At 46.5% G+C, this 143,713-nt stretch overlaps 2 protein-coding genes, 1 long non-coding RNA gene and 1 other non-coding gene across 9 annotated transcripts; 2 read left to right on the top strand and 2 right to left on the bottom strand.

Moving 5' to 3' along the window:
- The first annotated feature begins 65,221 nt into the window (after positions 1 to 65,221).
- Positions 65,222 to 84,216, top strand: AP3M2 (adaptor related protein complex 3 subunit mu 2). The gene is made up of 9 exons (XM_055567007.1): positions 65,222 to 65,354; positions 67,062 to 67,399; positions 72,180 to 72,351; positions 73,398 to 73,535; positions 77,902 to 77,987; positions 78,234 to 78,367; positions 80,185 to 80,392; positions 80,638 to 80,782; positions 82,123 to 84,216. The coding sequence occupies exons 2-9, from the start codon at positions 67,127 to 67,129 to the stop codon at positions 82,221 to 82,223; spliced, it is 1,257 nt and encodes a 418-aa protein (XP_055422982.1). The 5' UTR covers positions 65,222 to 65,354; positions 67,062 to 67,126; the 3' UTR covers positions 82,224 to 84,216.
- Positions 84,217 to 86,889: 2,673 nt separating this feature from the next.
- Positions 86,890 to 86,963, bottom strand: TRNAW-CCA (transfer RNA tryptophan (anticodon CCA)). Its single transcript has one exon. It is a non-coding gene; the product is annotated as a tRNA-Trp (tRNA).
- Positions 86,964 to 87,482: 519 nt separating this feature from the next.
- Positions 87,483 to 111,570, bottom strand: PLAT (plasminogen activator, tissue type). Its single transcript, XM_055567005.1, has 14 exons — positions 111,446 to 111,570; positions 98,990 to 99,087; positions 97,808 to 97,850; positions 96,141 to 96,278; positions 95,793 to 95,903; positions 95,350 to 95,524; positions 94,414 to 94,505; positions 92,867 to 93,047; positions 92,400 to 92,485; positions 91,756 to 91,951; positions 91,526 to 91,662; positions 91,239 to 91,379; positions 89,878 to 90,044; positions 87,483 to 88,319 (listed from the first exon to the last, which is right to left on the bottom strand). Exons 2-14 carry the CDS (start codon positions 99,062 to 99,064, stop codon positions 88,161 to 88,163), a joined length of 1,701 nt encoding a protein of 566 aa, XP_055422980.1. The 5' UTR covers positions 99,065 to 99,087; positions 111,446 to 111,570; the 3' UTR covers positions 87,483 to 88,160.
- LOC129642975 (uncharacterized) lies at positions 87,958 to 100,378 on the top strand. 6 transcript variants are annotated; one of them, XR_008709966.1, is made up of 5 exons: positions 87,958 to 88,096; positions 89,805 to 89,895; positions 91,178 to 91,348; positions 91,610 to 93,634; positions 96,275 to 100,378. It is a non-coding gene; the product is annotated as an uncharacterized LOC129642975 (long non-coding RNA). The 6 variants fall into 6 exon arrangements; XR_008709964.1 differs by lacking the exon at positions 96,275 to 100,378 and adding an exon at positions 94,310 to 95,372; XR_008709963.1 differs by lacking the exon at positions 96,275 to 100,378 and having other exon boundaries at positions 91,259 to 91,348; positions 91,610 to 93,973.
- Positions 111,571 to 143,713: the final 32,143 nt, after the last annotated feature.

Raw genomic sequence — 143,713 nt, 5'->3', positions numbered from 1 at the left:
GTTCATGGTTCACATATTGCTAAAGCCTGGCTTGGAGAATTTTGAGCATTACTTTATAAACAGATACAAAAAGAAGTAATATCATTTGGGAGTATTATGACAATATGCGTTCTGGAAATCCCCAGATGATGGTGTTAGAAGGACAACAAAGAAAATGAATCTGAGACTTCCCTGGTGGCCCACTGGCTAAGAGTCAGCTGCCAATGCAGGGGACACAGGTTCGATCCCTGGTCTGCAAAGATCCTATGTGCCACTGGGCAACTTAGCCCGTGCGCTGCAACTGCTGAAGCCCACGCGCGGTGAGAAGCCCATGCACTACAGCTGGAGAGTAGCCCCCACTCACCGCAACTAGAGAAAACCTGCGCCAGAAGCAAAGACCCTGCACAGTCAAAAATAACTAACAATTTTTTTAAGAAATGCAAATTCAGAATAAGTATCCATCTTGTCAGGGTGGATTCCTGCCCCCCTTTGTAACTGAGGATGTCCCAGGGTATGTAATCAACCTACTACCAAGTGGCAACTGATATCCTTGGGAGGTGGTACCATACTGAGAGGCTAAGGATTGTTGCCACTGGCATGCCAGGCAATCAGCAGTGGCAATTAGCCCATGATACACAAGGCTGGCTCTGATGAGGGCAAGTCCTTATTGATGAGGTTTTGCACAGCTTCTGTCTTGACACCATTACCACTTTATTCACGAGCAAGCACTGAAATGGTCAGAAAAGGAAGTTGACCAGCATTTGCAAAGTGAGTTGTCTTGCTAAACTGATTTTTATGAGCCTTCTTCACAGTGGAGGACGTTGGTAAGCATTGCATCCTTTTGGCCCAAAGCTCCTTGCCAGCAAGCTCTCCACCATGGTCATTCCAAGTCACTGGTCATCCAGTCAAGACACTAGCCTTTGCCCAGGAATCCATGTAGGGTCTTAGTTCAGGCTAATCTCTTCTGCTGGATAGAGCAGATGCGGAGATGTGTTGCTTAATGTTCAACCCCTGGGAGGATTTTTCTGCCTCCTTGTCCTTTAAGACAACGCTGAGAGGGGCTCCGTCACAAGCACCATCTCTCAGTCAGGCTCAAAATAGTTTCTCCTCAGTCAGTGACACAACAGTGTCCACAGTGAAGCAGGGACCAGAGTGTAACATGAGCAGACATGCAGCAAACATGATCCGTGTGCTCTCACAGCCATTATCTTTCAGGACCTGTTCAGGCATAGTCCTCATTATACATGCGAATTCCTTTTTTTGATGTAGCACCTCTGGGCAGGAGTAATGTAACAGCTAATTGGACCACCTAAAGCCTTTGACTGTGTAGATCACAGTAAACTGGAAAATTCTGTAAGAGATGGGAATACCAGACCACCTGACCTGCCTCTTGAGAAACCTATATGCAGGTCAGGAAGCAACAGTTAGAACTGGACATGGAACAACAGACTGGTTCCAAATAGGAAAAGGAGTACGTCAAGGCTGTATACTGTCACCCTGCTTATTTAACTTATATGCAGAGTACATCATGAGAAATGCTGGGCTGGAGGAAGCACAAGCTGGAATCAAGATTGCCAGGAGAAATATCAATCACCTCAGATATGCAGATGACACCACCCTTATGGCAGAAAGTGAAGAGGAACTAAAAAGCCTCTTGATGAAAGTGAAAGGAGAGTGAAAAAGTTGGCTTAAAGCTCAACATTCAGAAAACTAAGATCATGGCATCTGGTCCCATCACTTCACGGGAAATAGATGGGGAAACAGTGGAAACAGTGTCAGACTTTATTTTGGGAGGCTCCAAAATCAATGCAATGGCACCCTACTCCAGTACTCTTGCCTGGAAAATCCCATGGACAGAGGAGCCTGGAAGGCTGCAGTCCATGGGGTCGCTGAGGGTCGGACACTACTGAGCAACTTCACTTTCACTTTTCCTTTTCATGCATTGGAGAAGGAAATGGCAACCCACTCCAGTGTTCTTGCCTGGAGAATCCCAGGGAGGAGCCTAGTGGGCTGCCGTCTGTGGGGTCTCACAGAGTCCGACACGAGTGAAGCGACTTAGCAGCAGCAGCAGCAGCAAAATCAATGCAGATGGTGATTGCAGCTGTGAAATAAAAAGACGCTTACTTCTTGGAAGGAAAGTTATGACCAACCTAGATAGCATATTCAAAAGCAGAGACATTACTTTGCCAACAAAGGTCTGTCTAGTCAAGACTATGGTTTTTCCAGTGGTCATGTATGGATGTGAGAGTTGGACTGTGAAGAAAGCTGAGTGCCAAGGAATTGATGCTTTTGAACTGTGGTGTTGGAGAAGACACTTGAGAGTCCCTTGGACTGCAAGGAGATCCAACCAGTCCACCCTAAAGGAGACCAGTCCTGGGTGTTCATTGGAAGGGCTGATGCTGAGGCTAAAACTCCAGTACTTTGGCCACCTCATGCGAAGAGTTGACTCATTGGAAAAGACTCTGATGCTGGGAGGGATTGGGGGCAGGAGGAGAAGGGGATGACGGAGGATGAGATGGCTGGATGGCATCACTGACTCGACGGTCGTGAGTTTGAGTGAACTCCTGGAGTTGGTGATGGACAGGGAGGCCTGGCGTGCTGCGATTCATGGGGTCACAAAGAGTCCAACACGACTGAGCGACTGAACTGAACTGAACACCTGGTCCATGTAAGGCAGCGTAGGTTACATGCTGTCTAACGGCCCAGTTGCAAACCCAAAGCTGTTTCTTTTTTTAAAGAAAAATTTATATTTTATGATAAAAACATAGTTTTAAAGAAAAGCTGTTTCTTAAACAAAAAAACAAGCACTTTGCTTGCTCTAAGAATTTGAGACATTTCCTTGTGCCTGCACATTACTTGTTATTAAGTTAGTTGCTCTGTTTCCAGACACTTTGATGAGGAAAGGCTGGGAGTCGGAAACCATCAGTTTCAAGTGCCTGGTTCTCCTCCTGATGTAGTTAGGACCTCTGCAGGCCAGGATGCTTTTAGTTTTCCAGTCCTTCATGATCTGGCTTTGTCTGCTTCTGGAAACTCATCTCCTGATTTCTGTTACTTTCGTCCTTCCTCCAACCACATGGAGCTACTTGGGCATTTAAAAATGGACTTTGGGACTTCCCTGGTGATCCAGTGGTTAAGATTCCTAGCAGAGGTTAAGACTGCAGTGGGAGTAGGTTCAATCCCTGGTCAGGGAACTAAGATCCTACATGCCACATAGCACAGCCAAGATAAATAAATAAAATGGATTTTAGAAGGACCATTGAGATTCCTTCAGAAAAAAATTGTTTTAAATTAGTTTGCCAGTGTTGATAAACCCTTGGTTAAGGAAAATAAAAGGTTTGAGCAAAATGCCAGTGATTTTGCTTACTGTCTTGAAAGAAACTTGTTGTTGTGAAATATATAAAACAAGCACTATAATAGAAGAATCATATAAAAACGTGTGCAATTTACAGAATAATGATAGGATAAACATCAACAGCACATCTCTCCCTCTGTCTCTCCTTCTCCCACACACGTATGCACACACACACCCCCCTAAACACATTCAGGTTAATAAATAGAACATATAGTGTACTTTCAATGTTTTCCTCCGTTTCCTCTTCCCCAAACTCCACGTGAATACTGTTACTGCCTCTACATTTCCTCTTTCTGGACCTTCTATTACTTAGGTTTTGGACTCATTGGACAGATCCTGTTACTTTCTCACTTACTTTTATTTTCTATCTCTTTTGTTTTTTTTCCTCCATTTTGGGGGAAATTTCCAAAACTAATTTTCCAATACTTTTTTGAGCTCATTTCCACTAATGTGTATTCAATTTCTAAGAGCTGTTTTTTATTTTCTTAATGTTCCTCTTCATAGCATCCCTTTCTTGTTTCATGAATGTAGCACTAACTTTATCTCTCTGAGGATATGAGTAAGTCCCCTCCCCCAGGTTTTTTTTCTCCTTGCATGCTCTCTGATTCTCTAACTTGTGTGCTTTTTTGTTTGTTTCTTGATTTTGTATCTTGCCTCTTTTATTCAGGATTAAATTCTGGTTATTCATACCCAGCCAGAATACTCCAAAAGTGATATATCCTTCTCAGGGTATCATATTTAGAGGTACGTGAATTCCACTTGTCCCTCATTTATGAAGTTCATTTTTTAAAGACAAATTTGTTGAAATATAATTCACATACTGATTAATTTACCCATTTAAAGTGTACAATTCAACAACCACAGAAATAATAATTACAAAGTATACAGTTCAAGAGTTTTAATTCTCATGTCATCCAAATTATCAATTTTTTTCTTTTATTGCTTACACCTTTGACATTATATCTAAGAAACCATTATTCCTTCATCCAAAGTCATGAAGATTTATTCCTATGCTTCATTGTAAGAATTTTATCATTTTGGCTTTTACATTTAGGTGTTTGATCCATCTGGGTTATTTTTTGTGTACGGTGTGAACTAGGGGTTCAGCTGTATTCTTTTGCATGCAGATATCCAGTTTTCCTAGTACATTTGGTTGAAAAGACGATTAAATTGTTATAGCTCTCATCCAAATTCAACTGACCATAAATATAAGGCTTTCTTTATGGACTGTCAACCCTACTCAATGGACCTATAAACTATTACTATACCATCTTGATTATGAAAGTTTCATAATAAGTTTTGAAGTTAGAAATTATGAGTCCTCCAACTTTGTTCTTCTTTTTGAAGATTATTTTGATTCTTACAGGTCCTTTGACTTCTATGTGTATTTTAGTATCAGTTTGTTGATTTCCATAACGAATCCAGGTGGAATTTTGACCAGATTAAGTTGAATCTGCAGAGCAATGTGGAGAATATTGCCATCTTAACAATATTAAGCTTTTCTATCTGTGAACATGGAAGGTCTTTCCATTTATGAGATTTTATTACATGTCTTTCAACAACGTTTCATGGTTTTCAACATACATCTTCTTTTGTTAAACTTCTGTATACGTATTTTGTTCTTTTTGATGGTATTATTGAATGGAATTGTTAATTACATTTTTTGCAATGCTCATTGCTATTTATAAAAATACAATTTATGTTTATATATTGATCTTGTATCCTGCAAACTTGCTGACCCCATGTATTACCTCTCATAGTTTTTAATTCCTTAGTATTTTCTATATACAAGGTCATGTCATCTGTTTTACTTCTTCTCCAGCCTGGGTGCCTTTTATTTCTTTGATGTCTGATTGCCCTAGCTAGAAACTCTAATACAATGTGAAATAGATGTGGTGAGAACAGACATCCTTGTCTTGCTGCTGATGTTAGTGGGGAAGGCATTCAGGTTTTAAACATTAAGTATGATAGCTGTGAGTTTTTATGGATGTGCTTTACCAGGTTGAGGAAGTTCCTTTCTACTCTTATTTTGTTGAGCATTTTTATCATGAAAGGTATTAGATTTTGTCAGAGTCTTTATCTGCATCTGTTGGGATGATCAAATGGTTTTGCCCTAACTTTACAACTTTGGTATATTATGTTAGTTGATTTCCATGTTTTACACCAACCTGGAATTCCTAGAGTAAGTCCCGCTTGGTCATGGTATATAATCCTTTTTACATGTTGCTGGATTCAGTTTGGTGGTATTTTGCTGAGGATTTTTGCTTCTATATTCATAAGGGCTTTTCATCTAGCTTGTTTGGTCTACCCCCCCCCCCACTTTCTTATGATATCTTTGTCTGATTTTGGGATCAGGGTAGCACTGGTCCACACTGAATGGTATGGGAAGTGTTACATTCTATTCTATGTTATGGAAGCGTTTGTAAAGGAGTCATATAATTCTTTAAATGTTTGGTAGTGGTGGTTTGGTCTCTTAAATCGTGTCCAAATCTTGCCACCCCATGGACTGTACACATACCCCATCAGGCTCCTCTGTCCATGGGATTTTCCAGGCAAGAATACTGGAATGGGTTGCCATTCCCTTCTCCAGGGGATCTTCCCAACCCAGGGATCAAACCCTGGTCTCCTGCATTGCAGGCAGATTCTTTACAGTCTGAGCTATGAGAGAATCCCAAATATTTGGTAGCTTTCACCAATATAGTCATCTGGGCCTGAGATTTTCTTTGTGGGAAGTTTTAAAACTATTAATTCAATCTCTATATTTGCCATTCAGATTTTCTTTTCTTTTTATCTTGCCAGTTTGAGTACTTTTTGTCTTTCTAGAATTTCGTCCATTTTATCTAGTTATCTAACTTAGGTGCATACAACTGTTCATGGAATTCCCTTCCAATCCTTTCTCCCTGCCCCACCCCCGTAAAGTTGGAGTGATGTCCTTTTTTCATTCCTGATTTTAGTAATTTGAGTGTTCTCTGCTTTTCATTTTATAGTTTGGCTAAAGATTTATCAATTCCATTGATCTTTAATTCTTTTTCAATATATCTGTTTATTATATTTATTTACTTAATTATTTTTATTTTGGTGGCACTGGGTCTTCTTTGTGGTGCCTGAGCTTACTTGCCCCAAAGTGTGTGGGATCTTAGTTCCCCAGCCAGGGACCGAACCTGCATCCTCTGCATTGGAAGGCAGATTTTTAACCACTGGACCACAGAGGAAGTCTCCCTGTTGATCTTTTTATTGAAGTTAATTAATGTACTTTTGGCTGCTCTCAGTCCTTGTTGCGTGAGGGCTTTCTCTAGTTGCGGGGAATACTCTTCGTTACCGCGCTCGGGCTTCTCGCTTCAGTGGCTTCTCTTGTTGCAAAGCGTGGGCTCCAGCAGTCGTGTCGCAGGGGCTTCAGTTGCTCCACAGTGTGTGGAATCCTCCCAGGCCAGAGATCAAACCATGTCCCCTGCATCGGCAGGTGGACTCCTGTCCACTAGACCACCAGGGAAGTCCCCACTGTTGACCTTCTAAGGAACCAAACTTTGGCTCAATTGATTTCCTCTCTTGTTTTTTTCTATCCTCTATTTCATTTATTTCCACTCTGGCCTTTGTTATTTCCCTGCTTTTGCTTGTTTTGGGTTTCTTTTTCTCTCTCCTCTGTAATTTCTTAAGTTGTAAGGCTAAGTTGCTGATTTGAGATCTCTCTTTTTTTAAAAAATACAGATGTTTCATTTGTGACGTTCATTTTGACCCCCCTGAGCAAGTTATTGTCTGGTTTCACTGCTGTAGAGTTACTGATCTTCTCCTTGTATCTAACAATCTCTGGGGAGACACTCCGTAAGGTTTTATGGTGAAGTAAACAGTTGTCCATATTTTTAAGGTACAAGCTATCAGTTAAAAGTTTCCATCTGCTTTGATGTCTAGTATTGTAAATCATATGGAACCTCATCTTGGGAGTAAATTTTTTTTTTCTAGCACCAATCATTTGAGTAGACCTTCTTAATTAGGTTCAATGGCTCAAGTGATGAAGAATCTGCCTGCAATGCAAGAGACACAGGAAGCTTCTCTGGAGGAGGAAATGGCAACCCTCTCCAGTATTCTTGCTTAGAAAATTTCATAGACAGAGGATCCTGGCATTGCAGAGTGAACATACATGCACACATTCAGCTCTGAGATAGAATATAGCCTGAGCATTCTTTTTTTTTTAAATATTTATTTATTTACTTGGCTATGCTGGGTTTTAGTTGTGGCAAGCAGGATCTTTAGTTGTGGCATGCATGATCTAATAGTTCCCTGAACGAGAATGAAACCAAGGGCCCCTGCATTGGGAGTGTGACATCATAGCCACTGGACCACCAGGGAAAAGCATCTGTGCTTTTTGGTGAGCATTTGTGAGTAACTTGACAAAAGTTGCCCTTCCCACTACTCCTTGCTAAATGCCAAGGGGAGAAGAAATTTTGCACAGAGACCAAGACTGCCCTGCCAGGGTATTATGGAATCAAGACCCTCATACACACATTTTTCCCCTCTGGAGGTACCATGTCAGCTCTCTTGAGTCAGGCCTGTCAGAAGTTCTCCATCAGGACAAGATCCCCATTGTCCCTAGGAAGCCACTTACTCTGAAGGAAGGGGAACCTGAACCCAAACACAGGCTAGACTATCATGGTGGCAGTGTGCCCAGGAACAGTGTCACATGGACAAGGCTGGACATGCCCCCTCACGAGTCATCCGGGCCCTGGGGGAGAGTCTGAGGAGCTAAGGCTGAGCGCTCAGATGTGAAATAAAGAGCCTGCACCTGAAGGACCCAGGCAGGGAGTGGATGCTGCAGCAAAGGAAATGGGGTCTCTGACCTCCATCAGAGTCTCTGGTCCTTTCCCCAATATGCTGGATGACTGAGTGTTCAAGGAAAGTTGCGTTATATGTGCTCTGAACTGGTGAAGTAGGTCATTCCAGTTGCTGTGTCTGGGTTTGGGGTTTTCTTTGGGGGGGATGTGTAAGATGTATTTATCTTTGGCTGCACTGGGTCTTCGTTGCTGCATGCAGGCTTTCTCTAGTTGTGGTGAACAGACTCTCGAGTTGCAGAGCACAGGCTTCTCTCTGCGGTGGCTTCTCATGTGCGCATAGGGTCTAGGTGTGTGGGCTTCAGTAGCTGCAGCATGTGGATTCAGGAGTTGGGGACATGCCCTCAGTACCTGTGGGCTTACTTGAGCCACGTGGGATCTTAGTTTCCAGACCAGGGATCAAATCCGTGTCCCATGCATGGGCAGGCAGATTCTTAACCCCTGGACCACCAGGGAAGTTCCTGGGTTTTTATTTTGAATGTGGCTACTTTCATTGATTTATGTTACGTGGTGTACGTTGAAAAAGATTCACTTCTTAAAGTAAGATAAATAGAATTCTGAAAGAAATTCTGCTCCTTTTGTTTTACGCTCGTTCATAACCAAGCACATAGGACTGCCTGGTTTAGATCTTTATATTTAAGCAGCCCTTAACCTTAAGCAACCTTTTAATTTTTTTAAAGTCAAGATTGTTTGATCACTAAGGAACACAAGTTTCCGGCAATAAAATAAGCCAGAGGCTCTGCAACTTTTAAGAAGCTAACAAAAATATGAAAATCTCTCTTTGAAATAAATGAATGCATCTGAAGAACTCAAGGGGAATTCCTCTGATGCCAGGAACAAACCAGCACGGAAGTTCATAGGAGGAAGGATGTGAGCTTCGAATCTGCTGCGTAAGGACCCAGGGCACCTGGTACTAGGCGTGGGGTCTGTGTAGGGTGCAGAGTCCCCTATCCCAGGACTCAGCAAAAGTAAGCCTTTGAGTGAGGAGAATGCACCCCTAGAAGAGACAGATGGCAACAAAGGTGGGTTCCGTGTTACCTTTATACTGAAGCTTTTTTTTTTTTAAAGAAAGAAAAAACCTCCATTGACACGTTGTGGGCACTAGCTTCTTTTTGAGGGCTCCTGGCCCAACTGTCACTCTTTGCACAGGCCAGAAAACCATCAGCTGAAAATTGTAAAGTGGGACAAATCTATAGTGCTCCCTACATCTGGCAGAAGCGAATGTAACGTTCTCTCAGCCTAGGCCTGGGAGGAATCTGGCGGAGAAATTGTAGCAGAGATAAGCCAACAACCCCAAATCACAAAGTACACAAGGAAATAAGCCATCGCCAGCAAGATTGGGCAAAATAAATAAGCCAGTCCTACAAAGATTCCAGGTATAGGAATCAGACAGGAGCCAGGCAAAATGCAGCACACCCAATTGAATGTGAATTTCAAATAAGTCATGAATACAATTTAAGTATATTCCCTGCAATATTTGAGATATACTAAAAATGTGTCATTTACCTGAAATTCAAATTTAACTTGGCGGTCTGTAATTTTAATTGTTAAATTCAGCAGGCTCAGATGTAGACTATAAAGTAAAAAAAAGTCTAATATATTTAAGAAATAAGAGAAGGAAAATTGGAAAGAGGCATGATGAGTGGAGAACATCAGAAGTGACCAAGTAGATATGGAAAAGGAACAAGTGAACTTTCTAGAAAGGAAAAAATGAGAATCAAAAATAAACACTAGATGGGACAATTGGGAATAAGTGCGAGGATGCTGCAGCATACTTTGATGTGCACAGAAAAAGTTGGATTAATGGGTCCACAAAGGGGTGGATTTTTCATAAAGCAAGGACAGTTAAATCTGTAGAATATAGGCAGAGGGTATATGGGAGTTTAGTGTAAAATTCTTTTAACATCTGTTCTTTAGAAATTATCATAATAAAATATTAGGTAAAAACATAAAATTTAGGCAGCTTAATACACAAAGTTGGAACACTGAACTAGAAGACGACTCTGGAGAAATTTCAAAGAACACAGCCCAGAAACAAAAGAGATAGAGACTATGAAAGCCTGGTTAGGATTTATGCTGGAAGTAAGAAATAGCCCTCCATCCTAGCAGAGTTCCAGAAGGAGGCAACGGAAAGTGGGAGAGGGAATATTCATGGTAACCATGGCTGAGAACTTTCCATAACTGGTGAAGGACATTAATCACATAGGCAGGAATCCCAATAACTTCCAAGAAGAATAAATAAAAAGAAATATACTTTCTACTAAAGGAATTTCCAAAGGATATGCCCCACAAAGAACAAAGGTGATCCTAGAAAGATCTGAGATGTGGGTAATTCTGTCTCATTTATGTTGTTTTCATTGTTCAGTTGCTAAGTCATGTTCAACACTTTGTGACCCCATGGACTGCAGCACACCAGGCTTCTGTCCTTCACTATCTGCTAAAACTCGTGTCCATTGAATCAGTGATGCCATCCAACCATCTCATCCTCTGTCACCTCCTTCTCCTCCTGCCTTCAGTCTTCCCCAGAATCAGGGTCTTTTCCAGTGAGTTGGCTCTTCACATCAGGTGGCCAAAGGATTGGAGCTTCAGCTTCGGCATCAGTCCTTCCAATGAATATTCAGGGTTGATTTCCTTTAGGATTGACTGGTTTGATCTCTTTACTGTCCAAGAAACTCTCAAGAGTCTTCTCCAGCACAATTCAAAAGCATCAATTCTTCGGCGCTCAGCCTTCCTTATGGTCCAACTCTCACATCCATGCATGACTACTGGAAAAACTATAGCTTTGACTCTATGGACCTTTGTGGGCAAAGTGATGGTTCTACTTTTTGATACACTGTCTAGGATGCATAGTTTTACTGAAATATAGTTGATTTACAATGCTGTGGTAACTTCTACTGTACAGCAAAGCCATTCAGTTATATGCATATATGCATTCTTTTTTATATGCTTTTCCAATATGAGTTATCACAGGATATTGAATATAGCTCCCCGTGCTATACAGAAGGACCTTGTTTATGCACCTATATATACTAGTTTGCATCTGCTAATCCCAAACTCCCAGCCCCTCCCCAAGCCCCCTCCCCTCTGGCAACTCCAAGTATGTTCTCTATTTCTGTGAATTTGTTTCTGTTTCATAGGTAAGTTCATTTTTGTTTCATAGGTAAGTCATATGTCATATTTTAGATTCATGTTAGTAGTATCAAATGGTATTTGTCTTTCTTGGTCTGACTTACTTCACTTAGTATGATAATCTCTAGGTCCCTCCATGCCGCTACAAATGGCATCATTTCATTCTTTTCCGTGGTTGGGTACTATTCCGTTGTACATATGGACCACATCTTCTTTATCCATCCATCTGGACGTTTGGTTTGTTTCTATGTCTTGGCTATTGCAAATACTGCTACTATAAGCATTGAAAGGCAAATATCTTTTTGAATTAACTTTTTAATTTTCTTTGGATATATATACCCAGGAGTGGAAATGTCGAGTCATATGGTAGTTCTACTTTTAGTTTTTTGATACTGTTTTCCATAGTGGCTGCACCAGTTTACATTTCCACCAACAGTGTAGGAAGATTCCCTTTTCTCCAGATGAGGATAATTCTAAACAAACACTGGTCGTTGTGCGTGCTAAGTCTCTTCAGTCGCGTCCCACTCTTTGAGATCCTGTGGACTGTAGCCCAGCAGGCTCCTCTGTCCATGGGATTCTCCAGGCAAGAGTACTGTGTGGGTTGCCACGCCTTCCTCTTCCTGACCCAGGGAATCTCTTATGTCTCCTGCATTGGTAAGTGGGCTCTTTACCACCAGCACCACTTAATACAATTATTAGTATTAGGCGTATTAGTAATAGCCCAATAATACTATTATTACAGTATTATTTGTGGGGTTTAAAAAATTGAGATAGAACCAACTGATCGGAACACACTAGCAATGTAAACCTGGAAGGGATTATTGGGCTTAAAAGATTATTTGGAAGTAATGATATCAATTATCTTTAGATTTTCAAAAGTGAGGTAGGCAAGTTAAAATTCCAAGAGTAGCTAGTATAAGAAAAAAATCAGTGTAAAGGTGTTCTCACCTTGCTCCACGCTCCATTCAAGAAGAGACATCTTAAACCCTAAACAAAATGGAAAGACAACCTGCAGACTAGGAAAAAAATATTTGCAGATCATGTGACTGACAAGGGCTTCATTTCCAAAATATACAAATGGCGCATAAAACTCAATAGTAAAAAATCAGCCCAATCAAAAAATGGGCAGAAGACCTAAACAGATGTTTTTCCAAAGAAGACATACAGAGGGTCAACAGGCACATGACAAGATGCTCAACGCCTCTAATATTAGAGAAATGTGAATCAAAGTGACCATGAGGTATCACCTCACCCTAGTCAGAATGACCATCACCAAAAGTCTACAAATAATAAATGCTGGAGAGGGTGTGGAGAAAAGGGAACCCTCCTGCACTGTTGGTGGGAATGCAAATTGGTGCCGCCACTATGGAGAACAGCATGGAGGTTCCTCAAAAAAACTATAAATAGAACTACCATATGATCCAGTGATCCCACTCCTGGGCGTATATCCAGACAAAACTCTAATTCAAAAAGATACATGAACCTCCATGTTAATAGCAGCACTATTCACAATAGCGAAGACGTGAAAGCAACCTAGGTGTGCATTAGCATATGAATGGATAAAGAAGATGTAGTACACGCAATAGAATACAACTCAGCCGGAAGAAAGAATAATGCCATTTGCAGCAACATGGATGGACTTAGAATATGTCATACTAAGTGATTCAGAGTCACTTAGTCAGACAGAGAAAGACAAATATCATATGAAATCACTTGTATGTGGAATCTAAAAAAGAAACGTATACAAATGAACTTGTTTGCAAAAGAGAAACAGATTCACAGACATAGAGAACAAACTTTTGGTTACCAAAGGGGGAAGGGGAGAATAAATAGAAAAGAAAAGAAAAGAAAAAGAGGGCATCTTATTCCAAGTGAGCTGATGAGCCATGAGGAGAATCTGGACGGAAGATGTGTGGGAAGCTTCTTCCGTGAGCCTCAGGGAGAAACCGTGGGAGCCAGACCCATTCCCTTCCTGTGCATATGACCAGGAAGCATTTTCACCAGGAGTCGTTCTGCCCTGAAACATCTCCAAGGGCCCCTCTGCCTCTGGACTTCATCAGCTAACCCAATTAAGGTCTTCATTACGTAAGTCAGTTGGAGTCCAGTTTTCTGTTACTAGGAGCCAAAAGGCCCCTAATTTATGTAATAATTAAGCCTTTGCTCTAAAACATTATTGAAGCACTCTCCTATGAGGCCCACTTTCCCAGGTGGCGCTAGTGGTAAATAATCCACCTGCAATGCAGGAGAGATGGGTTTGATGCCTGGATTGGGAAGATCCCCTAGAGGAGGGCATGGCAACCCACTCCAGTATCTTACCTGGAGAATCCCATGGACAGAGGAGCCTGGTGGGCTACAGTCCATAGGGTGGCAAAGAGTTGAACATGACTGAGGCGACTTAGCATGCACACGCAAGAGACCATGCCCACTCCTTCCTGGGTTTGGAAAACTTAACAGGAACTAGCAAGTTGGCGTATTGATGAAAGGAGAGTAAGCAACTTTCCCCTACATTTTCAAGTATGTGTGGGAATCGTTACTGTTGCAAACACTGGTAGTTGCTTATGCAATATCTGCTTCTCCTCCTTCCTTAGTAACAAAGCTCAATCACATTCTGTACAGCAAAATGTGCCCTTGAGATGACATGTTCCAATTGTTTCTTGAATTGAGGGAAATTCCATCAACGAGATGTAAGCAGAAGTTATCAGGTAGGATTTGCTGGAAACCTCCTCAGAAAAAAAGGGGTAGACCCTGCTATGTACTGTTTTATCCCTTGCGCCTTCTTGCTTTCTGGAATGCAGATATGAGGGTTGGAAATCCGGGGGCCATTTTGGACCATGAAGCAACCCTCAGAATGGAAACCGCGTGTTAAAAGATGACAGGTTAAAAAGACAGAAGGAACTCAGGTGTTTGGTGATTGCGGAACCAGCCCAGAACTGCGTAACTCTGAACTTTCTTGACATGAAAAAGAAACAAACCTGAACGCTGTTTGATCTGCTTATTTGGATTTTTCCATTGTATATAACCACCAGAACCTAATTCTAATGAATACATCATGTGCTACCGTTAAGAACAGACGCTCTGGGACCAGACAGACCTGAAGCTGAGAACCTGTTTTAGTAGCTAAGTGACCTAGGGGGCACGGAGAAAGCAATGGCACCCCCCTCCAGTACTCTTGCCTGGAGAATCCCAGGGACGGGGGAGCCTGGTAGGCTGCAGCCCATGGGGTCGCTAAGAGTCAGACACGACTGAGCGGCTTCACTTTCACTTTTCACTTTCATGCATTGGAGAAGGAAATGGCAACCCACTCCAGTGTTCTTGCCTGGAGAATCCCAGGGACGGGGGAGTCTGGTGGGCTGCCCTCTATGGGGTTGCACAGAGTCGGATACGACTGAAGCCACTTAGCAGCAGCAGCAGCAGATCTAGGGGGCAAGTTAGTTAGAAGTCTCTAAGTCTCAGTTCTTCATCTGTAAAATGGGGCTAATGAATAGTACCTACATCCAGCGTTGTTGTGAAGATTCCACATGCTCGGTAGGATGCCTGGCACAGATTAACCATTCAGCGCATGTCAGTAGTATAATCTGTTAATTTCAAATATACAGGCTAGCTGAATCAAGCCATATGTATTACAGAAAAAACAAACGAAAAATTGGTGGTCTACAACTTAAGCTAAGACCTTGGCACTTCCTGTTAATTTTTCCTTGTACCTTTTGTCATCTGGCTCTCCTATTCCTTAAACTTCTTTCACATTCTTTTCCAACTTATACCTCTTATCAAGAACTCTACCCTGTTGGCGTATGACATTGCCTTCCACTTCATGGAAAAAATTAAAATTACTCAGAGTGAAACCCCCAGATGTCCTGCTTCTGTACCAGGGAAATTCTTTCTATGGGGTTTCTTCTCCCTTCAGAAGCTGGTCATTCCTCCTGTGGTTTGGAGACAATTCCTCTTGCCAACTCAGAGATGTTCATGCTCATCACACCTCAGCTCCCTCTCTTGCTTCTCAGTTACAGACAGGCGCAAATCTCAGCCATCTTACGAAATTGAGACAAAACCAAACACTGTCCCTCTTTGACCCTTAGTACCCTTTTCTCCTGTACCTCCAGGTCAAGCTGTTTATTAAGGGCGTGGTCTACATCCGTTATATTCACTGCATTGCCTGCTATTTGCTGAACATTTACTATGTGTGGGGTAATTTACACACATTTATCTCCAATCTTCAAATCAGTACCACAAAGTGGGGCCATCCCACCCCCTCCACACCTTTTTTTCTGTAAGAGGTGCCTGGAGCTCAAAGAGATTTCAGTATCTTGTTTCAGCTCAAAAAGCTAAAATCAGGATTGGAGCCCAGGTCACTCTGAATACAAATCATGTTATTTGCATTCTCTCCGTGGTTCCCAAACTTGGCAGGGCATCAGCGTCATCCATACAGGTCCCACCCCAGATCTGCCCAACCATCATCTCTAGAGGCAGCGCCCAGGAATCTGGAACACCAGTCTCCTCTTGAATTTCCTCCCTTCCTTTCTGAGCCCTCCTTGCCTGTCGCTGTCTTCCCTGCGATGGGTCCACCTCTGGCCACATCCTAAATGTTGGCAAGCCTTACCTTGGTTTCTAACCTCACCCTCTTCTCATGGCAGACGTCAGGCTTGAGTGAGCTCATTGCCATCAGTGGATCTAATTGCTGTTTATGTGTTAATGCCTCCCAAACTGGTATTTCTAGCCTTACTCAGCCTCACTCTTGGCTGATGGCTCTACATCTATACATGAGAAGTTGCCAGTTGATTGTAACTTTAGGCCCCTTAAATCTCAACAGGCCCACAAAGGAATTCATGATGTTTCTCAAACAACCTGCTCCCAGGTCTGGCTTCAGAAGTGCCTTAGTCAGCGTGGGCTGCCTGCCATAACAAAATACCTCCAATTGGGTGGCTTGGCCTACAGAAATGTGTTTTCTTGCAGTTCTGGAGGCTGGAAGTCTGAGTTCAGGGTGCTGCCACGTTGGTTCTCGTGCGGGTCCTCTCCCTGGCAGTCTGTGTGCTCACTTGATCTTTCCTTGGTGTGTGCCTGCGTTCCTCTTCTTATAAGGCCACCAATCTTCTTAGATTAGGGCCCCACCCTTATGATCTCATTTAACCTTAACCATCCCCTAAGGGCTCTGTCTCCAAATAGAGCCACATTGGAGGGCAGAGAGCATCAATATAGGAATTCTGGGGGGACATAGACATTCAGTCCATAACAATAGGTCCTCCACCAGGCAGTCACTCAGGGGCCCAAGCTCAGAAGGGTCTTGCACTTAGCATTTAATGTTCTGCATTAGCTGTTTTGAATTTCTTAATAACTTTATATCTTCAAATTTGTGTTCCGTAGGTGAAGTCCTACAAGACAACGGAGCTCGTGGATTGGTGCTCACTCCCCATCCTGTGTCACACCACCTCCCAGGACAGTTCTCAACCTCCCACTCCTGGCTGCTCACACCAAGGGCCTCTGCTCTCCATTTCCTGTGACTCTGCACCCCTGTACCCAGTGGGGAGATCCTGGGCATGAGTGCAGGGGGGATGGGCATGCTCACCATGTGTATCAGGGCAAAGCAGTGGCCATCCCAGCATCAGGCTGGCAGCACCTAGACACATTCAGAGAGCAACTTGGCAGCTGTGTGAGCCTCTTGCCCACCCCTGTCCAGGTACTTAGTGCGTCGTGGCACAGAAGTAACCGTATTCTAGTTATGCAGGCGGTTGACCTGTGGCTGGGTTGGGTCTGAGGCCTCAAGGGAAGGGGACCTGCCTGGCTTGAGATCCAGGGGTGCTGGCCACTGGTTGGCAGGAGTGTAACCTGGCTGCTCTTTGCCTTGTCATCTGTATGGTCTGACTCCCTCTGTGTGTATCCCTGTGCCCAAGAGACTGTGACAGTAAGCAGGAAATAAAGACCACAAGTTAAGAGAGACACCGTGGAAGAAAGGAAAGAGTTCTCCCTGCATGTTGAACTGGGGACCTGCCTTTTCATTTTTCAGCGAGCCCTGTAAATTATGTGCCAAGTCTGCCTGCTCTGACTTTATCCTTATGCCAGGCAGTGATTCCAGCACTCTGATCATCCAAGCCAGAATTCTGGGAATCATCACCGACTTTCCCCCTTTTCCTGGCCCCCTAGGTATTTCTAGTGTCTTCATTTCCAAATGCCACTGACTTAGTTCAGATAAGTAAAAGAAATTTGGAATGATCCTGGTTTTGATTAAGCCACCTGTGATACTTATCCCCCAGCAGATAGGGAAGAAGGAAGGACTTCCCTGCCTGTCCAGTGGTTAAAACTCCAAACTGTCAATGCAAGGGGCAAGGGTTCGATTCCTGGTCAGAGAACTAAGATCTCGTACTCCAGTGGCACAGCCAAAGGGGGAAAAAATAGATAAAGGATAGGGAAGAAAGAGGAAAAGAAACAACAGCTCATCCTTCATCTTTTCTGTTGTCTGTGTTTGTGGGAATGACATCAGTTGGGAAATAGTAAGAGGCAATATCTGGGCTTCCCTGGTGGCTCAGTGGTAAAGAATTCGCCTGCCAGTGAAGGACACGTGGGTTCAATCCCTGGTCCAGGAAAATCCCACATTCTGTGAAGCAACTAAGCCCATGTGCCACAACTACTGAGCCTGTGCTCTGGAGCCCAGGAACAGCAGCTACTGAAGTCCATGCAGCCTGGAGCCCCTGTGCCATAGCAAGAGAAGCCCCTAACATGAGAAACCCGAACACCGCAGCTAAACAGTAGCCCCCGCAGCTAAACAGTAGCCTTCACTGCAATTAGAGAAAGCCCTCGTGTAGCAATGAAGACCCAGCACAGCCAAAACAAATAAAATTATTTTAAAACATTTTTTAAAGGAGGTATGGTCTAAAAACACTTGCCTCCCTTACACTTTTATGCCCACACCAGCCCATCATGAACCCTTGATTTCCTTTTTTGTTTCTATTTTAACATGGCCTGCTGGTTACTTCTACCCTGATAAATCAGGAAAGGCCCCTGCCACCCTCTTCTTAATTTCTGCACATCTTCACTTTATTGTATCTTACAGTCCTTGGGGCGAGCACGTGACACGTATTCTGTAGACAGATCCACTGGCGTCTCTTTGGGTAAAAGAAAAGGAGAGAAACAAACAAGGAGGTGAGGGCTTAGCTCCCCTCACGGTTTGTTAGCACAAAATTACCTTCGATGCAGTTTTTCAGCGGAGGAATCACCCAGGGATCAGTTCGAGCAGTGACTTGTATATCAGAGTTCAATGGCAATTTAAAAACTGCCGTGGGTACCTTATGCAGAAAAGGAATTTGACCAAGGAATTAGGTGCTTACAAAATTGTGTGAGGGGTGAGAAAGGCAGGCTTTAAGTAGGACCTTTAGGACTGATTCTCAGGATGACTGTAGAAGTGATCCTGCATACTTTTTGTTGTTCACCTATCAGCTGTGTTTGTTTATTTCTTTTTGCTTAAGAGGCTTTATTGGAAGTGAACCTGCATTCTTCCCAAAGCGGGCCCTGTTCACATAACCTAGAAACTCACAAAACGGTGCAATCCAAGAGGTTCAAATCTCCGTGTTCACTTCAAGGACACCTGTGAACCTGCCCAGGCCGTCAAGGGCGTGTGTATCCAAACGGCCCTGCTCAGGACAGACACTGTTGGCATGTGGGGCAGGTTGATTTCTTTTCTGCAGGACCTTCTTGTGCCTTGCGGGAGGGTTCACAGCATCCCTGACTTCTGCCCACTGGATGTGTGAGAGCGTATCCTCAGTCATGACCATCAAAAAGATCTCCAGGGGATTTCCCCAGTGGTCCAGTGGCTAAGAGTCTACCTTGAGGTGCTGGGGACACCAGTTCGATCCCTGGTTGGGGAAGTAGGATCCCACATGCTGCGGGACAATTAAACCTGTGTGCGGCAACTCCTGAGCCTGTGCACCATGTCGAGAGAATCTCTGCAACGCAACGAAAGACCGCAAATGATGTAATGAAGATCCCGTCTGCTGCGACTAAGACCCCAGACAGCCAAATAAATAAATAAAATACAGTACTTTTTAAAAGTCTCCAGACCGCTAAATGCCCCCTGGGTACAGAACGGCCCCTTAGTCAACAGCCACCGCTCTAGCCCGTGGCAGTCTAACCTCAGTCCAGGGTTCAGGAATCTGTTGTGCTGTGCTTAGTCGCTCAGTCGTATGTGACTCTTTGCAACCCCATGGACGGTAGCCCGCCTGGTTCCTCCATGGAATTCTCCAGGCAAGAACACTGGAGTGTGTGGCCATGCCTCTTCTCCAGGAGATCTTCCCAACCCAGGGATCGAACCCAGGTCGCCCGCATTGCAGGCAGATTCTTTACCAGCTGAGCCACCAAAGCAGCCCAAGAATACTGGAATGAATAGGCTATCCCTTCTCCAGGGGATCTTCCCAGCTCAGGAATCAAATCAGGGCCTCCTGCCTGGCAGGCGGATTCTTTACCAGCTGAGCTACCAGGGAAGCCCCCCAGAAGATTTTGCCATGTTGTTACTTCCTGGACAAGCTGCCTGGGCTGTGATATGTGGATCAGCAGGACCGCTGCCATCCAGACCAGCCAACGCCCTGGCCCCTCCTCCCACTTACTCAGCTTCACATACATTTCTCATGTGAAGCCATCTCATGGGTGAAACCCAAAGAATTTCGAGACCCTAAGCTGCCAGGGAGCCTGGGGACAGGCGTGCTCAGCCTTCCTGTTTTTGCAGTAGGAGTAGGCACCCTACTTGAAGAAGCTGAAATAAGCCTGGAGAGACTTTATCCACCATCTTCGCCACGACATGCAAACTTTTCGTTCTTGCCAAGCAAGCCAGTAGAGACGCGAATGTTAATCTGTTGAAGTGTTTTATGGTTATGTCCATTATCAGGAAGATAAATTCTGGCACGAGATGTTTTATCACTTATTGTCATCGTCATCAGTCATGTAAACATTAACAGTACTAGTCTGCAATTTCACTGTATGTGTGTGAATTTATGTCTTGTCTCTCCAAGAAGCTGCAAGTTCTTTTTTTTTTTTTTTTTGGCAGGATCTTAGTTCCCCGATTAGGGATCAAACCTACCCTCCCTGCAATGGAAGGGAGTCTTGGCCACTGGATGGCCAGGGAAGTCTCTACAAGTCCTTTCAGAGTAGGACTGGGTGCTTCCCAAATGCAAGACCATAGTTATGGCACATTGTGGATGTTCCATGAGAATTAGTACAGATTTTTTTTTAAGTAAGTTACCAGAAATCGATTCAGGAGTGCTTCTAACCACTACTGTTCAACCAGAATCTAAGAGGCCCTTTGCTATCTCTCAGGATCATTTCATAATCTCCTAATGTTGAAACAGTAAGGAACCTTTAGCACACCTATTGTTGGCATTGAATCTGAATTGAGAAACCTTAAGAGTGTAAGAGTTTTCTTAAATTTTTCATCTTAAATACATGCTGCTATTACTCCATTTCTGCCCACGATGGAGTAACAGGAACCAGAGCTAGCCTTCTGCCTGAAACAACAGCAACACACACACAGAATGTATGACGCTCTGCTTTTCAGGCCACTGGACATTGGGCCGTGGACAGTGATCCCTGAGAGAGGACAGCTGGACACTCAGTTGCCTTGGGCACTGAGCGAGTCCCAGGCCAGCAGTGGGAGGAGGAACGTGGGGGAGAGAGAGCCCACGAGAGTCCCTGGTCAGGGAGATGCAGAAGCTCTGCCCCCGGCGGGGGTACAGCCCTCAGGACAGAGACCCCCAGAGGAGAGCGCTACACACAGAGAGCACGGCAGGCCTTCGTGAGTCTCAGCTGAGTCCCAGGCAGCTGTATTTGGGAGGAAATGATGTGCAGCCAGGAAAGCACCATCCAAGAGTGCAAGAGGCGACGGGCCGAGCTCATCCAGGCCCCGCCCAGGGCTGTTGGCACCAACCAGGGCAGAAGCCTGCTGAGTCACAGGCACGGGCTGGAGCCATCAGAAGGGCCTCTGGTGGGAAGGGCGATTAGCCCTCGACGGAGCAGTGCTCGGGACTCTCCTAACAAAGCCTGAAAGGGGAAGTGGAAGTCCCTCAGTCTTGTCCCACTCTTTGCGACCCCATGGACTGTATAGTCCATGGGATTTTCCAGGCCAGAATACTGGAGTGGGTAGCCTCTCCCTTCTCCAGGGGATCTTCCCAACCCAGGGATCAAACCCAGGTCTCCCTCATTGCGGACGGACTCTTTACCAGCTGAGCCACCAGGGAAGCCCAAGAATAATGGAGTAAGTAGCCTATCCCTTCTCCAGCGGATCTTCCCAACCCAGGAATTGAACCAGGGTCTCCTGCATTGCAGGCGGATTCTTTACCAACTGAGCTACCAGGGAAGCCCCAACAAAGCCTAAAAGCAACGCCCAAAAGGATCGCACTGTTTACAACAAACTTAACTGCCTTCCGGAGTAGAGTCCAAGATATTACAGGATAGCAGAGTACCCAAGGAGGCAAAGTTCGCAGTGTCTGACATTCAGTAAAAAACAAACACCGGTCACACAAGGATGGAAAATATGACCCATATTAAGGAGATCTACCAATAAATCCAAACAGATGCAGAGCTGATGTGGATGCCCGAATCAGCAGTAATTATATTAATAACTGCATTCCAGACATTCCAAAGTTAAGTAGAGACGTTTGTTGGCCTTCTTTCCTTCTTTGCCTCTTGGATAATTCAGTCCCCAAATCATTAGTGGGGCCAAGAAAGGTAATGTCTGTGTAAGGAGCTGGGGCTGATGCATGTCTGGGGTCAGAGCCCTGGCAGGTGACAAGGACATTCACAGGGTGGAGTCAGTAACTGGAGATTGATTACATGGGGAGGCGGGGTTTTATTCAGAAAGTAAATGAATGGAGGAAAATGGAAATCAGCTTCCTCATTGTCAGAAAAGGGAGTTACAAAATGGGAAGGGAAAAAATTGGATGAATTAGAGGTATTGATGAGAACTCAAGTTGGATAATAAAATGAATGTAGATATGGATATATATCTATGTATATGGTCAGACACACACGTGTGTACATATATATGGGAATGTATAATAGACTTCCCTGGTGGTTCAGATGGTGAAGAATCTGCCTGCAATGTGGGAGAACCAGGTTCGATCCCTGTGTGGGGAAGATCCCCTGGAGAAGGGAATGGCAACCCACTCCAGTATTCTTGCCTGGAGAATTCCATGGACAGAGGAGCCTGGCCGGATACAGTCCATTGAGTCACAAAGAGTCAGACAAGACTGAGCAACCAACTCAACGCTTTCATACATAGGGAATACATATATGTATGAACCTATGTATCTGTGCCTACTATGTCACTTTAGTCATGTCTGAATCTTTTGAGACCTCACACACTGTAGCCCACCAGGCTCCTCTGTCCATGGGATTTTGCAGGCAAAAATACTAGAATGGGGTCCCTTGCCCTCCTCCAGGGGATCTTCCTGACCCAGGAATTGAACCTGCATCTCTTAATGCCTCCTGCATTGGCAGGCAGATTATTTACCTCTAGCACCACCTGGGTATCCACATAAACGCATATGTGTACATCCACTGAGAGGGTCTGGGAGCAGCCTCACACCAGTGTCATGGAGATTCTTCTGACTAAAGCTCAAAAAAGTCACACATCCACAGAGGACAAACCTCAGATCCAGATAGCGCTTGGTAATTTGAGCAAATTTTCTTTGAGGAAAGGCATCAATCTTTACAAGTCATAAAGACCAAAAAAGCATGCCAATAAACACTACATTTCTATACATGAAAAATGTATTTTATGGACATTAATTTATTTTGTCACATTTTAAAATAATAGAAAAATAAAGTGTATGCTTTGGGTTAGTCCTGGGGTCCAATTTCAGCTCTAACATTTGCTAAGTCTGTGACCCCAAGGAATCATTAGAACTGAGTCTCAGTTGCCTCAAATGTAAGGTACACACACTTAGCAGTTAGGGTTTTGTGTTTAAGACTGTGTATATTCCCACAGCGTCTGGCATGAGATAAATGCTCAGCACATAAGAGCTGGGAGCACATTGCTCAGAGAAGGCGATGGCACCCCACTCCAGTACTCTTGCCCGGAAAATCCCACGGATGGAGGAGCCTGGTGGGCTGCAGTCCATGGGGTCGCTAGGAGTCAGACACGACTGAGCGACATCACTTTCACTTTTCACTTTCATGCATTGGAGAAGGAAATGGCAACCCACTCCAGTGTTCTTGCCTGGAGAATCCCAAGGACGGGGGAGCCTGGTGGGCTGCTGTCTCTGGGGTCGCACAGAGTCGGACACGACTGAAGCGACTTAGCAGCAGCAGCAGCAGCGCATCATTGGTGAGGCGCATAACCTGGGCAGGTTTTTACTATTTCGGTTGAACAGGGAAAGAAAGATGAAGAGGGGCAAAGACACTGGAGCAAAAAGTATCAATTAATTCGGACAACAAATGACTTTTGAGAAGGAACTAGACATGCCCAGAAAGAGGAAGATGTTCCAGAGAGTATGGAGGGTAGGAACGCAGCTCCAAGGTGGGCAAGAGCAGGAGACAACAGGCACATCATCCCTGGATCTGGTTGACCCAAAGATGCAAGAAGGATGTCAGAATGATTCAATGCTGAGAACTTCAGTAGAAGCTAGCCTATGCCCAAGAATGGTGGTCATTTCCCTGCAGCAGAGAATCTTGTTTCTGTGACTTGTAGCCCAACCAACCATACCACATCCAGATATCCGATCATCGAGGGTACCCTCTGATTTAGAGGAATCACCTATTGGATCACTCTGTGTTCAAGCCAGCTTCCGCTACACTTGGTTTCCCACGTGAACACAGCTTTTTGTTGCTTGATGAGGAGTATTTAAGAGTGAGGAGCTCTTGCTGACAGGAATAAAAGTTTGGTACATGTAAATTCCCTGGAGCATTTCCCCAGCATCCAATAGACATCCGACACCCCCACAGGCTAAAGTGGGCTCAGGAAACACACTAGAAAAATGGATGATTCCAAAGAAGTTAGTGAAAGTTGCTCAGTCGTGTCCGACTCTTTGAGACCGCATGGACTGCAGCCTGCCAGGCTCCTCTGTCCAGGGAATTCTCCAGGCCAGAATACTGGAGTGGGTAGCCATTCCCTTCTCCCTTCATTCCTTGGGTTGATCTTCCCAGTTCAGGGATGGAACCCAGGTATCCTGAATTACAGGCGGATTCTTTACCACCTGAGTCACCAGGGAAGCCCCCAAAGAGGTGACAGGAAGGGTAATTATTTAATGAGAAATTATTTAATGAGAAAATGCTTAAGTCAATAACCTCCCTCCCACTCAAAAAACTAGGCAAAGAAAGGATAATTGTAAAGAAAATGGATCTCTAGACTACAATCTCAGAGACTGGATTTTTCTCTTCCAGTTTTATTGGGATCGAGTACACACAGCGCTGTAGAAGTTTAAAGACCACAGATCATGATTTGACTCACACACCTCATCAAGTGATTATCACGGTAAGTTGGGTGAACATTCATCATCTCAAAGCTGGAATCAAGATTGCCGGGAGAAATATCAATAACCTCAGATATGCAGATGACACCACCCTATGGCAGAAAGTGAAGAGGAACTAAAAAGCCTCTTGATGGAAATGAAAGAGGAGAGTGAAAAAGTTGGCTTAAAGCTCAGCATTCAGAAAACTAAGATCATGGCATCTGGTCCCATCACTTCATGGGAAATAGATGGGGAAACAGTGGAAACAGTGTCAGACTTTATTTTGGGGGGCTCCAAAATCACTGCAGATGGTAACTGCAGCCATGAAATTAAAAGACGCTTACTCCTTGGAAGGAAAGTTATGACCAACCTAGATAGCATATTGAAAAGCAGAGACATTACTTTTCCAACAAAGGTCCATCTAGTAAAGGCTACGGTTTTTCCAGTGGTCATGTATGGATGTGAGAGTTGGACTGTGAAGAAGGCTGAGCGCCAAAGAATTGATGCTTTTGAACTGTGGTGTTGGAGAAGCCTCTTGAGAGTCCCTTGGACTGCAAGGAGATCCAACCAGTCCATTCTGAAGGAGATCAGTCCTGGGTATTCTTTGGAGGCAATGATGCTGAAGCTGAAACTCCAGTACTTAGGCCACCTCATGCGAAGAGTTGACTCATTGGAAAAGACTCTGATGCTGGCAGGGATTGGGGGCAGGAGGAGAAGGGGACGACAGAGGATGAGATGGCTGGATGGCATCGCCAACTCGATGGTTGTGAGTTTGAGTGAACTCCAAGAGTTGGTGATGGGCATGGAGGCCTGGTGTGCTGCAATTCATGGGGTTGAAAAGAGTCGGACACGACTGAGTGACTGAACTGAACTGAACTGATAGATACATAATTAAAGAAATGGAAAACAATTTTTTTCTTGTGATGAGAATTTCAGAGATTGGATTTTGACATAACTTTTCTTTGACTTGAATCAGAAGTGTTTCCATGCTGTCTCTTACGTGGTAGGACTTAATTAAAAGATATTGCAGATCTGGAGGTTTCACCCCTCAAAACAGTGAAGATTGAAAGTTAGCTTTAATGTTCCCTGTAAAAAGGTAGAACTTGTTTCTCCTCCCAGAAGGGTGGGGTGGAGCTGGGAGCTGTTTCTCAACCAGCGTGTCTTGGCACTTGTGTTTCCAAGACTGTTAATGACATCCTGTCATCTTGGGTATATTCCATAATCCATTTTTGCACAGTTCTGCACAGGAGAAGCAGAGCTTGTGGTAACTGTTGTGGAGAGGAAAAAAGAGAACACATAGATTAACTAGGAAAGAAGGTTCTAAGTAGGAGGTGTGGGAACTGGAATTGACCACTAAGAAAAGCAATGGAATCACCTTTCCTAGAAAATGACGAAAATACAGCAAATATTAATCTGTAAAAGGTAATGAGTTTATTAAGATGAGTTCATTAATGCTATGGCAGGCCACAAGGAAGTGGTAAATAAAGCCGAGTGTTATTTCCCACTGAACTCTGAGACTGTGGGTTGGTCCTTGAGCAGCCTCAGGGCTGGCTGTGGGGAGGAGGGGGCACAGAGCTTCTGGAGAAGTCAAGGAAGGCCTGAGACTCCACAGCGTCGGACTGGGACTGGGAAGACCACCCAGCCCACCAACAACACAGATATCAAGGGCAAGGAGAGTAGCCACGTGTGAAGGCAGAGAGACCTGGGGGCGTGTGAGAGCTCCGGAGGGCGGCGGGGCCCTGTGGTTCAGAGGACCTGCCCCTCGGGGTGGGTGGTGGGGAGCAGGGACAGAACACTGTGCGGCATTGAGGCATCTCAGCCTTGGGGGAGAAGTTTGGGCTTACGGGTGTGAACCTGTGCATTGAGAAGGAGAGCCACCTGTAATATGGTACCCAAGTAAATGTCCCCCTGGATCGCCATCTTCAGAACTAGTACACGTGAAGCCTGAGATCGTGGACGCTTAAGCCAGTCTATCTGGGCCCCAGTCCCAGCTCTGAGACTCACCAGCTGTGAACACTCGGGTCCTAAACCCTTATAAGCTCTCAATGTGTTCATTTTCTCACCTGTAAAATGAAGGTACAATAGTACCGATTTTACAGGATTGTTGGAGATTAAAGGAACTAATCTATGGAAAGTGCTTAGAACCAAGCCTGGCACGCAGAAAGCACACGAGGCGGGTGCTATCGCATACTGGGGAGATTTTGTGGGATTTTGGTTCCTGAAAGAGGAAGATGTTTTGTAGTATTACTGAGGTTTCCTTTCCTTTTGGTGTGTGCTCTGGATGCCTGGGTGCCTGGGAAGAGCTTAGAGAATGAAAGAAAGAAGGGAAACAACCAGGGACCCAGTCGCCCCACTGTGCCAGCTCACATAGCCACTGTGTCCAGTGGGAGGATCAGGAATCAGGGATCCCCTGGTGACACCTGGAGCCGAGAGACCTTCCCGAAGGGCTGGAACGTAGCAGCATCTCCACCAGGAAACTGAACGGGAGGATCGAGGGCTGACTTGCCCCTGAGCTCACGTGGGAGACTCAGAGATAGCTGAGGGAGCCTCTGTGGGAGAGCTGTCAGAGGGACACCCAGTTGTGAGATGTTGTCTCAAAGCCACTGTGACGTAGGCGTTCACCTTGGTGATCTAATCGTTCCCAGAGGACATTCCTGTTACATAACACAGTATTTGTAGCTGTTACCGCTATACGGCATCATTACAGGTGAATTTCTGCTTTTTCTTTGTGTTTATCTATATTGCCCAGTTTTTTTTTCTTTAAACCTTGATTCATTTGTTTACTTTGTTATTTTTAACTTTTTGCCTTATATTGGAGCATAGCCTGGAGAATCCCCTGGACCGAGGAGCCTGGCAGGCTCCAGTCTGTGGGGTCACCAAGAGTCAGACACGACTGAGCGACTGACGCTTTCACTACTTCCACAGGCGAATAACGACATTGTGAGAGTTTCAGGTGCGCCGTGCAGGGCCTCGGCCCTTCATATACATGTGTCCATTCTCCTGCCAACTCCCCTCTCTCATGTGTCACTAAGCAGAGTTCCCTGTGCTATACAGCAGGACCTTGTTGCCCAGTTTTTATAATGTGCATATAGTAAGAAAATTTTTATTACATTTTGTTCTCAGTTCAAAACAAAAGTTAGGAGCTTGTGGTGGAGGGTCAAGGTGGTTTTGTTGAAGGATTCCAGGCAGTGGAGTGAATTGACCAAGCCTGAGGGGACTCGGGTGGGAGCAAGCTAGAGAGGGTGAGGATGAGGCAGAAGAGTCCAGCAAGGCGGTGTTTGCAACAGAGGAGAAAATGACCAATGCTTTGGTGTCGGGAGTAGAGAGGCAAGGACACATACAAGGAACCTTTAGGAATCAGACTGCCTGGATCACACAATAAGGGAGAGAAGACCAAGGAAAAGGCATAAAATTCTCTCTGGCCTCCTGGCAACCCTTTACGCCCACCCCAGTGTGCTTTCTGAGAGCAGACACACTTGATCCTCCCTGACAGGGCCCTGGATTCCATTGCTCATCTCCAGATGCAGCTCCATCCTGCTGAACAGCACTCCACCTGTGAGCAAGGTCACAGAGGAGTATGCACACAGGGGATTCCACTGTGTGAATGGAAAAATAAGCCACGCGAGGACCTGACAAATGGTCTCCCCGTCTTAACCAGGTCCCCGCTTTGCTTCTTGTTTGCACTGTAACGGCTGCAGAGTCCAGGAAATATGGGATTTCTCATCCAACTAGTAACCCTCATGAAGGAAAAACTCCTTCAGAGGCAACTCAAGTCGTGCTTCTGAGAGACGACAGTGGCAGGAGGCAGGAAGGTGGGTGGGCCTGTGGGCACACGCAAGGCCAGATGCTCTGTTGGCTTCAGAGATGTTCTGAAGGGAGCCACCGCAAGCCTCATGGGACTCCACAAAAGCAACTCGACCAGTGCAACCAGGTTCCAACAGGTGTGGCCCCTCCTCACACCTAGAGAACGCTGACATTCCCAGATAAGGACACATTTGAAACGCCCATGCATGGCGCTCAGTGACTGTGGGCACATACCTTTCAGTCCATGAACTGCCACCTCCGTGGGTTCCCTTCAGCCTTGTTGGGCGACCATCTGCAAGTCCCTTTGAGGACCCTCAACTGCCCCCGAGTGCACTCATTTCAGTACTCGACTGGCACTTCAAAGCACACAGTCTTTCCTAACATGGGATCATGGGACCAAATGGCCCAGATATATTTAGTTAGTGGAAAATAATTTATGACACATACACTGGATGGTAAATGACGGGACTTGGACAGAGGTAGTCTCAGTCTGAAAAAATTTCATTGATTCTATTTCCTTTTCTGGATGGATACGTGGAACCTTGAACTGCCGTCACTTCTACGTTCAAACCTCCAGGCACTTGGAAGATCCACTCTGCTCATTGCTTTTGGAAGCTGCTGGAAATGTTTTGTGTTTTTTTTTTTTATTCCACTTAAAGTCCCCTCTCCTCTGACAGGCCCTCCTTCTAGCTGGGTTCGGTAGTGAGGGTGTTCAGCTCATACCTTTAGGGAACACACCTGGGCTACCTCATGATAACTTTAATTTGCTCCTCCTGAGCTCTGTCACCCCCTGACTCCTGGGGCACAATTTCTTTATCAGCCAAGGGCACAAGCTTTACAAGTGCCCCCTAAGGAAAGAGTCTACAGCACGGGTTTATGGAAGACAGTTTTTCCATGGGCTGGCAGTGGGGAGGATTTCAGGATGATTCAAGAAAATTACATTTATTGTGCACTTTATTTCCATTTTTATTACATCAGCTCCACCTCAGATGATCAGGCATTAGATCCCGGAGGTTGGGGGACCCTGTTCTAGAGCAGCTGATCCAGCTCCACCCCCCACCAATAATTTATCAGCAAAGCTTGGAACACATGAGTTTCAATCGTTTGGGCTCTGCTGGGGACATGCTGATGGGTCTTGAGATTCAGGATGCTAAGCAAGCTTAGCGGTGGGAGTCAAGGACCCCCCCCCCCATGCTCCCCAGAGCTCTCTGGGTGTTTGGGGGTCGTGTACATGATTGTCAAGTACTCCTCAGAACCAAGGCCTCTTCTTCAGCCCAGACCAGGAACCTGTGTATTCCCTTGTGGTCACGGACCTGAAAACTCTGTCTTCTTTCCCGTTTTTCAGCAGCTGCCACCTCCACTCTAAACCCGGGGTGTTTTTTCTCCATCCTCGCCTCTCCCCAAGCCTGCTGACCAAGGAGCACAAGATGGCCCACTTAACTTCAGAACTGCTCCCCGCAAAGGAGCACACAGGACTTTGGGATCGATTCCTATTTGTGGTGGAGAAAACGTGGCGATGTTTCCAAAAAGTTGGAATTTTGTTAATTAGCGTCTCCTGATGCTGGGAGGTATTGGGGGCAGGAGGAGAAGGGGACGACAGAGGATGAGATGGCTGGATGGCATCACTGACTCGATGGACGTGAGTTTGAGTGAACTCCGGGAGTTGTTGATAGACAGGGAGGCCTGGCGTGCTGCGATTCATGGGGTCGCAAAGAGTCGGACACGACTGAGCGACTGAACTGAACTGAACTGAACTGATCTGATGCACCTAAGAGCCTTTGGAGCTGGCTAAGGCTTCACCCCACTACGTGGACTCCCTCTTTTTTAAAACATTTATTTTATTACAGTATAGTTGATTGACAATGCTGTTTTCATTTCTGCAGAACAGCAAAGGGATTCAGTTATACACACATACATTCCTTTTTAATACTTTCTTAAAAATTGTTTATTTTGGTTGTGTTGGGTCTTCATCGCTCCACGTGGGCTTTCTCTAGCTGCGGCAAGCAAGGGCTACTCCTCATCAGGGTGATCGGGCCTCTCTCTGAAACAGCTTCTCTTGTTGTGGACCACAGGCTCTAGGAAAATGGGCTTCAGTAATTTCGGTTCGTGGGCTTTAGAGCGCAACTCACTAGCTGTGGTGTGCGGGCTTAGTGGCTTCGAGGCATGTGGAATCTTCCCAAACAAGGAATGGAACCACTGCCCACTGCTTTGGCAGGTATATTCTTCTCCCTTGTACCACCAGGGAAGTCCTCCATTTTAAATATTCTTTTCTCTTCTGGTTTATTACAGGTTATTGATAAACTATTGAATATAGTTCCCTGTGCTATACAGTAGGAGCTTGTTTATTTAATCTCTACACAATAGTTTGCATCTGCTAAACTCAAACTCCCACTTGGTTCTTCCCCACCCCCTTCCCCTGGGCAACCACAAGTTCCTTCTCTGCATCTGTGAGTTTCCGTTTCACAGATAAATTCATTTGTGTCATATTTCAGATTCCACAGATAAGCTACATCATATGGTATTTGTCTTTCTCTGCCTGACCTGTTGCACTTGGTATGATAATCTCTAGATCCATCCATGTTGCTGCAAATGGCATTATTTCATTCTTTTTTTATGGCTGAGTACTACTCCACTTTATGTATATCACATCTCTGTCCATTCATCTGGACATTTGGGTTTTTTCTATTTTGGCTATTGTAAATAGTGCTACTATGAGCATGGAGGGGCATATATCTTTTTGAATTAACATTTTTGTTTTCTTTGCATATATACCCAAGAGTGGAAATGTTGGGTCATATGGTTGTTCTACTTTTCATTTTTTGAGGACCCTCCATACTGTTTTCCATAGTGGCTGCACCAATTTACATTCCCATCAACAACATGGGCCGGGGGGGGGCTCCCAAGAGTGATTCTTGCTACCCTCTTACTTTCCTCCAACTGTTAGCCCCCATGAGTGCCTCTTAGAAGCCCTCTTTCCAACCTCCAAATGTAAGCTGAACATATTGCCTTGCTTCATATGGGAAATTTCCATCTCTAGAATTGTCTCTTCTGGGTGTTTAGTGCTTTGTGGGATATCCTCCCTTCTAAGGACCCACCTCAGACTCTCAGAGGGGAGGATGGTCTTTTCTATCATTTCCACTGTTCTCACCTGTGGGAGGCAGAGACCTACTCCCAGCAAAGATGCCCACATCTGTGATGGCTGGGCTGTGTGTCCGCTTAGTTGGACTATATACCCAGTTATTTAATCAAATACTGATCTAGGTTTTGCTTTGAGGGCACTTCATAGATGTAGTTGTCATCTACAATCAGTTGACTTTAAGTAAAGGATATGATCCTCAATAATATGGAGGAACTTCAATTGCAAGCCTTAAGAGCAAAAACTGAGGTTTGCGAGAGACGAACAAATTCTGCAAAAAGAACTACTCAAACCACAAAGTCCAAAGGGCGGCCAAGTCAAATCTGATACAGAAGACTCAAGCCCTAACGTCTAAGGAATCTGAGACAGCATATAGCCATCCTCATGTGAATCACATATTTTTATAAAATTTGTTCTTTTATATTCATTTTAATTAAATATATCATTCATTTATAAAGCATGCATTACTATTAAATGTTATGATGTTCCAGGGCTGGAACAAGGCTCTGGACAGTAGCTTAGTTGAAGACAGTCCAGAATATGCAGGAATCAAGTAGAACTTGGGGGAGAGCAGTGCCCAGTCTCGGGAACTAGAGACTGGTAAGAGCTGTCAGCTGGGCTGAGGCTCAAGGCTGGGCTCCACCTCCAGGAGGCTACCTGGACTGACATGTGCTACAGATGGACTGCCTGTGGACAGATGCAGAGAAATTCGTAATCTCGAGTCCTGCCCTAACCTGCCCCCAGCCCACTCTGACTTCAGGATTAGACACCCAGCTCTCAACCCCTGAAAGGAAAAACTTACTTTTGAAAGTTTGAGACCTGTTCCAGAAACCTATTGCTGTATAATAAACCACCCCAAATGTACGGTGTAAAATAATAACCATTTTATCATGCTTATCGACTGTGTGGCCAGGTATTCGAACAACACAGTACTCCTCCATGTCTGGGACCACAGTGGAGAATTGAAAGGTTGATAGTGACTTGTATGGCTGGAGGCTGGAATCATTTATTCACTTACATGTCTGGCACCTGGGCTGGGAAAATTCAAAGGATGGGTTTAGCATTTAGACTGTCACCTGGGCCCCCTCCACGTCACTTGGGTTTATCATAGCATGAAGGCTGGGTTCCCAGAATGAGTATCCTGAGAGGGCAAGTATGGAGAGCAAGGATTCTACAGAGACAGAAGATGCTTGGCCTTGCTGACCTCACCACCGAGGTCAGGAAGCTTCTCTTTCACCTTATTCTGCAGGCCAAAGGTGAGTCAAGGAACTCAGTCCACATTCAAGGGGAGACAAACTAGACTCTACGTCTCCTAATGACAATCAGGCTCCTGTAATGGCTCAGACGCTAAGGAATCCACCTGCAAGGTAGGAGATCCAGGTTCAATCCCTGGGTCAGGAAGATCCCCTGCAGAAGGGAATGATTACCCACTCCTCGCCTTATTACATATCCTCGCCTGGAGAATTCCATGGACAAAGGAGCCTGGCGGGGTACGGTCCATGGGATGGCAAAGAGTCAGACACAACTGAGTGACTAACATTTTCTCCTAATGAGACAGTGACACGTCACATTGCAGAAAAGCATATGGGCCCTCAGGGTAATAAAGGATATCCACCAAAACCCCACAACTCACGTTATGCTTCAGGGTGAAAGAATGAATATTTCCTCTCTAAGAGCAGGAAGAAGACAGAGATAATCCCTCTCACCACTTATATTCAACATTGTAGGAGAAGTGGACAATTAGGCAACAAAATGAAATAAAAGGTATCCAGTTAGAAAAAACACTGTGAATGTGAATTACACGTGAATTACACATGAATTACATCTTAATAAAACTTAATAAAACTGTTGTTCAACAAAGGGGTGTGGTATGAGAATCATCATCGCAGCCTCTTTAGAAGATAGAATCAACACAGAGTCTGAGCAAAACCAAGCTGCTGGGACATGGGTAACCACATGTACAGGGCATGGAAGGCTTGGGGAAGGTCTGGTTGGCTACAGCACCTGGGCTCTCCAAAATCTGACCTTTGGGTCATTCCAAAGTGCGCCGAGACGGTCATAATTGGCCCGGGAGTGTTTCATGGCCATGGCCAACAACCAAATGCATTCACACCAGAGGCCATTTCAGTGAAGGACTGGGAATGATTGCTGTCCTGCCTGGGGCATGAATTCTCATATCTGTTCTCAGAAATGGACTTGGTCAGCCCCATTTGCTTGCCTGCTATTCCTCTTTCTTTTCTCTTTCTCTCTCTCTCTTCCTCCCTGCCTCCCCTCTCCCTTCCTCTCTCTCTCTTTCTTTCTTCTTTTTCTGGAGGGCGTGAGGAGGTGTCAAGTGAGTCCTGCAGAATTTGACTGGTCTACACCCAGTGTTCCTAGTCACTGAAGACCTGTTTGAGGTTTAGTTCTCTCCCTGGGGACCCCGCTCTCCAACAGTTCTTCACTCCTCCTAATCTCTACCCTGAATACTTGTATGGTCTTTGAATGTCTGGAAAGAGCCTGCTGCTCTAACATCTGGTTTTTGGTCCTGGGACCTCCGGAAGGCCTCAGGAAAACCAAACGCTGAGGTCAGAATCAGGCATCCATGCCCTACTGTGTCTTGTCTTAGGCCAGTGTCTCCTCCAGGAACTACAAATTCCTCTACCTGTCAATTACCAGTTCCTCCTCTCTAACCTCCTGGCTTCCTGTGGGCTTCCGGGGACCCTCTAACTTCAGGACCTCACCTTAACCAACTCTCTGGAGCTTAAATGTACCTGCTACTCACCTACCTCCTCTCAAACCCTCCCTGCAACTGCTTCTTCACTCTTCTGATGGAGGCCAATAGACGCCACACATCTGACCCCTTTTGACTTTGCAACTTAGCCCCAAAGACAATAGACAGGGTCCTGGAACTCCTGTTTCTAGCCTAAGCTGGTCTGGCAGGATCATCATGTCTAAGGACCTACAGGCACTTCTGGGTCTGGTGGTGCCTTTCCCTTTAAGACCTACTTCCTACCTGATGGTCAGGACATGACAGCCAAATATGAAAAAGACCTTGCTTTTCCAAAAGCCTGGTGTCCATAGTACCAATTGCCTGATCTTAGTCCATGTCTGCACTTCATCACATCTTTGCCTCCTCTGTGACTGAGCCCAGGTGGCCCCAACCATTTCTGGATATCCATGTCCACAGCCTCTAGTCTCACCCTAGTCCTTGGCTTACTGCTTATAATCTTCTGGCTCAGCCAGTCTGACCAATAGGAGAGATGACCTTCTGCTTGGTCCAGGCCATTTTCCTGTTGATGATCTCCATGTATCAGCCACATGCGCCTGGGCCTCTGAATGCCACTCTGGTGGCTAGAGGTTCAGATAGCCCATGAACTCCTGGTGCTCAGACCCTGGCAGCCCTTCAACATCACAGCTACCCTGGGAGGGGGAACTGAAAATCTGATGAAGCAAGTGGGAGACAATGGGAGAACCATACCCTTCAGAGCTCTGCAGGGATTCCTATTTAGCAGGATAGCTTGAGAACATACAGTGGAGGGAACTCCCTTAAGAGCCATGGAGACCCCTCTCCTGTTCACAAGGTGGCTGTAAGAGCCAGAAGTTCTGACCTGTCCTAGCAAAGCTGGCCCGGGGCAGGCAGCCCACTCTCGTGGTGGAGCCAGCGTGGTGGGCGTCAGCATACTTGTGTTAGAATTGCATAACTGGGCAGGGTTTCGTACCTGAACTGGCACATCAAAAATTACACTGGTGAGATATAGGTCTAAGCCAAGTCCTTGAAGGAGAGCCAAAAATCAAGGCACAGGGTTCTAGAAAGGCCTAAGGGTGCCCTGTGTGATGAAACTGCTTAGGGCCCAAAGAGGGAAGAAAGCCTGGTGGAGACTGGCAGTGGCCAAGTGCCCACACACCTGCCCGCTGGCTCCCACATTCCTGGGCTGTTGCTCTGGGCTGAAGCTGCTCCTGGCACGGCTCTCAGGACCCCTGCACCATCCATGGCATTTCTTACAAGCTGTCCAAACAGACATGGAGGCTCCAAGTCGTTCCCTATCCAGGGGACGTGGTCAGATTTCAAAGCACACGACCCCCCCTGCCCACACCTCCACTCAGTGTGACCACCTACCCGGTTAATGGTCAGGTGCGGAAAGGGTGCCTTGATACCGCTCAGCCTCGCAGCAAACGGGCTCAGCATGTCTCTTAGGCAGAATTCTCTACGGCCGCCATTCCTGGCTCCGCTCTGAATTCACCTGTACTGGACCACAGTCCCCTTAACTTCTCTCCAGACCACGTGCCTCTCCCACGGCTGGTAACAGAGTTCTGACTTCTCATAGGAAACTCATACTGTGAGTTTCAGTAGGGGTCAGGCCTCCATCTTCCACTGAAGACCTGGGCAGACGAAGCAGGTCTGGAGAATTCTGTCACACCATCCCCTGGTCTTCATGGTTGATACAGGAAAAAGCATTGACCCAAACCAGGCCAACCAGTCAAAGACTTGGGACTTTTCCCAGTGCTATGAAAGAAAAGGTGTTTTCTTTTCTGTGACATCACAAGCTGAAGGATGAGAAAAACACAGCCTCGCTTTTAGCGGTCTTTGCTTCCAAAAGGAAAAAGCGTGGCTGTAACGGAAATCAACACTGAGGACAGCAAACGAAGGAGATGGAACAGGAGGTGGAGTCCTGAGGACAAGTTTAAGTCTTGGATGAGTTATGCCTGAAGAGAGGTGGCTTCATTCTTTTTTTTTTTTTTTCTCTTTTATATTCTTTTTTAAAACAAAACTTTTTAAAAACTGGAGTATAAAGTTGTTTCCCCATGTTGTGTTAATTGCTGCTGGACAGCAAAGTGATTCCGTTACACATATATATACATTCTTTTTCTCATTCTCTTCCATTATGGTATATCTCAGGATATTGAATATAGTTCCCTTTGCCATACAGTAGGACCTTGTTGTTCATCCGTTAAAGTCATTCTTGATTTCTCTTTCTCTCACACTTATAGCCAATCTTTTGGCAAATATTTCTGGCCTCGTCTTCAGTGATATAGAGAATCCAATGCCTTCCACTCTCTACCCAGGCTGCCCTGGTTATTGCTCACCTTAATTACCAAAGTAGGTTTTCACCTGGAATCCCTGCTCCAGCCTGGCCTCCTGCCAACCTCCCTGCCACTCCCAACTGGTAAAAGAGGCGGAAACCAAGCAACCAGTTCTTGGAGGCAGGAGGGACCAAGGGAAAGACCCCCACCCTGTGTTAGAGATAACAGAATGTTTCACAAGCAAACCCCAAACATAAAGCACCCCAAGAACACAGAAGATAAAAAGAAATGCGAGTGGCCCAGGGACAACGAGGTGGGTGGAGGCGCAGGGAAGACATAGCAGCACCCTCCTTTCATTGGCATTCTTTTTACAGCTTTATTGAGTGTAGCTCATTTAAAGCACACGATTCAACGGTCATCAGTATATTCACAGAGCTGCGCCAGCATCACCACCATCTAATTTCAGCGTGTGTTCACCTCCCCCCAGAGGAACTCCGTACACATCCCTTCTCATTTCCACTCTCCCTCACCCCAACTCCAGTCTTCCCTCTGTCCCTATGATTTACCTATTCTGGATATTTTGACAAATGGAATCATCTGATATGTGATCTTTTTTCACGGGCTTCTCTCACTGAGCACGGTGCTCCCGAGGTTCCTTGTGTTCTAGCGCGTCAGCACTTGTCCTCTCCTGCCGTGGTGTGGGCGCCGACTTTGTTTATCTCAACAGTTGATGGATATTCGGGTTGTTTCCACTTCTTTGGCTTTTGTGAATAATGAATATTCATTTACCAGTTTTGTGTGAACATATGTTTTCAATTCTCTTGGGTATATACCTGGGGATGCAATTGCTGGGTCACATGGTTTATTCTATGTTTAACTTAAAGCACAACTGAACTGATTTCCACAGCAGATGGACCATTTCACATTCCCACCAGCCATAAAGAAAGAGCCTCATTTCTCCGCATCTTTACCAACACTTGCTTTGCTTTGTTTTGTATCATCTTCCTAGTGGGTATGAAGTGGTATCTCATTGTGGCTTTGATTGGCATTTTCCTGTTGACTAACGACACCACTCTTATGGCAGAAAGTGAAGAGGAACTAAAGAGCCTCTTGATGAAAGTGAAAGAGGAGAGTGAAAAAGTTAGCCTAAAGCTCAACACTCAGAAAACTGAATCATGGCATCAGGTCCCATCACTTCATGGGAAATAGATGGGGAAACAGTGGAAACAGTGTCAGACTATTTTTCTGGGCTCCAAAATCACTGCAGATGGTGATTGCAGCCATGAAATTAAAAGACGCTTACTCCTTGGAAGGAAAGTTATGACCAACCTAGATAGCATATTGAAAAGCAGAGACATTACTTTGCCAACAAAGGTCCGTCTAGTCAAGGCTATGGTTTTTCCAGTGGTCATGTATGGATGTGAGAGTTGGACTGTGAAGAAAGCTGAGCGCCAAAGAATTGATGCTTTTGAACTGTGGTGTTAGAGAAGACACTTGAGAGCCCCTTGGACTGCAAGGTGATCCAACCAGTCCATCCTAAAGGAGACCAGTCCTGGGTGTTCATTGGAAGGACTGATGCTAAAGCTGAAACTCCAATACTTTGGCCACCTCATGTGAAGAGTTGATTCATTGGAAAAGACTCTGATGCTGGGAGGGATTGGGGGCAGGAGAAGAAGGGGATGACAGAGGATGAGATGGCTGGATGGTATCACCGACTCCATGCACATGAGTTTGAGTAAACTCCAGGAGTTGGTGATGGACAGGGAGGCTTGGCATGGTGTGATTCATGGGGTCACAAAGAGTCAGATACAACTGAGCAACTGAACTGAACTGAACCGAACTGAATGACCTTAAGCATCTTCTCATGTGCTTCTTGGCTGTGCTAAATCGCTTCAGTCATGTCTGACTCTCTGTGACCCTAAGGACCATAACCTTCCAGGTTCCTCTGTCCATGGGATTCTCCAGGCAAGAATACTGGAGTGGGTTGTCATGCCCTCCTCCAGGGGATCTTCCTAGCTGTTTGTATGTTTTCTTTGGAGAAGTGTCTATAACAATCCTTAGAACATTTTAAAGGTAGGTGTTTGTATTTTTCTTGTTGAATTTAAGTTCATAAATTTGTTGAAGTGTCAGTTCATAAATAAATAAATTTGTTGAATTTTAAGGTCATAAATAAATTTGTTGAATTGTAAGTTCATAAATAAAGGGTCTAGTATCTAAATTCTTTATGTTCTAGATACTAGACCCTTATCTGCTACATGGTTTGCAAATATCTTCTCCCATTTTGTCCATCGCCTTTTACCTTTCTTGATCACGTCTTTTTCATTTGGATGAAGTCCAACATATCTAATTTTACTTTGATTGTTTTTACTTTTGGTGTCACACCTAAGAAACTATTGCTAATTTCTGGTCATGCAGATTTATACCTTTGTTTCCTTCTAAAAGTGATAGTTTAAGCTCCTACATTAAGACCTTTAATCTTCTTGAAGTAAAATTTTTAACGGTAGTAAAATACACATAAAATTTACCCTCTTTACCATTTTTAAATGTGTAGTTCAGTGCTGTCAAGTATATTGTGATTGTTTTGCAACCAACCTCCAGAACTCTGTCCCTGTGCAAAACTGAAACTGTATGCTGATTGTGTTAAGTCCCTTCAGTCCTGTCTGACTCTGTGTGACCCCTACAGACTGTGGCCCGCCAGGCTCCTCTGTCCATGGGGGTTCTCCAGGCAAGAACACTGGAGTGGGTTGCCATGGCCTCCTCCAGGGGATCTTCCCGACACAGGGATTGAACCTGTGTCTCGTATGACTCCTGCATTGGCCGGTGGGTTCTTTACCACTAGCGCCACTTGGGATTCCCATTATGCCCATCAAATAACAACAGCAACTCCACATTCCCTGCTTCCCCTGGCCTCTGAGCAACTGCCATTCTATTGTCCATCTCTGAATTTGACTCCCCTGGATACCTGGTATAAATGGAATCATATAGTAATTTGTCTTTTGTAGCTGGCTTATTTCACTTCCCTTATTACGGGCTTCCCTGGTGGCTCAGCTGGTAAAGAATCTGCCTGCAATGTGGGAGACCTGGGTTCGATCCCTGGGTTGGGAAGATCCCCTGGAGAAGGGAAAGGCTACCCACTCCAGTATTCTGGCCTGGAGAGCTCCATGGACTGTATACTCCGTGGGGTTGCAAAGAGTCAGACACGACTGAGCAACTTTCACTTCACTTCACTATTTCACTTAGCATAGTGTCCTGCAGGTTCATCCATGTGTTGCCTATGTGAGAATTTCCTTCCTCTTTAAGGCTGAATAGCAGGTCAGTATAAAAATGGACCATATTTTGTTCACCCATCCATCTGCCGATGGGCATTGTTTCCACCTTTCGACTATGGTGTGAAAAGTGCTGTTATGAACATGAATGTGCAGGTATCTCTTCAGGTCCTTGATTTCAATTCTTCTGAATATATCCCAACAAGTGGAATTACTGGATCATAAGGTATTTCTACATTTAATTTTTTTTAGGAACTGCCATACTAATTTTCATAGTGGCCACACCATTTTATATTCTCACCAGTAGTGCAAAAAAAAAAAAAAAGTTTCAGTTTCTCCACAGCCTGCCTAACACATTTTATTTTACTTTATTTATGTAACTGTCTTAATGAGTGTGAGGTGATAACTCCTTGTGGTTATGATACGCACTCACGTGATGTTTAGTGACACTGAGCTTCATTCATACGCCTCTTGGCCATTTGTGTGTCATCTTTGGGGACATTTTCCATTCAGGTCTTTTGTCTATTTTTTAATCGGTGGTGGTGTTGAGTTGTAGAAGTTCTTTATATATTCTAGTTATTAACTCATCACTGATAAGCTAAGTAATATACTGGGTGACACTTTTTTTTCTTGAATAACTTTGTTTCTCCTGAGGTCAATACTTATATTTTTCTTGGTTGGCTTGCTCAGGTTCCTATGTAGCCAAATCATTTTTCTTTCACTGTCCAAAAGAATTATACTCCCCTCCTTATTTCCCCTTCCGAGGGTCTTCTTCCTCCTCCTTCTTCTTTCCTTACTTCCTCCCTCTGCGCCTCTCTTTCTCTTTCTTTTTCTCTTTCTGCCTTCCTTCCCCGCTACCCCTTTTCTTTCTTTCTCTTCCTCTTTCTCTTTTTTCCTATGTAAATTCTAGGCATTTCCTTTTGTACCTGTGAGTTGGTTTCCATTCTTGGGAACGGGGTACCCCAGTGAGTTCTTTCCATTTAGATCGTCAAGCCCTTCAGTACTGGGAAATTTACTAGATTAAAAAAATTTCCTTCTTACCCTTTTCTCTCTTCTCTACAGTATTTCTGTTAGTGAAATGTTAGGCTTCCCACACTGGTCTATTAATTTTTAGAATACTTTCTCTGCTTTTTTAGTAAAATGAACACTTAAGTCTTATGCACTTAATTAAGAGGTTTCTTACAGAGTGGGTGATTGAAATTAGGGTGTTTATTATAGTAACATGAAAAAATATTAGACAATAAACTGAGAAAACTCATTGTCTAATTGACTGAATGCAAATGTTCATTAGTCCTGTCATATTCTTTCTTATTTAATTGCATTTGTGCTGAAAGGGCTAACAGATGGATTGAATAGAAATTAGTGGGTAGTTCAGCAGCATTGGGAAGAAATGCCCATGGATGCTTATTCTGGAGATGAGAGAAGAAGAAAGAGGAGACCTTCCATCTGTATGAGGTTGAGGCCCTTTCAGAACTTCTGATGGATGAAAGCCCACCAGGAGGGCAATCTGGGAGTCAGAAACAAGGAGAGACAAGTTAAAATTAAATATGGAGGAAAAAAAGAATAGTCCATTCACACACACAAAACCAGTGTTATTACCATGCTCTGAGAATTTGAGGCTAATACTGGGAAATATTTTATTAGAAAATGTCCACATATTATCCCCAAAGTGTTTTGAATCTTAGGAAGAGACCATTGAAATTATTTTAGACTCTGAACCCTATCCTGTGATTTTTAAATTTTTTGCTTTATTGAAGCATAGTTGATGCACAATGTTCTGTTAATTTCTGCTGTACAGCAAAGTGATTCCGTTTACATATGTATAATGCGTTATGTAATATATACATGTAATGCATATATATATAATATATATATTGTTTTTCATATTCTTTTCCAGTATAATTTATCTCAGGATATTGACTCCAGTTCCCTGTGCTGTACAGTAGGACCCTGCTTATCCATTCTTTCCGTAACAGTTTGCATCTGCGAATTCCAGCCTCCCAGTCCATCCCTCCCCTCCCGTCCCTCCTCCTTGGTAACCACACGTCTGCTCTGTCTGTCTGTAAGTCTGTTTCTGTTTCACAGACAGGTTCATTTGTCATATTTTAGATCCCAAATATAGGTGATAAATATGGCATTCATCCTTTTCTGACTTATTCACTTAAAATGATAACCTCTAAGTCCATCCATGTTGCTGCAAATGGCATTATTTCATTCTTTTTTATGGCTGAGAAGTATGGCTGGAATACTTCTGTATGGAATACTTCCATACAGATGGAAGGTCTCCTCTTTCTTCTTCTCTCTTCTCCAGAATAAGCATCCATGGGCATTTCTTCCCAATGCTGCTGAACTACCTACTAATTATATATATACACACACACACACCACATCCTCTTTATCTTTTCATTTGTCGATCCCTATCTGTGTTTTTATTATTCATAGTATCCTTATGATCTTAATGGAGGTGATCTTGTTTTGTTTTTTACAGAGGGGGATATGTTTTTGAATGAAATGTTCAAATGTATTTTCTCAAATATCAGTCTTATTTTGTTCCTCAGAAACTCAGACAAAATGGAACTTCCAGATAAGAATCTAATTTTCACCCAACATCTGACCAGGAAAAAAATTCAAAATATACAGAAAATTGGAATTAAACAATGAACACCCTAATTCCCACAACCTAGGTTCTACAGTCAGAATTTAATTTTTATTGGCTTGAATTCATATTTGTCTAAGCCTCTGAGTGATGTTGCATGGAGCAACAGCTCTGCCATAATTACACAGGAAGTATTCTGTCCCTACTGGTAAGGCCAGTGCCTCATAAGAGCTCTGTACTGCGGCCAATTTCGTGAATGCCTTAAACAAGCCAATACAGGTCAGCTGTCAGCTGGGTGGAGGAGCTTCTGGAGAGTTCTTCCCAGCTTAAGGAAACAAAACTTCAGACTCAAAAAGTCATCTGACTTGCTGCCCAAGACACCTACAGATGTTGGCTGTTATGAAAATGTGTTGTCCATGGGCATAAGCTAGGAGCTTCTGGTTGGGTAACAAGGGAGAAAGAGCCACTGCCCTGGGCTAGAAGGTGACAGGAGCAGAGGGAAGGTAATGGGGCGACAATCCCCCAATGTGGATTTTCCTAAACATTTTACTCTAAGATCAGAGGCAACTGTCCCTGCGGACGGCACAGGGCTCTCCCCCACAGGCTCTTTCCTACAAATTCACGCAAACTTCTCCAGGGCTTCCAGAGCCACAGAAGCCTTTAAAGGGAAAAGGGAACACAATTGTCTGAAATCGAAGGAACACAGTGCCGACGGCCGCTCTGAGCGGGTTCTGACTACTGTGTGTAATATCACAAGCTATATTTTTTCAGTCATCACAGTCGCTGCATTTTGGCAAAGCCTCAAGTGTCCACTCCAGTGTTCTTGCCTGGAGAATCCCAGGGACGGCGGAGCCTGGTGGGCTGCCATCTATGGGGTCGCACAGAGTCGGACACGACTGAGGTGCCTTAGCAGCCGCAGAAGCAGCGTGTATCTTTGGCTTCTGTCTTCCTTTGGAAGTTCTTCAGTTAAGAGCAACCTCCAAAGCAGAAAGATGGGTGCTCATCAGTGAGCTCCTCGCAGGAAAAACAAATAGCTCTGTGCCGAAGGAAAACCTGTGTCAATGCCGCTACCACTCCTCTCCTGTAAGAGCTGAAGTATAGCCCTCATGCTAAAGCCCTTGCGGACAGCCCTGAACGCACAGCTTTGAACAGAAGTGAAAGTCCTGGGTGAATATTAAAATAAGAGAGTGGCACTCGAAGTTTTAAATGATGCAAGTCCCTTCCTCTTTTGCCTTTCTTAACATAAGATCAAGAATCTGCAAATATTTTCTGTAGGGACCAAATAGCAAATATTTTTTTAAAGTTTATCTTATTGAAGTATAGCTGATTTACAATGTTGTGTTAATTTCTACTGTATAGTGAAGTAAGTGATTTAGTTATACACACATTCTTTTTCATATTTTTTTCATTATGGTTTATAACAGGATATTGAAAATAGTTCCCTGTACTCTACTGTAGGACCTTGTTTATCTGTCCTATATGTAATAGTTTGCATCTGTGAATCTCAAACCCCCAATCCATCCACCTTCCAAACTTCCCCACCCTCTGGTAACTACGAGTCCTTTCTCTGTGTCTGTGATCCTGTTTCTGTTTCATCAGTTCAGTTCAGTTCAGTCGCTCAGTGAGTCCGACTCCTTGCGACCCCATGAATCACCGCACGCCAGGCCTCCCTGTCCATCACCAACTCCCGGAGTTCACCCAAACTCATGTCTATCGAGTCGGTGATGCCATCCAGCCATCTCATCCTCTGTCGTCCCTTTCTCCTCCTGCCCCCAATCCCTCCCAGCATCAGGGTCTTTTCCAATGAGTCAACTCTTCGCATGAGGTGGCCAAAGTTTCTGTTTCATAGATAAGTTCATTTGTGTCATATTTTAGATTCTACATATAAGTGATATCATGTGATATTTGGCTTTCTCTTTCTGACTTACTTCACTTAGTATGATAACCTCTAGGTCCATCCATGCTACTGCAGATGGTATTATTTCATGCTTTTTGGTGGTATACGTATCAGTTCAGTTCAGTCACTCAGTCGTGTCCAACTCTTTGTGACCTCATGGACTGCAGCACTCCAGGCCTCCTTGTCCATCACCAACTCCTGGAGTTTACTCAAACTCATGTCCATCAAGTCGGTGATGCCATCCAGCCATCTCATCCTCTGTCATCCCCTTTTCCTCCTGCCTTCAATCTTTCCCAGCATCAGGGTTTTTTCCAATGAGTCAGTTCTTCGAATCAAATGGCGAAAGTACTGGAGTTTCAGCTTCATCATCAGTCCTTCGAATAAATATTCAGGACAGATTTGCTTTAGGATTGGACTGGTTGGATCTCCTTGCAGTCCAAGGGACTCTCAAGAGTCTTCTCCAACACTACAGTTCAAAACCATCAATTCTTCAGCTCTCAGATTTCTTTATAGTCCAACTCTCACATCCACACATGACTATTGGAAAAACCGTAGCTTTGACTAGATGGACTTTTGTTGGCAAAGTAATGTCTCTGCCTCTTTAATAAACTGTGTAGGTTGGCCATAACTTTGCTTCCAAGGAGTAAGCGTCTTTTAATTTCATGGCTACAGTCATCATCCACAGTGATTTTGGAACCCCCCAAAAAAAGTCTGTCGCTGTTTCCACTGTTTCCCCATTTATTTGCCATGAAGTGATGAGACTGGATGCCATGATCTTCGTTTTCTGAATGTTGATCTTTAAGCCAACTTTTTCACTCTCCTCTCTCACTTTCATCAAGAGGCTTTTTAGTTATTCTTCGCCTTCTTCCATACATGTGGTGTCATCTGCATATCTGAGGTTATTGATATTTCTCCCAGCAATCTTGATTCCAGCTTGTGCTTCATCCAGCCCAGCACTTCTCATTATGTAATCTGCATAGAAGTTAAATAAGCAGGGTGACAGTATACAGCCTTGATGCACTCCTTTCCTGATCTGGAACCCGTCTGATGTCCAATGTTCAGTTTTAACTGTTGCTTCTTGACCCGCATACAGATTTCTCAGGAGGCAGGTGAGGTGGTCTGGTATTCCCATCTCTTAAAGAATTTTCCACAACTTTTTGTGATCCACACAGCCAAAGGTTTTGATGTAGTCAATAAAACAGAAGTAGATGTTTTTCTGGAATTCTCTTGCTTTTTCAATGATCCAACGGATGTTGGCAATTTGATCTCTGGTTCCTCTGCTTTTTCTAAACCCAGCTTAAATATCTGGAAGTTTATGCTTCACCTACTGTTGAAGCCTGGCTTGGAGAATTTTGAGCATTACTTTGCTAGTGTGTGAGATGGTGCAATTGTGCAGTAGTTTGAGCATTCTTTGGCATTGCCTTTCTTTGGGATTGAAATGAAAACTGACCTTTTCCAGTTCTGTGGCCACTGCTGACTTTTCCAAATTTGCTGGCATATTGAGTGCAGCACATTCACAGCATCATCTTTCAGGATTTGAAATAGCTCAACTGGAATTCCATCACTTCCACTAGCTTTGTTCGTGGTGATGCTTCCTAAGGCCAACTTGACTTCACATTCCAGGATGTCTGACTCTAGGTGAGTGATCACACTATCGTGATTATCTGGGTCATGAAGATCTTTTTTGTATAGTTCTTCTGTGTATTCTTGCCACCTCTTCTTAAATATCTTCTGCTTCTGTTAGGTCCATACCATTTCTGTCATACCATAGGCACATACCATAAATTGTGCCCATCTTTGCATGAAAAGTTCCCTTGGTATCTCTAATTTTCTTGAAGTGATCTCTAGTCTTTCCCATTCTGTTGTTTTCCTCTATTTCTTTGCACCAATCACTGAAGAAGGCTTTCTTATCTCTCCTTGCTATTCTTTGGAACTCTGCATTCAAATGGGTATATCTTTCCTTTTCTCCTTTGCCTTTCATTTCTCTTCTTTTCATAGCTATTTGTAAGGCCTCCTCACACAATCATTTTGCCTTGTTGCATTTCTTTTCTTGGGGATGGTCTTGATCACTGCCTCATGTACAATGTCATGAACCTCCATTCATAGTTCTTCAGGCACTCTATCAGATCTATTCCCTTGAATCTATTTGTCTCTTCCACTGTATAGTAGTAAGGGATTTGATTTAGGTCATACCTGAATGGTCTAGTGGTTTTCCCTACTTTCTTCAATTTAAGTCTGAATTTGGCAATAAGGAGTTCATGATCTGAGCCACAGTCAGCTCCTGGTCTTGTTTTTGCTGACTGTATAGAGCTTCTCCATCCTTGGCTGCAAAGAATATAAAAAATCTGATTTCAGTATTGACCATCTGGTGATGTCCATGTGTAGAGACTTCCCACATGTAGAGACTTCCCATGTGTCGAGTCTCTTGTGTTGGAAGGGGGTATTTGCTATGACCAGTGCGTTCTCTTAGCAAAACTGTTAGCCTTTGCCCTGCTTCATTCTGTACTCCAAGGCTAAATTTGCCCATTACTCCAGGTATTTCTTGACTTCCTACTTTTGCATTCCAGTCGCCGATAATGAAAAGGACATCCTTTTGGGGTGTTAGTTCTAGAAGGTCTTGTAGGTCTTCATAGAACCATTCAGCTTTGGCTTCTTCAGCATTATTGATTGGGGCAGAGACTTGGATTACTGTGATATTGAATGGTTTGCCTTGGAAATGAACAGAGATCATTCTGTCTTTGAGATGGCATCCAATCTACTGCATTTCAGACTCTTTTGTTGACTATGGTGGCTACTCCCTTTCTTCTAAGGGATTCTTGCCCACAGTAGTGGATATAGTGGTCATCTGAGTTAAATTCACCCATTCCGGTCCATTTTAGTTGGCTGATTCCTAAAATGTTGATGTTCACTCTTGCCATCTCCTGTTTTACCACTTCCACTTTGCCTTGATTCATGGACCATTCCAGTTTCTTATGCACTATTGCTCTTTACAGCATCGGACTTTACTTCCATCACCAGTGACATCCACAACTGGGTGTTGTTTTTGCTTTGGCTCTGTCTCTTCATTCTTTCTGGAGTTATTTCTCCACTGATCTCCAGTAGCATATTGGGCACCTACCAACCTGGGAAGTCCATCCTTCAGTGTCCTGTCTTTATAACTTTTCATACTGTTCATGGGGTTCTCAAGGCAAGAATACTGACGTGGTTTGCCATTCCCTTCTCCAGTGGACCATGTATTCCATTGTATATATGTACCACATCTTTTTTATCCATTCATCTGTCAATGGACTTTTAGCTTGTTTCTAAGTCTTGGCTCAGCCAGCGAATATTGTAGTCTTTGTGAGCCATACAGTTGATCTTACAAGTTTGCAACTCTGCCACAGGAGTACAAAAGCAGCCAGGCAATACATGGGGGAATGAGCATGCTTGCATTCCAATTCAACTTTATTTATGAACACCTAAATGAAGGCCATATTATTTATTCACAAAACACGGACCTCATGTTTACTCTGCACAACTGAACTGGAGCATGAGTTAAGATTTCATAGGCCCACGACACCGTTTACACCTTGCTGTGCTGTGCTCAGTGGCTTCTGTCATGTCCGACTCTTTTCGACGTATGGACCATAGCCCGTCAGGCTCCTCTGTCCATAGGGATTCTCCAGGCAAGAATACTGGAGTGGGTTGCTGTGCCCTCCTTCAGGGGATCTTCCCGACCCAGGGATCAAGCCCGTATCTCCAGCATCTCCTGCATTGCAGGCAGGTTCTTTACTCACTGAGCCACCTGAGAAGCTCATTTACAGCTTATGTTTCCTCAAATACAGTCTAATTCTTAATAGCTGCTGCTGCTAAGTCCCTTCAGTCGTGTCTGACTCTGTGCGACCCCATAGATGGCAGCCCACCAGGCTCCCCCGTCCCTGGGATTCTCCAGGCAAGAATACTAGAGTGGGTTGCCATTTCCTTCTCCAATGGGTAAAAGTAAAAAGTGAAAGTGAAGCCGCTCAGTCATGTCCGACTCTTAGCGACCCCATGGACTGCAGCCTACCAGGTTCCTCCGTCCATGGGATTTTCCAGGCAAGAGTACTGGAGTGGGGTGCCATTGCCTTCTCCATCTTAATAGCTAGAAACCTTTTATTCAATTCGTGAAGTCCTATCCAACAAAGACCTACTGTATAGCATAAGGAACTATACTCAATATTCTGTAATAACCTATAAAAGAAAAGAACTTGAAAAAGAAATATATCTATATTTATAAATGTATATATATATAACTGAAAGTAACACAACATTGTACATCAACTATATTTCAATTTTAAAAAAATCTGTGAAGCCACAGGATTAGAGTCACCCTGAGCCTATATTTCTACCATAATTGAAAAAGTGAGGTATAGAGGTTAGGGACATAGGTTTTAGAGTCAGTCAGATGTGAATTCAAATCCAGGCTCTGCAGCTTTCTTAGCTGTGTGATATCAGGTAAATGAAAGAACATTTTCCCATGTTTCTTCACTTGTAAAACAGATAAATGGTTTGTTTGGAAGACTGAAAGAAATAATGCAAATCAAACTCTTAACAAGGTGTTCAGTAAGTGCTCATAGATGTTAACTCATTATCATTAATAATGATTTTTATGTTTATCTATATGGAAAAAGCATCCATGTCATAGGGGTTCAATAGTTCATTTCACTGATTTTACACCATTCTGTAATTAGGAAAAATCACCCTAATGTAATTCAATATTTAACTGGGAAGCCTTGAGATTAATTTGATATAACAGATAGATTATACAGTGGGCTCCTGGAAGTGTGCGTTTCAATGTTTTATCACTCTGCCTTTCCGTATCTGTGAATTAATGGTATTTGTTGCCCATGTGTACTGTTTTTTAAATTAATACTTATTAAAACATTTTTTAAAGAAGAGCTCACACACCTTATAGAGAGCTCCAAATCTCATTAGACAGTGTTCAAATGCAATTTTAAAGTTATTTTTTGAAGTTTATTTCTTTTTGGGGTATTACAAGGTACATAGGACAAAATCCAAAAGGTACAATAGATTGTATAGTTTTTTAATTTGAAAAAAAAATTATTTTTAATTTTGGCCACGCTGGGAAGCATATTGGAGAAGGCACTGGCAACCCACTCCAGTACTCTTGCCTGGAAACTTCCATGGACAGAGGAGCCTGGTAGGCTGCAGACCATGGGATCGCTAAAAGTCAGACACGACTGAGTGACTTCACTTTCACTTTTCATTCATGCATTGGAGAAGGAAATGGCAACCCACTCCAGCGTTCTTGCCTGGAGAATCCCAGGGACGGGGGAGCCTGGTAGGCTGCCGTCTGTGGGGTCACACAGAGTCGGACACGACTGAAGCAACTTCGCAGCAGCAGAGAAGCATATGGGATGTTAGTTCCCTGACCAAGGATGGAACCCAAGTCCCCTGAACTGGAAGCATCAAGTCTTAACCACTAGAGCACCCAGGAGAGAGCCCCCAAAGACTATCCTGTGAAAAGGAAGTTTTCATCATCTCCCCATGCTTTACCTAGTTGCTCTCCTGAGGGAGATGCAAACACACGCACATGCACAGCAATGTATGTGCACACGCAGGCACACAGGTCACTGGTGTGGCCGTGCACTTGCTTTATTTCTTAGAGCATATGGGACATTCCCACATCTCTGCAGATGGGGCCGCCCTGTGATTTTGAAGGACCGCCCAACACTTCATCAGAGGCATGTGTCCACATTACCTTTCCAGCCCCCAGGGGACAGACTTCTAGGCTGTCTCCAGTTGTTTGCTGTTTCAAGGGAACGTGCCAGGCTGCCTTGGAACTTTTCATCAGCTCTGCACCATGATTTTGTTGTCCTTTCTCTTCCAGCAGGACTGGGAAGTGATTCTGCAGGGCCTTCCCGGAGGACCCTGGCCTCAGACTTCAGCTCTTACTGGTGGAGTTCCTGGGCCTTGCCTATGAGTCTCCCGTGCACCTGCCAGCCCACGCCCGTGTGTGTGTGTGTGTGTGTGGGCGCGCGCGTGTGCCGGCTGTTACCGTGTGTCTGTGTGCCAGCTGTGTTACCGTGTGTGTGTGCGTGCACGTGTGCCGGCTGTTATCGTGTGTCTGTGAGTGTGTGTGCCGGCTGTTACCGTGTGTCTCCGTGTGTGTATGTGCCGGCTGTATTACCGTGTGTATGTGTGTGTGTGCGTGCGCGCGCGTGCCGGCTGTTACCGTGTGTCTGTGCATGTGTGTGCGCGCGCACACTCGCACGTGTCCCCAGCTGACAGCCGCACGCCCGCGGGGGAGGCTGCGGTGCGGGCCCGAGGGGCCGCGGGGTCCCTGCGCGGTCCGAGACCCCCGCGGAGGCCGCAGCCGCGGTCCCCAGCCCTCCCGAGGCCAGGAGGTGTTTCAAGGTGTCTCCCAGAAACAGGCGCAGCCCGGGCCGCCCGCCTCCGGAACAATGGGTCCTTTCAGCCGCCCCGCAGACGGATGGCCCGTCGCCATGACAACCAGCATTGTGGGCCGTCTGAGCGGCCGGGTCCCGGCGCCCCCCGCCCCTCCCCCGGGCCCCGCCGTATGGTGCGTGTGGCGCTGGCAGCTGCTGTCCAAAGAAGGCACCTCTTTGTCTCCAGGGGATGAAAGGCATTTGGTTTTCATCGCCCCCTTTCTCTCCCCCGACCCCGCGCCCCGCGGCCCGACCCCAGAAGGTGCCCCCCGGCCCCCGCCCGGAGCCGAGGTCTCAGTTTCCTCTCGCCTTCGCCCTTCCCGGAGCACTCTGCCTTTACCTCCAACTCTCGGAGTCCCCAGCAGTCCCACCCTCGAGTGTGGTATCCAAACTAAGGGAGCTCACTTTGGGCATCCCGGGAGCCTTTCCCAGCTCTGCTCCCGGAGCCCCGGCCCGCGTCGATCGCCCCTCAGATCCAACAGCACCACCTTCCGTAGCCGAGAGCTCATTACCGGGCCGGGCCGGGCTGCGCGGATGCTCTGGGCGCAGAGCTGGAAGTCGGCTCTGTCTATTTGTGGCAACGAGGACTAGTGGGTTAACTGACTCAGGGCTGGCCTTGGAACAGCTGGACGCCTTCTGGTCAGAGAAAAGACCACACAGTAACAATATGACCGCTGTTGTGGTCAGACTTCTAACTTAAAGGGATTATTAAGCTTTTTTTTTTTTTTAAGTTTTGTATGACTGTTCGTGAATACCTAAATAGGATTTTCTTTATTTTGACTGTGGAGGAACTTTGTGAAAATTAAATTCAAGAATGAGGGGGAAAAAAAATTATTTGGCTGACGGTGTGTTTGAGATTTGGAGTTGGAAGATTATTGTCCCCGGACTTATGATCCCTCCCCGCGACCTTAAAATTGGAACAGATGGTGTTTTCCAGACCTGTCTGCAAAGAAAAAAAAAAAAAGTTACAGTGATGAGAGAAAAAGCAGGATCGAGAAGGAGGCCGGATACTGGCCTGGAGAAAAATGCAGAAGCTGGGTGGTGATCGCCAGCGTGGAGCGGAAGACGGAGAGCAAAACTGGGGTGTGTGGACCGATTATGGAGATAAAGACACGCTCTAATAAAGATTCGGTGTGGGTAGGAAAAATAATCAGAGTTTTCATAAAATTTTATCTAATATTCAAAGGGTAGACGCCAGTGGAGGGCGACATGTGAGGATAATGGGTTTCAGGTCTCACTGTCCCTTCTGGTTTTTTTGTTTTTTTTTTTAAATAATGTTTTGGAAAGACATTAAAAAAAAAACAAAACTCGGGGAATGTTAAAAGTATGACAAGTGTAACGGAAAGGAAGTTCAGCAGGTGACTGACAAGAGGTACATTTCTCTTGTCTTTGCTTCCAGTTACCAGCAATTACTTGTGGTAAACAGGAAGCAGCCACGTCTGGCACACAGGAAACAAGTATTTGCAAAGCAAGGGTTTGTTTTTTTTCCTCTGAGAATCATTTTTATCTAAATAACTACCTAGAAAATAATAAGTGTGTTGCTCTGAAAACTTTTCTGTACCCTCCAAGCTCCTTCCCACCCCCCCAACATTGCTGAATAAATTCGATCAAATTTTCGGTGAGAATTGATGCCTATTTCCCCATGATTTCAAATGAGAGTCATAATAAAGTGTCACAATTTGAAACTCTGGTTATTTAATTTCATGGGTTTTAGAAAGTGTTTAAGATTGTTATTAACAAATTAAAACAATTTTCCTATGGTTATATCTGCTGTCTGATTTATACCAATGAACATCATATTATGAAAGTTACACATGGAACTATGTAAATGTGCTCTTTGGAGCTCAGGGGCCTCGGGGATTAAAACTGAGGCCAAGTAGAGAGAACTCCAGGGTTCCCCATCCCTATGTCATTCAGAGCAGCTCCAACTTATCAGTTTGCTATGTCAGCTTTCATTTGTCTGAAAGATTTCACTGCTTAAAAAAAAAAAGAAAAAAGACCGCTGTCACAAAAAGAAGTTTAGAGTTGGAAAAGATCTTTAAGATAATTTACAGATCAGGACATTGAGAGCCAAGGAGTTTATCTAGGTAACTTGCCCAAGGTCAGGCCCTCTGCTTGTGCCTATTTATGACTCTGTGACCACTTGCTGTTCCTGACCAGTCCTTTCAGACCAGAGCTGGACCAATTACCCTTCCCTGGCCATTGCTTACTGAACCTTCTGGTTCCTCTGGCCATGTTTTTTGTCTTTCCTTCTGATTTTACTTCTATCTTGTCGAGATTAAGTCAAAGCTGTCTTGTGGAGCTTTCCTGTTTTCTAGGCCTTCCCAAAGACCTTTGATTCCACGCTTGATTTAAAATATCCACTCTATCCATTGACTGTAGCCGCTCCATTCATTCCCAGGAGCTGTGGACAGGCTGTTAGTTGCCTATCCACTATCCAGTCTCTTATCTTCCTTGTAAACAGAATCCCCTCTTGGGGATAAAGGTAGTAATGTGCCCAGAAGAAAACATTCCCAGGACTAGGGGGCCGAGGGGAAAGATACGTTAGGAGTTTAGGATTAACAGATACACACTTGTTGTTCAGATACTCAGTCATGTCCAACTCCTTGCGATCCCATGGACTGCAGCATGCCAGGCTTCCCCGTCCTTCACTGTCTTCCAGAGATTGCTCAAATTCATGTCCATTGAGTCAGTGACACTATTTAACCATCTCAACCTCTGCCGCCTTCTCCTTTTGCCTTCAATCTTTCCCAGCATCAGCTCTTTTGCATCAGGTCACCAAAGTATTGGAGCTTCAGCATCAGTCCTTCCAATGAATATTCAAGGTTGATTTCCTTTAAGACTGACTGTTTGGATCTTCTTATAGTCCAAGGGACTGTCAAGAGTCTTCCCCAGCACCACAGTTCAAAAGCATCAGTTCTTCAATGCTCAGTCTTCTTTACGGTCCAACTCTCACATCTGTACATGACTACTGGAAAAACCACAGCTATGTGGATCCTTGTCGGCAAAGTGATGTCTCTGCTTTCCAAAACACTGTCGAGGTTTGTCTTAGCTTACCTTGCAGGGAGCAAGTGTTTATAATTTCATATCTGCAGTCACCATCCACAGTGATTTTGGAGCCCAGGAAAATAAAATCTGTCACTGCTTCTACTTTTCCCCCTTCTATTTGCCATGAAGTGAGGGGACTGGATGGCATGATCTTAGTTTTTTGAATGTTGAGCTTTAAGCCAGGTTTTTAAGCTTTTTTAAGCCAGATTCACACTACTATATATTAAATAGATTTAAAAAATGAGACCTACTATATAGCACAGGGAACTATATTCAATATCTTATAATAACCTATAATGAAAAAGAATCTGAAAAAGAATATATACATGCAAATATAATTGAATCATTTTACTCAGGAAACATTGTAAATCAACTATACTTCAATTTGTAAAAATCACAAAAAACTAAAACACACACACAAACTAAAAAAACAAGCAAAACAGAGCACCCCCAGGACTTGTTTTTTAAAGAAAATATTTATTTGGCTGTACCAGGTCTTAGTTGCAGTGTGTGAGATCTAGTTCCCTGACTGGGGATTGAACCCTGCACTGGGAGCATGCAGTCTTAGCCACTGGACCATCACGGAAGTCCCTCCCAGGACTTCTTTTAGCTTAATTCTGAGCAGTAGCCCACACGTGGGACTTCAGGAAAAGCTCAGTAAAGGAAATTAATGCCAGTGGCTCATGTCCATTTGTTCTTTGTCTTTCCTTCTTTCTACCTGGAATATAGTTTGATGGCTGGAGCCACAGCAACAATGTTGTGAACATGAAGGTGAAAGCTCAGCCCTAGAAATACTGATAATGGAACCAGGCAAGCTAAGAGAAGTGTGAGTCCTTGATGTGGCATTGCCAATCTAGCCCTGGATCTCGAACCTCTTGTCTTCCCATAATGAGAGAAAAATAAACCCCTATCTTGTTTAAGTTAGTATTATTTGAGTTTTCTGTTATATGAAGTTGAACATAATCTCATTGGCTCCCATTTTAATGAGAACAAGGTAGAAATTCAGTTTTATTGAATGATCCTTTTTTGAAACACTTTTTAAAAGTACTTACCTACACCATCACAGCATAATAATATTGATAATTCATTCACTTACTCATGTAATGAAACAATCTCTCCCCCCTCCCCAACACACATACACTCTCTACCCACAGGTACTGTATGTGCATGTCTTTTGAAAAGATGTTACATCCATGTGCTGTAAGACCTAAAATTTCAAGTGCTGCCTTGACATCTTGGAGCATCATCAGACCCAAAGGCCTCGCCAGATACGCTGCCACCAGCAGGAGAGACCAGTTCATGAAGGCCACATGCTCAAGACTTATCACCTCCCAAAGGCCCCACATCCAAATGCCATTCCCCTGGGCATGAGGGTTTTACACAGGAGTTTTGAGGGTATGCAAATGTTTAGCCTGTAGCAAGGTGGTAAAGGCATTTGGATTGAAAGCCTCTGGGAGGCATTGAAGGGATCTGAGATGCAAGTAATTATTCACAGTTTGAAGATCTCACTTTTGCTTCTACATAAAAACATGGATTGAAGGGGTCAGTGTGGAACAGTCTGGAGGGGGTTTAGAGTCATTCAGTCCATGGTGGCCTGGACGAGGGAGGATAGAAAACAGATTCCTGATATACTTTAGAGATAGAATCTTTGTGACTTGCTTCTGGATCCAATGAGGATGAGGGTAATGGAAGACTTAAGGGTAATTCGTGTATATTGGTTTGAGTAGTTGAATGGACAGTGATGTCATTTACTAAGATGATAAAAACAGGAGGTGAAGTAGGACTGGAGGAAGGAACAGATTTGGGAGGGAAACTCAAGAGTTCATTTTTGCCCTAGTAAGATGTCTGTGAGGCAGGCCCCTAAGTGGAGAAGTTGAATGGGCAATGGGATGGATATGTGTGTCTGAAAGTCTGCCTGTACCTACAGTCAAGCATACATCATTCAGGACTTCCCTGGCGGTCCAGTGGTTAAGAATCCACCTTCCAATGCAGGGGACATGTGTTCGATCCCTGATCTTAGAAGATTCCACATGCCGAGTGGCAACTAAGCCCATGAGCCACAACTACTGACCTCAAACTCTAGAACCCACGCTCTTCAACAGGAGAAGCCACCCCAATGAGACGTCCGTATGTGTGCGTGCTGGGTCACCGCAGTTGTGTCTGACTCTTTGTGACCCTGTGGACTGTAGCCCGCTGGGCTCCTCTGTCTGTGGGATTCTCCAGACAAGAACGCTGGTGTGGGTGCCCATGCCCCGCACCACGGCCCCCCCCCCCGCCCCCGCCCCTCTCACTGCAACGAGAGAAAGCCCATGTGCAGCAGCAAAGACCCAGGGCAGCCAAAAATTAAAAAGAAAAAAATTTTAAGAGTACATCATTCAGGGACTTCCCTGGTGGGCCAGGGGTGGAGATTTTGTCTTCCAGCGCAGGGGGTGCAGGTTCAGTCCCTGGTCAGGAAGATAAGATCCCACATGACACATGGCCAAAAAACCAAAACATAAAACAGGAACAATATTGCAATAAATTTCAATAAAGACTTAAAAAATGGTCTACATCAATAAAAGGAAAAAAAAAAGTTAAAAAAAGAAGAGTGCATCATTCAAAGCGGACTCACGCTTATGACATCCTCTAGACTGAGGGTAGGCAGAGAGCGGAGGAAGGGCTCTAACAAGCTGTAGAATGCCCAGGCCCCAGACATGTGAGTGTGGCCTCACGGCTGGGTGTTCTGGAGGTAGCTATGTAGGGAAGGCACTTTCTGGTGCCGTGATTCCTTGCCCCTGGGGAGGGGAATGAGTGGGTCTGTCTGGAGCTGCTGTGAGAGGGATGCTGCTTGCTGTCTTCTTGTCATGCAGGGTTTGGGTTTCAGGAACTGGAGAGGGCTTTGCTGGGGCTTCTGAATACGAGGAGTGACAGAGAACCTTTGCCCCCTGGAAGAGGTGCACATCTTGATGTTGTGATGTCACCCTGATGACATCACAAGATGTGAGGTGGCCTGTTACTCTCTCTGCTGCTGCTGCTAAGTCCCTTCAGTCATGTCCGACTCTGTGCGACCCCATAGACGGCAGCCCACCAGGCTCCGCCGTCCCTGGGATTCTCCAGGCAAGAACACTGGAGTGGGTTGCCATTTCTTTCTCCAATGCATGAAAGTGAAAAGTGAACGTGAAGTTGCTCAGTCATGTCCGATTCTTCGTGACCCCATGGACTGCAGCCCACCAGGCTCCTCTGTCCATGAGATTTTCCAGACAAGAGTAGTGATGTGGGTTGCCTTTGCCTTCTCCGACTCTCTCTGCTCATTTCCCCTTACTCTTCCCAAGTCTTAATTTTTATTTATTTAGCTGCACCAGGTCTTAGTTGTGGCATTGGGATCTTTTTATTTTACTTGCAGCATGTGAGATCTTCAGTTGCAGCATGCGAACTCTTAGTTGAGGCATGTGGGATCTAGTTCCCTGCCCAGGGATCAAACCTGGGCCCCCTGCACTGGGAGCACAGAATCTTAGCCACTGGACCACCAGGGAAGTCCCTATTATCCCCAAGTCTTTAGATGAGCTTTGTCTGTGTCCACCTGGTCTCAGCTCTGCTGTGGGAGATGCTTACTCCTTGGAAGGAAAGTTATGACCAACGTAGATAACATATTGAAAAGCAGAGACATTACTTTGCCAACAAAGGTCCATCTAGTCAAGGCTATGGTTTTTCCTGTGGCCATGTATGGATGTGAGAGTTGGACTGTGAAGAAAGCTGAGCGCCGAAGAATTGATGCTTTTGAACTGTGGTGCTGGAGAAGACTCTTGAGAGTCCCTTGGACTGCAAGGAGATCCAACCAGTCCATTCTGAAGGAGATCAGCCCTGGGATTTCTTTGGAAGGAATGATGCTAAAGCTGAAACTCCAGTACTTTGGCCACCTCATGCGAAGAGTTGACTCATTGGAAAAGACTCTGATGCTGGGAGGGATCGGGGGCAGGAGGAGAAGGGGATGACAGAGGATGAGATGGCTGGATGGCATCACTGACTCGATGGACGTGAGTTTGAGTGAACTCTGGGAGTTGGTGATGGACAGGGAGGCCTGGCGTGCTGCGATTCATGGTGTTACAAAGAGTCGGACACGACTGAGCGACTGAACTGAACTGAACTGAACTGAGTGTGTCTACCCTGAAGAGCTGGGGGCACAGAGCCTCCCACGTGTAGTATGGTGGGGACAACAGCCAGCAGTGGGAGCTGCTTAAGGCAGAAATGGGTCTTTTGTTTCAGAGCAGGGGTGCCCGGCTCAAGCTCTCCTCTCCACAAGGACAGGCTCCTTCCACAGCCAGCCTTAAGGAAGCTGGTTTTGATTTTTTTTTTAAGGGAGCTGTTCTTTTCTTTGGAGTATTTGCCCACACTTGATTGTAAGGTCCACGAAACCATGCTTTAATTGTCTTTGCACCCTTAGTGTCCAGGCGATAGTAGACCCTCCATAGCTTTTGGGTTCTTAGGTGAATGCATGTACATAAAGCATTGAGATATATACCTTGCGCTTCTCAAAGAGTCTACAGTTCAGTGATGGGGAGCAGATTCATACCCAATGCATGGCTGAGTGTCAAGAGCACTGTAGGTTACAGGACAGAGCTGTGAAACGCTATTTGATCACAGAGGTGGCACGTGTGGACGGGAGGAGGAAGAGATGGGCACCAGGGCACATACAAACGTCTTTTTCTGTAAACAAGGCCTTTAAGATCTTAAAAATTAGGCAACTAGTCAATCCCAGAGATCCCTGACAGCTGGGACTGAGTTTTTTAAACTTCATTTTATTTTTACTAAAAAATTTATTGGAGTATAATTGATTTACAACATTCTGTGCATTTCAGGTATACAACAAAGTGAATCCATTCTTTCTTCCAAAAAATTATGTATCTATTTGGCTGCCTCAGGTCTTAGTTGCAGCATGCAGGCTTAGTTCCCCAACCAGGGATCAAACCCATGTCCTCTGCATTGCAAGGCAGACTCCTAACTGCTGGACCACGAGGGAAGTCCCTGAATCCATTCTTTTTCGAATCTTTTCCCCATATAGGTCATTACATAGTGCTGAGTAGAGTTCCCTGTGCTGTACAGTAGGTTCTTATCAGTCATCTGGGCTTCCCTGATAGCTCAGTTGGTACAGAACCCACCTGCAATGCAAGAGACCCTGGTTTGATTCCTGGGTCAGGAAGATCCCTTGGAGAAGGGAAAGGCTACCCACTCCAGTATTCTGGCCTGGAGAGTTCCATGAACTGTATAGTTCATGTGGTCGCAGAGTCGGACATGACTGAGCGCCTTTCACTATCAGTTATCTATTATATACAATAGTATGTGTATGTCAGGATATGGTTCACAAGATGGCAGAGTGGTACTTGCCCCGATACTTGTCTCTTCCTCCTACCGTCCACCCATGCCACCACCAATATGCCAGCAAATTTGGAAAACTCATCAGTGGCCACAGGACTGGAAAAGGTCAGTTTTCATTCCAGTCCCAAAGAAAGGCAATGCCAAAAGAATGTTCAAACTACTGTCCAATTGCACTCATCTCACACACGAGCAAAATAATGCTCAAAATTCTCCAAGTGAGGCTTCAACAGTATGTGAACCAATAAATCCCAGATGTTCAAGTTGGATTTAGAAAAGGCAGAGGAACAAGAGTTCAAATCGCCAACATCCATTGGATCATCAAAAAAGCAAGAGAGTTCTAGAAAAACATCTATTTCTGCTTTATTGACTACGTGAAAGCCTTTGACTGTGTGGATCACAACAAACTGTGGAAAATCCTTAAAGAGGTGGAAAGACCAGACCACCTGACCTGCCTCCTGAGAAATCTGTATGCAGGTCAAGAAGCAACAGTTAGAATTGAACATGGAAAAACAGACTGGTTCCAAATTGGGAAAGGAGAACGTCAAGGCTGTATACTGTCACTCTGCTTATCTAACTTTTATGCAGAGTACATCATGAGAAACGCTGGGCTGGAGGAAGCACAAGCTGGAATCAAGATTGCCAGGAGAAATATCAATAACCTCAGATAGGCAGATGACACTACCCTTATGGCAGAAAAGTGAAAGTCTCTCAACTGTGTCTGACTCTTTGCGACCCCGTGGACTATACAGTCCATGTAATTCTCTAAGCAAGAATACTGGAGTGGGGAGCCTTTCCCTCCTCCAGGGGATCTTCCCAACCCAGGGATCGGACCCAGGTCTCCCGCACTGCAGGTGGATTCTTTACCAGCTGAGCCACAAGAATACTGGAGTGGGATCTTCCTGACCCAGGAATTGAACTGGGGTCTCCTGCATTGCAGGCAGATCCTTTACCAGCTGAGCTATCAAGGAAACCCTTATGGCATAAAGCAAAGAGGAAGAGCCTCTTGATGCAAGTGAAACAGGAGAGTGAAAAAGCTGGCTTAAAACTCAACATTCAAAAAACTAAGATCATGACATCCAGTCCCATCACTTCATGGCAAATAGATGGGGAAACAATGGAAACAGTGACAGACTTTATTTTCTTGGGCTCCAAAATCACTGCAGATGGTGACTGCAGCCATGAAATTCAAAGACTCTTGCTCCTTGGAAGAAAATCTATGTCCAACCTAGACATCATATTAAAAAGCAGGGACAATACTTTGCCAACAAAGGTCCACCTAGTCAAAGCTATGGTTTTTCCAGTAGTCATGTATGGATGTGAGAGTTGGACTATAAAGAAAGCTAAGCATTGAAGAGTTGATGCTTTTGAACTGTGGTGTTGGAGAAGACTCTTGAGAGTCCCTTGGACTGCAAGGAGATCCATCCTAAAGAAAATCAGTCCTGAATATACTTTGGAAGGACTGATACTGAAGCTCCAAACTCCAATACTTTGGCCATCTGATGCAAAGAACTGACTCATTGGAAAAAACCCTGATGCTGGGAAAGACTGAAGGCAGGAGAAGGGGACGCCAGAGGATGAAATGGTTGTATGGCATCACTGACTCAATGGACATAAATTTGAGCAAGCTACAGGAGCTGGTGATGGACAGGGAAGCCTGGCATCCTGCAGTCCATGGGGTTGCAAAAACTTGGACACGACTGAGCGACTGAACTGAACTGATCTGTATGTCATTCCCAGTCACCTAATTTGTCACTTTCCCTCACATTCCCCCTTTGGAAATCATAAGTTTGATTTCAGGATCTGTGAGTCTATTTCTGTTTTCTAAGTAAATTCATTTGTATCTTTTAAAACTAGATTCCACATATTAGACTTACTCCATTTAGTACAATAATCTCTAGGTCCATTCCTGTTGCTGCAAATGGCATTATTTCATTCTTTTTAATAGCTGAGCAATATTCCATTGTATATATGTGTGACCTCTTTATCTATTCATCTGTTGATGGACATTTAGGTTGCTTCCATATCTTAGCCATTGTAAACAGTGCTTCAGTGAACATTAGGGTACGTGTATCTTTTTGAATTATGGTTTTTATCTGAGTATATGCCCAGGAGTGGGATTGTTGGATCATATGGTAGTTCTATATTTAGTTTTTTTAAGCAACCTCCATACTGTTCTCCATAATGGCTGTATCAATTTACATTCTCAGCAACAGTGTAGGAGGGTTGGCATTGGTTTTTATGGTATTAATAGAAAATTTCTCAGCAGTGAAAGCAGTTAAATACTAGAATGGTTAATCAGTGGCAGCTTTAGAAAAGCTTTTCCTGGAGATTTTTTTTTAATCATGAAATAGATTTACTACTGTGGTCTCTCTTAAAACCATTGGAATGTATTATGCAAGCATCCAAAATCCGTGTTGTTTGATTTGACTCAACAAATATTCAGTGTTGGCTTATTTGTGACCCTGGGCATCATTACGACTGAATTCACACCATCTGTTCCTGCCCTCGGGGTGCCTTTCTTCCGAGGATCCCCATCTCAACTAGTGACACTTTCATCAACGTGGTTGCCCAGATCAGAAACCTATGGATCATCTTTGATGTCTACTCTCCACACTACTCACTCACAGTTAGTTTCAACCCAGATCTCTATCCTTTACCTGTCACTGGGACTTGTTCACTTTTCTCCAAATCCCCACCCTGGCTGCAGTCACATATCTCTCATGTGCATTACTGCAGTACCTAAATGACCTCCCTGCCCCCAAGCTTGGCCTTGCTTAATTCATCTATATGCACAGTGTCTCTGAAATGAAAGTCTGAAGGCCTTTCACTCTCCCACTTAACGTCCCATAGTGGGCTCTCGGGGTCCCGAGAGGACAGGAGGTGGGCACCTTGAGGCACACGGCTTAGACCTCCCTGTGCACTTGAATCCCAGCTCTGCCACCCACCTCCTTACCTGACCTTCTGCAAGTCACTTACACACTTCTTGCAGCTTTCTCAGTTGTAGAAAGAGGATCAGAGCCATGATTCGTTTTAGAGTAGTTGGGAGGATCAGAGGAACCTGGGTCTGCCTCTTTTCCATGAACCCTTAATTTGGAGTCCCCGACTCTGGGCCTCTCCTCTCTCTGTGCTCACTGCCTAAGTCATCTCAATGGTCCCGTGACTGACTATCCACATCCTGACAACTCTAAATTTATGTCTCCAGCTCAGACCTCTCTCCCAGACCTTAAACTCACAGATTCTTTCCAACATCTCCATTTGGATGGCTACTAAAGGTGCAAGGTTTTATAACTTAACATGCAAACCATTCTATACAGAATAGGTAGATAACAAGGTCCTACTATATGGAACAGGGAACTATACTCAGTATCCTGTGATGAACCATAATGGAAAAGACTATGAAAATGAATGTCTGTATGTGTATGCTGCTGCTGCTAAGTCGCTTCAGTTGTGTCCGACTCTGTGCGACCCCATAGACGGCAGCCCATCAGGCTCCCCCGTCCCTGGGATTCTCCAGGCAAGAACACTGGAGTGGGTTGCCATTTCCTTCTCCAATGTATGCTGCTAAGTTGCTTCAATTGCATCTGACTCTGTGTGACCCCATGGACTGCAGCAGCCAGGCTCCTCTGTCCATGTGATTGTCTAGGCAAGAATACTGGAGTGGGTTGCCATTTCCTTCTCCAGGCTACATATGTATAACTGAATCATTTTGCTGTACAGAGGGAATTTACACAACACTGTAAATCAACTGTACTTCAATAAACTAAATAAAAGCAAACAATTATTACAAAACTCACAACCACTTGGCTCTTACTTACCCACTAATCTCATTTGAGAAAAAAAAAATCTGCACTCTTTATCCCATTCCAACTCAGCTAAAGCTAACTCTCTCGTCTCTAGAGCTTTCTACATATACTTTTCTCTGTTCTTCCACTTCGATGGAATCCGTCAGTATTTGTTTTTCAAGTGTTAGTTTAGATGGACTTCCCTGGCTTTAAGTCTATTCCCTCCACCAGCAATGCCTGCTCCCCACGTGCTCCTTGCTCATCACACTGTTTTTTTTTCATTTGTTTAAATCTTTCATTTGTTTTTCAATATTTATTTACTTGACTGTATTGGATCTTAGTTGCAGCAAGTGAGATCTTCACAGCATCATATAGGCTCTTAAGTTGTGGCATACAGGCTCCAGAACACGTGTCATCAGTTGCTTATTGACGGCTTAGTTGCTCCATGGCATGTGAGATCCTAGTTCTCAGGGATCAAACCCGCGTCCCCTGCATCGCATGGCAGATTCTTAACCACTGGACCAGCAGGAAGTCCTACTGCTGCTGCTGCTGCTAAGTCGCTTCAGTCGTGTCCGACTCTGTGCGATCCCAGAGACGGCAGCCCACCAGGCTCCCCCATCCCTGGGATTCTCCAGGCAAGAACACTGGAGTGGGTTGCCATTTCCTTCTCCAATGCATGAAAGTGAAAAGTGAAAAGTGAAGGGGAAGTCGCTCAGTCGTGTCTGACTCTTAGCGACCCCATGGACTGCAGCCCACCAGGCTCCTCTGTCCATGGGATTTTCCAGGCAAGAGGACTGGAGTGGGGTGCCAGTGCCTTCTCCAAGGGAAGTCGCACAGCCTTTTGTAATTGCTTCTCATTTGTGTTTCCAGCTAGGCTCTCTGACAAGAGACTTGGCCTGTAATGTTGCTCACTGCACCATCCCAGACATGCGGCTTGATACATGGGAGGCTCTTAGCAAACATTAGTTCAGTGAAAGAGTGAGAAGCGCCTGCCGCAGTGACAGCAGGTCTGCACGTTAAACATGCGCGCTGCTGAACGACTGTGTGTGACTGGATCTTGTGCGGCTTCCTAACTAGTAACCATTGCTAACACTTTTCTAATTTAATCCCCACAACTTACTGAAGTAGGTACTATTACTGTCTTTATTTGAGAAGTAAGGAAGTTGAAGTTTGGAGAAGTTAAGCTACCTTCTCAAGGACACAGCTGATAAGTTGGAGCAGGATTCAAACCCAGGCACTCTTGCACCAGAGCCCATAACCTAATAGGACTCCTCATCACACAGCCATTTTGAGTTGGGATTGTCTCTCCTGTTTAGTTCCAAATTAGCCAAATATCTGCCCTTAGCAAGTATGGCAAAGAACAACCCACGTCACCTTCAATAAACATTTATCATGGGCCCATGTCAGAAGTTGCCAAAGTGAAAACCAAAGCACCGGCAGGGCAACTCCCTCCTCGTTCAGATCACAACCATCATCACCACAGTTGACCATCTTATTGAATATATCCAAGGTCCAGGCGCCACGGCAAACCCTTTCCACATCCCATCCCGCATAACAAGTACGTTTTCGTTTAAGTGAACTTGAATCTTTTGACTTCCACTGCATGCTTTTCTGGGGAAGCCAAACTTAAATCATCAGAGATCCAATGCAACTTGGAGAAAGAACTGCCGAACCCTCACATTTTCAGATCTGGGAACTGGGACTCTGAAAGGTGAAGAGCCTTGCCCAAGGTCGGGCACGTGGCGGTTCAGCTACGGCTGGAAGAGGCCTTTTGGATTCAGCTCCAGAGCTCTGGACACGGCGTTGCACAGCCAATCACATCTCCTTTACTCAAGGTACGTAAGTGAAAAAGCATCACGTCTCTTTTTAAACGCACTTGTTTAACGGAAACCAGTTATTGCTAGGTAGAGAGCAGTTATTGCTGCTCACGACTTATCATCTATGATATGCTGTTCCGTAAGTCGTGCCCTGGAAGTCACACTTTCTCTGCATCCTCTTCCTGGCGTATCCCGCGGTTACGCAGGTGGCTTCGCAGCGCTCCGGGGCCTTTTGTGACTGGGTGACCAGGCGGAGCCGGGCGGGCCGCAGGCGGTTCGCGACAGCCAATCAGGGCTCAGAGCCCTGGAGTGGCACCAATCAGAGGTTAACGGAGCGTGAGCCAGGGCCAATCGGGGGCTCGAGCCCGAGAACAGGGCGAGCGGCGGACCGCGGTCAATCAGAGCGGAGGACGAGGCCCAATCGGCAGCCTTCAGACGTGGGTCGCGGGCGGGCGGGGGGCGCCCGGGGGCGGGGCCTGTCCGCGCGGCCGCAAGGTGGGCTCCGCGAAGAGCGAGCGGGGTAAGGAGCGCGGACCGCCCGGGCCGGGGTGGGGCTGGGCGCGCGGCGGGGGCGTGGGGTCACGGGATGCGGCCGGAGCGACCCTCGGAGCTGCGTGATGCTGCGGGGAGAGGCGAGGGGCCGGGTCCCGGGCTGGGGAGGTGGCCACTCCGGCCGGAGGGGTCGAGGGAGGAGGAGACCCTGTTGCCATGGCGACGCAGGTGCGCGGACGGGCGACCCTTCTCAGCCTCGGACCGTGCAGCCATGGACACCCGGGCTCCAAGCGGCCTCCATCCTCCCCGCGACCCGAGCAAAAATAACCCGCTTTGGCCAGCAGCCTCTGCGCCCCCACAGCCTGGCTCCCCGCCGCCCCCTCCCTCCCGCTGGCCTGTCGCGGGCAGAGGGATTAAGCTCGCCCTGCGGCTCTTGGTTAACAGCAGGCCTTTGCAGTTTGACCACCTGGACCAGTTCGCCGAGTGGACACAGCTGGGGTTCAGCGCGGCCGCCTCGTTCCGGGGACTGGCATTAGAGATGCCGCCGCCTGAGGGACATGGGGGATCCCCCAGAGGGATTTTTTTTTTTAAGGCATCTAATATAGAGCCTTGTGCTTAACAAGGACTTAAGAGAATGGGGTCTGACCGAGTAAATAAAGACCACAAGGACAGCTCCATTCCGTGGATCAGCGCTGTCCAGTAGAAATAGGCAGCGACCCATATACTATGTAATTTTACATGTTCTACTAACCACATTAGAATGTTATAGCTTGTATTTATCCAGGATATCCAAAATATCAATATTAAATAAATTTATAAGTTAATATTAGTAATTGATTTTATTAATTGATATTAAATTGTTGGTAAACTGTCTTAAATTTTAAAATTTTTCTTTTGTATTGGATACAGATAATTAACAATGTTGTAACAGTTTCAGGTGAACAGGGAAGGGTCTCAGCCATACATATACATGTTTCCATTCTCCCCCAAACTCCCCTCCCAACCGGGCTGCCACATAACGTTGAGCAGAGTTCTGTATACTACATAGTAGGTCTTTGTTGGTTATCCATTTTAAATATAGCAGTGTGTACAGTGTCCACCCCAAACTCCCTGTCCTTCCCCCAACCTGTTCCCACCAACAACCAACCCTAAGTTTATTGTCTAAGTCGGTGAGTCAGTCTTTAAACACAATGCTTTTCCATATAAAGTCTTCAAAATCTGGTGTGTGTCTTCTATTAACATCTCAGTTTGGACCAGCCACATTTCAGATGCTCAATGGCCCCATTTGGCCAATGGCTACCAAATGAGATAATGCAAACATAGCCATTTCTTATATGTGAGTTGTTGCCACATATAGGGAACACCTCCGTGTTCTTTGAAGCCTTCTTGTGTGCAAGGAGATGGTGCTGTGCAAGGAGGCAGCAGAAACATGAGTCAAGGTCTCTTTTTCTCCAGGAGCTCCCAGTCCACTTGAGAAAGTAGACACTCAAAAATTAAGTCGAATTTTAAATGAATATGATTCAGGCAGTATTAAAGATAACTATACAGTGTATAATTAACTGACAAATGAGATGGCTGTTAATTGGGGATCCTAGGGAGGGACACTTCTGGCTCCTGCAGTGGTGGAAGATTGAGTCAAGTCTTAAAAGATGGGTAGGAAAGCTGGGGCTGCTGGATGGATGTGGAGGGGGCTTTGGTTAACTGCAATTGACCATAGCTTCTCTTATTTTTCTAGGGCTGAGCATTTGCAGAGGCTTTCAGACTGAAAAAGACTCTCTTCACTCACTGACTGTCCCCACCATGATTCACAGTCTTTTCTTGATCAACTCCTCTGGGGATATTTTCCTGGAGAAACACTGGAAGAGTGTGGTTAGCCGTTCCGTTTGTGATTACTTTTTCGAGGCACAAGAGCGAGTGACGGAGGCCGAAAATGTCCCTCCGGTTATCCCCACCCCGCACCACTATCTCTTAAGTGTTTACCGTCACAAGATCTTTTTTGTGGCTGTGATCCAGACGGAGGTGCCACCTCTGTTTGTCATCGAGTTCCTCCACCGGGTTGTGGACACGTTTCAGGTGCGTGAATGTGCGGAGGTTCATTCGTGGACCTTATGAAGTGTCTTTGTAGCTTTGTTTCCATTGTTTTCAGCCTCAGCTAAGGAACTAAAAGGGCTTCCTTGATAGCTCAGTTGGTAAAGAATCTGCCTGCAACACAGGAGACCCCAGTTCGATTCCTGGGTCGGGAAGATCCCCTGGAGAAGGGATAGGCTACCCACTCCGGTATTCTTGGGCTTCCCTTGTGGTTCAGCTGGTATAGAATCTGCCTGCAATGCAGGAGACCTGGGTTCAATCCCTGGGTTGGGAAGATCCCCTGGAGATGGGAGAGGCTCCCCACTCCAGTATTCTGGCCTGGAGAATTCCATGGACTGTATAGTCCATGGGGTTGCAGAGAGTCACACATGACTGAGCAACATTCACTTTAAGGAACTAAAAAAGAAATCACAACTCTGACATTGCTCACATCTGATAAGATTCTTGTTTCTGTTTATTGAATGGGTTGTATCTTGAATGACAGACTATACAGTTTTGAACCTGTGGCCTAAGAAAGCCACTCTACTTAGTATGACTGTATGAAGTCATTTCAGTTCTAGAGACTGGAATTGTCCTATGTTTTGTTCACAAAGCTAAGGAGTTTCAGTTTTTTTAAAGGCTTTTGTCAGGTAGGTTTATTTCTCTCCCTTGGTTCTTGTCTTATCATAACAAAGATTTGGAATGGCGGGTTGATTATAGCTCAAGCAGGCAGGATTTCTCAGCTCTTGTCTTGTCATAGCAAGGATTCGAAACAACAGACTAGTTTCAGCTCAGTGACAGCTCAAGAAGACAGAACTTTTATTAAACCGACAGCAGAGATAGTATACGCTTGAGATGTGGGAACAGACCAACCCCAAAGAGAGGCTCAATTTTTTTATTTTTATGGCAGACTTGATGTTAACCATTGTTAACAGCATTGCTTTGAGTTGCATCAAAAACTGATGCGTGTGGAAAGATATATTTTTTTAAACTAGAAGAAACTAAATAATGTTTGTTTCATTCTCCCTGGCAGGCTAATTTGGGAATCCACCCTTCAGCTTGAGCTTGTGCTCATCCACAGCATATGAGTACCAGAGATGGGCCTTGTTGCAAGCTTAGCACTTCTGTAAAATTTAAGGGATACATTTTCCAAGATGCAGTTTTCACTTGGAGTTTTTCCTTCAGGAATAGATTTGGAGATCTTGGGGGCACAGGGGGCTGGTTGTGCCAGGATGTCAGCACCTGTTACGGGACAGGATTTCAGGCAGCCTAGACTCTGGATTCCGGAGAAGGCAATGGCAACCCACTCCAGTACTCTTGCCTGAAAAATCCCATGGACGGAGGAGCCTGGTGGGCTGCAGTCATGGGGTCGCTGAGTCGGACACGACTGAGCAACTTTCACTTTCAGTTTTCACTTTCATGCACTGGAGAAGGAAATGGCAACCCACTCCAGTGTTCTTGCTTGGAGAATCCCAGGGACGGGGGAGCCTGGTGGGCTGCCGTCTATGGGGTCGCATAGAGTCGGACACGACTGAATCGACTTAGCAGCAGTGGCAGCAGACTCTGGATTCAGACAGTGGCATCCTCTCCCTAAAAGATTGCTCCACCTCTCGTGGTTGTGGTTATTTGCATAACTCAACGATACATGAGAATCAAGGGTCCTCTGGTTTAACTTCTGTGTCATGTGAAGTCCGGAATTAGTCACATGAATACAGACATTGTGGGATTGGAGAGGAGAAGGAGGACCCAGACCTTCTGATAAACATTAAAAAGCAAGTCAAAAAGAGTCCTTTTATTTGCTCTTATAAATATATGTCACATGTTTGGAACAGCTTTCATCTCCAAAGAATGAGCATATATTTAAGTTTTTCCCCCACAGTCTTTCTGGTAGTACTCTTCTGGGATTCCAGTGGCATATCAGCTCCTTCTCACGGTGAGAACCTGAGAATTATAAACTCCGATACATGGAAGAAGCAGAAGAACCCAGCAGTTATGATCTTCAGCTGCTCAAGCCTGGTCCTTGTTAGGATTTCCACACGGGATATTTCACCCCATTAACCGTCGCTCCGTATCTCCATAGTGATGTTATGTAACTTATTACAAGATAGGAAGTGAAGAAAGTTGTTTAATCTACTTGGAACCACAGAGGAATCGGGGTAAACAGTGAAGTGGCTGCTTTAGAAGGCTGGGACTTCACAGCTTGCCAGTTTGGAAGAATTTGTTAGAAGTCTTTAAATGGACGAATCCTGATTTGAATGTCTTATGTGATGTGTGTTCTCTGGCTTCTGTTCTTTCTCTGGCGCTGGGCTGTGACGGAGGAGCCCCCGCTGTGGAAGTGCACACGCGTTGCTGTAGCACTGTCCCCTTCCAGCTGCTGATTGATGAAATCACATTCTCCCTGATTTAGAAAATCAAGGGAGGTGTTTTTAAAAATTTATTTTATTGATGTATAGTTGATTTGCAGTGTCATGTTAATTTCTGCTGTATAGCAAAGTGATTCAGTTATTTATATATATATATATATATATGTATGTATGTATATGCACATTTTCATAGTTTTCCACTATGGTTTATCACAGAATATTGACTATATTAATAGTTCCCTGGGCTACAGTAGGGCCGTGTTGTTTATCCATTCTCCATATAGTAGTTTGTATCTGCTGATCCCAACCTCACAATCCATCTGTCTCGCACTTCACCTCCCCTTTGGCAACCACAAGTCTGTTCTCTACGTCTGTGACTCTGTTTCTTCTTTGTAGATAAGTTCCTTTGTGTTGTATTTTAGATTCCACATATAAGTGATGGTTTAGTCACTAAGTTGTGTCCGACTCTTGCGACCTCATGGACTGTAATCTACCAGGCTCCTCTCTCCATGGGAATCTCCAGGCAAGAATACTGGAGCGGGTTGCCATTTCCTTCTCCAATAGAAGTGATATCATACGATATTTGTCTTTCACTGTCTGACTTATTTCACTTAGTATGATAAGGTCTGGGTCTGTCCATGTGGCTGCAGATGGCCTTATTCTGTTCTTTTGTATGCCTGAGTGGTATTCCATTGTATAGATGTACCACATATTTATCCGGTCACCTGCTGATGGACACTTAGGTTGCTTCCATGTATCGACCATTGTGGATAGTGCTGCTATAAACATAGGGGTGCGGGTATCTTTTTGAATTACAGTTCTGTTTGGGTATATGCCCAGGAATGGGATTGCTGGATCATATGGTAGTTCTATTTTTCCTTTTAAGGAACCTCCATACTGTTCTCTGTAGTGGCTATACCAATTTTGCATTCTCACTGACACTGTAGGAGGATTCCCTTTTCTCAAGTGAGGAGTTTTATTTTTCAAAATGAAATCACTCATGAGAAGGAAATGTGTAGCTTTTTTTCCCCCTCCAATCTTCATTTTTTAAAGAAAAAATCTTTTTGTTTTAGAAACACGTTCCTGACTCCTAAGTGCTCTTGGATATTGGAATATGTCTGAGAGTTGACATCATTCTGATGTAATTTAGGTCACCTCTGGAGTCTGTGTTCAGTTTTGGATGTCATCATTTGAGGAGACTATTAGAAAATTAGGAAAAATCCAAAGAAATGGCAAGAAAGTTAAACAATCTAGAGGCCTTACCATAGCATGAACAGTAGCAGGACCAAACAGGGAGTTTGGCCCTGAGAAGAAGAATTGAAGGCAAATGTTGTCCTGGCCATCTGATCACTGTGGGGCTGTTACGTAACCTTGTTGTGTAAGGCATATCTAGGAAGCAGGTTTCAGTTTAGCCAAAGAAAGGACTTTCTAAGGATCAGCACTGCCCATGAATAGAATGGGCTTTGTCAAAAGGGGTGCATTTCCCATCAGTGGATGAATTCTTAGAGGACTGTCTGACCATCTGAGTGGCCCAGCAGCAGAAGCATGGACATTGTCAAGAAGGGCACGCCAGGTGCCTACAGGCCTTGCTCTGCATCATTTCATCATGGTGCCTCACAGTTTACATGGCGCTTTATAGTTTACAAAGCACTTTCATACATGTTCTCATTTAATCCGTCATGCTTAGTTTTTACAACCCTGTGCATCCATGCATGGTATTATCCAGATTATACTATTAGAGAAATCGAGACCTAATTAGTTAGCGTGAATTAATCTAGTAGGTGACAATTAAGATTATTACCCAGGCCTTCTGATTTGGAATTCAGTGCTTTCCCCCCAACCCACATTATTTAGTGTCTAAGTTTAGCCTTTCTTAATAAAGGGACAAAGTGTTACTAGAATCCTAGCATCTTAGAAAAAGGATGATCCAAAGAGAAATTTTCTGGTGTGCTAGCTCACACCCCTCATTTCATTTCTCTCTCAGTTCTTTTTTGCTCCATGAATGTTGAGGAATAGCAGAACAGTAAGAGTTAAAAATTTGGGGGTCCAATATATATTGTATCAGATATTATCATTTCACATAGTTCATTCAAATTCATGTTCAAAACCACATACTAGTCTAGACTCAGTTTTGTATTCTTCATATTAGTTGAAGAAACTAACCCAAAGGGATTAAATGACTCACTTTAGTATATGAAAGAAGTTATTAATGATACTTGCGTTATAATCCAGTCTAGTTTTCTTTCCACCAAACTGGGCTGCCTAAGAGAAACAGGGTTATGCTTCATCCCCTTATTTTAGAAGAAGGTCCCAGAAACGCTGCGTAAACACACGTGGACATTACTCGATAATCTCTGGGCGCGTTCCTTCACCCATCGCAGTCTCTGAGTGATAAATGTATATGTGTATTGTGTTTTCATCAGGATTATTTTGGAGTCTGTTCAGAGCCAGTGATAAAAGACAATGTGGTCGTGGTTTACGAGGTGCTGGAAGAGATGCTGGACAATGGGTTCCCACTGGCTACCGAGTCGAACATCCTCAAAGAACTGATAAAGCCGCCCACCATCCTTCGAACCGTTGTCAACACCATCACAGGTACGGGAGGGGCCCCGTGGGAGGCGGCCGCCATCCTGCGTGTGGCTTAGTCCTCTGGTGCGCCTTGTTTCGAGTGCTTGTTTTTGGGGATCTCAAATGTCCAGGTGCTTTCATTTCGTTCTTTGTAGTCTTTGGTATAACCTGAAATAAAACTTTTGTGTGTGTAGAAAATATTCTGATTTCAATGACAGAATAAACTGTTCTCCTTTTACAAGGAATTTTCCCTGGACTTCCCTTATGGTCCAGTGGTTTTAAATGTGCCTTGCACTGCAAGGGACACCGGTTAGACCCCTGGTCTGGGAAGATTCCACGCGCCACAGAACAACTAAGACCCTGCACCAGAACTGCTGCGCCTGCGTGCCTAGAGCCTGCGTGGCCTAGAGCCTGTGCTCTGCAACAGAAGCCATTGCAGCGAGAAGCCCACGCACAGCAAGGAAGGCCCAGCACAGCCGAAAAATAAAATAACCTAATCTTTAATCATCATCAGGTTTCCTCCTGATTATAGAAGCAGCACATGATTCTTGTAGAAGGTCAGAAATACAGAAAAGCACAGAGAACGTGAAATAAGCTCATAATCACTTTTAACATACAGTGTATATATGTATTTTTATCTTCTTTGGTGAGATGGATAATGTATGGACAGGTGGAATTTTTTAAAACGAGTTAGAATACGGTTTTTACCCATGAAATTTTTATGTCAATATGTGGATTACCATCCCTACTGAAACCCAATGCATTATTTAAGCTGCAAGCTATTGGGGAATTTGAGAGACTGAGTTCAGGTTACTTTCAAAACCAAAATAATATGCTATCTGTTTCTCAGGTGACTTTTTTACCTGTAATCTGCCTGAGGAGGCACACCACCTGGGGACAAGTGTTTTAAGTGGACTAGGTTACCAAGATAGGATTTGGGAAAACTATAATCTTTATTTTGGAAAACTTCTTCAAGTAAGCATGTAAATAGTGGATGCATAGGAACTTTTAGGGACGTGTTCTCTGGTTATAAGGTGATTGGTTTCATCTAATTACAATATTCATTGTCTTAGGAAGCACCAACGTGGGCGACCAGCTGCCCACTGGGCAGCTGTCCGTGGTACCTTGGCGACGAACGGGGGTGAAATACACCAACAATGAGGCCTATTTTGATGTGATTGAAGAGATTGATGCCATCATTGACAAATCAGGTGGGTGCTTGCAGCCTATTTACAGAACTGTGAAAATAGAGGCCCCCTTCTGACAGTGCTCGCTAGTTATCAGAATTGTCCCCCATTTAAGGCCATTCATTTAACTTAGAGTCTACTTTGTGTCAAGCATTGTGTATTAGGACTGGACTGAAATGTCAGGATGTAGATGATGTGATCGTACATGTAGGAACTCTAAAGACTCCAGCCTGACACTGTGAGAACTAATAAATGTCATACAGTTGCAGGATACAAAATCAGTATGTTTCTGTACACAAACTTGCACAGTGTTTTGTACACTGACCTTGTACGGTGATGTTTCTGTACACAAACAACAAACTATCCAAAAAGGGAACTGAGAAAACAATCGTATTTACAATAGCAACAAAAAGAATAAAATACTTAGGAATAAACTTAACCAAAGAAACTTACACCCTGAAAATTACAAAGCGTTGATGGAGGAAATTAAGAGCAAATAAATGGGAAGATGCTATATTTTCATGGATTGGGAGAATCGGTGTTGTTAAAATGTTTGAAATATCCAAAGACATCCCCATCAGAATCCCAAATGCTATCCACATTAGTCTCTCAATGGTATTCTTTATAGAAAGAGGAAAAACAAAACTCGTATGGAACCACAAAAACCTCAAATCGCCAAAGCAGTCTTGAGCAAGAACAAAGCTGGCGACTTCACAATTCTAGATTTCAAAATATATTATAAAATTATGGTAATCAAAACTGTTAGGTGGACTTCCCTAGTGGTCCAGCAGTTAAGAATCCACCTGCCAATGCAGGGGACATGGGTTCAATCCTTAGTCCCGGAAGGTCCCACTTGCTGAGGGGCAGCTAAGCCCTCAAGCCACAACTACTGAGCCCCTGTGCCACAAGTACTGAAGCCTGTACGCCTGGAGCCTGCGCTCCACAACAAGAGAAGCCGCTGTGATGAGAAGCCCATGCCCCGTAACTGGAGAGTAGCCCCCGCTCGCCGCAACTAGAGAAAGCCTGAATGCAGCAGTGAAGACCCAGTGCAGCCAAAACTAACAAATATTTAAAAAAACAACTGTATGGTAAGGTCATAAAAATAGACATGTACACCAGTGAAGCAGAATAGAAGGCCCAGCAATAAATCTGTCAACTGGTCTTCAACAAGCGTGCCAAGAACATGCGATGGGGAAAGGCTAGTCTCTGCAGCGGGTGGTGTTGGGAAAACTGGATGTTCACATGTAGAAGAATAAAATCACCCTTAATCTCACAGCACACACAAAATCCAACTCATAACGTTTTAAGGACCTAAATGTGAGACCTGGAACCCTAAACCTACTAGTAGAAAACAGGAACAGAGCTTCTTGACACTGGTCTGGGCAGTGGTTTTTTTTTTTTTTTTTTTTTCAAGATATGATACCAAAGCAAAGGCTTCAAAAGGAAAAATAGACCAATAGGATTGTATCAAAATAAAAGCCTCCATACAAGAAAGGAACCAGACAGAGGAAAAAGACAGCCTGCAAAGGAGAGGAAATGTATGCAAACCATATATCTGATAAGAGGTTAATATCCAAAATATGTGAGAAACTTATACAATTCAATAGCAAAAAAAACAGCCAGATAATCTGACTAAAAAAGTGGGCATAGGATCTGAAAGCGGCACTAGTGGTCAAGAGCCTGCCTGCCAATGCAGGAGAGACTTAGGAGGCCCAGCCCCTGGGTCAGGAAGCTCCCCTGGAGAAGAAAATGGCAGCCCACTCCAGTGTTCTTGCCTGAAGAATCCCCATGGACAGAGGAGCCTGGCGGGCCACAGTCCATGGGGTCATAAAGAGTTGCAGACAACTGAAGTGACCTAGTACACAAAGGATCCGAAGAGACATACTTCAGAAAAGCCATATAAATGGCCAGCAGGTAAATGAAAAGGTGCTCAGTGTCATTGGGGAAAAGCAAGTCAGAACCACAGTGAGGTATCACTCGCACCTCATATCAAAAAGACAAAAGACATAGCAGGTGTCGGCAATGGTGTGGAGAAAGGGGAACCCTATGCACTTGCTGGGGGAAATATAAGTTGATGCAGCCGCTGTGGAAGCAGTATGGAGGCGCCTCAAGAAACTGAAACTCCCTAATGATCCAGCAGTCCCACTCCTGGGTCTAGATCCAAAGGAAATGGAGTTAAGCATCTCGAAGAGGCGTCCGCACCCCTGTGTTCACAGCAGCATTGTTGGCATCAGCCAAGGCGTGGGGACAAACCAAGTGTCTGTTGATGGCTGATGGATAAAGAAGACGTGCGGCAGACACCCTCACACACAGGAACGTTTCTCGGCCGTATGAAGAAGTAAATCCTGCCATCTGTGAAAACACAGGTGAACCTGGGGGACGTGATGCTGGGTGAAGGAAGCTGGACGCCGAAGGACAAACATGGCCTGATCGCACATAGAAAAACCTGATGTGGACCAGTGCCGGGCTCCCCTTATATGTGGAATCTGCAGCAGAAAGGCCCGCAGAAGCAGAGTAGAAGGTGGTTGCCAGGAGTGGGGAGGACGGGAATGGGGAGAGGTTGGTGCAAGGCGCCAAGCTTCAGTTCTGCACGATGAAGAAGTTCTGGAGATTCACCACACAGCACGGGGACTACCACAGTCTACTTTCTTTTCCATGTTATTGAGTGTAATTGACAAACTTGTAAGGTATTCGGAATGTTCATTACGGTGATTTGATCTACATGTACGTTGTGAAAGGATTCCCCCACCCCAGCTGGTTAAATTGTCACATCTGTCACCTCACAAGTATATTGTCTACTTGAAATTTACTAAAAGGGAAAGTTTTAAGGACTCTCACCACAAAAACCCAACTAACTGTGTGAGGTGATGGACGTGTTGGTCAGCTTCATCATGGTGATCACTTCACAGGGTGTGTGTGTATTAACACACAGTTTTTATTTGTTGACTATACCTCAACAACGCTGAAGAAAAGCCTTGGGAAAACATGATGTAGAGCTGTGCTGGGCTCACATTTTCAATGGTTTTTATCCTCTCAAGTGAAAAAGTAACAAACTGATCTCTTGTTGATGAGATGTCCTTTAGGAAGTATTTGACTCTCAGTTGTCGGGGCAGAACTGAAGCTTAATCACTAAAATTCAGAGAGTCATCGTCTTTTCTATCCATTCAGAGAGATTAACACGACTAAAAGTCCTTAGAGTGAGGAAATTTATAGAAAGTTTTCTTCACATGAGCGAACTCATTTATCCAGCAAGTGCTTACGGAGAATCCATGGTGCTGTAGCTGAGCAGCAGGCGGTGGGCTTGTGATGGTGACGAAGACGGGGCCTGTGGCTGCAGGAAGCTTCCTGAAAGTCTAGTGAGGGGGCGAGAAAGGGGAAAAGAGAGGTCCCCTCCCACCCAGACCTAAGTGTAAAGCTCAGGCATGCTTCATCAATAGAATGAGTAGGAGTTAGTACAGGCTGCACAGATCTGGGAGCACTGCGGGTGCAAACACTCTTAAGAAGAGTGAAACATTGTTGGGAAATTATACAGCTCAGGATGACTGGACTGAGACGCATAAAGAAAGAAAAGTAACTGATGAGGCTTTAAAACCAAGTAGGCACAGCAGCTTTTCGTATTATCCCCAAACTGGAAAGGTCTCAAATGTCCATCAGCAATAGAAAAGATGAACAAGTTTCAGTGTGATCATACCAGGAGAAGAACAAGAGCAAGAAAACCAGAAAATAGGAGGGGTTAGGAGAAAGGAACATTTGAAAGAAAGAAGTGGTCACAGGGGCTGCAGGAGAGAGAGCCTGTGAACCAAAGACCAACGTGTCCGCTCCATTTGGCATCAGAGCTCCTTGGGGGCCTGTGAAGTGAATATACCGTCCATGGAATTCGCCAGGCCAGAATACCAGAGTGGGTTGCCTTTCCCTTCTGCAGGGGATCTTCTCAACCCAGGGATCGAACCCAGACCTCCCGCATTGCAGGCGGATTCCTTACCAGCCGAGCCACAAGGGAAGTCCTTGGTGCCTGCAGGGAGAGCAGTCCCTGATGTGAATTCAGTGTTCCGAACCGTTGGTCAAGATAGTGATGTTGTGTGTGATTCTGGCACTAGATTGAGAGCTCCTCCAGGCTAACAGTCTCACCAGTCTTTATCCCCGCTGCTTCATCAGAGTGTCTTGTGCTTGCTGTGCAGTTGATAAAGGTTTGCGAGGACAGGTGGACTGGGTAGATGATTTGGATGGATGGATGGACAGAAGGAAGGAAGGAAGAACAGGGGAGGGGAGGAGGAAGGAAGGAAGGAAATGGGATGGGAGGGGAAGAGAACGCTAAGGAGGGAGGAAGGAGTCAAGTTCGTTGGGAAGGACAGAAAGGGTCTCACCTTCTTCCTGTCTCATCCCATCTCAGGGTCCACCATCACTGCCGAGATCCAGGGGGTGATCGACGCCTGCGTCAAGCTGACCGGAATGCCCGACCTGACACTTTCCTTCATGGTAAAATCCTGGGCCGGAGATCTAATCCTTGGGACATTAGATGCTTCTGGAAAGACAGAGCAGCAGGAGGGGATGGAACTGGAAGGGATGGTCAGGGCCAGCCACAAAGCTCACAGGCGGCCTTGAATGTTCCCGAGTAACAGCGGAATGTGTGCATGTGTTTTCGTGAAAGCAGCACCTAAGTTACTTTCCTGAAAGACGCGTGGTTCTAATTCCCACCTGTGGCTGTTGCTTGATGTTGCCCAGAACCCCAGGCTGCTGGATGATGTCAGCTTCCACCCCTGCGTCCGCTTCAAGCGCTGGGAGTCCGAGCGCATCCTCTCCTTCATCCCCCCAGACGGCAACTTCCGCCTGCTGTCCTACCACGTCAGCGCGCAGAAGTAAGCAGCTCACGAACCTGAGGGCAGAGTGCGTGCGTGTGTGCGTGCGTGTGTGCGCGTGTGTGTGTGTTTGGAAACAGTATCCGCAGCGATGAAGAACTCAGGCTCTGGAGTTACCTAGTAACTAATCAGGTAACCGCGGGTGAGTTGTTTCTCCTTTCCCGTGCCTGTTTTCTATATCTAGGAAAGCTGAAGTAGTGAAAGTAACATGTAATGAAGTAAGGGGCTTCCCTGGTGGCTCAGTGGACAAGAATCTACCTGCTAATGCAGGAGACGCGGGTTCAATCCATGGGTCCAGAAGACCCCCCTGGAGAAGGAAATGGCCACCCACTCCAGCATTCTTGCCTGGGAAATCCCATGGACAGAGCAGCCTGGCAGGCTACAGCCCACGGGGTCACAAAAGAGTCGGACACGACTGAGCGACTAAACATCAACAGTAAAGTAATAAGCAACTTGAAAATAATAAAGGTGCCTTGTTATGAGGGTTAAATAAGAAACTCTAAATAGTGGCTTCCGCACAAAATAAGTGCTCATTACGTTTGCTGCTGTTAGTTTTGTTATTATTGTGTGCCTAAACATGGAATCTAAGAATACCTGTATTTCAATCACTTTCACCCCAAAAAAGCAGTGAGTGGTACTCTGAAGAACCATATGATTCAGTGACTTTGGGTCTTGAACATTCTCTTTACTATGGACTCTGAGTTCTTTTGGGGGAAGGCATAGAGTAGATATGGAGAAGGCAATGGCACCCCACTCCAGCACTCCTGCCTGGAAAATCCCATGGACAGAGGAGCCTGGAAGGCTGCAGTCCATGGGGTCTCGAAGAGTTGGACACGACTGAGTGACTTCACTTTCACTTTTCACTTTAATGCATTGGAGAATGGCGATCCACTCCAGTGTTATTGCCTGGAGAATCCCAGGGACGAGGAGCCTGGTGGGCTGCCGTCTATGGGGTAGCACAGAGTCGGACACGACTGAAGTGACTTAGCAGTAGCAGCAGCATAGAGTAGATGTGTAGATTGAAGAGAGCCTTGAACCTCTCGGCCACTGAGGCCTTCCTGTGGGATTCGGAATAAATAATTTGGGGAAATATCTGAGTGCTTGAGAGCAGAAGCTCTGGAATCAGACTGCCCGTACTTAAGCCCCACCTGCAGTACTGATGATACATGACCTTGGCAAGTTATTGAATGGTTAAGTATAAGGACATCAGTATTAATGACATCAGGACAGAAGCAATGCCTGCCTCATACTTATGGGGAGGATTAAATGAGTAATCGAGGGAAAACCTGTAGGGTCATGCTGGCCCCAGGAAGTAGTACTCCACAGATGCCAAGGATGGTTGCAACTTTAGTATCAGCCTGCAGTTTCTCTGTCAGATCATGCCGACCCCATCCCTTAGGGGTTTTTGTAAGGATCAAAGTCAAGTTAAAAGCACTCTCACGAATTTGTAAAAGCCCCATGAGGTATGAATGTTACTCTCCCAAGTGCAAATAATTGTCGGTCACATGCAAAACGTTAAAACACGGAAATGTGATTTCTGTTTACCATGCCTTTTCCTCAGAGTCCACCGAGTCTGCTCTTTGGTTTTGTTGATTTCATTCTAAGAGTCGTTAGAAGAGTTAGTGGACTGACTATTCAACATCTTAGATTTACGGAAAGAAAACGATCAAAGACGTCTAGAGGGTTTTTCTCTGCATACTCTGTAAAACAAAGACAGAGGTGAGGGAGGGAAAGTTGCCAACGGAACAGAAAAGGGAAAAGTGGCCATTTTTCCGATACGTTGACGATGTGGGCTTTTTGTCTCCTCTCTTTTCCAGCCTGGTGGCGATTCCAGTGTACGTTAAACATAGCATCAGCTTCCGGGACAGTAGCTCACTCGGCCGCTTTGAAATAACGGTGGGGCCCAAGCAGACCATGGGGAAGACCATAGAGGGGGTGACCGTCACCAGCCAGATGCCCAGAGGCGTCCTGAACATGAGCCTCACGCCGTCTCAGGGGACACACACGTTTGACCCAGTCACCAAGGTAGGAGGATATGCACGAGGTTCGAGTTGCCCGTGTTTGAAATAGCAGGAGCTCTGCAGCACCCCTTTCTGTCTTGTGGAAAGGCGAGCTTGACGAAAGGGACGTGGTTGAGGACACCGAGATAATTCACAGTAACAAGGAGCATTCTCTTCTGGGAAACCCCCAGGAGGTCATAGGAACACAGGGAGCTCAGGCGTCTCAGGTGTAGTTTCCACCATAACTTCCTCTTTTCCTTCTCTTTGGAGATGCTATCTTGGGATGTAGGGAAAATAAATCCCCAGAAGCTCCCAAGTTTGAAGGGAACCATGAGTCTCCAGGCCGGAGCTTCCAAACCGGATGAGAACCCCACGATCAACCTGCAGTTTAAGATCCAGCAACTGGCCATTTCTGGTGAGTGACGCCCAGCTCAGGGTTGGGGGTGGGTGGGGGCCCAAGGTGGTGATGTCACAAAGCCCCCCCGGCTGCTCCCTGTCCACAGAGTTGGGTTTTGTCAGCTGATATGTGATCTTTAGTCAGATCCTTCCCAGCCCATTTCTGGAGGAAGTCTGTGACCCTCCATCAGTATTGGAGATGGAAGTGCTCATGGGCCGTTCTTGAGTCACCCTGGGGGCGCTGGTTGGACCATCCCAGGGTCTTCAGTATGGGGATGTGTCTGCATTCTCAGCTGGTGAGTAAAAAGAATTCCCCACCTTTCCCCCAATTTCAGAAGATTTCACGTGTGCTGTGATCATGTGGAACGCTTGGCTGACCTGAGTTATCAACTATAGTTTACACCCCACCACCCAGGGTGATATCAAGACTTGTTACCTCTCTGCAGGTGTCTACTATGTGCCAGGCACTAACTTAAGCTCTTTTCATCTATTTTCTTATTTAATTCTTAGAATGACCCTTTCAGGTGGATAGGAGATGACTTCAGCTTTATATGAAGTTCTTGTTTTCTTTACCAATGGACCACATCTAGTTTAAATGATTAGAATTCATTTAAACGATAAGCTCTTTTCATGTTAAAATGCTTAATAAACTTTGAAGCTCTGAATAGTATAAAATGTTCTTTTCTTAGTCCAGTGAGAATATTTAAGAAGCACTGAAGAATTAATTCATCACTTTTCATCATTAGTTTATTCATTCAGTTATACCTTTATTTGATTATGAATTTCTTAATTTTGTTGTTATGAATTCATATGTCCAACCCCATAACTTTGAGAAAAATCTGGAGTGGTCTTATTTTTTCTTACCCTCGTTTCAGCCTGCATATAACTTTCTGCCCTTTGCACCGCAGGGACAGATCTCATTGGCTGGGTTTTTATTGGCGCAGGTTTTTATTTTCAGCCTATGTCCCAGGGGTGAAGAATCTGTCAGCTGTGTTCAAGTGACATAATTAAGTGTAGGTTCCCAGGTAGCGGAATGGTAAAGAATCAGCCTGCAATACAGGAGATGTAGGAGACTCGGGTTCGATCCAGGGGTTGGAAAGATCTCTTGGAGAAGGAAATGGAAACCCACTCCAGTATTCTTGCCTGGAGAATCCCATGGAGAGAGGAGCCTGGCGGGCTATGGTCCAAAGGATCCGTAGCATCCCAAAGAGTTGGACACAACTGAGCGACTGAACACACACACATTTTCCGGTTCACGGTTACAACTTTCTCCAGCCCTCGAAGCTCTTTGAGTTGACGTGAATTAACCAGTTATGCTACCTGCTTCTTAGGAATAATGCTTACCTTCCTTCCTTGCAGGCCTCAAAGTGAATCGTCTGGATATGTATGGAGAGAAGTACAAACCCTTCAAGGGCATAAAGTACATGACCAAAGCTGGGAAGTTCCAAGTTCGAACCTGAAGCGAGAATTTCGCAAAGCAGACGCTCACGAACACTTTTTCATTTCTTAACCTGTCTAGAAGTAAAACCCATCAGCCTGTCTCGTAGGTCCGTGCCCCACTCTGGACCCACCGGCTCCCGTTTTCCTTAGCCTTCAGCACCGTGGAGCGAATCCAGGGAGACAGGGTCGCCGGGGGGGCCGGGGCAGGACCCACCCACCAGCATCTCCAACGCAGTTCTCAGAGCAGAGGCGTGGGTCGCAGCGGGAGGTACCTGACTGCGTGTTGAACTGTTTGTAACTTTGTAACGGGGTTACCCCAGGAAAAGACCAGCGTTTGTTACTTGTTCGGCTGTAATTTTCTTCAGCCAAGGGAAGACTTCTTTGTTTTTGTTTTTTCACCCCAGGGGGAAAAAGAACTAGAGCGGCACTTGGAAGGAAAGGAATGTTAGTAGAGGAAGGCACGGGGAAGGCATGGAGTGTGTGCACCCTCATTAAAGTGAAGAGAAAGGGGCACCCATCTCCACCCCCAGGAGGGGCTGGGAGGAACGGAGTGGAGTGAGTTTCCTTGTGAGCCCTCTGTTTGTATACAAGCATAAAGATCTGTACTTCTAGAAGCAAACTGGAAGCTTCTTAAATCGGAGCCCCCTGCTGACACAGAAGCCCCAGTGGGATGGGACTTTTCCCTCAGAGGCTGGGACGCCGCTCCCACCAGCTTGCAGAGGCTGAGGGCTGCCTGCCCGCAGCAACGGGCCGCCGTCTCTGGTGAGACGGTGCCCTGCCCGCTCCCTGGGGGGCGGTGGTCTCAAATACCTCTTTCCTTGATCCACCCCTCCCCAAACAGCTCCACTCCTTCACAGAATTGTTGCTCCCGTCAGCCCCAGGGCAGGCTGTGTGTCTCGGTCCTCGTCCATGTCCGTCAGGGGCTCCCTGGGGGCTGGAGCCTGACCCTCCGGTCGGCACGCTTTCCCGCGGTCACTCTCAGCCAGACGCTGACAGGAGCGGACAGTCCTGGGGGCAGGTCCAGTAACGACATTTCCTCAGAGTGTCTTCTGTTCTCTACCCCCCCTGTATAATCTATTTATTAGCAATATATATCGACCAGTCCATGTTTGTTTTTAAGACCCGCCCCCCCTCCCCAGATCCCTTCAGTCGTTGAATAAAACCGATGTTGTAGGAAGATGGGTCACGCTGTGCATGTGCGGCCCGGTTCAGGAAACACGGCAGCTGAAGGTGGCCTGCAGGCCTCTGCAGCGGGAAGCTCTCCATTCAGCTCAGTGTGCCCATCACCCATTCCGATATTTATAGATCAGACAGGTATTTTTAAATTATAGTTTATGATGCGATATTGTGTTCTACTCTGTGCACGGAGAGAAATGAAGACTTTGTGCTCTCCAACCCTACAATTTTTCTCTAATGCCCTGTTTCCAAGTACTTAGGTAGTGGTTTTTATTTTTTTTTCCTATAGTTTTCTCTTCCTACTTCCTGGATTTGTTTTTTTGCTGCAGAATAATGCTGCTTTGTGGTTTTGCTCTGGGGTCTGTTGTGCTGTGTCTCATAGCCCATCACTCCAAAATTTGTCCTGGATCCAAGATCCCATTCCTGCGCCTGCCATGGTAGGGAAACGTCTCTGCCTGTACATTCCAGAACAGCGGAACTACTACTCCTGAGCGCTCTGGAGGATTTCAGGGTTTCCTCAGTCACAGGAGACAACCCATCTTGGTCCCCGAATACCCTTAGGTTTATAAGTCTAGCTGTCTTTTTCCCTCCAGGGCAGCTCATCCTAATTTCAAGGGAAGAATTTAAGAAGTAAAGTACTGGGGCTGTGGGGCCCGCAGACCATAGCAGGGGAGCACCCCCCACCGAGCTGCAGACCCTGGGACACCCCCTCACCCCGGTGGTGTGTTAGCATAGGTGGTACCGGGTGCCCCCAGCAAGCCACTCGGTTCCACACTCGTTTAACGTGCAGAAGCATCTTCTCTGTTTAAATCTTAATAAAGTTGCGTGTTGCCAGTCCTTCATGTCCTGAGTGTCTTGTTACTAGGACCATGGGTGACGCTCTGCACACATGCCCAGCGGAAGCAGAAGAAAGAGGAATTCAGGGGATCTCACTGCATCTGCACTTTCCAACCAGCAGACCGAAGCTGTATATATGGTTTGGGTATGTCATCTTGCAGGTCGTGAGAACAAAGGTCCAGATCAATCAAATTATGTTCCCCAGGGTATAGAAGACGAAACCACTGAAGCTGCTGGTGTCTGTTCTAGCGCTTTCCCTGTCCTGGCCTCTCGTGCTTCTTAGGTGGATTAATTCGGATGTGAAGCCGGGTGCAGGGGTCCTGGTTATCCTAATTGCTGTGAAGCCTTCCCGGAGTCTCCTGGGATGTGGAGACGAGGGTCCTCTCATGGCAGGGGACGCTAAGACGAGGACTTCTCTCTGCCTTCCGACCACAAGTTTATTGCTACCCCATCCTGTCTGTTTCATTGACTCATCTCGCTGCCTTGGGTCTGGCTGTTTCCTTAGCCTCACGGTGTGACCAGCAAGGTTTATAACACTTGTACTTTCCTCTGTGGCCAGTAGGTGGTGACTCAGTGCCAACAATGACATTAATTTTTTTTTTTTAATTGTTAGAAAAAATTTTTTTGAAGGAAACTGAAACTCTTTAACTTTTGCTTCAAGACCCCAAGTTTGTGAGTCTTTGACTTTCGAAGTTAGATGTGGAACCAAAGTTTATGATCCTCTTTCGACAACCTGACCTAAGATGGGAGCTCCAGGGGAACAGTAGTTTCCATCATTTGAGTTTCTCTAGGTCTTTACCCATTAAAGTTGTTTGCATGATTATATGAGGATGTTTTTTGTTCTTTGGGTTTCTATTAACGTCTGTTTTATTAACCAGCCAGAGATAGTAAAGCAGTACTACTTATTTCCCCTACCGCCCTCCTTCCCCGGACACGTCCCAGACATTTTATCCTGACTCTCCTAACCCACACCGGGTAGTGACATGTTGCGCTCTGACTGTGTTTTAGCCTCATCCACATGCATCTGTCCTGCAGGGCTGGGGGCCCTGCCTGGAGCTCTGTCAGTGGCCCTTGCTGAGCACCTGTCTTCAAGCAGCCTGCGGTTTCCAGGGCTTCACTCAGAGGAATGTGGGGGCCTTTTAACTTTGCATTTCCATCAAAGGAGCCCTCCACTGCTTCACTTCATTTCAATAACACAACTGTCCGGAGAAAAGCTCCTTCTGCAACGGGGGAGGGGATGAAACCAGCAGAACTCCGACCAGAGCTGCAGTTACAGGGGTGTTCCTTACCACTGTCTTCCAGCCGTCTTCTCCCCAGAGGACTAAGGTGCACATCTACCTAAGACAAAACCTGCCCCTTTCACAGGCTGAAGTCAGGAAATCTGTGACTCATTGAACGGGTCCCGGGACCGAGCATTGTCAGAGAAATCAGTGCCCCCTCCCCAGCGCTACCCCCACCGCCCACCGCTGGAATCAAGCTTCTGGGCTTTAGATTCTCTTTCTTTTGTGAGTCGAAACTATTCTTTTAAGAACTTCTAAGTTGAGCAGTTCTGACCGCCTCTCCAGAGAGAGAGGAGAGAGAACTACGACCACATTTGCGCCAAGGAACTGTCAGCACGTAACCCAACAGCAAGCCTCACGTCATCAGGTTTATTCTTAGATCCAGGGTGTCAGTGATAACAAACGGTCAGGCGGCAAGCAGGGGTGTGCGTTACATCTCAGGAGCAGAAAGAAAGTCAAGAGAAGCAGGAAGCAGCATTGCTTAAGTAACATACTTGTGTGGACTGGTCTGGGAGTGAATTCTTTAAAAAAAAACTTCTTTATTGGAAAATGGTTGATCTACAACGTCGTGTTAGCTCCAGGTATACAGCAAAGTGAATCGGTTTTATATTTACATATATTCACTCATTTTTTTAGATTCTTTTCCCATGTAGAGTTTTGAGTAGAGTTCCCTGTACTATACGGCAGTTCTTATTCGTTATCTATTTTGCGGTGTGTATACGTCAGTCCCAATCTGTGTCAGCATCTTCTTGATTTATTCCTGTTTTCCCTTGGAGTCCTGTCCGGGGTGTCTTCCCACCTACTCCCCTCCCGTGAATATCTTCCCTGAACCTCGCTTGGGCCATCGGCTCCCCTAACCCCAAGTGTCTGCGGCCCCCTGCTGCCAAGAGAATTAAGTCCAAAGTTCGGTTTAGCATTCAAAGTGCCATCATTAATTCTAACCTACGTTCTTCTTCATGAACTTCACTTTGGACAAAATATAACTCAATTCCTCCCCACACTCTGCTGCCTTTCTTGCCCTCCAGATCTTTAGATTTTCATGCAGTGGTAGCTCCTTGCCTCAGGAACTATAGTCAGTATCCTGTAATAAACCATCATGGAAAAGAATACGAAAAAAATGTATATATGCGTATAACCGAATCACTTTGCTGTGCAGTAGAAATTAACATGACTTTGTAAATCAACTATTCTTCAATAAAATTTTAAGAAAAATTTTAAAAAGAGTGCCTTTATCATTCCTCTCCACCAGCCCAAATCTTGCTCAATTTTTGAAAAGCCTACCCAATTTTATTTTTTCCTTAAGTTTCTCTCTTTTTTTGGTCTTAGGTACAGCACATGAGATCTTCATGGCTGCATGCAGCACATGAGATCTTCAATGGAATGTGGGATCTAGTTCCCTGGCCAGGGATTGAACCCAGGCCCCCTGCATTTGGAGCACAGAGTCTTAAACCACTGGACCACCAGGGAAGTTCTGTTCTTAAGATTCTTAAATCCTTCCTGAGCTGAATTTCAGCAAAACTTTCTGTCCACCATTTGTGGTTCATCTCCACCCTGCCTTGTTATTTCTCTGAATCCCCATTTCCCTGTCAAACCAAGAGTTTCTTTCTTTCCTTTTACCTTTTCAGCACCTGGCACAGCACCTCTTCTGAATGTGTGTGTGTGTGCTTAAGTCGCTTCAGTCGTGTCTGACTCTTTGTGACCTTACTGACTGTAGCCCGCCAGGCTCCTCTGTCCATGGGATTTTCTAGGCAAGAATACTGGAGTGGATTGCCCTTTCCTACTCCAAGGGATCTTCCCGACCCAGAGATCAAACTCTCCTCTCATGTGTCCTGCATTGGCAGGAGGGTTCTTTACCACTAGCACCGCCTAGGAAGCCAATGAAAGGAAATATTCCCAATGATTCCAAGAATGTGGACGCGAGTAAGGAATAAAAGCTGTGAAGGTACTGTGTGTAACAGGAAGAGTCCACTCTGATTGGGGAAAATATGTGAAAAATATATCAGAATTTATTATTCCAGTACGGTATCATACAGGTAGTGGCAACAGAGTACAAACAAAAATGAACTGATATAAATATGCGAGAGCCTAGTTTATCAGTTATTAAAATGATACATGTCTCCTGGTTCTATCATGAAACATATAAAGAAAAAGAATTACACTATACACAACAGGATTCCCTCCAAGAGCTGCAAAAGGAGAGCCCAACACTTGACTTAAGGGCTGGAGTCGAGGAACGTGGTCTGGCCAGCCAGCCCATCCCTGGGTAGGAGGTTCCTGCTGGGCTTCCTTGGGACTATAAATAGACATTCTATTTCTAGTAGAATACGTCTAACCCTTCTTTCCCGAAGGCTCGAGTTATCTTTGCCTACTGAGACACGCTTTCATCTTTGTGGTCCCCTTTCCAAAGACGCTCGTATGCATAGAGGAGGAAGCGGGCTTCCGCCCTGGGGAGTGGTTTTCCACGAGGGACTGGCGTTTATCCATCTTCCCGTCTGACAGTACAGTTCAGCCCTTAAGCCCTGAAAACTTCCAAAATGGAAAAGTACCTGTGAAACTACACCCTCCCCCCACTTCTGCTGTGTGAAGAAGGCCCTGCCGCGGTGAGTCTTCAGAGGTGGGAGAAGCGGGGTCTCTGTGACGTAGGGGGAAACGGGGTGTCCCTGGTCATGGGTGTGTGTTGTCTCGAATCCAGTCCAGGTAGTTAGTCACCTTGGTGTACACACCCGGGATGTCCTTCCGCCCGCAGCCCAGGCCCCAGCTGATGATGCCGACCAAGGTCATGTGGTTGTCCTTCATACACACCAGGGGGCCGCCCGAGTCACCCTGCAGAAGGGAGAAGAGGTCAGCTGTGTGCAAAAGTGCAGACTCTTTGCGGGGATGTTAGGGTGAATGCTTATAGTGCTGATATGTATTCTACATACCACTAATATGAGGCACTAATATGTATCCTTCAACGTGCTCAGTTTCAGGGAGGGAAATTTTACCTCCCCAATCTCGGACCATTACAGAATTAGGGTGTAGTTTTGTTGTAAAGTGGACTTGAGCTCAGACATTGCTGACAAGTGCTCAGTCATGTCGGACTCTTTCCAATCACATGGACGGTAGCCCACCAGGCTCCTCTGTCCATGGGCTTTTTCCAGGCAAGAATCCTGGAGTGGGTTACCATTTCTTTCTCCAGGGGACCTTCCCAACCCAGGGATCGAGCCCAGGTCTCTTGCGTCTGCTGCACTGGGAGGCAAATTCTTTACCACCAGCGATACCTCGTCCCCAGCGGTGGTAAAGCCACCACTAGCTGTGTGGCCCTAGGCAACTGGACTTCAGTATTCTTAGCTGAATGATACTAAATAATAATAATCTAAAACAGAAATCATAGTACTTCCCTTATGAGGTTATGGGAATGAACTGGAAGAAAGCTTGAAAAGCTCCTGAGAACAATGTAGGGCATTTAGTAGAACTCTTGGCAATCATTAGCTGTTATTGTCTTATTTAATTGAAATGACTTGTTTTTAACTTGACTCTAGCTGATAGATCATGGTTTCACTTTGCACACAACCTTTTATGACTGTCAAACTAGGTGGTGGAGGTGTCTGAGAAAACCTTTCAAAAAGAGACCAAAGGCTGTCACGTAGGCAAGAGGAGGAGATGCGGGTGTGATCCCCGCATCAGAACTGGGCACCCCTCAGTGGGAGTGCGCAGCCCCACTGCCTCCAGCCACGCCCCCGTCCCCCAGCCTCAGTGAGAGCCCGCAGCACAGTGGACATGAAAACAGCCCCGCATTGAGGGTTCCTTTGCTCCATTAGGTCCTACCTTACACTGGTCTGTGTCTTACACTCAGAGTTATCATGAAATACAGGTATGTACCAGCTCTGATGGGGACGCCAACCCAGAGTCCCTGTAATGGTGTGCTTTCCCAGGGGGAAACCTCATCAGAGGGCTGAAAGCGAGTTCCTAAAACTTCTTTCTCACAGGTCATCTCTCTCCTATTTCCAGGAAGCTGCCATTCCTCCCACGCTACCCAAGAGACCCCGATTCCCCAGCACCCACAGAAACCAAAGCTGTCTTAACTTGTGTGGCTTTATCCATCACTTTGATAGTTGTTTAATTGCCTGGGCTTACAGGAAATCCTGTACCAGGCGGGGGTTCCGGCACAGACATTGGGGAAATTTACTGCCGTTTAGATGTCTTCAGTTTGGGTGACTTTGATCTTGGCTCCAGTTGCTTTATTCTCTGAGGCTCTCATCTAGATCCCATCCCCCAGCCCCAGATGAATCACTGCTTTCTGGCTGTAACTTTTTTTTTCTTGGTTAGGAACCAGTTGGCTGAGGAACACTTTTGCCCTTGGATGGGGGGTGCTCAGGAGAGGAGAGCCGCCGGCGCTTACCTGGCAGGCATCGTGCAGGTTTGTGTGGTCCCCGCCGCTCCGTGTGTCTCCGGCACACAGCATGTTGTTGGTGACGGTCCTATTAAACAAGTGTCGGGAAGTGCAGCGGCTGGATGGGTACAACCTGACGTGAGCCTCCTTCAGCCGCTCGGAAAAGAACGGAGAAGCTGAAAGAGAACAGGAAGACAGCTTGTGGCTTTAGGGAAAGTTATTTAAAAACCTTTTGGAAGGAGAAAGCTGAACTTTGTGATGATAGCTAATACTGATTAGTCTTTTACGTGTATTAAGTTGAATCCTATGAAATTGCCAATATATTACCCTTTTGACCTGCAGAAGGGTGGGCAAACTCTATGGCAATTTCATAGAGTTTCACCCAGGGTTTCTCAAGAGCAGCACAAGTGCCATTTGGGGCCAGATCACAGTGAACTCTGGGAGATGGTGATGGACAGGCAGGCTTAGCATGCTGCGAGTCATGGGGTCGCAGAGTCGGACACGACTGAGTGACTGAACTGAACTGAACTGAACAGTTTTGCAGGGGCTGCGCTGTGTATTGCAGATGTCTGTCAGCATCCCTGGCTTTTGTGTGCCCGCGTGCTTAGTCCCTCAGGCATGTCTGACTCTTTGCGACCCCATGGACTGTAGCCACCAAGCCCCTCTGTCCATGGGATTCTCCAGGCAAGAATACTGGAGTGGGTTGCCATGCCCTTCTCCAGGGGATCTTCCCGACCCAGGCATCAAACCAGGGTCTTCTGCAATGCAGGTGGATTCTTTACGATCTGAGCCACCAGGAAGCTTCACTGGCTTCTACTCACTAAATGTGGGTATAAACCTCCATCCTGGGTCGTCACAATAACTGACATTGCCACATGTTGCCTAGTGGGCAAGAGCACCCTAGCTGAGAACCACTGGTTTAACCTAATATCTCATTTAAGCCTCATACAATCTATTCATTTCTTACCAATGAGGAAACTGAGGCTTGGAGCAACATGAAATGAAAAATCCACGCCTGGATCACAGGGCTCGCCAGGTGCAGGGTGAGGGCTACTGGGTGGCAGGCAGAGTCTAGGAACCACACCCTTAACTAAGCTCGCTCCATGTCTTATCGAAACCTCCTTGAAATCTTCAGCCCTTAAAGCTCTCCTGCCACTCAGACCTCTCTCTTGACCGACTGGGCCATTGGCTGGAAGGTGGATGGCGGGGCTTCACTTAGCAGGAACTTGCCCAGACTATCATAGCGGCAGAGCCTGACCCGGGGCTGGACTGGACACTCTCAGGACCGCTCTTTCCTCTCTCTGGTCAGCACCCGCCCCCCACGCTGCCCCCAGACAGACAGGATGGCACGGCGACTTCCTCCCACTCACAGGACTCGTGTTTCCCATAGCCGGACAGCTCGCACTCCGTCCAGTCGGGCAGCTGCAGGCTGGCGTCTGGGAGGCAGATGGTGCGGACGGAGCTGCTCTCCCGGGCGCAGGTCAGCGAGTCCGATTTCAGGTGCAGCAGCGCTGGGAGAGGGGGATTGAGGAAGAGAGTGGGGATTTCCGGGGAGGGGAGGGAGGGGCCGGGGGCCTGGGAGGAGGAGGAGGGCAGTGTGGGTCTGGGGGGTCTAACTGGGGCCAGGGAGAGCCGGACATCGAGCCGGACGTCTTACCGATGTCATTGTCATAAGTGTCGTCATCAAATTCCTTGTGGATGATGTATTTTTCTACTTCAAACGTCTGCTCCTCCTCTCCAGGGACCAGCCGGTACGTCCTGCCCAGGAACACCTTGAGATGGTGAGGCGGGTACCTGATGGAGAAACGGGTGTGAGGATGCTTTTCTGTATCGGGCCTGGTCCGAGGCTTTAGCGGGACGGCAGGCCGGCTGGGTGCGCATTCCTACCTCTCCTGGAAGCAGTGGGCGGCCGACAGCACCCAGCAGGAGCTGATCAGGATACCCCCACACAGAAACCGCTCTCCCGGGGACCGCCTGTTCTTGACGAAGATCGCGGCCTGCCAGGGGTGGGAGGTGATGTCGGCGAAGAGGCCTCCTTTGATGCGGAACTGGGGCCGCTTGTACTCTCTCAGGCCACAGGTAACTGTGGGGGGGAGGACAGAGCGCGGTCTCAGACCTGCGGGCCTGGGTGAGGTCCCCAAGCCCCAGGCCAGTGTCTCCTCTGGGAACCCGGGTTTCCACCCACGGCTGCACTTCTGCAGCATCTGTACAGAGTGACGGAGCCTCTGCTTCCCTCCTCCTCGCATCCAGGCTGCCATCACTACTAACAAGGCATCTCCAGAGAGCAGCCTGGAGCCCGATGCCATCCATGAGAAATGGCTGTATCCTTTCCTTTCTCTTGCCCCTCCCATCACCTGCCCAACAGCGTTGCCATCTACCACGGCTCCAGCCAGGCAAGCCCCCTCCCCACCCAGGTCCAGCCTTCCTGAAAAGCGGGCCACTGCGTAGCCTGAACCAGACAGCTTCCCAGATGTGGGAAGCGGCGGAGGACACAGGCAAGAATAATGCTGGGTGAGGGGAGCTGGCCTTACCGCACTGGGGCACATCACAGTACTCCCAGGTCAGCTGGCGGTCCTTCCACACGTGGCACCAAGGCTGGGCATCCCCATCCGGATTCCTGGGCGTGAGGAGGGATGGTTTCCAATCGCATCACAAGCCAGAGAAGAGGGGAAGGCGGCCCACTGCGGGGCGGGGAGCGGGGAGGGGTGGGGGACGATCCTGAGCCCTGGAGGGGGGCTCTGCCATAGATCCCTCACCACCACCTAGGAAATCATTCCTATCTTCTGCATTTTGTTCTCATCTCCCAGCTGTGCTGGGATGTGCTCCCAGATGTCCCTCGGGAGGATGGAGCAGGTGAGGGCAGCCCCTCTTAGCTTGGGATATGGGTCCGACCATAGCAGCCGTTGCCTCCCACCCACGTGCCTTTCACGTGTGAGTTTCCGCGTCGGCCCCGCCCCGCCCTCCGCGCAGACACGCCCCCGCGGTCCAGGAGGCACACCTGCAGTGGTTGTGCGTCCCCAGGCCCAGAGCCTGCGCGTTGCTCTTCCAGGCGGTGTAAATCTTGCTGGTTAGGAACACGGAATTCCACGGGAGGCAGGAGGCCCCAGACTTGGTGCGGCTGCGGGTGCCGCGGTACGCCAGCCCGTTTCCAGTGTAGCAGTCCCCATCTTCTTCTGCAACTGGAACGCAGGAAATCCAAACTGAAACACAGCCGCTGAAGTGCCCAAGCAGCAAGTGGGGTTTGCAGCAGGGCCTGAAGCCTGGGGCTGCGGCCTGGGGCGCCCCGGGCGGGGTGGGGGCAGCCTGCCCACCTCGGCCTTTACTCTCCTTCAAATGCTTTCGCTCAGGGTGGTCAGCGGTTCCATCTGGTGCCAGCCCCCACCATCACTGGGCTGCGTTAAGGGAGACTCTGAGGGATATTCAGGTTCAGGAAAGGCTGTCCAGTTCAGCTAGTGGGGATTGATTAGAGCTGCTTGGAAGGCTGTTAAGGGTTTCCTTGTTTCTACTTGACAGGCTGCTGTCAACCTGGGGTCTTCTGTGGGGGAGGGGGGGGGGAGGACATGTGTGCAGGCCCAGTTTTTTCGGATTTTGTCTGCCAGGGCTTTGAAGGATTTATTGGACTTGGAAGGGAAGCAAGAGTATGAACCTTCAAATACTGCGTATTTGCCCCCATTTTACCCTCTTTTCTCCCCATTTGAAACTGACACAGGACGCTAGCAGGCACCGGTAACCCAGTGAGGAGGGGCCTTTGAGAGCATCGGCACCAGTGAGTCCCAGTTTATGCCAGATCTAGGGGTGGGCAGGATGCTTTAGAGTTACACTGTGCTGTGCTCTGCTTAGTCGCTCAGTCGTGTCCAACTCTGTGCGACCCCATAGACTGTAGCCCACCAGCCTCCTCTGTCCACAGGGATTCTCCAGGCAAGAATACTGGAGTGGGTAGCTCTTCCCTTCTCCAGGATTAAAGTTACTCTAAAGAGCTCTCAAATTCACAAGTCTATCAGCGTCACTTGTAGCCTGAATGTACATTTTTATACATGTATATTTAGAACTTTGAAACATATTTTTACACTATTGTGATTAAATAGCATCATTATTTGGGAAAGCACCACTGAACTCATGGTGCCTTTTTGTAGCTGAGTACTTTTTAAATCTGGGAAATTTTCTCACATTAAAAGTCTTCAGAGACAGAGCGAGATCTTGAGAAATAGGCCAATTAATCAAAAAAGAAAGAACTTGCACACTCCCAAAAGGACTGGAAACCACCGGTAGTGCCCCATCTTCTCTGTCCACAAGGAAACTGAGGGTCAGCGGGGTGCAGAGAGCGGCTCCAGGTCAAACAGCTAGTTAGAGGCCAAGCCTGATGAGGACCTAAGCCTCTTGACTTCCTTCCTCTGATGCCAAAGTGACTGACCAATTCGCTCCTTTGTCTCTTCATTTGCAGAAGGACCATCAGCCTTTCCTTGAGATCTCCCTAGATCTCCCTTCCCCACCCCACCCCCCTGGGACTCCATGAGGCCGTAGGGGCCCTGGGGAGGCTGCACTTACCCTTAGTGCAGGCTGGAGTGCTGCAGAACTCAGAGACGTATTTTCCTGCCTTGAAGACGTAGCACCAGGGCTTTGAGTCTTGGTCCGGGTTTCTGAAAAAAAGGCCAGGGGAAGTGAACAGTTAACCCTGTTTCTCAGGCCAAGGACTCTTCACTGTCTTCTGGGGAGAGGGTTATTTATGTTTGTTGTACATAGGAGAGTCGGATTGTGTTGGGTGGAGGTATGACTTTGTAATCACCTTTATTGGGAGATTAAACATGGTTTACAGAGATGCATATGGCTGCCACGTTGACAAGGGGTGGACTGTGATGATAAGCTCTATGTGTTAACTTGGCTGGGCTATTGCACCCAGTCATTCAATCAAACGCCAGCCTTGGTGGTGCTGGAAAGGGATGTGTCCATGTGGTTCATGTAGATGGTCAGCTAACTTCATCCAATCAGCTGAAGGCATATTAAGAGCAAAAGCTGAGAAATTCTGTCTCACATTGCAGTGTCAAGTTGGGTCTGAATTTCCAGCTTGGGGAGGGAGCTGCCTATGGATTCCAGACCTGCTAGCCCCACGGTCATGAAAGCCAATTCCTTAAAATAAATCTCTTTATGTAGATAGAAATATATTTATATCTCTTTATATAGGTATATATGTATCTATATCTATATCTATAGATATATCTTTCTGGAGAGGAAATGGCAGCCCACTCCAGTATTCTTGCCTGGAGAATCCCATGGACAGAGGAGCCTGGTAGGCTACAGTCCAAGGGGTCACAAGAGTCTGACACGACTTAGCAACTGAACCACCACGAGCATGTATATCTTTGTTTCTGTATATGTGTGCCTCCTGTGGGTTCTGCTCCTCTGGAAACCCTGGCACAGGTCTTTGTGTGACTGCCCCAGCTTCTCACCAGAGGAAACCCTCCGGGGGCAAGGAGGCTGCCTCACCTGCAGTAGTTGTGGTCCCCAAGGCCCAGCCTGATGGCGTTGGGCCTGCGCCCGCTGTACAGCTTCATGGCCAGGCCGCTGCTGTTCCAGTTGGCGCACTCAGCCCCGCTCTCCGCCGTGCTCCACGTGCCTCTGTAGGCGACACCCTGGTCCTTATAGCACATGGCGGTAGCATCTGATGGGAAGCGGGACACGTGACACATCCCACGTGAGCCCCCTTTTCATTTAGTTTCCACGGGGGGCTCAGCGCCGCCTCTGTCATCCCTGCAGAGGCAGCGCCAGGCTCCAGACTCAATCCCGGGGCTCTGAGCACCCTCAGGGGATCCCATCCCACTCCAACCCTTCCGTCATCACACCACACTTTGCTCTCCTTTCTGCATCATTTTGCAGGTGGGATTTCCCCTGGTAGGTCCTCATCTCATAGACACCCGCCCGCCACTCACCTATTTCACAGAGCTTCCCCATGAACCCTTCCGGGCACTGGCAGACAAAGTCTGAAGAATAGAGGGCCTGCCGACACGTCCCCCCATTGAAACACCAAGGTTCACTGCAACCTGCCAAGTAGAAGCAAGGGAACCCCAAATTACTCTCCAGGCACCCCAAGAATACATGAGTCAAAGTTGAAGAGGGCACCCTCCCCACAGGCGCAATTCTGAGCACTTTACAGAAACCAAACTCATTGACTCTTGACAGCTGACCCCACAGTCTATACGACTGTTCTCCCATTTTACAGATGAGCAAACTGAGGCCCTATTAGAGGGTTGGGCGGGCTGGGGACCGTGGACACGCACTTCTGACGGGCACCGAGTGGCACTGGGCCCGGCCGCCGTCACACCAGCAGTGCTCCACTTGGTTGCCCCTGAGCAGGGGTCGCAGCCAGGACTCGTGTTGGAGGTATGTCATCTGCGTTTTTCCATCTCTGCAGGTCACTGTAACGACAGACAGGCCGGCCTCTTCAGGGCCCCACTCACCCCACACTGACGCTTCCCCTCTTTGTCCTGCTCAGTCTCAGGAAAATCCATCCTTTAGTCCTTCCTTGCTCTCAGCAGAAGACAACAAATATCCCATATTTTGTCACCAAAGACCCCTTTCATTTAAAATTTAAAAAAAAAACACTTTCAAATCCAGCTTATTAGGGGGATGTGCCAATATTATTTTCCATATGACTATGTGACCTTTACATTTAATTTCCCATGAAAATCAGTTATTTTCTTGAAATAAGTAATAAAATATAATGGCATATTTCTACTGTCTCCTTATGTTAGTTTCACTGACACATGAAACCCACTAGTGAAAAACAATTAAGAAAGACCTCTTTAATTGTTTTTCCTCTGATGGGACCTTATTTTGAAAGAATTTATTCATCAAGACACATTTATTAAGTAATACTCTAATTTTTCATTTTAATTCATCAAAAAAGAGGCACATGTATGCAATTGCCTACAAGAACTTTGGATTCACATGAGTATTTTCACACTGAGATGATGCAATTCTGGCCCCAGACAAAGAAAAGTGATATTTTAGTCTATGCAGAAAATGTGCTACTTCCGTTAGTATTTCTGGTATAATGAAAATAGTTGAAAGAGTCCCATTAATAGGTGTTCCCTTTTTCTCTCTCTGTTTGCAAATCAGAATGCCAGCTCAAAAAGTCTATAACCTTTAGTGGATTGAAGAAGTGACATGGGCTCATGGTAAGTGGCACTGCTGTTCTTTCAGCGGGCCTGTTGGCGCCAAGATAGGAGGGCAGGAAAGGCCGAGCTCTCTGATGCCACAGGCAGTGAGAGTTAAGCCGTGACTCACTCTGGGGAAGCTTCCACCTTAAGCGGGTGTTGCAGAGCCTTCCAGACCCAAGGGAAGTAGGTCCTGAGGGAGGAGGGGTAATTTGGGACCTGCAGTTCTTCATATCAGGTTCAAGACACTCGGGCCTAAGCATCTTTTATTCTTGGAATCCTAGTGGGAATGGTGCATGCAGTTTTAGTCTCAACTCTAGACATGGCCTTACAGAGAAGATCTTCCCACAGCACTGCCGTGAAATAAAGAAACCCAGGTTGGTCGTCTCTGAATTACCAACCGAAGCAACGGAGGCACAGAGAAGTTAGTTAACAGAGATGCTGTGTGGAGTCCGGGGAGGGAGGGGATCACAGTCCAGGGAAAGGCCCTGGAGAACCCTGCGGCCTGGGGGCTGTGTGACCCTGGGCAAGTCACTCAGGCTCTCTGGGCTCCGTTCTCATCTGTGTAACTGGTCTTTGGGCCACTGGTCTCCCAGCAGTGTGTGACTCCCTGACATCCTGGCACCTTGCCAGCACACCTGTTCCTGTGTGAGTGATAAGAGAGGACACAGGCATCTCTGCAGACTCTGACTTTCATGGAGCTTGAGTAAGCAGGTCACGTGGAGCCTCAGGCACCCTGACCCTGACCCTGCCTCTGTGGACCACCCTCCACCCCAGCGACGTCTCACCTTTGTACGATCTGGCGCCTCTCCTGAGTCGTCTGTAGGTTTCCTGTAAAGAAACCAGGGGCGGAGGAAGGGTCAGCACATGCAGGTGTCTGAAGAATAAAGGTGGTCAAACCAGAAGACTGCCATCAACCCACCTGTCCAGAGCATCCCTCTCAAGTACCTGGCCCAGGTACAATGTGCACACCTGTCTTCCCCTCTGATCCTTTTTCCCTTTCTAGCCTAGTCCTATCCAGAAGGACTTTCTCAGTGGTGAAAGGTTTAATACCCGTGCCATGCAATACGTCAGCCGCTGGTCACACGTGACGACTGAGCACTCCTATGTCATGTAACTGAAGTGAATTTAAGTTTCATTTCATTTTAATTAATTGTAGATGAAAATAGCCACCCGTGGGTTAGTGGGGATGTGTGCCATCACGCCATCTCCTCCGTGTAACCATCCACACTCCCCGTCTCTAAAATCCTGCTGTGTGGGCATCGCTCACTTGGCCTGAATCACGGGCTTGGCCTGAATGATGCTCTTAGCTGCTGGGGATCTTTGGAGAGCACGTCCTAACTAGATGGTAAGCAATACATGGGCAGCTTGCTCACAGCGCCTGCACTTTTATAAAAACTTCACAGATTCTGACTTCCCAGGTGGCTCAGTGCATAAGAATCCACCTGCCAACGCAGGTTCGATCCCTAGTCTGGGAAGATCCCCCGTGCCACGGAGCAACCAAGCCCATCCACCACTACCACTGAGCCCGTGCTCTAGAGCCCGGGAGCTACAGGTACTGAAGGCTGCACGCTCTAGGGCCTGAGACCCACAACTTATGAGCATCTGTGTTGCACCTACTGAAGCCGGTGTGCCTAGAGCCCATGCTCCGCAACAAGAGATGCCATCGCCATGAGAAGCCCATGCACCTCAACAAAGAGTAGCCTCCGCTCTCCAAAACTAGAGAAAGCCCCGGTGCAGCAGCAAAGACCCAGCACAGCCAAAAAAACTTGTAAAAAAAAAAAAAAAAACTTCATGGATTCATTCAAGCAAATCCTTGAAAAACAGCTCCAAAGAAGCCACGGAGCGGCGGAGCTTACTCGAGTCAGAATGATGCGCAGGGTTCCCGCCGGAAGCCTGGATCTCAAGCCTCGTCCACCGAGGGGAGTGTGTCCCGGTGTGTCCCAGCACAGACACGAGTGCACACCTACCTGGCTGGGCGACGTGAAGACGGCTCCACAGAGCAGCAGCACGCACAGGAACTCTGTCTTCATTGCGTTCATCATTTCCTCAGAGCGTCCCACAAATTCTGGAAGAAGAGGGGGAAATAAGCGTGAGACGGGAGAGGTCCCAGCGGGCAGCAGAGCTCAGAAGCCAGTCGGTCCTCCCAGCATTGGCTCCCAGGGCAGGAGAGGCCGCGGCCAGCGTCTGGGAGATGGTGTTTTTGTTCTCATGTATATATTTGTGGTTAAATACCCAGAACACAAATATTTTCCATTTTCACCACTTCTGAGGGTAAGTTCAGCGGCATTAAGTTCACCCACATTGTTGTGCAACCATAACCACCATCCAACTCCAAACGTTCATCTTCCCAGACTGAAGCTCTGTACCCCGAAAACCCCAAATCCCTGCTCCCCTGGAAACCACCATCCTACCCACTCTTTTCATGAATCCGACTACTCCAGGTGCCTCATGCAAATGGACTTATACTATATTTGTCCTTTTGTGTCTGAGATTTCACTGGGCATGATGATCTCAGGTCCATCCGTGCTGTAACATGGGTTAGACTTTCCTTCATTTTTAAGGCTGGATAATATCCCACTGACTAAATGGACCACATCTTGCTTATCCATGCATCTAGCGATGGACACGGGATGCTGGAAGATGGCTTTGTTCAGACATCTCTGTGGGCTGAAGGCTGACATCACCTCTGGCACTGGCTGCAGCCCAGTTTCCCTTGAAGTGCGCTCCTGCCCTGCGGTTGACTAGATGGACCCACAGCAGTGTCCCCTCTCTGACCTTTTTAGAGGAAATCAAAGGAGATCTGGGGTTGGCATATCGCAGAGCCAGCTCTCCTCAGATGGCCTGAGCCCAGTCCCAGAGGACTTCCACATCTCCTTGTACAACAAAGGGAAGTCTCCTCCATCATTGCCTCCCTGCTCCATCGGGAAGCTGGCCTCCTTTAATAGTCAGGCCCTGTGAAGTGCAGTTTTGCAGAGAGGAGGTGCGGCATCTGGTTTGGGTGTTCGAAGTCAAATCTTCCTGGCCCCACGTCCCTGGTTCCATCTGCCTGGTCCTAGCTAGGGCTCCGGCCCTCAGCTGCTCACAGTGGGTTAGTCGGTTGGGGTGTTATTTTGTGGTCTGGCAGCCTCACTCGCTCCCTCGTCGGCAAGGATTAAACCAGGGCTCTTCTTCTTCCCTTGACTCATTTCCCCTCAGTCACAACAACTCTGCTCCCACCCCTCCCACTCCCTTCATCCCAAGCATCCGCAGGGCCCGCTTGGTTCGGAGTACCCAGGACTTTGACCCCGGCGCTGGCTCGGGCTCCTTTCTGTTAGAGATGCTGTCCTGTCACATGGCCACAAGCCCCCTTCAGAGGAAGGATGAGAAAACAAGGAGCAGGAGGCTGGTGGGAGCCAATCTGTGCCCCAGTGACCTTCTGGGGCCACTGGTGACAGGCAAGGCACGCACAGAGCTGTGGGAGGAGGAGGGGGACGGGACTGTCCGGGAAGATTCCTCGGGCTCAGAGGGCGTCTTGCCAACCAACGCGCCCCTCCCTCTCTACGCAAGAAATAGAAAGAAGCCAGGATCTGGGTCTTTGTTCCAGTTTGGCCTGTCCCCGAGGGAGGCCCTTCCCGGGCAGGGCAGGGTGTTCTGCAGGGGCTGGGGAGTGGGGTGGGACCTTTTCTCACCCAGAGCAGGAAGCCTGCTGGCATTTGCTGGTCCCAGGCAGCTTCAGAAGGAAGACCTAGGGGTCGAGGGCATCCGAACAGGACCCGGAGTGGGGAGTCTTCAGATCACAGGCCATCACCCCTGACTTTGGTGCTCAGCAGTCCCCCATTTCCCCTTTCTCAAAATTTCCCCAATTATCCCGGTACTTTGAATCTTTAAAAATAGCTCTTCATAAACACATTCCCCCTCTCTCTTCCTGCTGTTAATCGTGTTTCACATATTTGTAGGTGTCCCAGCTTTATTATCTCAGCCAAGCCTTGGGATGGGGAGAGGTCTGCCTGCCCAGGGCTCTTGGCAGAAATTCTGAATGAAGCAATGAACCAGCCTGCGACTGGGGAACCTGGCTCCTCTTCCTCTTGTCTGACAATAAGCCAGGGCTTCCAGCAAGTTTGTTCCCCCCAGATGGGGGGCTTGTCTTTTCTCTGGATGCCCGTCATCAAGTGACTGTGTCATTTCAAGAATTCAAGGTCCTCCTTGAATGGAGCACATTCAAGGGGCACGTGAACGGGCCCTACATGAAGCAGAAGTCTAGATGCTGGAAAATGGCAAAGTGACAAGTGGAGCATTAAGACCTTTGCATTCATTGGACAGATGGGGGGAGGGGCCCCCTGGGCGGGGAGGGGGCTGATAGGGGGAGGGATGCACTTAGGCCTGAGGGTAAAGGATCCAACAGCTGCAGTGCCTCAGACCCTTTTGCAACTGAAGACTCAGCAGAAGGGGCGTATTTTCGTCTTCTGCTCTGGGACAGCCGGAGCCTGTCTTCTGTCAGTCCTTCTCTTCCTCTGCGTCTCTGGCCTTGCGAGGCCTGGAGCTGACCCAGTGCCAAAGAGCCTCACACAAATCATGTGACGTTCCATCCTTGCTGCACAGAAGCGATGGGAATAGCTGGATGGGCCGAGTAGGGCGAGAGGATGACAAAGAAATGAGTCATCCTGCCTTCAGTCAGCGCCTTCCCGAGACAAGGGAGCGAGACAAGGAGGCAAAGCGAGTCCTGGTATTGCCTTTGTGGGGAGGGAGGTGCAGAGGTCTGGGAGCAGCGTCTGGACAAAGAGCGAGTGACCCCAGAAATTCAGGAAGCACTCAGGATGCTGGGGAGTTGTGGACCTCAACCCTAGACCATAAGTTCCCACCAAAAGGAGAGGTGCCCTGTGCCCATGTGAGACTGGAAGGAGGGAAGATTTGAGAAATGAAGCACAAGAAACCTCTTGCAGGCTCATTTTGTAAATCCAAAACTTGTCATCTTTTTGGTGTGTTCCTTTTCTTTTACTGTATTTAATAGTTTCCCAGAATCAAAGAACTAAAAGAGCAAAGAAAGGGCTTCCCTGGGGGTCCAGTGGTTAAGATTTTGCCTTCCAATGCCAGAGGTGTGAGTTCGATCCCTGGTCGGGGAACTAAGATTCCCACATGCCTCGTAGCCAAAAAGCCAAAACATATTGTGACCAATTCAGTAAAGACCTTAAAAATGGCCCACATCCAAAAAACAAAAGAGCAAGGAAGGAAAGGAGGGAGGGAGGAAAGACAAGAAAAAGAAAACCACAAGGACGGGGATGGCTGGCTTTTGTGGGACTAGAATCCCTGAGTCACCAGCAGCATCACTGTTGGGGTCGGGCATGTATGGAATGATTCTAAGATCCGCTGGTCCCCAAGGTCCCAAGGCCCCAGCCCTGACAGGCCCATCTTGGCACATAAAGTCAATTTTTGCAGATTTGCAAATGGCTCCGCAGACAGACCTCTGGAGACACAGAGCTCGGCAAGTTGACAAAGAATCTCTGCAGGTTAGAAACATCAGGACATGTGGGAAGCAAAGTGTGGCCTGGATTCGCAGGCTGTGCCCGTAGGCATCCTTGTGGAGGACCAGCCTGCAATCTCTGCCTTCAGGGTGCCCCCTCCTCTGCTGCCACCTCCCCATCTGTACAGAAGCCATGCAGGGCCCTTCTTGGCTGCAGAGACAAAGTGACTCTGTTCTCTGGCCCCTGAACAGCCGTGAGCGATGACTGTTCCGGAGGAGAACAATGGTCTGGTCACCAAGGAGGAGGGCTGGTCTCCAGGAGCCAAAGGTGCCTTTGTGGCTGGGAAACCGACCTCGCCAGCCAGAAGCGCAGGACTTCTTTCTGCAGTGGTGGCAGGGGGAGTGCTGATTGATGGGCCCTGGAGTCTGGCTGGGGCGAGGCCATGGGAACCGCAGCAGGACAGCCGGGGGAAGGGCCTGGGGGGTGCAGTGGAGGGCTGTCTGCAGGGTCTCTCACTGCCCGGCGCATGACCCGTTCCCACCAGCTGCTCCCGAAAGGCCTGCTCTCGGGAAAAGCATAGACACTCTCCTTCGCATATGGTTTGACTGTATCAAAAGGAATGTGCTGGCACTTCCCTGGGGATGCAAAGGTTAGGATTCTGGGCTTCCCCCTGCAGGGGGCATGGGTTTGATCCCTGGTGGAGGAACTAAGATTCACACGCTGTTTGCCATGGCCAAAAAAAAAAAAAAAAATTTAATGTGTTGCCCTTCCAAAAAGCATCTTTGTTTGGAGACATCAAATCTGCTCCCAGGGATGCAAAACCAAGTGGGCTAGACTCTCAAGGCTTCCTCCAGGGCTGACGTCTTGTGATTTCTGCTGTTCTGAGTATGCAAGTGCTGTGTGATCTGTGAAACACTTACGTGTGGGGATGAGAGCTTTCATGTAAACACTCAACCACATCCCATAACGTGACCTACAGTAAAGATCTGGGACCAACCAATCAAGTTCGATGCTTCTAGGTACAAACAGTACATTTCCTGGGATGTTAAAGCTGCTTCTACTCTTGGCAGCAAAAACAAAGCAGAAACACTGAGCCAGCTGGAGGACCATGGAAATTACAAGGGAAAGATAAAGTTCAGTTGATACGGCTATTGAATTTTTGCAAGCGTGCAAGGCTCGCTCACTTAATCTTTGGCAAAGAGGAGCCTTGGTTTGTTATTACTTCGTAAAGCCTCTGTCTCTGGAAATCTGAGTAAGAGAAAATCAGTCTCCAAGAACACCAATACTCCAAAATGACTCACAGCTTTAAGACAAACATAGCCCTCCCTCCCCACACCCAACCACTCTGCCCCAGACGGATGCCAACAGATTAGAAAAGAGATGGTCAGAACTCCCTGAAACAGCAAAGGCCCGTCACTGAGTCAGGACAAGAGATGTGGTGAGATGGGAGGAGGAGCCGGGCTTTGGGAACTGGGGATGAGCTCCCACAGAAAAGCGCACCTGTGTCTGTACAGGTGTCAGAGCCCGGGGCCGGAGCCGTCAGCTCTATGGGTAATGGCTGTATTCCCATCTTCCTCCTACATGGGTCCTCCTTTTTATAGGGCTTCCCTGGCGGCTCAGAGGATAAAGAATCTACCTGCAACGTGGGAGACCCAGGTTCGATCCCTGAGTTGGCAAGATCCCCTGGAGAAGGAAATGGCAACCCACTCCAGTATTCTTGCCTGAAGAATCCCATGGACAGAGGAGCCTGGTGGGCTGTAGCTCTTTCCTTCTCCCAAAGAGTCAGACACAACTGAGAGACTAACACTTTTTGTTTAGAGTTTATGCTCTCAGAATAGAAACCATTTTCCAAAACTGCCACTACGGAAGCCATTCTTAGCTCTTCCCCAGAGATTGTAATACTAAGTGAAGTCAAAGACTGGTATCATATGATATCACTCATATGTGGAATCTAATTTTCTTAATTATATAAATGAACTTATTTATAATATAGAAATGCACTCACAGATTTTGAAAGCCAACTTCTTTACCAAAAGGGACATGGGAGGCGGGGCGGGGGGGGGTGTGTAAATTGGGAGCTTGGGATTAGCATATACTCACTACTATATATAAAATAGATAACTAATAAGGACCTACGGTAAAGCATAGGGAACTCTACTCAATATTCTGTAATAATCTATATGCGAAAAGAACGAACGTATGTATAACTGAACCACTATAGCTACAATCATAGTTATAACTATGACAAACACAGCATTGCAAATACACTATATGCCAATTAAAAAACAATTTTAAAGGTAATTTCCTGTGTGCTAAAGCTTATTTTTCTCTCTTTCTGAACAGAATTCTTTATACCTAAGGAACAAGAGAGGAGTCTTTCTTATCTAATTGGATCAGTTCCAATGAGGTAAATAGAATAAAACACTCTCCTGGCACCTCCCACCCACTCCCACATCTCCTCTTCATTACTCAGGATGGAATTCTCTGCAAAGCATCTTTAAAATATAGATACATGTCTACATATGTGCTAAGCCATTTCCGTCGTGTCTGACTCTGCGACCCCATGGACTGTAGCCCACCAGGCTCCTCTGTCCATGGACTTCTCCAGGCAAGATTACTGGAGTGGGTTGCCATGCTCTCCTCCAGGGGATCTTCACGACTCAGGGATCTAACCTGTGTTTCATGTTTCTTGCCTCGCAGGTGGATTCCTTACCACTAGCGCCAGCTGGGAAGCCCCCATAGGCACATGACCTGTGTCTAAGTTTTATACGACATTGACCTACTCAAAACAATCTATCCTGGGCATTGTCGTCACCGAACTTCTCCACCCTCTGCCAGGGAACCCTGCTTATCTGGAGGGACTCAGGGAGTGCAGTTGTGGATCTGGGAAAAAAGAAGCCCATCCTGCCGTCTCCTCCAGTAAAAGCAAGAGAATCTTAGATCCTTGTGAAGAAAATGCAAGTGAAGCTGGCAAAGCTAATCCCATGAGTCAGGGCAAGGAGATACGATCTCTGAGTGAATCTCAGCAAACCTGCAATCGCGCGTTAATCCGAGAGTTTGTTCTGCAGTGAGGCAGTTTCTGGTGTTTCCTCCACGCCCTAAAGCAAACATCACCACCAGTAATGAAATACGCCATCACCCGGTAATTCTGCAGTCTCCCTTCCAGATTTCAACACACTTGAATCAGGAAAAGACGATCGGAGACGTTCATCTTATCACCCTACGCGGAATCTGTCCGCCTTTTATGAGACTCATGCGGCAGTGACGTGATAGCACAGTTTTGAGAAATGCGTCTGGATGAACGCCATTTACTCATCGGGTCCTGGAGTGCTGACGCTGGTCAGGCATCCACTAAATCGTTTAAGTCAATATTATCTCTTGTTTAATGGATGAGAGAATCGAACTTCAAAAAAAATGTAATGAACCTGCTCTCACGCAACACATCTAAAGGGAGGCGTCGGGACTCAGGGCAACCAGCTCTATAGACAACCCCCTAGTTGCTCTTTCCACGACTCTTGCTGGGTCCTGATGCTGAACTGTCGTGTTCTGAATGTGCTCGGAGTTGATGGAGAAGGGTGGCAATCTGAATGCAAGGAGCGTAGTCCCTCCAACCTCCTCTTACCGGCTGTGTGTGTTCCCGGTTTTCTAGTGGTCCAGTCCTTTCCACCAGCTGGATAGTGCTGGCAATTAGGACAGAAGCAGGTAAAGCCCCTTTGTACAGCTGGTACACAGCACAGTTAATTGTACTTATTGCTAGGAGTGCCCTTAGAAGGAAGGCCAAAGTTTACAGCCTCTCCTGGAACATGGACTAGAAAGGAAGCCAAGTTCTATGGGGTCATCATCAAGTTCAAGTGTTAATACCAAATCCCACATCCCAGATCATCTGAACATCTTGCGATGACCTGTACCCAGATTCCTGATGACTGAAATCGAGTTTCCTCCCTTCTGTATGCACAGATCAGTATTAACAGGAGCCCGTACTTCCCGGATCACGGGGTAGTGTCTTTTATCTTTTTTTCAATCTTTTTGTTTTCTTTTGTTTGCCTTTCCCAGGCCTATTTATGCCACACATTCCAGGGCTATTAAGGACTCTCAGAGGAAGCTGGACTTCGCAGCCAAGGCAACTGGAAGGTCAGGCCCTCGATGCTGATAAGGGCCGTCTGATGCAGACCACGTGTGTGTTTGAGAACCAGGGACATGAGGCAAGAAAAGGAGGAAACCAGGGCTTCTCAGAAAACAAAACAAAGCCAAAGCCCCTCTTTCCCCCAGCTCATGTGGCAGGACTAGGCTCTTGCTGCCAAATAAAGCGAGTTCCTCTTTCCCGTCAACAGGACAACCTGTGAATAGCCAGCAAAGGCCAGAGGCTGGCGGGCTTTCTGTTTCAGAGTATTCCTAGTCGGTTGCTGGGTTTCGCTTCCTACAAAGCCCTCTCCCCACACCTTCAAGGAACTGCCCCTGCAAAGATCTCTAACCAGAGGGCTTGGGGGCAATCCTCCTGGTATCCATCAGATCTCTCATCCCATCCGCCTCAACCGGAAGCCCTGGCTCTCTGGTCTGCTCCTTCTTGAACTCATAGGCGGTGACTTATTCTGTAGCACCACCAAGCAAGAGCGCCAACCATGCCCCAGGCATGAATCTGCGATATAAAGACACAGAAGCTCCATCCTCAACACCTCAGAGCCTAGGACTTCCCTGGCGGCCCAGTGGATAAGAATCCACCTGCCAAAGCAAGGGACGTGAAGTTTGATCCCTGGTCCGGAAACTAAGATCCCACATGCCCTGGAGCAACTAAGGCCCTGAGTCACGACTACTAAGCCCTTGTTCTGGAGACCATGAGCTGCAACTGCTGATGCCCGCGTGCCCTGGAGCCCATGCTCCACAACTAGAGAAGCCACCACAGTGAGAAACCCATGCCCTGCGACAAGGAGGAGCCCTTGCTCACTGCAACTAGAGAAAGCCCGAGTGAGGCAACCAAGACCCAGCGCAACCAAAAATAAAATAAATAAATAAAATTATAAAAGCCTCATAGCCTCGGGAGGGGACAGACAGATAGCTAGCCAACCCTAGCTCGGTGCCACCAGCACTGTGCTGTGCGGACGTGGGGTAGGAGGTGGAGGTGACCGGGCAGAGGAAGGAGGGGTCCTACCGGGATGTGAAGGAGGGGATGGAGCTCACTCCTGATGAGGTGGGGGTTGGTCAGCTTTCTGGAATGGACGCTATGCAGTCTGTTTATCAAACCAAAGGGGGAGCGAGTCAAGCTCTGGAGGGGTGTCACTGACAAAGCCCTAAAATGGGACCACTGTTTAGGGTCCCACAGCAGCTAGCAGCCAGAGCCCCTAAACTTTCAGCACAAACACCTTTCCTTGTGCAAAGGAGTGTGAGTCACACACCCCAGGCTCTCCCTTCGAGGAGGGTGCCCCTAGGAGGCTGTCTCTAGGAGGAAGTGTGGCTTGAAAAGCCCAAGAGTTCTAAGGATGTAGGCGCCTCGGAGGAGAAGGTCACCTTGGATTCCCTAATGTCTAGCTGAAACTCCAATACTTTGGCCACCTGATGTGAAGAGCTGACTCATTTGAAAAGACCCTGATGCTGGGAAAGATTGAGTGCAGGAGGAGAAGGAGACGACAGAGGATGAGATGATTGGATGGCATCACCGACTCAGTGGACATGGGTTTGGGTGGACTCCGGGAGTTGGTGATGAACAGGGAGGCCTGGCGTGCTGCGGTTCATGGTGTCGCAAAGTCGGACACAATTGAGCGACTGAACTGAACTGAACTGAAATTAAAGGAATATTTACAGCCATGTAATAAGCAGAATAAGACTTCCCTGCTGGCTCAGACAGTAAAGCGTCTGCCTACAATGAGGGAGACCCGGGTTTGATCCCTGGGTCCAGAAGATCCTCTGGAGAAGGAAATGGCACCCTAGTCTAATATTCTTGCCTGGAAAATCCCGTGGATGGAGGAGCCTAGCAGGCTACAGTCCACGGGGTTGAAAAGAGTCGGACACAGCTGAGCGACTTCACTTTTACTTTCAATAAGCAGAAAAGGATCTCAATGCCAAGGCTTCCCAGTATCTGGGTTTAGCTTGATACTGAAGTAGGCTTTCAGTGTCTCCAAGCACAATCAGGTCTTAGAGGTCAAGTCCCAAACAAACCTCTTCAAGCCACTGTGGAGCACCGTGTAGCTATCCTGTGCAGCTCAGCTGGACTTGTGGCCCAGACTCACCCTCCAGATCATGGCTGTTGGCATGGATGGTGTGGGCAGCTGCTAAAGACCCCCCAGTTGTACCAGTTCCCCAGGAAGAACTGCCGCTATCACTTTCTGGAGAATCATGATCAAAACCAGAACTTGCCTGGGTTGTACCTTCAAAACTGTAAAATGCCTGCTGTGGGCCCAGCACCTGGCTCCTTTCCACTTTGTCCTAAGTCTCAACTTTCAGGCGATCAAGAGGTTTGTTTATCTATCCCTCTATGCCCTTCTATAGAAGTCTTTTTCGCAGGCGGGAAAGTGGAATATAAAATGCACAAAGTATGACTAAGAAAATGTGCTCTCCTTAATATGTAAGTAGACGCTTAAGCCAAAAGCAGGAGACCCTGTGCCTGGACTTGGGGGTTGGACTAGGGCAGATGGTTCAGAAGATTCTTTCTAGCTTGAACTTTCTGTGAGCCTGAATCCTCCTCACCTTTTAATCTGGCTTCACAGGAGACCCAGCCCTTGGTTTTGGGAGCTGGTTGGCTAGGATGAGTTTTACCGCCTCAAACTAGGGACACAGTTTTTCTCTGTGCAAAGAGAACAGGCCAAAGAAGGAACGAACAGAGTATTCCGATCATTCATTGTCCACTCTGGCTATCATCAGAACAAGGCGGAAAATCACTCATAGGAAATACGGATTTTACTCTGAGACTGCATATGCCCGGGAGTCATTGAAACTGAACACTTCAACTCAAGACACAAATGTTCCCTCCTCCATCCCCCAGGTATTCAGTATTCAGAGAGGCACATGGATTTTGAGCTTTGACTGGAACTAAGCCTACTATTGGGCTTCCCAGGTGGCTCTAGCGGTAAAGAACCTACCTGCCAATGCAGGAGACATAAGAGATGCTGGTTCGATCCCTGGGTGGGGAAGATCCCCTGGAGGAGGGCATGGCAGTCCATTCCAGTATTCTTGCCTGGAGACTCCCATGGACAGAGGAGCCTGGCGGGCTACAGTCCATGGGGTCCCAAAGAGCCAGACACGACTGAGGCGACTTAGCACACACAGCAAGCCTACTATTCATTCCATGAGCCATGTTGTCCCCTCAGCCTTTGATCCAAGATAGCCTGCCCTCCCTCTGGAAGCTTTGGAAGTTTAAAGCCAACTGTGCTCCTCTCAAACGACAGTCTAGCCCAACCCTCATGCTGCTGTAAAACCCCAGGTGGGACCAGAAGAACAACACCTGGGGGTGAAGTAGAGACAGGCCCCACATGGGCAGTGACTTCCCAGATGGCCTGTGGTCCTGGCCACCCACTCCCAAAAGGCCTTTCGTGGCGATGATGGCTTCAAGCCACACCGCCAGGAGTCTGGTTGGGTTGCTCTTTACAATCATTGGAAATGTACTGATCACCAGCTCTGCTCACCAACACGCTAGGTCCCCAGGTCCCCGAGTCCTGCCTCCACGAGCGAAAACTAATCACGGGACCATTTCTGTTCCTCCAGAAGCAGGAACTGTCCTGGGCCAGTGCAGAAGCCACAGAGAGCAGCCTCACTGGGAGAATCTGATCTGACGGTTTATAAAATAAACCGAGCATCCGCACAGAGCCTGGACCATTCGGGCAGAGAGCAAGCTCTCGCTTGCTCGTGACAAGAGCCGGTGATTGCAGGCTGGCCTCTCTGAGAACGTTTTAGGTGCAATCAGTTGATGGGTAGGATAGAGCTCTTCCTATTTCAGTTATTTGTGGCATCTCTGCTGGCGCCAGGTCTGGCTTTGCTCTCACGGGAAGCACTTAGCCGGCAGCTCCTCTGACCGTCATCTATTGATTCTGGACCAGTCAGCGCCCAGATCCTGGGACGTCTTCTGCCCCCAGGCAAGACTTGCTAGGAAGCCCTTCTGAGGAAACTCCACATAGCGGCTGTATTTCAGAATTTCTTCATGGGCTTGCACACACACACACACACACACGCGTAATGTTTTTTCTGTCATCCACCAGCTGCGGGAGGCCACCACTGCGTCCACATCAGTCACCGCCACCACACGGCTTTGGGCTTGAGCGTGTCATCAGTTACCTGAGAGTGCCTTGCTTCCCTCGCTCCCTCCCTCTCTGGCAGGTTAAGAAAATAAAGATAATAACAGTGAAAGCCTAGAAAGCCCGATACAGTTCCTGTAGAGAGCTTGGGGAAGAGAAGACTCTGTGTTATTTCCCTCTGTAATTGGAAAAGTCCTCAAAGAGCCCTCCCCTCGTATCCTGGGCAAAACGCCAGAGGACAAAACCCGGCCTCCGAGGCTTCGCTCTGGCTGTTTCCCCCCTTCCTCTCACCCAGCACTTCCCACCTAGTGAATCTTCTGTGGGCAAGTCACTCCCTGCCCAGCCCCACCTCAGGTTTCCCTGTGGGCTCACACCCTCCGGGATCCTCTGGGCTCTGACCCCATCAGCCCGTCTCCCGTTTCTTGCCCGTGAGTCATGAGCGGGGCCCACCATCTACTTAGAGCAGGTCTGGATCACCCTTTTCAGTTTCCCCTGTGCAAGCAGATATTTCTGCTTCAGGAGACACATCCCTAGTGCCCTCTCTCTTGCCCTGACTGCCGCTGCCCCCCGCAAACGCTTCAGCCCATCCCTGTGGGATGCACGTTCAAAAAGAAACCGCCCTCCAGACATGGATTCTAGAGAACCCCACTTTTGGCCTGAGTGACGGAGTCAGCCCCCTCGGTGTCAACGTTCCTTCAGTGGCTCAGAAAGACTTTGAAGAGAGAAAAGAGGAGCTAGGGACAGAAAGGCACGGAGTACAACCTACCGTTTGCCTGAGACTTCTCCCTCCTCCAGAGGCGTTGTCTTCCGTGCCAGGCTCTGCAAGACCTTGGCTGGCTCTCCCTGCAGGGCTCCAGCCTCCTTTAAATTTCAAGGCAGGGGGTGGGGTCGCTGGCCCTGGGTGGGCGGGCTTCGCTGCGGCAGGAGGATGCCCAGTGGACACTGGGCCCCGCAGGAGCCAAGCTGGGGCGGGCCTCTTTTCATTAAGAGGGGGAGGAATTTCCCCCATGGAAGCAGCCCAGCCCATCCTGGCTCGGGGCCAGGCTGATTATTCATGGTCCTGATGTCATCAACAAATCACAGGAATTTGGGAGTTGGATGTTGGAGGGGAACCCGAAGAACCATCTTCCTTTCAAACTCTAGTCTCAACCTCCTTAAAGGGACCCTGAGGATCCATTAGCTCTAAGCCCCAGCGGAGCGAGAGAGGCTTTTACAATTCTAAACAAAGACACACGGAGTGGATAGGGTTCTTCCGGAATCTCCAGCAGTCACTCTGCCCCTCTGGACACAGGAGATTGAAACAGCGGGCCAGGCGGGCCAGCCGCCCTGCGGGCTGGAACACCTGGGGCTGGGGTGGAAGGTTAGCCGAGGTAGTCAGGTCCCACCTGCACAGCTGCAGCGCCCCAGGCTGGAGTGAGCCACTCCTAGCTCCACCGCCCCGGGGAGGTGGGGGGGGGAATCATTTCACTTCTTTATAAAGTGAACCCTTGATTACTGAGGTCTTTTCAGCTCCAGAGATCTCTGGTTGGGCTGCAGGAATACAGGTGGGGGTGCTGAGTTGATGCTCTGACTCCACAGAGCTGCCTATGCTAGAAACTCCATCCCTCCCCGCCCACCCCGACACTGGGAAGTGTTTTAGTGTACTGGAGTTTGCTCTTAATTGTAAATGCTCCGTAGGATTTGGTAACCCCCTGCAGAGGACTCATAAGTCAGGGCCCAGGGCCGAGCTATGTAGGGAAAGGCAGACGCTTGAATCAACTGTACCGGGCATGAGGGATGTGACCTCAGTCAAGTTTTTCAATGAGCTCAATGCTGAGCTTTCACGTCTGAGGTCATGTATGGATTAGAGAGAGACAAAGCAGGCGAGATCCCTGGCACGTCACAGGGCGCAGTCGGTGGCATCTGTTATGTCGATGTCTAGAGGAGACCAGGCACCATGAGGGTGAGAGAGGAGGACGAGGAAGGGAGCTGGAAAGGATGCTGGGGGCTGGCTGAGGAGAGTGGGAGGGACGACCGGCCAGGTGTCCTGTATTCTAATCCTAAACACGCTCGTGTTTATCAAGCAATTTTCGGGATTTGGAAAATAATGCTAGCATGGCCAACGTCGAATCAGTTTTCTACATTTTAATCAAACCAGAGCCCTGCCAACAGGGCCGTTACAGGAAAGGGGCAGTGGGGGACCAAGTCAGGCATATCCTGGTACATTGGAGCCAGGCAAGCTGCAGACCAGCATCAGACAAGCTACAGCGGGCCGGGCCTGGGGTGGGGAGTGCCTCGAGATAGTCTACTTTGCCAGAATGACGCTTGGAGGGTTTGGGGGTTTTTGGCATTTTGGTTCAGCAGGGGTAGGGGTGGTAGTAACAGGACTTTAATTTGAGCTCCTGCAGAGGATGAACCCCATGGACGGAGGAGCCTGGTAGGCTACAGTCCATGGGGTCGCTAAGAGTCAGACATGACTGAAGTGACTTAGCATAGCATAGAGGATGAACAATCACATAGAGACCGCAATCTGGGTACGAGCTCTGAAAGCCTAGGCAGAGACCCTACCAGGGAGGGGGTGAGGGGCAGGATGTGACTAAACAGGAGGGTAGAGAGATCCTCCCCCCCACCCCATCCCAGCCCCCTTCCCTGTCAGGGTGCCCGCAATTCCATCTGTAGAAACATGATCCCTTGGTACATACGTACAATGGGATATTGGCCATAAAAAAGAATGAAATAATGTCATTTGCAGCAATGTGGGTAGACCTAGAGACGGTCTTATTAAGTGAAATAAGTCAGACTGAGAAAGAAAAATACCCATATGATAGCACTTATATGTGGAATCTAAAAAAAAAAGGAATACAAATGAACTTATTTATAAAACAGAAATAGACTCACAGATTTTGAAAACAAACCTATGGTTACCAAGGGGGAAATGTGGCGGGGGACAGATTAGGAGCATGGGATTGACATACACACACCACTGTATGTAAAACAGATAAAACAAGGACCTACTCTATAGTACAGGGACCTCTACTCAGTATTCTATAATGACCTATGTGGGAAAGTAGGCTGAAAAAGAACGGATATATGTATGTGTATAACTGAATCACTTTACTGTACACCTGAAACTAACTCAACATTGTAAATCAACTATGCACACTTGCTAAGTCACTTTAGTCATGTCCTACTCTTCGTTATCCTATGGACTGCAGCCCACCAGTCTCCTCTGTCCCTTGGGATTTCCCAGGCAAGAATACTAGAGCGAGTTGCCATGCCCTCCTCCAGGGAATCTTCCCCATCCAGGCATTAAACCTGTATCTCTTAGTCTCCTGCATTGGCAGGTGGGTTCTTTACCATTAGCACCACCTGGGGGAAGCCCAAATACTCTAATATGAAATAAAAATTTAAAAAGAGAAACATGATCCCTTTGGTTTTCAGGCCCCAGTTAAAATAATATTTGATCAGTTAAACTTCAAAGTGGTCTCCGGTGGGGAGAAGCTGTCTGCTGGACCTGGGCTGGCCTGGTGTCCTGAGGCAGACTTAGCACCAGGGATTGAGAGGGGAGAGTTTTCTGGTCACCAGCAGGTGCCCCAAGCTTTGTGCCCCGAAACACAATCCAGTGACTCATACCCATAAACACCCTGGTCCTAAGAATGGATCTTTGTGTTCCTATTCAGTATGAGAGTGCCTTTCTCTTTCCTGAACTCTGGGGAAGGCTAACAGTGAGGAGGTGGGAGTCGAGACTCTGCTCTGATGACAATGGGAGCCTTGATTTTTTAGTCACAAGATGACTGCAGGAAAAAAAAAGGGAAATTAAAATTAATCTTGGTGAAATCATATCCTGGGAAAATTGTATCAAAGGTTTTTGCTTTCAAGGAGGAGAAATAAAACTCAGGCACAGATAACACGGAGATCAAGTGGGCTCAGGGAACAGGAAGGAAACATTTCTACAGAATTCCTACAAGGCTGTCCAGCTGATGCTGTTTCTGCAGCGGCCCCTCCCCTGCAAATGGTGAGTCACCAGCCCTGACCCCTTATCATCCAAGATGGGCTCGAGAACAGGGACTTCGCTGAGACCCCAATCAGCTGAGTAAGAAATGACGTGATGTCTGGAAACTCAGAGAGAAATGGACAAGAGGCTTATGACAAGATGGCATGGCACCAGAAAGCAGAAATGTTGTGTACGTTCTAAGAAGGTTTAATTTGGGTAGCCATCTGGCTTTTCAGGGATGGGATAAAAATCACAGTGGATCTGACACGGTGTCATTAGACGTGTGCCCTCCATGCCTTCATCCAGACCACGGTCTCCCGCTGGCCTGCTGTTCCAGTGACTTGCCGAACAGGACAGGCCCAGCGTCCAGGAAGCGCCTTGAAAAATGGCTGTTCTCGTACAAATCATACACCAGGGTGTATTCGAGTGTTGTGACCTACTCTCACAACTTTTCTGTAAGTTGGAAATTATTTCAAAATAATACTGCATATTGCCACACTAAATGTAAGATAATAATACAGGAAGAGACAGAGATATTGGTAAACTCCATTTTCTGCTTAATTTTTCTGTAAATAAAACTTTTCAAAAAATGATTATTTCTAGAAATATTTACTTGAAAATTCAAAAGGTGGCCATTTCTGATACAGAATGGCATAACAATATTATATTTGTATATGCACATTTGACAGATTGTGAACAACAAATTTTACCTCTAATGTTATTTTCTAAATCGATTTTAAATATGGCAAGATTATATCTTATTTAAAGAGATAGACCTAAGCTTGTTTTATAAGTTGATTTCAGTTGATGTGTAATCATCTCTAACATTTAAATATTTTTTTCAAATGACACCAAGAATCCAGGTTTTGAGGGCAGAGATTAACTGGTCTGTGAAATCAACCCACCATGATCTACTTACACACATGTCTCTCCTACCTAATCCGGCTTCCCAGGTGGCACAGTGGTTAAGAATCCACCTGCCAGTCCAGGAGACCCGGGTTCCATCCCTACATCAGGAAGATCCCCTGGAGAAGGAAATAGCAACCCACTCCAGTATTCTTGTCTCAAGAATTGGACAGAGGAGCCTGGTGGGCTATAGTCCATGGGGTAGCAAAGAACTGGGCATGATAGAGTGACTGAGCATGCATGCCTATCAATCAGTATCTATAAGGATTCTATCAGCATCTCGGGATTGGGTGTCTGTGGTCCATTAAGTTTAGGTACATGAGCCTCAGAAGTGGCCATCGGAGTCGCTGTTGAGGTGATGCCGGGGTGGGATGAGGGAGGTGAGGCCGGGGGTGAGGGATGACGTCGTACTGTATCCAAAGTCACCCAACGTGGCGGCCTCATCAGAAGCATATACTTGAGTTGTTTCCTTTCAGTCTTTCTGGTCATTTCCCTTTTGTTTTAAAATAACAACAGCAGTTATCACCAAATTAAGCGGCTATAGAACTACCCAAAGCTGACTCCTCGGGGTCAAGTCCTGGCTGTGACAGTCGTTCGGAGAACATCAAAGCCCACCGCACCTCCCATGACTTCACCCAACACCGTTGGGTGGGCGAGGCTGTTCTGGGCACCAGGCCACCGAGGGGGAACTGCATGTGTCCCGGGCGACAGGATCACCCAGTTTCCGCTGGACCCCCTCCGGCAGCAGCACCCCAGGCTCCCTGCCCACGGCCTTTTCCTGAGTGGAGCATTTTTGCCTGGTGAATCTCCTCTGGTGTGGCCTCCACAGCACCCATCTCCTCCACCCCAGGGAAGTGATGTGTTTTCTACGGGATGCGCTCTTAACTCATCCTGACTGACTGTGCTTTTCTTTCCCCTCTGAAGGGTTTGCACCAATCCGAACAAATCTGACATCAGATTTTTTCCAGCTCCCCTTTATCTGAGGGGCACAGGGTTTCCTGTTTGACTCCAGATTGATGGCTTTAATCCCATCCCGAACGCCACTTGTCCTATCTCACTGTGTGGTTCAGGAATGGCCCAGGCCACAGCTTTTATTAGAAATGGAGAGAAGCTGCCAGAACACAGAGCGCTGAACACCCACTTGTTGACTTGAGTAATCTGACTCATCGTCCAATGTGAAAGAAAGACCTTTGTGGGCATGGACCCATCTACCTGTCACCACATCACAACAGCCACAGGTCAAGGGCACAGACCCACCCATTCTCAAGGTCCTACTTGATGTGTTTAGGATAGAGAGAAACTACTTTGGAAAGTGAAGAAGTAACCGGGTTATAATCATCCATCAGCAACTGAACTGGGGCTTCCCTGGTGGTACTTCCCTGATAACTCAGTTGGTAAAGAATCCACATGCAATGCAGGAGACCCCAGTTCTATTCCTGGGTCAGGAAGATGCCCTGGAGAAAGGATAGGCTACTCACTCCAGTACTCTTGGGCTTTTCCTGTGGCTCAGCCAGTAAAGAATCTGCCTGCGATGCAGGAGACCTCGGTTGGATTCCTGGGTGGGGAAGATCCCTTGGAGAAGGGAAAGGCTACCCACTCTAGTATTCTGGCCTGGAGAATTTCATGGACTGGATAGTCCATGGTGTCACAAAGAGTCATTCACAACTGAGTGACTTTCACAGGTGGTGCTAGTGGTAAAGAGTCCGCCTGCCAATGCAGGAGACATAAGAGATTCAAGGTTCAATCCCTGGGTTGGGAAGACCCCCTGGAGGAGGGCATAGCAGCCCACTCCAGTATTCTTGCTGGAGAATCCCATGGACAGAGGACTCTGGTGGGCTACAGTCTACAGGGTCTCAAAGAGTCGGATATGACTGAAGCAACTTAGCACACAAAAAGAATGAAATAATGCCATTTGCTGCAATGTGAAATGACCTAGAGATTATCATACTAAGTGAAGGAAGTCAGACAGAGAAAGACAAATGACATATGTTATCACTTAGATATGAAATCTAAAATATGACACAAATGAACTAATCTATGAAATATAACAGAACCAGACCTAACAGAAGCAGAAGATATTAAGAAGATGTGGTAAGAATACACAGAACTGTACAAAAAAGATCTTCATGACCCAGATAATCATAATGAGATGATCACTCACCTAGAGCCAGACATCCTGGAAGGTGAAGTCAAGTGGGCCTTAGAAAGCACCACTACAAACAAAGCTAGTGGAGGTGATGGAATTCCAGTTGAGCTATTTCAAATCCTGAAAGATTATGCTGTGAAAGTGCTGCACTCAATATGCCAGCAAATTTGGAAAACGCAGCAGTGACCACAGGACTGGAAAAGGTCGGTTTTGATCCCAGTCCCTAAGGAAGGCAATGCCAAAGAATGCTCAAATTACCACACAATTGCACTCATCTCACACGCTAGTAAAGTAATGCTCAAAATTCTCCAAGTCAACCTTCAACAGTACATAAACTGTGAACTCCAGATGTTCAAGCTGGTTTTAGAAAAGGCAGAGGAACCAGAGATCAAATTGCCAACATCCGCTGGATCATGGAAAAAGCAAGAGAGTTCCAGAAAAACATCTATTTCTGCTTTATTGACTATGCCAAAGCCTTTGGCTGTGTGGATCACAATAAACTGTGGAAAATTCTGAAAGAGATGGGAATACCAGACCACCTGACCTGCCTCTTGAGAAATCTGTATGCAGATCAGGAAGCAACAGTTAGAACTGGACATGGAACAACAGACTGGTTCCAAATAGGAAAGGGAGTACGTCAAGGCTGTATATTGTCACCCTGTTTATTTAACTTATATGCAGAGTACATCACGAGAAACACTGGGCTGGAAGAAGCACAAGCTGGAATCAAGATTACTGGGAGAAATATCAAAAATCTCAAATATGCAGATGACACCACCCTTATGGCAGAAAGAGGAACTAAAAAGCCTCTTGATAAAAGTGAAAAAGGAGAGTGAAAAAGTTGGCTTAAAGCTCAACATTCAGAAAACTGAGATCATGGCATCCGGCCCCATCACTTAATGGCAAATAGATGGGGAAACTGGCTGACTTTTTTGGGGGGGGCTCCAAAATCACTGCAGATGGTTATTGCAGCCATGAAATTAAAAGACGCTTACTTCTTGGAAAGAAAGTTATGACCAACCTAGAGAGCATATTAAAAAGCAGAGACATTACTTTGTCAACAGAGGTCTGTCTAGTCAAAGCTGTGGTTTTTCCAGTGGTCGTGTATGGATGTGAGAGTTGGACTATAAAGAAAGCTGAGTGCTGAAGAATTGATGCTTTTGAACTGTGGTGTTGGAGAAGACTCTTGAGAGTCTCTTGGACTTCAAGGAGATCCAACCAGTCCATCCTAAAGATCAGTCCTGTGTGTTCATTGGAAGGACTGATGTTGAAGCTGAAACTCCAATATTTTGGCCACCTGATGCAAAGAACTGACTCATTGGAAAAGACCCTGATGCTTGGAAAATTGAAGGCAGGAGAAGAAGGGGATGACAGAGGATGAGAAGGTTGGATGACATCAGTAACTCAATGGACATGAGTTTGAGTAAACTCTGGAAGTTGGTGATAGACAGGGAGGCCTGGCGTGCTGCAGTCCATGGGGTCGCAAAGAGTCAGACATGACTGAGTGACTGAACTGAACTGAACTGAACTGAACTGATGAAATGTAAAGACTCATAGACACAGAGAACAGACTAGTGGTTGCCAAGAGGAAGGAGGTAGGGAAGGGATGGGTTGGGAGTTTGGAATTAGTAGATGCAAACTATTATGTAGAGAATGGATAAGCAAAAGGGTCCTAGTGTACAGCCCAGGGAACTCTATTCAGTATCCTGTGATAAACCATCATGGAAAAGAACACAGAAAAAGTGTACATATATGTATAACTGAATTGCTTTACTGTACAGCAGAAATTAACACACCACTGTGCATCAACTATATGTTTACAAAAAAAATAAAAATAAAGAATATAAAATTTATAAAAGGGAAATAATCAGGTTACAAAGCATTTTGATGCCAACTTTTAAACAACACTCTCCCCATAGGGTTCCCAGCAGAGAAGAGGTTATAAGCTGACGATCTGAGAGGCGACTGCTCTGAAATAATATTTGCAAGCAAGGGAGTCAGGAAATCCCTCTGGAGGAAGTGTTGAGGGGTCAGGTCCAAGCCTGGATTTAGAATAAAGAGTATTTCTAGCATATTCATGGGCATTGTGGTAATAAGTCATTGGTCCCAGGCTGGCAGAGGGCAAAGGGGTCAGGGGTCGGGTGGGTGGTGCTGAATGGCAGAGGCAATTCAAGAACCCTTGCTCCTTGAAGAGCAAGGGAGGTGGGGACCAGGGACAGCTCGGGGCAGCATGAAGTTGGGAGGGAAGACACCTTCCCTGCCCTTAACCTCGCTGGGGCATGAAAGGAGATCTGAGTCTGAAGGGTGAAGCTTCTCCTGCAGGGTGGTGCTGACCGTGTGGTTCCCACGGCACTGTCTGAGGCTGTGGTACCCAAGGATGCTGCGTTCTTGGAGAAGAGATAGAGGGGAAGAGGGCTCAATCAGGGCTCAAGCCAAATGCTTCCGGGGTGAGCCCGCCTTGCAGACACCACGTGATTATGTTAATAACTGATTTCATGCAGTGCGTGGTCTCTCACAAAGCTTTTAGGTACACGCTCACTGCTGTTCACAAAGGTGGTCACTTAGGAGCAAGACGCAGATGGTGTTGGACCCAATTCCCGGAGCTGCAGACAGAGGCCCAGAGAGGACTCGCCTGTGACCACAGAATTGCTCACGGTACCGGAGGGAGCCCGTTGAGGTTTCCCAAAAGAGAAGCTTGGCTCAGCCACAACAGCACGGAGCAGAGGGCTCCAGTCACCTGTCAGCCAGCAAGCCAAGAGCCCACAGCAGCCGCTGGCAGGCAGCAACTGCAGCGAGGATTAAGTTTGTTGATGTTTTTGTCTGTCCTGCTCCCAGCAGAACCCACATGGCATCAGAAGCCAACTGTCACAGCGTGCTGGCCAGAGGGGCGCCTTTGTGGTGGGCCATGTGGCCCCTGGAGCCAGTGCCTCCGGGTGTTCTCCGTGTCCTCAAGGCGGAGCCTCCCAGCTGGCCTCTGTCACCCCAGAAAGTTCCTGAAACTTGTGTGTCATATTTCCTCCTGCTTGGGCCCCGCGGGGATGGGAAGAGAAGACCTCGTCCCTGCATCCTGTGACATCCCATCCCTCCTCTTGGGCATCTCAGCTCCTGGGAACCCCCCACCCCCAGGGTGGGGGAGGAGGGCGTGGGCACCAAAAAGCTGGGAGCTGCTGCACAGGCTGTGCCCTCCCCACCTGCCCCCACCCTGCTGGGCTTGGACCGGTCACTCTTTTTCCATCCCCAGAGATGCCAAAGGCGTGCCCTTGCCAGAGTCATTACACTTGGCCCTGTGGACTGACCTCCCACTGCACCGGGAGTCCGGCTTTGGTGGTGATGGCAGCGGGGATGGGCACCCCCAAGCGATGCTCTGCCAGCCCAGGATGGGGGGTCAGGAAGTTGTGCTTCTGTTTCGGGGGGTTGGTGGGGGGTGGTAGCCCTGCCAGGGGCTTTCCCCCCGAAAGAGGCAACAGGAGGCAGGTGGGACGGAAGGGCACGTATCTGGAATATATCCGCCCACAGGCTCTCTGACTGCCTATATTAGCATGGACACGGTCCAGAGGTCAGACTAACTAAGCCCCTGGTCATTCGTCTCCAGGCCGCTTTTCTCATCTGCTAATTGGGAATGAAATCCAGTCCTTTATAAAGGATACAGATGGGAATGGAGGTGGGGGCGGGGCAGGGCTGCCTGTATGTTCCCACCTGGCAGCTCCTGGATCTTTCTCAGACCATCCTGGGGCCACCCAGCTGTGTGGGCAGGGTGCGGGAGGATGGTCCAGGGGGTGGAGGGTTGGAGAGACTAACCCTCACCGTTTCTCTTCAGCACTCTGCACGTCCTAAACAGGAAGTGGTGCCCAAGTGCCGAATTCCTAGAAATGATTCAAAGTAAAGCAATAAACAAAAAATGCATCAGGTCCTATCCGGTGAATATCCGGCTGGGGCTGGACAGAAAGCTAAACACAACTGTTGATAGATGTGCTCATGCCCTGCCATGTCGAAGGGAGAGTGCGTTTTCATCGAGTCTAAACTTCCTAGGTTGCAACAGAGACGGTCTGAATTCCCAGGGAGAGAATAAACAGCCACGTCTTACACGGCGCTCCGCGGGCAGGCCCTTGACACGTGCCCTGGGAGGGAGAGGCTGGGATCGCACCCATTTTGCAGATGAGGAAACAGAGGCTCCGAGATCTGAATGTCACATGACTGCTGCTGCTGCTGCTGCTAAGTCGCTTCCGTCGTGTCCGACTCTGTGAGACCTCATAGACAGTAGCCCACCAGGCTCCCCCGTCCCTGGGGTTCTCCAGGCAAGAACACTGGAGTGGGTTGCCATTTCCTTCTCCAATGCATGAAAGTGAAAAGGGAAAGTGAATTTGCTCAGTCGTGTCCGACTCTTCACGACCCCATGGACCACAGCCTACCAGGCTCCTCCGTCCATGGGATTTCCAGGCAAGAGTACTGGAGTGGGGTGCCATTGCCTTCTCCAGGTCACATGACTAGTAAATGACTCGAGTCCAGCCTGACTCGAGTCCCTTGTGCAGCTACTCTGCCCAGCAAAGACTCTTCCGGAAAGGGCATTGGGGAGGGGGCCTTGGGGCCTTGAGCTACCTGAAGCCCTGACAGAAGGCAGGACTCAGCTGTGTGCTGGGGAGATCCAGCCCCTGCTTGGACTTCAGGACAGAGGGGATTTATTAACAAGGGAGCTGGTAAGCTGGCCTACCGGGATGCAGGCCCTGGTTTCTGCTCACCGTCTGTCCCCTTCTCTCTGCGTGATGGGGCCTCTAAGATGGCACTCCCTGCCTCCAGGGGACATGGACAGGGCAGTTCTCACAGCTCGTCACCACAGAACCAGCCTGGGGATTGGCCCAGCCTGGGTCATGGGTCCATCACTGTGGCCTGGGGAGTGGGCCCTGTGAGCAAGAGAAGCAGAGAAGGTGCAGGAAGATAGAAGCAGAGGGTGCAGGCCGCCTCAGGGAACACACACCGTCTCCATCTCCCTGGGACCCTGGCACCGCAGTCCCATGCACCAGAAGGGACGCCTGTATTCCCAAGCCAAAGGGGGAACAAATCCGAGTTGCAGAATTACGGAGCTGGAAGCAGCCCTGGATTCCACTTGACTTAGTCTATGCACTGCGTTTTTGTGTCCCTGGACCAGCAGTGGCGGCACTGGGTCCCTATGGCTCCAGCACCCTGTCCAGGCCTCTCTCCAGGACACCACGAAATCCACCTTGCTGCTGCTCCAAAGAAATGACTCAGACGAAGTGAAATACGACTGCCCCGTGAAGCTGCTGCTCCTCTGGAGGAAGGCTCAGTTCTGACCCTCCAGGGAAAGAGGAACAGACAGCCGCTGGAAGCTTCCCGCCTAAAACCACCACCAGTTCACGACGCGCTGATGCGGTCTCCGGGCTTCCCTCTTTACAGAATCTGACTGTGGACTCTCCTCGGATGGAGGCAGGCGTACACAGCATCTGCCTGGCTTCCCCGCGGTCCACCTGTCCCAGGACTCTGTCTTGCAGTCCCGGGGTGTCCTGGGGACATCCTCAGAAGCATGGGCTGAGATGCAGCTTTTCATCCTCCAGATAAGCTACTTTGGGTCACCATTTCATTCGGATATGTTTACTGGGGTCCCGGGGGCCTCATGGCAATCAAACAAATCCTGTGCCTGTATGTTTGAGCCCCTCAATGGGTCCCTACTCCACCCGGGGATGGGGAAGTCAGAGACATGGATTCTTCTGTTTATGTGCTCCAGATTCACCTCTCTGAGGTCAGCTGGAATCTTGCTACATGCTGGGCAGGGCCGGGTGACCCTCACCCTGCCCTCAGGGAGCTGGCGATTTAGCGAGAGGAGATGGGGATGTACCTGAGGTGTTCCTGGTAGATTTCTACGCAACGTACCCCACGATCCTGGGCCGTAGCATCCCCACGTTGATTGCACAGTCCCATCACAGCAACACAAAGCAGCCACGTGCCAGCATGCGAGTGCAGCCGTGCTCTGATACAGCCGTATGCACCCAGCCGGTGGCAAGCTGGATACAGCCCATGGGCTGGCATTTGCCCCTCCTGCCCCCGAGGGTGGTGCCCGGGCTACATGTGACCTCCTGGCATGGCCAGATTCAGAGAGGGCAGCCTGGCTGGAAAGGGAGACACACGGCCGAGCAAAGGCCCTGCGGTCAGCACCCCACAGGATGTTCAGGCTGCTACCAGCCAGTAATGTGGTTAGCCTTGGGGGAACGGGAGTGGGAGGCTGGAGAAGCTGAGGGCAGCTTGGGGGGCTCTGTCCTCAGGGCCAAGGGGAAGAGGAAGAACGGGCTCGAGGCATCTGTGGTCAGCCCTCTTCCAGACGCTTTACATCCGCAACCCCAGTTTCACTCTCACAGAACCCAGTGAGGTCAGTATCATTATTTGGTTTATATTTTGGTTGCACTGGGTCTTTGTTGCGTTGCACGGGTTTTCTCTTTGTAGCTTTGCACAGGCAAACTTGCATAGGTAAGCTTGCACTTTGCACGGGCAAGTGGGGGTTCCTCTCCTTGTGGTGCATGAGCTTCTCATTTCAGTGGCTCCTCTGGTTGCAGCTCTCAGACTCTAGGCACACTGCCCCAGTAGCTGTGGCTCACGGGCTTAATTGTTCCATGGCAGGCGGGATCTTTCCGGAGCAGGGATCAAACCCATGTGCCCTGCATGAGCAGGTGGACTCCTATTCACTGTGCCACCAGGGAAGTCAGAGCTCGGCACTATTAATCCCATTTTGTGATGGAACCCTTGCCCAAAGGTCACCGCCTGGCTGAATGGCCGGTGTGTTTGGCGCCAGACCCTGGCTGTCTCCCCGCTGCCCCTGGAGACCCCAGCCCTGAGACTCCCCTCCCTCCCTCATCCCAGCACTGTGGCCTCCCCTGTCAGCGGGGAGAGAATTCCAGGATCTCTCAGAGTTGGAAGAAAGCCAAACCGTGGGTGATGCGGTGTGGCGGGGGTGCAGATCTTGAGAAGGGGCGCTGACCCATCACCCCATTAGTCAGGCTGGAGCCTCCCACGTGGCTGGTGGGGAGCCAGGGGAGCCTCATGGGGAGGGCGTGCCTCTGTGGCTGCCATTTCCTGCTCTGTGGAATTACCCTGGCCGGGGCCCACCTGGAGCCCATGCTAGGCAGCAGACGTCACAGAGTCACAGAGGTCACAGAGTGAGAGGAATTCCAGAGATTCCGGCTCAGCGCCTCCCTGCCCAGCTCTGCCTTCGGCCCCGTCTTCATGGTAGCTTAGCGGCTGGATGCTCCAATTCTTTGAGCCCAGGCTCTGATATCGAGAGTCATTTACAGGAATTCTGTCTTCCATTTCGGCCAGGCATTTGGTGGGTACTCAGCGGACCTTTGATGAATTAAATAATAATTGACATCGAAGTGTATCATTTATCCAAATAGCTTTCAGTCCGTTCTTCACATCATCTCCATACCAAGACCTCCAAGGCCCCTTGACAGAGGGTCATCCTTGACACGGGTCTGGTTCCTGGTTATTCATGGTGTGAACTTGGATTGGAGCCCCGGGCCCCTCCCTGGACCTGCTAAATCAGAACGTTTATTCTAACAAGATCCCTGGGTGATTCATATGCACATTGAAGTTTGAGAAACCCCAGGAATATGATTATGCAACTGTACCCAGAAGTGGTCACTAATCCCATCTTGATTCTTGGTTTTTCTTTTTTTTGCCTGTGCTGGATCTTCATCTTTGCTGCGTGGGCTCATCTCTAGTTGTGAGCAGTGGTGGGCTTCTCATTGCGGTGGGTCATCTTGTCGTGGAGCATGGGCTCTAGGCACTTGGGTTCCATAGTTGCAGCTCCCAGGCTCTAGAGAGCAGGCTCAGCAGTCATGGTGCACTAGCTTAGCTGCATGTGGGTATCTTCCCAGACCAGGAATTGAACCTCTGTCTCCTGCATTCTCAGGCAGATTCTTTGCCACTGAGCCACCAGGGAAGGCCCCCATTTCGATTCTTAAATCACCTCTAAAGAGATAGTCTTTATATATTCTGAATGCAGCTAGACCCTGAGTCCAGAAAAATGGTCACCCACCCCACCCCCCGGGGCTCTTCCGCTTCCCAGTCCTGTCAATTGCATGCCCTGCCCCATCCCTGCTTCTGGTGGTAACAGTGGCTGACAGCGACAGAGGGTCAATAGGTAAGAAGGAAGTGAGAGCAGAGAAATTTTAAAGTGACACACTTGAGAGTCAGAGCAAAATACCTTAGCTCTGAATTCCCATCTTACATCTGTCTCATGTCCCATTTCTTCATTCCTTTGCCCAACCTTTAGAGGGTGAGAGTGAGGGCAAGGTGACTTTTCCAAGGTCCTGTGCTTATTAAAGTGGCCAAGGGGCGTCCCTGGTGGCTCCGTGGTAAAGAATCCACCTGCCCAGTGCAGGAGATACGCGTTCGATCCTTGGTCCGGGATTCCACATACCCCAGAGCAACTAAGCCCATGCACCACAACTGCTTGGCCTGTGCTCTAGAGCCTGGGAGCTGCAGCTACTGAAGCCTGCACGCCCTAGGGCCTGTGCTGTAGCAAGAGAAGTTACCGCAATGAGAAGCCTGCACACAGCAACAGGGAGTAGCCCCTGTTTGTTGAAACTAGAGAAAAGCTGGCTCACAGCAACAGAGACACAATGCAACCAAAAATAAATAAATGCATTCATTTAAAAAATAAAATAAAGTGGTGGGGGAGGGAGCAAGGGGCTATGGATCCCATGGGGTTGGCAAGGTCCCTGGAAAGATGGTAGAAACCCCATTGCCCCCGGGTCCCCATCCCCAGGCCCAGCCCTCGATCCCCGATGCACAGAGACAGGTCTCTGCGTTGTTGTCTGGGCAGGAGCTGGCTTTCTCCATGGCCACTGCCTGGGGCAGAGGAAACTATACCAGCTTCACAATCAACAGACTTGTTTTGAATCTTAGTTCCACAATCTGCAGGCAGCGTGTCTTTGGGCAAGATACATGCTCTCTGAGCCTTTCTTCATTTGTAAACCAGGGGCAGGGTCCACGCTGCAGACTGGCTGAGGCTGAGAGAGGGAATGTCCCCCAGGCCTGCACCCAACCTGGCACTTATTGAATGCCCCCAAATTAGCTGCTAGCATTTCTCAGAGAGGTGTTCCCTGTCACCGCCCAGCAATGCCTTCTTCATACGATCTCCTGGCTCCACAACATTCACTGGCTCCCTGCTACCCACAGCAGAATGTTCAGATCCCTTAGAAAAGGTCTCCCCCATTTAGTCCCCACCTCACGTTTCCAGCCTTTTGTCCTTCTTATTCTTTAAATGGAGGTATGCCAAGAAAAGGGCTTCCGACCACCAAGAAAAGTTGGCGCTTGTGTTAAAGAACCTGCCTGCCAATGCAAGAGACACAAGAAACATGGATTCAATCCCTGGGTTGGGAAAGATCCCCTGAAGAAGGAAATGGCAAGCCACTCCAGTATTCTTGCCTGGAGAATCCCATGGACAGAGGCACTGGGTGGGTTATAGTCCATAGGTTCACAAAGAGTCAGACACAACTGAAATGACTTAGCATGCACACACATGTGCACATGCCAAGAAATCTGATTTTCTTATTTTTAACTTATACAAGTATTATTTCTTCTAAAATATATAGTTTGGTTCAATAGTTGGTCAGGAGTGCTGGTTGATTATCAGAATTAAGCCACTTAAATTGATATCTTCTCATATGCCTACTACAAATTTTGGATGCTTTTATTTATTAACAAAGAATATTTACTATTTCAAAAGACCTGTGCCTTCTTTTCCTGTTAAGATAATCTTGAGGTTATGACTGTTATGAGTATATTTAAAGTTTAACCTAAATTCCATGTTCTATAGCTGACTATCTAGGTGGAGTTGGCCTTTCCCCCTGGTCTAATAGATCCTCTCACGATATTGCAACATAGTTGACTTCATTCTGTTCATTGTTTAAGAGTTGTTCGTTTAGTTACAGGATTTTTGGACCCATAAAATTTTGTGTGTGTAGTTCTGGTTAATTTTTTATGCTGAAGATATAAGTATTGATCTTGTCTCACTTTTACAATGACTTCAATGGTTTGCCATTTTCTTACAGCACTTGCTTAAAATCCCCAATGTTGTTTCCCTTCTTTAAGTCAGCATGAATGCTCTAAGAAATGTGAAACATAGTTTAGTTAGACTTAGGGAAGGACTAGGGTGAGCTCAGGGTAATCAGGTACCCCCCAAGCCAACCCCAAGTCTGCTTAGGTTGAGCTACAGTTGATTCATCCAAGCACACCTTTCAGTCTGCTCACCATGTTCGTGCCCATCTCCTCCCTGCGTTCCAATGAAGTACAGCCGATTATGAATTAAGGATTTTTCATTGAGGTTGGGTATGAGTGCTTCATAGATTGTTTTATTAATTTTTAAACCCTCTTTTGAGCTTCTCTGATGGCTCTGTGGTAAAGAATCCACCTGCAATGAAGAGATGTAGGAGACATGGGTTTGATCCCTGGGTTGGGACGACCCCCCCTGGAGGAGGAAATCGCAACCCGCTCCAATATTCTTGCTGGAAAATTCCATGGACAGAGGAGCCTAGTGGGCTACAATCCACAGGGTCACAAACAGTTGGACATGACTGAAGTGACTTAGCACAGCATACAAACCCTCTTTTGGACTATTTAACCTTGGAGACATTCACAAATGACATATTCTCTAACCCAGAGAATGTAGCTCCTTTGTTCTTAACCCAGATGCTGTCCCTTTTACTGACAGTTTTATGTCTATCTTTGTGCTTCCTCTTCTACTCAGTCAAGGCTTTGCTGATCTCAAGGGTGAGGAAGCTGAGGTTTGTAGGAGAATATCAGTTATAGAACAGATTCTCAGAGAGATACGACCACCAAGTATTATATGACTTTTAAGGCATTACTACTAATCCCCTGGCAAAAAAAAAATACCTTGTTTGTGTTAGTTTAGGATGAAGCTCCAATACTCAAGCCACTTGATACCAAGGGCCGATTCACTGGAGAAGACTCTGACGCTGGGAAAGATTGAGGGCAAGAGGAGAAGGGGGCAACAGAGGATAAATGGTTGGATGGCATCACTGACTCAATGGACATGAGATTGAGCAAACTCCAGGGGATAGTGAAGGACAGGGAAGCCTGGAGTGCTGCAGTCCACAGGGTCGCAAAGAGTCAGACACGACTGAGCGATTGAATAACAAGGATGAAGCATGGTAAAGTACCTAATTCTTATCAGGATCTGGACTTATATACTTCTCTAAACATCACTTTCTAAAATTCTGCAATTTGCAGGACTTCCTTGGTGGTCTAGTGGCTAAAACCTCACGCTCCCAATGCAGGGGGCCTGGGTTCAATCCCTGACTACAGCTAAAACCTGGCACAGTCAAATAAATAAATACATATTAAAAATAAAATAAAAATCACCAATTTGCAGCCTCACATATAATCATTCATTCAGTCAACGATCATCCACAGATGCTCAAACCATTAGGTGAGAGACTGTTCCATTCAGTTCAGTCGCTCAGTCATGGTTAGTGAACAGCATATGTTTATGGCACCACAGCTTCACTGTGAACGGCAAACAGAAAAATGTGCCTTTGCAGTGGGGTGGTCTGGTGGTCCCCCCTTTGATCAGTGATCAAAATTAGCTGGGACCGACAGTGTGTGCCTCCTGGTGGGGTGCAAAGAGTAGCCAACACCCCCCACGAACGATGGTCCAAAAGGTCTTCTCTTCACCTCCCAAGGCTGCAAACCTAATTTCTGGTACAGAAAAAGGATACAGAGAAGGGAGGAAAAGTTCAGTGACATGAACAGGCGAATTAGATAAATCTGGGCAAATCCAGACTGTGGGACATTCCAAAGATGACTGTCATACCGCCATTATAAAGTCAAGGTCACTGAGGGGGGAGAAAAAGGGTGGAGGATACTTCTGGACTGACTGAAGAGCATTATTGAGCAATTCCAAGGTAATGAAAGCTATAAAAACATTCTGAGCACAATTCAGGAAATTTGAATATGGATGCTCTTAAGGAAAGACTACCAGTTTTTTTAGGTGTTGTAATAGGACTGTGGTTAGGTAGGAGATTACCCTTGTTCTTAGAAGACTTTTGATGGAATATTTAGGGATGACCCATCCTCCTGTTGTGTAAGCAACTTAGTTTCAAATGACACAGTGAAGCATAAATATAAATGATATAGCTGTACATCTATTGATCAGTCTCTCTACCCAGAGAGACAGAGAGATTGAGAGAAAAAGAGAGAGTACACGGATATGACAAAATGTTACCAGTTGTTTCATCTGGGTGGAAGGTATAAGGATTTCCATTGCACCATTCTTTCAACTTTTCTGTATATTGGAAACCTACCCCCATCCCAACTGGGAAAAAGGGAAAAAATAAAGTTTCTTCATTTTTATTTCAGCTGGAGCTCTATACAATTCAGTTGAATTTGTATTTCTTCTTCAAGGATTCAACTCTTCAGTGAATATTTCTTCTGAATATTTATTGAAAGGATTGCTACTGAAGCTGAAGCTCCAATACTTTGGCCACCTGATGCGAAGAGCTGACTCATTGGAAAAGACCCTGATGCTGGGAAAGATTGAAGGCAGGAGAAGGGGACAACAGAGGATGAGATGGTTGGATGGCATCACTGACTCAATGGACATGAGTTTGAGCAAGCTCCAGGAGATGGTGAAGGACAGGGAGGTCTGGCGTGCTGCAGTCCATGGGGTCACAAGGAGTTGGACATGACTGAGCAACTGAACTGATATTGATTCTTTCAACTTCTCTGTATGTTGGAAACCCACCCCACCTCAATTGGAAAAAAGGGAAAAAATAAAGTATCTCCATTCTTATTTTAGCTGGAGCTCTCCACAGTTCAGTTGAATTTGAATTTTACTTTCCAATTCTTAGATGTGCTTTATGCTGGGAAATGCTGGTTTGGGTCAACTATATGAGCCCAATTGCTAGGGTGAAATATGCCATTCTAAGGACAGCTTAGTCAAACCATCCTTTATTGTTTGATAACTTAAAACTATCTATTGATCATTTGGTTCCATGGGGATGTGGTCAAACAAGACGCGATGAGCTGCCTCACAGTGTTCTCGGCACTTTGGCCTTTCAGTTTTCTGAACCGGAGTCCCTGCCCCTTGGTTTGCTGGCATGTGCAATTCTGCTGACCCCCAACAAGGAAGCCGGACCCCACCTTCGGGTTTATGGGCCTCTGAAACCACCTGGGTGTTCTCGTTGCCCAGATATAATGTAAGCAAGATCCACTCAGCAAGCATTATGTGCTGTGTCCATATTGAAGCATAAGATCGGGTAATTTACATCCATGTCGAACCAAGGTGAAAATTCTATAGGCTACATTAGTCACTTTAACGTTATCTATACCTAAAATTTAGTCTTATAATAAAGGGGATTAGGGCTTCCTTGGTGGCTCAGGGGTGAAGAATCTGCCGGCCAATGCAGGTGACACGGTTTCCACCCCTGGTCCGGGAAGATCTCTCCACGGAGCAACTGGGTCCGTGCGCCATGACTACTGAGTCCGTGCTCTAGAACCCCGGAGCTGCAACTCCTGAAGCCCGTGTGCCCTAGAGCCTTGCTCCACAGCGAGAGAAAAGCCTGAGCAACTGCGAAGACCCAGCACGGCCAAAAAAATTAATAAATAAATAAATAATTTTTAAAAATATAGGACAATAGCTATTGCTGTTGTATATATTACTATTACTTTAGAGGTTCAAACAAGATATTAAAAGTAACAGGGCTAAGTAATTCAGGAAGTTTTGCAGTGGCTTCCCTCATAGCTCAGTTGGTAAAGAATTCGCCTGCCATGCAGGAGACCCTGGTTCGATTCTTGGGTCGGGAAGACCTGCTGGAGAAGGGATAGGCTACCCATACCAGTATTCTTGGGCTTCCCTGGTGGCTCAGCTGGTAAAGAATCTCCCTGCTATGTGGGAAACCTGGGTTCTATCCCTGGGTTGGGAAGATCCCCTGGAGAAGGGAAAGGTTACCCACTCTAGTATTCTGGCCTGGAGAAGCCTATGGACTGTATAGTCCATGGGGTTGCAAAGAGTTGGACATGACTGAGTGACTTTCACTTTCATATTTATTTCTAGTTTATGCTTACCTACCTCATGTACCTTTGTGCCCATGTATGGATACTTATTACACATATTTTTGATAAAATATTTTGATAAAATATTTATTTTGTATCTTATAAACATTAAGAAAATAGCATTCATAGACCGCCTGTTATAAACTCTTAGATTATATTTAGGTTTTTTCATCATATCTGGATTGTAGCATCTCTCTCATTTAACAAGATACCATGTGATCTGAGTGATGTCAAGCTGCAGCCTTACAATTTATATACTTTTCTGCTTGTATGTTACATTAAATGTTGCTGCTGCTGCTGCTGCTGCTAAGTCGCTTCAGTCGTGTTCGACTCTGCGACCCCAGAGACAGCAGCCCACCAGGCTCCCCCGTCCCTGGGATTCTCCAGGCAAGAACACTGGAGTGGGTTGCCATTTCCTTCTCCAATGCATGAAAGTGAAAAGTGAAAGTGAAGTCGCTCAGTCGTGTCCGACTCTTAGCGACCCCATGGACTACAGCCCACCAGGCTCCCCCATCCATGGGATTCTCCAGGCAAGAGGACTGGAGTGGGGTGCCATTGCCTTCTCCACATTACATGTTAGGGTTACATTAAAACAAAATAAGAGACACCCAACTGAAGAAATCATGGTTATGCATGACTATGGACCAGTTAGTCACGAGCTCACATCATGATGCCTTATCTAAGAGGAATGAAGGGCAATTTTAGATTACATGACCTTGAAGGAAGGATCAGCCATATCTCAGCTTAGAAACTGCTTTGAACAACAGGTCTTCACAGTATCTTCACCAACAGGGTTGCTGGTTTCTCATGAGTTGGCTGATCAAGGCAAGAATGTAGAGATGATATAAATGGGATAAGGTTACAGATAGTATGTGATATGGAAAATGTAATGCACCTTGTCTTTTAACTATGCTAATGAACCGAGTAATAGTGAAGTGTTAATATTCATTTCTGAATGAATGGTGGATGTGCGGTTGTCTATTATTTTCTCTACTTTCCTTAAGGTGGAAATGTTTCACAATTTATAATTTTAAAAAGTATGAGAAAAAGCATTCAACTAAAGTGAGTCTTTAAAAAAGAAAAACTGGAAAAAACTAAAGTTGTTGAAGATGACACATTTAAAAGAAAGGATGAGACTAGGCTTCCTGCCTCACCAATATCTGTTCATCCTTAAAGCTTTGATGAATAGAATTATGAATCAAATTGCCTTATAAAAAAGCATGTGTTCCTTGTAATGGATTTTTAAATACATTGGTTTAATTCCGGTTGGCGTATTACTACTGTTAATAAGCAGAAAGTTGAAAAAGCAACAATTTTTCAAATATTTCAAATAGACTTTATTTTAGAGCAGTTTTAAGTTCAAAGCAAAACTGAGCAGAATATGGAAAGTTTCCACGTACCCCTGCCACTTTCCACTATCAACAAGCACGTTTGTTACAACTGATGAACCTACATGGATCCATTATTAGTGCTCAAAGCCTGTTGTTTACATTAGGGCTCTGTTGGTATTGTATAACACTTTCTATGGATTTGGAAACCTATATCCACCAGTATAATATCATACACAGTACTTTCACGGCCTGAAAACCTCTGTGTTCCCCTATTCACTCATTCCTCCCCCTAACCCCTGCCAACCACTAATCTTTTTACCATCTCCATAGATTTTCCTTTTCCAAAATGTTATGTAGTTGGAATTGTATAGTATGTGGCTTTTTTTTTACATTGGTTTCTTCTGCTTAAGAATACACAGATTTTAGGTTCCTGCTTGTCTTTTCATGACTTGATGGCGCATTTCTTTTTATTGTTGAATAAATTTCCAGGCTTGAATGTAGCACAGGTGAATTATCCATCATCTACGGAAGGACATCTCTGCTTCCCAATTTTGGCAATTCTGAATAAAGCTCCTATAAACATCCGTGTGCAGGGCTTTGTGTCGACGTAAGTTTTCAGCTCATTTTGAGTAAATACTAAGGAGAATGATTGTTGAGTCTAACGGTAAGAGAATGTTTTGTGTTGTAAGAATTCGCCAAACTGTCTTCTCAAGTAGCCGCACCATTTCCCATTCCTACCAGCGATGAAGGAAATACTTCCTGTTGCTCCAGATGCTCACCTGCATTTGATGATGTCAGAGTTCTGTATTTGGGCTGTTCTAACAGGTGTGCAGTGGTGTCTCATGGTTGAAATTCGTAATTCCTTCACGACATGGGATGTAGAGCATCTTTCCTTACGTGTCTGCCATCTGTTGTTGCTGTTCGGAGAAGGCAATGGCATCCCACTCCAGTCCTCTTGCCTGGAAAATCCCATGGATGGAGGAGCCTGGTGTGCTGCGGTCCATGGAGTTGCTAAGAGTCGGACACAACTGAGCAACTTCACTTTCACTTTTCACTTTCATGCATTGGAGAAGGAAATGGCAACCCACCCCAGTGTTCTTGCCTGGAGAATCCCAGGGATGGGGGAGCCTGGTGGGCTGCCGTCTATGGGGTTGCACAGAGTCGGACATGACTGAAGCGACTTAGCAGGAGCAGCAGCAGGAGCAGCAGCAGCAGCAGTTGTTGTTCAGTCACTAAATTGTGTCCAACTCTTTGTGACCCCATGGACTACAGCACACCAGGCTTCCGTGTCCTTCACTATTTCCTGGAGTTTGCGCAAACTCATGTCCTTTGAGTTGGTTATCTTCCTTTTAAACAAATTTAATTACTCTCAATTGGTATTATTAATACTCTTAGCAGATCAAAGTTTGAAAAGCAACAATTTTTAAATATAATGTTTTCACGGAACTTAGATTACCATCTGGTCTGATAAACACAATGTTTTGTTTTGTTTAGTCTAAAAGCTATTGGACTCAGATTAGTGTAAACAAATCCTGTTTCCGCTCTTGTCCTGGGATGAGGTAGGGCTGTTACTGGTGGAAAACTTCTGCTGTCGGAGGCCGTCGTGACCAGACCCAAATGCGGGTGACTTTTCAGGTCCTTTAAGTACGCCTAAAAAAGAGGCCAAGTCGGGTTGATTATAATAAGTAATTAAAGGCTTATGAAGTAGAGTTAAATGTAAGTTTTTCAAAACCTGATTGAAAGCTGAATTTTCAATACAATTGCAGAGAACTGTTTGGAGGGATGTTGTGTCTGTAATTGTTTGACTATATCATTAAGCAGTTAATAACATGACATGACTTCTGTGTTTTCTCACGCAATAAAAAGTTTGAAAATGGAGGATGTCCCCGTGGCCCAGTGGCTAAGATTCCACCCTCCCAGTGCTGGGGGTGCCAGTTCAATCCCTGATCAGGAAATCAGATCCTACATGACACAGGTAAGAGTTCCACCTTGAAACTAAAGATCCTGCAGGCCACAACTAGAAAAAAAAATCCTGTGTGCAGTAATTAAGACCCAATGCAGCCAAATAAATTTTTTTAAAAAAGCTTGAAAACACTGTAAGGCATAAGAATTATAGTGATCATAAATCAGGATAGATGTTTTGAGTAATTGATTAATTTTCAAGTAAAAAGTGCATTCATATTTGAAAATTTCCGAATTGGACATGTTCTTAAAAGGCAGGAGGAATAAAGATTACTGAAATATAATCAAATTTAACATTTATGAAGAGCCTAAATATTTGCATTGTTGGTGAATGTGGATTTGAAATGGAAAGTCATCCGACCTGCGTGAGCACTTAGTAAGACTAAGAAAAGCAGTTAAAAAGGCACGTGTTGGTCGCAGCACTATTTACAAGAGCCAGGACATAGAAACAACCGAAATGGCCATCAACAAAGGGATGGGCAAAGAAGACGTGCTACACAGACGCAGAGCACTGCCGCTCAGCCATTAGAAAAGAACGAGCGCGTGCCGCCTGCAGCAGTATGGGCGGGCCTAGAGCCTGTCGTGCAGAGTGAGGCAAGTCAGAAAGAGAAAAGCAAATGTCACATATTAAGGAATATAAGTGGAAACATTGGTATAGGCGATCTTATTTACAAAGCAGAAATAGAGACACAGACATGGAGAACAAATATATGGATACCAAGGGGGTAAAGGGGGGTGAGATGAATGGGGAGACTGGGGTTGACATATACACACCGCTATGTAGAAAGTAGAGAACTGATGAGAATCTACAGTATAGCCCAGGTGACCTAAGTAGGAAGGAAATCCAAAAAAGGGGGGATGTATGTATACATACGGGTTTCCCAGGTGGCTCCAGTAGTTAAGAATTCGACTGCCAGTGCAGGAGACATAAGAGACACAGGTTCAGTTCCTGGGTTTTCAGGAAGATCCCCTGGAGGAGGGGATGGCAACCCCCTCCAGTATTCTTGCCTGGAGAATCCCATGGACAGAGGAGCCTGGAGGGCTACAGTCCATAAGGTTGCACAGAGTCAGACATGACTGAAGTGACTTAGCATGCACGCATGCACGTGTATGTAGAGCTGACTCACTTTGCTACATAAGAGAAACTAACAGAACATTGTAAAGCAACTACACTCCAGTAAAAAAAAAAATAAAAAGGCATATGGAAGAGCTATTTGAATATTGATATATCTTGTGCAAACGTGTGAATAACACAGGAAAAGTGACCATCAGGTTTATTATTGCTAAAGTTTTAATATATTAGTAATTTTTAATTTGGAAGATTATAAAGTTTTTGGCTTCTGAAACAAAAAAATCATCTAAAATCTTTTTATGAAACACTGTTATATAAAGTAACAAAAATTAGAAATTCTTAAAATTTTTCTTAGTAAATGAGAGATTCTCCATGTAGAATCACAATTCAAGGTTTAATTTAAATTGTATTTGCTGTACTTGAACCCAAGAACAATTATAGGATTAAGTTATAAGGGTAAAAGAGAGATAACAGATAAATTTATGTGGGCATGTTAATATACAAAAGATAGTTTAGTGCAGTTAAAATGATAAATACATATGCTACATTCTATTATAATGACTGCATACTTAGAAAGCATTGTCATTACTGAATCTGGACTGATCCATAAAACAGTAATGCTTGATTAAAAGAAAGACTCATTAGTTACAGGTTTGCCCCCAATTAGATAAATAAAGGGGGAAAAGTTAGACTTGTTAAGTCAGCTTACAATAATGTTTATGATCCTCATACAAATAAATAGCATTCTATGGATTTCCTTGTGATTTGAATTAACAATTAAATAATATAGCTGTTAAATCATGAGCGATTATAAGAGGTTCCGCCCCTATAAACCTTCATATACTTGAATTAGTGCTGCTGTTATTGCTGCTGATTCACAGGCTGTTTGTGATTTTTTTAAATAGTCGTCTTAAAAATATATCCCCAAAGGGTAGGATTTTAATTTTTAACGGGTAGGTTCTGCCACTCTGGGAAGGTAGAATGAACAGGTTTTCTGTATTCTTCCTGCTAAATACAACTGGAAACCCCTGGACATTACACATAAAACACACTTAAGAAGCATCTGGAAGGTGGAGAGAAGACAGACTGTCTGGGAGGCCTTGAGTCCCAGGCAGTGGCAGTGAGTTCTCTGGGTTTTCTTTTGCCTCGTCTATTTCCCAGACTTGAAGCTGGAGGAGGGAGCCACCTGGAAACACCAGGAGGTGCCACCCAAAAGAAAAAACAAAACCCTCAAGGAAAGCCTGCTCCTACTACCAAAGGAGCAGGGAAAAGGCAGCCTGTCTCCTAAGTGAGACAGACAGCTTAAAGACAGTACTCTACCCTAGCCAGACAGCACAGAAAAGCTGTGGACCCACAGTCACCCACACCAGCCATGGCCGAGGCGGTGCTTGGACCTCCACCCTCCCCTGGCTGGAACCGGAGGCCCCTGCCTCCCTCCTCGGGGCTGTCAGAGGAGCAGAGAGAAGAACCAAAACTTTATCCATTGCCCAGCATTGACAAGGTCACCCCCATGATGTGTGTCACGGAGAGCACATGGGGAGCTGGAACCTCCACCCACCCCCCAAGCAGTAATGACCCCACCCTTAGGGATCAACACTGGCAAAGTGAGGAAACTGTACTCCTTCCCTCCTGGCTGTAGCTTGCATCCCTGGTGGCTCAGATGGTAAAGTGTCTTCCTGCAACGCGGGAGACCTGGGTTCGATCCCTGGGTTGGGAAGATCCCCTAGAGAAGGAAATGGCAACCCACTCCAGTATTCTTACCTGGTAAATCCCATGGGTGGAGGAGACTAGTAGGCTACAGTCCATGGGGTCACAGAGCATCGGACACGACTGAGCGACTTCACTTTCACTTTCTTCCTGGCTGTACTGAGACAACGCTGTTGGCTGTCTTGGCCCCCCGTCCAGCTATGCTAACCAAACTATAGAGACAGAGCCTGGAGGAAATAGACCTGTGCTAACCAAACTATAGAGACAGAGTCTGGAGGAAATAGAGCAATGGCTTCACCTTTGCCTGGCAGAGGGGAATCCACCGTAGGCTAACACCTCAAGAACTATGCCCCCCCGCCCCGTCTCTGGGGAATAGGGAGAGGTTTTATATTTCAATAAAGGTCTTGCATTTTTTTGTCTTTGCAAGGTTTCAAAACTGCCAGAACTGGTTTCAGGCAACGTAGCGACCGGGTCCGTTATCCCTAAAGTTATCGCCTGTGACCTTCTTTCAGAAATGCAGAAACCTATAAGAGAGCGTAGGGACAGAAGACTGCCAGGTACAGAGTACAATTCTCATGGGTCTGAGAGTAATTCTAATAGCTTTGTGAAGGACACGTCCTGCTTACAAGTGTAAGTTGGTATACTTACACTTTTCGTGTTTGTTGGAAGTAACAGGCAAAGAATAACCAGGGTTGTTAAACACTTGCCGGCCTGTTTGGCTGGTATGTGCCAAAGGCTGTTCATTCATTTCTGCTGCCCACACCTGCCCCTCCAGAGCGGGGTCAGAGGCAGCTCATTAAAACACAAGATTTGAAAAAGATCCAGAACCTCCTAACGTGATACCCCAAATCACTCCTTATGCAAGAACCAGGAAGGTCTCAAACAGTCAATATATTGAGTAAAAAAATGGCCATCTATAGATGTCGGGATGGAGTTGACAGAGATGTCAGAATTATGTGATGACGGTTTTAGAGCCTCTGTCATAAAAATGCTTCAGTGAATGATTACAAACACACTCGAAACAAACGAAAAAAAGAAATAGAAAGTTAATACGGAAATCTAACCTCGTGTGCTTTTAAGTGATGTTGGTAAAAGCCCTGCTGTTAATACTGGAGGGGACGAGAGGGAGCCCGGGAGGCAGTGGAGGTCGTGGGATTCCAGCTCAGATGGCTCCGTGGTGTACTTACATCTCAGTGGAGAGGCCCGCTAATATGACAAACCAAGAGCTTCTGTTTCAAGTAGGGGCAGTTTGGGGACTTCTCTGGTGATCTTTTCCTGGTGGCTCAGATGGTAAAGAATCAGCTTGCAATGCAGCAGACTGGAGTTTGATTGCTGGGTCAGCAAGATCCCCTGGAGTAGGGAAGTGCAACCACTCCAGTATTCTTGTCTGGAGAATCCTATGGACAGAGGAGCCTAGCGGGCTACAGTCCGTGGGGTCGTAAACAGTCAGACCCGATTAATTGATTAGCACTAAGCCTGGTGATCTAGTGGTTAAGACTCCACACTTCCACTGCAGGGAATGTGCGCTGGGTTCCTGGTCAGGGAACTGAGATCCTGCGTGATACGTGGTACGGCCAAAATTTTTAATTTTTAAAATTAAAGTAGGGGCAATTTAGAGTATCAACCCCGAGGTTGGGATAAACATTTCTAGTATTTTGAATAGAACCAATATTGCAAGTGTTAGAAGCTGTTATCGACAAGACTCATCTGACAGCGGCACTCGGCACCAAAAATACTAGAAGAATCGGAGAGTTTCAGGAAGGCAGTCAGTCCTGGCAAGAACCCCAAGGTTATAACTGCAGGCAAGCTCCATGGTGGACTGATGTTCAGAGCATTAAAATAAGAATCAACAATCCTGATCTTTTGGTTAATCATTTCAAGAGCGTCTGTAGTTGGACACATAATACTTGAGCTTTTAGACTTACATGCAGTCTCGAATTTTGTTTATACTTGAGAACTTCGACTATAAATAGAAACTTAGCTGAGCTCTGATGGTGCAGGATACCAAGGGCTTCCAGCTTTATTAGCAGTAACTCCACGAGGGGGATACAGATATGTTTTCAAGGCTGGACACCCTCTTGTCTATATAAACTCCAAAACAGGTTTTCTATTATTTGGGGGGATAATTACTTGCAGTAATCATAATTTGGTTCCACCTGTGATACATGAAGAAGTTTCATTAAAAGTATCATTTTATTTGGGCATTTGTCCTGCGTGGGGGTTTCCCAACAAAAATGTGGAAATCCAGGCCACAATGTGTATCATATTTGTGGGGTCATTTTATTTGAATGGATTATTTAATTAAACCTTCACATTTTTCTAGTTTGATCCCTGATTTGGGCAAGAAGCTAGTAAAAACAGAGTCCATTCTGTTTCCTGCTTAGAACACAAGGGGGTCTGTGTCCTTGGCCGTCCCAGTGCTCTGGCTGCTGGACACGTGACTGGACAGGCTGTGCGTCTAACACACGCGGCTCTGCAGATGACGTTTTGAGCAAGCAGGCCTGATTGAAGTGTGCCAAGTTCCTTTTGCTTCTCTTAATCTTCTTTACTGTACTCCCGTGTTGAAATAGCAATGATTGGAGAAGTCATTCACAGCTAATTTTATGTGTGAAGTTGTCATCTATCAGTGGATTATCCAGCAACACTGGGCTGCTCCTGTAATTGGTCCAAGAATTGGAAGGCAGGAAACACCATGGAACTCTTTCCTACATTGTATCACGCTGGACTGCACATCAATTCTGTCCCTGTGCTCCATTTTTTAAAAAATATTTTTTAAAATAAATAAAATAATTTAAATAAATAAATTAAATAATTTAAATAAATAATATATATTTTACTTATATTGTTTATTTGGCTGCACCCCGTATTTATTGCAGCATGAGAGCTTTTAGTTGCATTATATGAACTCTGAGCTGTGGCATGTGCTGGTCTGCTCAGTCATGGCCGACTCTTTGCAACCCCATGGACTGTAGCCTGCCAGTCCTCTGTCCATGGACTTTTCCAGACAAGGATACTGGAGTAGGTTGCCATTTCCTTCTCCAAGTTGTGGCATGGGGGATCTAATTCCCTGAACAGGGATTGAACCCAGGCCCCCTGCATTGGAAGTTGGAGACAGTCACTGGACCACCCGGGAAGTCCCTCTGTGCTCTATTATTATTATTATTATTTTTACCATATTGAGGAATGTCTTTTACTGTATTTGAGACTCTGACTTGAGAATATGTTGTTGCCAAAATGATTTATCTCAGAATTCCAAGATAATAATAATTTATATTTCTATATGACTTCAAAGCAGAGTTTGTATGCATTGATATTTCTCAGGTCATCCTCGTGCTAACCTGGTGAAGGAGAGAGCATTCTTGACTTTATCAGTTATGTCAGGCCTCAGCTGCGAGGCCCTGTCCTGAGCCTCCAGGGAGGCAGTGAAGACAGGGCTGGCTGCTCACAAACCACACTCCTGAGGCAAAAGCAAGCCGATTTTGCATGTCATTCTGCTTTCAAAGACCATGCCCTTGCTTTTCCTGGCCAAGGGTGGAGTGTTGGAGGATTGCTGTGTTTCCCCAGCTGGCCGCTTGTTTGTAGAGAAAGTGAAAGTCACTCAGTCGTATCTGACTATTTGCGACCCCATGGACTCAACAGTCCATGGAATTCTCCAGGCCAGAACACTGGAGTGGGTAGCCTTTCCCTTCTCCAGGAGATCTTCCTGACCTAGATATCGAACCCAGGTCTCCCACATTGCAGGCGGATTCTTTACCAGCTGAACTATAAGGCAAGCCCAAGCACACTGGAGTGGGTAGCCTGTCCCTTCTCCAGGGAATCTTCCCAACCCAGGAATGGAACCGGAGTCTCCTGCATTGCAGGCAGGTTCTTTACCAACCGAGCCATAAGGGAAGCCCCATGGTTGTAGTGAAGTGGTTCTCAAACTGGTGGGCTTAGGAACCATCTGAGCTCATCCAAGGCAGGTTCCTGGGCTCCTTTCCTAGAGTCCGATCCCATAGGTTGCGTGTGAGGCCTAGGAATTTGAACTTTTAAGAAACTGATGGTCTCTGAGGCACACTTTTGAGCAACAGTGTAGATCCTTCCTACACTGGAGGAGAACTAGCATGAATTTTTTTTTTATAAAAAACTTTTTTTCTGCATTGGGTTATAGCCAATTAACAATGTTGTGATAATTTTAGGTGGAACAGTGAAGGGACTCAGCCATACATATACATGTATCTCTTCTCCTCCAAACTCCCCTCCTATCCAGGCTGCCCCATAACATTGAACAGAGTTCTCTATGCCATATAGTAGGTCCTTGTTGGTTCTCCATTTTAATGATAGCTGTGTGAACACGTCCATCTCAAGCTTCCTCTCTATTTCTGTCCCCTGGCAACCGTAAGTTTGCTTTCTAAGTCTGTGAATCTGTTTCTGTTTTGTAAGAAAGTTCATCTGATGAATTTTTAAACATTTTTTTAATTGTGGTAAATACACATTTATATAAAATTTACCATCTTAACCATTTTTAAGAGGTATAATATTCACATTATTATGCAACCATCACCAACATACATCTCCAAATCTCTTGCCATCTTGCGAAACTGAAACTCTATACCCTTTAAACATTACTAACAATGTTAAACAGTAACTCCCCATTTCCCTCCCCCAGTCTCCGGTTACTGCTAGCCTACTTTCAGTTGCTATGAGTTTGACTACTTGAGGTACGTCATATAAGTGGAATCATACATTGTCTTTTTCATGATTGGCATATTTCACTTGACTTAGTGTTCTCAAGGTGCATCCATGCTGTGGCATCTGTCAGAATATCTAATCTTTTAAGGAATGAATAGTATTGCATCGTGTGTAGACCACATTTTGTTCACCCATCAGTGGACAATGGGGTTGCTTCCAGCTTCCAGCTATTGTAAATAATGATACCTCTTCAAGTCCCTGCTTTCAATTATTCTGGGTTTGTACCCAGAAGTGGGATTGCTGAATCATATGGGAGCTCTACTTTTAATTTTTTGAGAAACTCCATACTGTTTTTCACAGCGGGTCCATCATTTTACAGTCTCATCAACAGTGTACAAGTGGGCTCATTTTGTTACATCCTCTCCAATTGTTGTTTTCTGGTTTTGTTTGCTGGTATCCTAATGGATGTGAGGTGGTATCTCATTATGGGTTTGATTTGAGTTTCCCTAATGATGTTGAGCATATTTTCATGTGCTTCTGCATCACTTGTATATCTTCTTTGGAGACAAAGGATTTCTTCACAGCCCTCTGCCTATAAGGGTTTTATTGTTGATGAGTTGTAAGAGTTATCCATATATTCTGGATTAGATAGATGTTTGCAAATATTTTCTTCCATGCCATGAGTTGTCTTTGCATTCTATTGATTATGTCTTTTGATGCACAGAATTTTAACTCTTTGAGGTCAAATTTACCTGTTTTTTGTTGTTGCTGATTGTTTTGCTTATGTCATAACCAAATCCAAAGTTGTGAACCTTTTCCTCTACGCTTTCTTCTAAGAGTTTTAATGACCAGGTAAAAACTGTTACAGCTTGGCTGGAAAGTTCTGATTCATCTTCCTTATTCACCAGACATTGTGCCTTCAGATGTCCATTTGTTTGGGTCCTTATAAAATTCTCTTAATGGAAAAAATTTCAGTTCTCTGAGAGACTTTAAAAGGCATCTAGAACAGTTCTTTGCTCAAAAAGGTAAAAAGTTTTGGGAAGATGGAATTCTGAAGTTGCCTAAAAAATGGCAGAAGGTAGTGGAGAATCCCAGGGATGGGGGACCCTGGTGGGCTGCGGTCAATGGGGTCGTACAGAGTCGGACATGACTGAAGCGACATAGCAGCAGCAGCCACAGTGGAA

Source organism: Bubalus kerabau, chromosome 2 (genome assembly GCF_029407905.1).
Source record: "Bubalus kerabau isolate K-KA32 ecotype Philippines breed swamp buffalo chromosome 2, PCC_UOA_SB_1v2, whole genome shotgun sequence".
NCBI classification, from domain to species: Eukaryota; Metazoa; Chordata; class Mammalia; order Artiodactyla; family Bovidae; genus Bubalus; species Bubalus kerabau.
The sequence above is the reverse complement of the archived record's forward strand: the minus strand, read 5'-3'. Positions and strand labels throughout refer to the sequence as shown.

Coding starts and splice junctions, on each gene's coding strand:
- PLAT (XM_055567005.1), bottom strand. CDS start 99,064: ATGATGAACGCAATGAAGACAGAGTTCCTGTGCGTGCTGCTGCTCTGT. Junction 95,525..95,792: donor GGGGAAGCTCTGTGAAATAG/GTGAGTGGCGGG, acceptor GCTTCCCATCAG/ATGCTACCGCCATGTGCTAT. Junction 90,045..91,238: donor CTATGGGAAACACGAGTCCT/GTGAGTGGGAGG, acceptor GTTCTCTTTCAG/CTTCTCCGTTCTTTTCCGAG.
- AP3M2 (XM_055567007.1), top strand. CDS start 67,127: ATGATTCACAGTCTTTTCTTGATCAACTCCTCTGGGGATATTTTCCTG. Junction 73,536..77,901: donor TGCCATCATTGACAAATCAG/GTGGGTGCTTGC, acceptor ATCCCATCTCAG/GGTCCACCATCACTGCCGAG. Junction 77,988..78,233: donor ACCTGACACTTTCCTTCATG/GTAAAATCCTGG, acceptor GATGTTGCCCAG/AACCCCAGGCTGCTGGATGA.